This window comes from Prenolepis imparis, unplaced genomic scaffold (assembly GCF_030444845.1).
Source record: "Prenolepis imparis isolate NDT839.2.m4 unplaced genomic scaffold, iyPreImpa1.0 SCAF_2, whole genome shotgun sequence".
Taxonomy (NCBI): Eukaryota; Metazoa; Arthropoda; class Insecta; order Hymenoptera; family Formicidae; genus Prenolepis; species Prenolepis imparis.
The window spans coordinates 689,503-825,024 of NW_028141160.1; the positions used below are offsets into that span (position 1 = coordinate 689,503).

Genomic DNA, 135,522 nt, shown 5'->3' on the forward strand with positions numbered 1-135,522 from the left:
CGCATCTTGATCACGGGTGCGTTCGCGGAGATTTCGTCGATTATCGCGATGCCTATTCGTATCTCGATCGCGTGTGCGTTCGCGGGAGCTTCGACGACTGTCGTCTGATACCTCCCCGTGCGATCTTGAATCGCGTATTTGTTCACATTGCATTGTGTTTATTTCGGTTCGCATTTCTGTTCGTAGGTCTCGTATGCCTTGTATTAATTCGCGCATCGAAGGGTTTTCCGTATCCGTATCATGGTCAGCGGGTGGCCTATGTACGTCGACTTCTACGCGCTGTTCATTTCCGCGTGATACAGTATCGCGTAGGCCAATTTCGCGGTCGACAGCACCCTCGGATACATCAGCGGTACCATTTGGCGGAGTGTGCATTAACGACATGTTGTCTTCGTTAGGATCAAAAATGCTACTATCGTACGAAGTTGTCCAATATCCACTTCTCTGCGATACGTTGCTGGGGGTTCGGCTTACGCGTATTTTAATTTCTTCTCTAGTTTTGTTATTACCGTCAGTTCGTACCTTTAGTACGCTTTCGTCAAAGCTATCGAAGGGGAACTCGTGTGTAACGGTGATGACGTTCGCGGGTAATTCGACCTCACTTTCGTTTGAATATTCGCTCTCTAATTTTAACTCGCCCGAGATTTTCTAAAGTTAATGGTAACACTCCAGTGCCGCAACTAGCCTGCATTGCGCCCGGTGCGAGCTCAACATTTTACGCCCCCTCCCTCTTTCCAAATACTTGCGAAGGACAAATACAAGCTAATCTCTTGTTGCTGTGCGTATGCACTGAAACTATAGATGCTGCTTGTGCTACGTTTGTCCACGTATGCGCCCTCGAGAAAAAAGTTATAGAATGAGATAGAGATATATATTTAACTCTTCGCCCATATTTCTCCTTCATGAATTTAAACTCTATGAACGGCGCGTAGGGAGACGACTCCATACGGTGCCATGGTGAACATTTGGATTTGAATATATTTTTTTAATCAAATTTTTTTAGAAATTTATCTTATTTTTTTTTAACTTTGTATTGTCTTGACTGCGCCCCCCTGAAGCTTGCGCCCGGTGCGGGGGCACCGACGGCACCGCCCTAGTTACGGCACTGTAACGCTCTTATCGCTAACTTGGCTGAGTCGCTGTGTAGCCAAGATTGGTTCGCTATCGGTTGCGGGGGTGTCTTGCTCCCTTCCGACATTCACGCAAATTTTGTACAATTATTATTTTCGGACTTACAGTACTACGGCTAGCATGATCATGCGCTGTGCTACTCGACTGCTGACGCTGCAGGTCATTGCTCGTCGGCGTTGATGCGCCTGGCGTTGTAAGTTGATACGGCGGGTCGTTGCTCGGTTGCGCTGCGTTGTCCTCGGTGTGTCGTAGGTCGCGTTGGTCCTTGGACGGCGGCCTACTCTACTTCTGCTTGACTCGTTGTCCGTGTGTGTGAGACGTGCCGTGTTGCACGTACAGTACAATGCTCTTGGTCCGTCAGCTGTTTTGCTATCTGATGTGCCTGCTTCTACACGTTGTATATATGTATGTTGCAGGTCTTAGTATGCTTCCTTCTGTGTTGTCCGGTTTCCGTCGATTATTTTCGACGTGCCTGATTTCTAATACTGTTGTATTATTTCAAGTCTTCAGATTCTGGTTGATCCTGGCAGTTCTTCGGCGCGATCCCACCGCTGCCACCAAAATTGTTGTGTGCCTCGGATAAGGCACAGGGGTCGCGTCGAATTTGGGATTGGGATCCCTGGATGTCAGGATTTTCCAGTCCGGGATGTTATACAGCCCGAATAAAGTTGTAGTTCTTTTTAATAATATAATTGGTTTTATTTAACAGGTTATTTACACTTTTAATTTAACTCCTATCTCACTTATGGTACTCGTGCTCGCGTCGTGCCTCGAATTCCCTCGGATTACAGTCGTGCGGCAACGTTCGCGTAGCTTAGTATACTCGGCAGTTCATATATGTGTGTTCAGCGATGGCGTTACTTATAATTCAATTCTTGATTTGCGACTGCTGCGAGCGCGTCTACTGTCCGGTTTTATAGCCGGATTTTGGAATCTTTTGGTCGGAGGGGGTGCCTGGCAACAGGCCTTCTCGGTCAAAGATCTGGGTGCAAGCGAAGGAAATTCGAAGTCTTCTTCGCTTCGCTTGCATTTTTGCAACTTTTGGATTTCGCGCGTGTCTCGCTACGTATGCGGTTTTTTCGCGGCCAACGCGTTGTCAAGCGGATGTAATTTAAGTAGTTATAGTTATTTAGGGCTATAACAGCGCCTTGAAAGCCCTAGAGTTGTTGGAGAAGACTATGTCGATAATGTCCAGGAAAATCGTAGGATTTGATTGGAGTAGCGTCGAAATGAGGAAATCGAATTGGTCCGCATAGTTGGTGCAGTGGAAGAAAATATGATTGAAGTCCTGTAATGGGTGACCGCAGGGGCAATCAGGGAAGGTGGAAATGTTCTTGTCCCATAAGGGAGATTGGACAGCGGCGTGGTGAGTCTTGATTCTTGAGATTAGGTTAATGACGGGACGGGTGAGGTCTTTTTTACGCAGCTTGAGTACCAAGGAGGGGGGGGGCGAGAGGTTTATCAATTCTGTTGAAGTGTCTTGCGCCTTTGAAACGACTCTCGGAGAGGAGGATGTCCGTAGCGTTTGAAATGGATATTTTTTGAATTTAGAATATAAGTTTGAGTAATGACATTTACTAAGGAGGAAAGGGTTGGGAAGGTGCAAGGATTCTTTGGCTAGGAAATCACCTTGTTCATTACCAGGAATCCCATGATGGCTGGGAATCCAAAAAAGACTAAAAGCAAGATTTTGATCTTTACAATTATACAGAAGATATTTGAGGCAAAGGATGGAGCGATGATCTGAATAAGAACAGTTTGGAGATTGAAGATTAGAGAGAACGCTTAAAGGGTCAGAAAAAATTTGGGATTTAGGAATTTAATAAATTGTTGTTTTCTGTCTACCATTCCAGTCTTCTGTGAATGAGTTTCTCGAAGATCTTATGGAGATTATTCGAGAGGGATATAGGACGAAGGGATTTCTTATTCCCAGGCTTAGGAATGAAAACAACAAAATAATCGTTCCATTTGGTGGGGAATTTACTATTATGAAACATATTAAATTGAATAAATCAAGAAGAAGAAGGGAATGGATTGATTCGGGAAGATGACGAATGATTTTATGTGAAACAAGATCAGGCCCAGAAGCCGATTTCAGCTTGAGAGAATTTATGGCGGCAGAATATTCTATGCGTGTAAAAGAATGGAGCATGAAAGAAGGATCAATAAAGTGAAGTGAAGAATCCATGAAAGGAATGTTGCGGATTTCGTCGAGGTTGATCACCGGAGGAGCAAGAGTTTCAGGAGCAATCTTATCAAAGGCCTCTGAACAATTGCTCAGAAACAATGAAATTGTTGTTATAATTGAATCCTTGTCTGGGGTTGGAGAAAGAATATATGTGTTTCCAGATTTTAGTTAAAGGGATATTAATATTAAAAGAAGAGCAGTAATCTCTGAATTTATCTCTTTTTTTCTTTCTAAAGATTTTGGAGTTAAGTTTGCCTGTATCAATGTATTTTTGAAGATTATGCAGAGTTGAATAAGCTTTAAAGACTTTAAAATGGGATCTTTTAGCTTGGATAAGTTGAGTACATTCATCATCCCACCATGGTGAAGGGGCTTTTCGTAAGGGAACATTATGATTGTTCAAAGAAGCACCTAAAGTTAGCAAAGTGTCATGAATAAGAAAGATTAAGTTATTATAAGTGGAATTAAGATCATTGGAGTCAATATGAAAGTCTTTAGCGCTGTTAATGCAATTATTCTGAAAAGTGTTCCAGCAAATTTTGGAAGTTATAAAGGAGGGTTTTCCAAATGAGGGGGTAAATGAAAAATCATTGATTTTAATAACTATAGGGAAATGGTCACTACTATGAATATCGTCCATGACAAACCAGATGCATTTACTAAAGAGAGAGGAAGAAAAGATAGAACTGTCGAGAGCAGAAGAAGAGGAAAGATCTCTAATAGACCATGTATTAGAGTCATTGTTCAAACATAGAAGATTGGAGTTAGTGATAGCTTGTTCAATTTTAGAGCCCTCACAGTCAGACCAATGAACATGATAAAACCATAGGGGACTCTTACCATTGAAATCACCACAAATAATGGCGGAATCAAAGGATGAGGAGCAATAATTTAGGATTTGCTGCCAGGCAGAAGGTTCGGTGGGACGATGAAAGTTGTTACGAGGAGAGCTATAGATAGAACATATAAAAAGGTGTTTGTCAGGACTTATCAAAATTTTAGCCATAAGAAATTCAATATTGTTTCTAATGCATAACTAATCAATATAATCATCATGAAGTAGTGAGATTCTGAATTGCTTATTTACAAGAAGAGCGGCACAACCTCCATGTCGATCTCCATCCTTGGTTATAAAAACGTGATTAGCAAAAGATGGGTGGTGAGAGGAGTCAAGACGGGTTTTACAAAGCGCAGCAATATGAATTTTATGTTCATCTAATAAGAAAAGAAGATCAGGCAAACGACGGAAAAGTAAACGGCAATTCCATTGAAGAATATTAATTGTAGATGAAAAAAAAGTCATGATAAAGCAAAAGAAGAGTGATATTAAGCGCACATAGCGCTTTGGAGAAGAGAATGCCCCATATCAATGAGCATATCATGAGGAAGGGCCTTAATAGAATGAAATTTATTTTGGCAGTGAAGAATCCAGGACTCAAGAATTTCAGGAGATGGTTTAAGAGAAGAGTAAGAAGAATTTGAAGAGTTGTAAAGGGGGGAGGGAGGGAGGAAGATGATTAGAGTTGATAGAAGAAGATGATGAAGAGGAGATATCAGGTGGAGTATTGGAATATGAGGAGAAAGATAAAAATTCGTTAGAAGACTTAAAGTAAACCTACGGAAGTGTCACTCACCGATTTTAATGAAACTTTGCACATTTGTAGAACTATGAAAAATATTCGATACGTATTTTCTTTTATCGGCCAAGGTTCGCTCTGAAGGGTTGAAACGACAAAGGTTAGATTTTATGCACCAGGTGGAATAAGTTGAATATTTCAAGACATTAAATAAGTATAGGGGTTTTTTGGGGTCGCCGAAACTGAATTTGATGTTAAAATTATGGAAATCAAAATGGCCGACCCAATATGGCCTCCAGGTACATAAAAAAAGTGTTCAGTTCGGCCTTGTAGGGTATGTTGTACCAAATATTTTTACCATGTACCAAAGTTTTATATGCATGAATGTAACTGCTGATATTCATAGTGCAGCTTACGTTGGTAACGCCAACGTTGGTGTCGCGTACTATCGCGTGCTTGATTTCTTTCGGTCGTCCTTCTGGCCTTGTAATGTCCGGATAACGCGTCAACAATGCGTGATACGGTGTCATTCCTGCGACCGTCTTAATACTCGGTACACTACACCGCACGCAGCGTCCGACGGCCGCGATATTAGTCGTTTGATCGACAAGCCGACGATTTCGTATATCGACCAGTAACCCGTAATATGATAAAAAAATCGGCACCGATTATAGCTTTTGCTACATCCGCGACCACGAATCGCCAAGTGAACGCACGACGCAGTCCGAGATTTAATGTCAAAGTCCGCGTGCCGTACGTATTAATCACTGTACCGTTCGCCACGGATAACTCATATGACGATCTCTGTCGCGGCCCTCGCACCATTCCTCGGGGTAGCACGCAGAGATCCGCGCCAGTATCAATCAAGAAACTGATCTTAGTCTCACGATCAAACACGAATAGACGGCGCGACACCGGCCCCGAATCGTCAGCCGTCATCAACGATGGGCCGTCACATTTCCCTGCTCCGCACACGGAGGGTCACATCGCTTCGCATCCGGTCCGAATCGCCAATGATAATAACATAAATTATTTGAGGCATGTCCACGGCCTCGTGAACGCGACCGAGTACGCTCCTGACGGCGCCGGCCGCCGCCGGCACCCCAGCGCGGCGCCCTGTCTCCGATCGCTTCTACTGATCTCCGAATCTCCTTCATTTGCTCCGTTATCTCCTTCTGCAATTCCAGTCGCATCTGCGTCATCTGTAAATTCATCCGTGCCTCTAGAGCAGCAATACCGTTTGTTTCCGTCTCTATATTCATCACCGGGCGTATTACCTCCGCGGCCTGTAACGCGGGTGCCCTTATTGCTTCCACGATTGCATCCGCCATATCCGCGAGAATCTCCAATGCTTCCGTCGTCCGCGTCACCAAATGCGGTTGTATATGCGCGGGTAAGCGGCTCAGCCAAATCGTCCGGAGTACTTCATCTCCTATTCTGCTTCCGGCCAGTCCTCGAAGATGCCTCAAAAATTGTGACGGCTTTCTGTCCCCGATCTCTTCATGTTCGAGGAGTCGTCGCATCTTGTTCTCTTGTGACACACTAAGGCGTTTAATGAGCTCTGCTTTTAACATTTCATACGCTCGGTCCGGTGGTGGATTCATTATTACATCACGCACCTCCAGTGTGTAACGCGGTCCGATTGCAGTGAGCGCGTAACCGAATTTTGTTGCATCGGTCACTATCCCGGCAGCTTGAAAACTCCGATCAATTATATTAAACCAAAGTTCCGGGTCCGTCGGAGTAAATTCTGGTACTCTCATGCCCACTTGATTCACTTCGGCACCCGGCATTAAAAGTCCAGGCTGTCCTATGTTAGATACCCCACTTGTTAAAAGACAGGGCTGTTGCACTGGCTGCTCCGATCGAAAAGGCTGCTCGGGCACCTCATCGCGTGTCAGCACCATCACGTCACCTTCTCGCGATTCTCCCGCGTCCGCGATCACGTCGGGGTCACCAATTTGGCGGATTTTACTTGTTAAAAGACAGGGCTGTTGCACTGGCTGCTCCGATCGAAAAGGCTGCTCGGGCACCTCATCGCGTGTCAGCACCATCACGTCACCTTCTCGCGATTCTCCCGCGTCCGCGATCACGTCGGGGTCACCAATTTGGCGGATTTTACTTGTTCGTTATTTAGGTGAGATGGTTTTAATAAATTAAGAGACGTATGTAATAATTATTCACTTTAATACTCGAACTTTAAATATTATATATAAAGATCTTATAATGACCGCAAAGTATAATTCTCGTTCGCGCGATATCAAAATATTTGTCCGTTCTTTTGCGAGTTCGTCGAGCGAGTGTCAAGCTATCGCTTCTTCGTTTTTCTCCTATATCGGTTAAGCTGTCCTCTGTTATATTTTGCTTGTTTTGAAACTTTGTCTTTCGTTACCTGTTCCGTTTTATTGTTTCGCTCGTTGTCTTTTATATACATGTATATTCGGTCACCGACCTTCGTCCTAAATCCGTTTTCATATTTTAAAATAAAATTGAAATATATAAAATAAATTTTATTTCGGGTTGTGGTATTTATCGCCACAACATAATTACCAAATTAACGCTTTAATCAGCTGATTTCTATCACAAAGTATTAATGAGGCATTAATATGGTAATTAAATTTTTAAGTAATAATAATTATGTCTCTTCAATTCTTACACGATTAAATGAATATATATTTTGCGAAAAATGCGTTTTGAGATCTATTATCGCAGTATATGTAATTACAAATTAATTGTAAAAACTTATTAATAATTTCATTAGTTTTCTGATGTCGATCGCGATTGCGTGTAGAGAACGATCTTTTTATTCTTTAAATAATGCGTAACTATATATATATATTATATATATACATATATATATATATATATATATCGCGATAATTTATCTCGAAACGCATTTCTATTGCGCATTCGCAATTCGAATTATACTTACAAAAGAACGGTCGGAAGTGTCCCTCATCGATTTTAATGGGATTTGGACATGTTGTAGAGCATTGAAAAATATTAGACCCATATTTTTTTTTAGCTGCGTATCTCGACGTTTAAGTAGTGAAACACCCTCTTGAAGAAAATCGGTTTTTTATTTCTAAGTTAATAACGTCAAAACGGTAAAAGATATAAAAAAGTTTCAAATAAAAGTTTTATGGTTTTTAATGTTCTTTAAAACAGTATAATAATATTTTTCAAAAATTAAGAGGGGGAGGGAAATTTCGAAAAATTTGACATTTTTTAACTGAATGTTATATAATATATTGTGTATACAAATAAATTAGACCTAAATTATAACTAATTTATAAATAAAACTAATTTATATAATATATACACATAAATTACTTAGGTACACACGAGAATGTCACGAGAGATAATTAACATATTAATTCACTGTTTCTGCCTCACGAAACGGCGATAATACTAATCGGAGGCGTTACAATGCGGTACACAGTATACGCTCCAGCGTAGGGCGCCAAATTTGGGGGGCGCAAAATTTTGATAGACGCCAATAATTTTTCAGTCCAAACACATTAAACTTGACCGCTCGGTCCATTTCTATCAGACGCGTTTATCCGATTTAGCAATCCTATCAATCGAAAATGAATTGGCCAACAACCTCGATTACAAAGATATAATAGAAATATTCGCAAAGGCTAAAGCCAGAAAACATAATTTTTAAATTACTTTTTTTATCTCATTGTTACAAAATTCATTATTAAAAAATAAGATACGAAATATATCCTAACAATATTAAACCTTTAACAATATTAAAATAAACATAAAAATTAAATTAAATCTAAAAAAATAAAAAATATAAATAAAAATTTTAAACCAAAAAATATAAAAAAAAATAAAAAATATAAAAGAACAAAAAAAACCGGAACCATTATCCTGCTACGTCCTCGTCGTGGTTCTGGGTAGCGCTAAAAGTAGGAATTTATGAAACTTTATTTTATTTACTTTTGTAGCTTTACACTGGGGCGCGCGAACAAATCCTAGCATAGGGGCGCCTAAGACAGTCGTAACGCCTCCGATACTAATCCGGCAAATATATCATTATATCCTGTATGGTCCTAATCATTCTCTCCATGAGGGGATCTTGGATGTACAATCAAATAATTTGACGACCAAATAACGTGGGTCGCGCGTACAAGTATTTTATAAGAAATAATTATAATCTATACGAAATATCACGTTAAATATGCGTATTATTATCTGCTAAATATTGTCTCTCTCTCTTTTTTGCGAGCGTAATATATACGAACACTGAAGGGGATGGAAAAGGGGTAGAGGAGAGGAGATTGTATTATTTATTAATATAATGATATATTATAACATGGAGGGTCGATCGTACGTTTTTTTTGGCAGGTCGCCAAATCACGACGCATCCTCGATATCTTTTTCTGGCACTTAGATTAATTAAATCGCATAGCGTGTATGATTCATTATTACGTTTTCTTTCCATTCAGTTGCGAAAGTCGCACGATTAATTATATCATAAATATCAATAAATCTAAATTATATCTCTATAGAGAGCTTGTTCGATAATAAAAATAAAAAAAAATTTTTTTTGCGAACATTTGTGAGATATTGTTGATATTTGTAGTGTATAAAGTTGAAGAAATTAAATGGTTAATTCGCTTATTTTTTTAATCCTATCTGCGATCATACACATAATTATTATTCTATTTCTTTCTCCGTCAGTTATATATCGTCGGCATATGTGTTAATAAAATTTGGTCAGATGCTTTTACGTGTCTCATGACATCACGATGATATGCTGCCTGGTATTTGTACAACATATAATAATATTTTATTCCGTAATCGTGAATAACTCTGAGATAACTACGATTAATTTACTCGTTCATAGAACATCTTATCTCAAATATAATTGTACCTCGAAGAATGTCCGAGATCGCTCGCACTTTCGTCTTTAAAATTGATATTTCAATCCATTGTCCAGCTAATGTATTGTCTATTAAAGTTGTCGTGTCACGCAACAAGATTATTTAATTATTTCGGCTCGTCGTAACGATCATGATTATCCGAGGATTCGCACACATCAATCTTTTACCAAGTTGATTATAAATTCGATTCAGATGCAAATTGCAATGCAACATTACAAAGGGCATGTTCTGATATACACTGCCAGTACTGAAAAGCTATAGTTTACGTTACGTATATTATATATTTTCAGTACTGGCAGTAATATCGGAACATGGGGAAAGACATTGCAGAAATATAGAGCCACAAAATACCAGCACACTTGTAGCAATATGACATTAATATTTCGGAAATATTGCAAAATTCAACTATATAATTTTAGTAATAATAAAATATACTATAATAAAATAATTTTTTGTAATATTTATACATGAAAGATATTAACGATAAAGAATAATAAATGGTTTATTTTATTAATTTTTTTTTTTTTTAATTGGCTTATATTGCTGCGCAGTACGCTTTGCGCAGCACATGTACGCGTTTGCGTTTGTGTGCGTGTGTAGCAGGCGCCGCTCTCGCTGCACATATCCAGACTCGTCCATTATTGCCACATGATTTTAGTGATTCACATTTTTTATTGTTGCGTAAGAGAAAAAGATAAGAGCTTTTTGATAATATTTGTTTCATTATATAGCAACCTATATACTGTTAAAATTATGTAGAAAATTCCATATTAGAAATGTCCTAAAGGTTAATATAACCTATATATAACCTCAAAATTACTGAGATCGATTGCAAAAGTAAAAATTGTATTTATCTATGATATATATGTTCATATATTTTTTTATGTGGATATTTTTTGCTCTCTCTAATTTTCTATTTTGCTGTAAATATACGTGCAATATACATATTATATATCTCTGCAATATAGTAATTGTAAAACTAGATACTTTAGAGAAAAAGTATAGTCAAGCAGTTAAAATAAATATAATTCTAATACATAAAAAATAATATAATATATACAGAATTGTAGCTGGAGCTCTGTATGTGTGTATATTACCTTTTCTTACTTATGATATGTATTTCAACTGTTGATTACATATATTTTATCTGAAGTACGTATACATTATTGCATTGCAGATACCCAGACAACATGCATGTCCAAAATTGGGACATAAGATGTCTTCGTTCTTATATGTCCGAAAAACACGAAACATCAGAATCTTACACTTGGCGATACATTCTCAGTAACTCGTTGATAATCTCTTTGAGTCATATAGCCTGCGAGTCTGATATAGCGAGCCAGATTCATTAAATATCATTCAGTTTCGAATAAGCGATTACCTTGCTGCTTTTTTCTCTTCGTAAGCTATTCATATGGAGCTACCATTGTAGAAAAAAAAAGACAAACGAGATTTAGATCCTCAAAGAGATCAAAATACGCCACATGTCACCCTCGTCACTTAGTTCAACAAGACTTGAACGACTTTGCGGCGACTAGCCAGGTAAGTCCTCGGGTTGGCTTTCGAGACCCCCCGCGTCAACCTTAGCAGAGCAGGATAACCAGTCCTCCTCCGCCAGGCTGCCGTATCTCTGCACCTCTGGAAAAGGTGGTCCTGAACTCAGCGGCGAGTAATAACTTGATGATAATAATTGGACTGCTGCTGGTACTGTTGGTACGGCTGCTGATCGCCAGGTCCGGCCAGGACGTTGCCGTAGTTCGAGTACGAGCCCGAGTACTGGAGGGACGAGGAGGACGAGTAGTCGCGTTCGCTCAGCCTGCGATAAGGCCCCGCGTGATGGGAGCCTACCCTCCTGTCAGACCGGGATACTCACCGCGGCCGTGCTTATGTACTCGATGTCGCCGATGCTCTTGATCTGACGTTTGCCGCCGCCACCGCCGCCTCCCGTCGTCATCGGCCGCGGCGGAAGCTACGGCGGCAGCAGCGAGGTGCTGCGGACGCTGCTGGTCATGTACTGGCACTGACTGGCGAGGTTGCCAGTGTCCGAGGACAACGACGGCGACGTCTTCTCGCTTCTAGGCCGAAGACCGAATGCCCTGCTCAGAGATCCCTGCGGAAAATTCGCCGGACGGTGAAGTTCGTTTTCGTACGCGGCGGCTTTTCTTCTCGCGGATCTCGACTTTCTAGAGGGGTCGAAGCTATACGAGTAGAGCAACCGGAAGATGCCCAAGTGCCGATAAAACTGATTCGGACAACGCGAAAACTTAAACGACTTTCTAAAGATTTTTTTTTTAATAAAAAACCGAGAGGGTAACTTTTTTTCAAATATTTCTTACGTGTCTCTTATTGTATTTTTACGTTGCTTTTGGAAATTTTTGTGAATGAAGAGAAGCTATACACGTAATGTCTGAAAATTTAGATAGCGACTTGAGCTGTTAGATAGACATTACAATTATGCGCAATGTTCTGATTTTATTTTGTTTTGTTTTCATTTGACATAATTATATTATAAACAATAATTAATAATTTCTATTATTTCAATAGAACCGCTAAGAATTTTCATAAAGCTACTAAAGAATTTCTATAAAGCTACTATACAGATGGGGCATTTATAGTGACGCGGGCATATTTTTCGAAAACAAAGCGAGATATCAAAAAATGTTTCAGACAAAAGTTGTAGGGTTCCAAGGGGGGCATAACACGGTGACCTTAGATTATTCTTGGAATGCAATTTTGAAGGTTATTTCGAGGTCAATTTAGTTTTTTTAAATGGGAGGATGTACTTTTCCTTCCGGAAATAAAAAGAGCGTTCAATTTTGAGTCTAAAAGTACTAGTATACTTATGACGTAAATTTATAGGTGATGAGATATTTCAAAACTAAGACAACAGATATCCGATTATTCAAAATGCAAACAATTTTATTGCAGTAAATGTTCGAAATGATGGCCATTAATTTCGATACATTTTTGAAAACGTTTTTCAAAAGAATGCTGAACTTTTATTAAAGTGTCTTCATCGATACTCGCACAAGCATTGATAATCCGTTGACGCATATTCTCAGGTGTAGTCAGTACTTCTTGATAAACCTTATCTTTTATGAATCCCCATAAGAAAAAGTCTAGAGAAGTGAGATCCGGAGAGCGGGCAGGCCAATTAACAGGTCCTCTACGTCCTATCCATTAACCAGGATAATTTCTGTCTAATATTTCTCGAGCTGCAGCTGCATTCGACCCAAAATTTAATAATTTTTATTTGATATGTAAAAAGGGCTCTTTGAGCTATAAATCACAGTATAATGTAAAGGGTGATCGCCTTTTGGCGGGTTATACTTCGGAAGTTTCTGAGGGAGGGAATGAGAAGGATTCCGATAACTGGTTATAACAGATTAAACACTCGTGTTGGTTTTAATACTGACTCTTTGTCAAAATACACAACCGCCCACAAGGCCTTCGTCTCCCCGGTCACATGACCGCTCTCCACTAATCAGAGCTCGCTTTGCTAAGGTGGTAATCCGCCAATGCGCGCGCGTCGCAAACATGGCGGATACAGGTAAGGTTGTACCTTACAGCTTCGGCCATACCTGACCAAGCTATTCGTCCCGAAAGCTAAGGATAAAACAGAATTTTTGAGAAAATATAATTTGAATACAATTATTTTACGTAGTTAAAATTAGTTGACATAAATTAAAATTCTTTTTTTTTTTTTAATGTGATATAAATGATTAGAATCGATTGTTAACTCACGTTTGTATTGCGGTTTTATGGTTTAACTTAAAATTATTATAATGTAAATAGTATAAATTTATAGAACTTTCTTAATGCTAATATTTGACTTAATGCTATTAAACGAACGGTAATATTTTAATCGTATAAAATAGGAGTATAAACTATGTATTTTTATATTTACAATGTTATGTTTTGATATCTATCGGTTTGATCCACGGTTTCATTTGGTCTGATGAAAGCACCGAATTGTAGGGTCTCGCAGTATGATTGAAGCCGGGAACGTCTTGAATTACATATCTATTTTTGTTAAGTATTTTAGATACTACATAAGGACCTTTGTAAGCTGGTTTTAATTTTTTGTTTTCGCCCGGTTTGAGGGCAGAATCTCTAATAAGTACGTAATCGCCTGTATTATATTGAGAAGGTTTTTTATGTTTTTCATCATAATATGACTTGTTATATTCTTTAATTTTATTTGATGATTCAATTGCTAATTCACGAGCAATTTCTCGATCTTTTTGAATGTTAAGCTCTGTTTTTGCAATATTGTTCAAAAATCGCACCAATTCAGCGTCTGGATGATTTCTCATTTCGACTCCAAATAATAACTTGGCGGGGGAAACCCTTATTGATGAGTGGAACGTATTATTCATTACATACTGGACCGTGTCTAGATGTGTATTCCACGATTGATCGTCGTCAACTATTTTTTTTAATGAAGATTTTAAAAATCTGTTTACTCGTTCCACTAAACCATTTGCCCAGGGGGCCGCTACCGCTACTTGACGGTGAATTACATTGTAGTATTTTAAGAAGCTTGCAAATTCTTGTGATGTAAATGCTGTCCCTCTGTCAGATACTAATATTATTGGGTTACCGAAATTTTGAAAAATATAAGATAAGTTTTTAATCGCTTCACGAAATCCGATAGATTTTGTGGGAATCAGCCAGGTGTATCTTGAGAATGCATCTATAACCAATAGTATATGTTTAAAACCATTACGTGTTTCCTTTATAGGACCAAAATGGTCTATATGAAAAATCTGAAAAGGTTGTGATGGGGAATCAGTTATTTGAAGTTCACCCTCACGAGAGTTTGCAGCTGTATTGGATAATAAGCAAATTAAACAATTATCTATATAGTTTTTGATTTTCTTTTTAAGCGATGGAAACCAATAATTTCCATTAATACCTTTGAGAGTTTTCTCCAGGCCACAATGGACCATGTTATCATGGTAATACGAATGATGTTATTTATCACTGTATCTGGTATAATGAAACGTGGCTTGTCGCACTCTTTTCTAAAAACAAGTCCATCGATTATCTCGAATTTCTCGTTTTCGGTAGATTCAAGTTCTATAGCTAGATTTTTAAGTTTTGGGTCTTGTAATTGTCTATACTGGAGTTCTTTTTCCAGTGGCATTGATTCTACAGTATGTATTATACGACTCAAAGCGTCTACGTGAGACATACGCTGTCCGCTTCGATGCAAAATTTTAAAACTATAATTTTGAAGTTTAAGGATCCATCTGGAAATACGAGGATTTATATTGGCTTTATTTATCGCCAATACTAGTGCGTGGCAATCTGTTATGATTGTGAAATTTAACCCGTATAAATATATGTGGAACCTTTCAATTGATTTAACTATAGCCAACATCTCGAGTTCGAAACTGTGGTAGTTCATCTCTGCCCTATTGGTGCTCTGACTGTAATAAGCTACCGGCTCCTAAGCATTATTTTGTTTTTGAAGGAGGATTCCTGCGACAGCTATTGAGCTAGCGTCAGTGTGTAATTCGGTTTCGGAATGAGGATTATAAATTTGTAAAACCGGTGAAGAGATTAGTTCTTTTTAAGAGTCTTAAATGCTTGAATACATTCATCATTGAATTTAAATTTAACTGATTTTCTTAATAAAAGATTAAGGGGTTTAGCAATTGTAGCATAATTTCTTATGAATTTTCTGAAAAAATTTGTAAGTCCTAAAAATCTTTGTACTTCAATCACTTTTGTGGGTTGAGGGAATTTCGCTACTGTTTCGGTGTGACGTGAGCTGAGAGTGATACCTTTTGAGGAAACTATATATCCGCGGTACTCGATGGATGTTTTAAGAAACTGGCATTTTTGGTAATTTAAATTGAAAATTATACTTCTTTAGTTGGTACATTACTTGTCTCAAAGTTTCTAGATTTTCTTTAATGGATGATGAAGGGATGAGTATATCATCTATATATATTATAATTTTGTTTTCCTTAATTAAAGATTTTAGTATCATAACGAGGCGCCGTTGAAATTCGGCTGGTGCCTCTCAAAATGGTAATCTTAAATACTCATACTTTCCTTCAGGAGTTGCGAATGCAAAGAATTTAGTATAATCAGGGTGTATTTTAATATTGTGAAATCCATCTTTGAGATCAAGCAATGTATAAATCGTTTTACCACCTAATTGTGCTAAGCAGTCTTCTATTATAGGGAACGGATACTTTTGTTTTACTACTTTGTCGTTAAGGGGACGCGTCTATACATAATCTCATTGTTCCATTTTTCTTTGTTACAGGAACGATTCTTGCGCAATAAGGAGAATCGCTATATTTAATAATCCCCCTGGACAACGGGTTCTCCGTTATTTCTCTTATTTGTAACTTCTCTTTAAATGCGAAGCGTCTAGGAGAAAACGCGAAAATTGATTCATCTTTAAGGTTAATTTTTACGAAATAATCGTCCTTGATTAAAGGTATTTTGGTATTCTGGACTTTTTTAATAATAGAAAGTAGTTGATTTTTAGAAGAATCGTCAAAATCAATTTTGATATCATTGAATAAATTATCTATTTTATTATCTGCAGAGTCAATGATGTCTGCTGAGGCGACTTCTGAGAATAATTGTACTCTTTCATTTAAGTTTTCCTTAAATGGGTTAATAGTCATAGAAATTTTATGTTTGGCGAGGAAATCTCGGCCAAGAATTAAATGCGAAGAGAAAGAATTATTTTCCAAAACAAGAAAGGTAGTATTTAATGTTAAACTAGGTAATAATTTTAGTTTTATAGTAGTAGTTAGAGAACCATTAATTTGAATAGGAATTCCATTAAGGGTATTATAATTGGAATTAATGTTTTGAATCAAATTATTCGAATTTAAAAACTGAGAAAAAATTTTAGGAGAAATAAATGAGACCGGACTTCCTGTGTCCAGGAGAGCTAATAAATTGCAAGACTCACCATTAATTTCTATGATTTCCAGAGATGTGTTATTCGTCACTATTTTTCTATCATTAAATGTCTCGACACACACTATAGTGTCCGTAGGTTTCTCTGACGCAGTCGGGGTAGGTTCGCTGGAGTGGCTATAATTTGCCCACGTTCTAATTGCCCACCGTTAAAAGTGACCACGTTCTAATTGACCGCGTTCGGAATGCTTACGTTCTGATTGACCACGTTCGAAATAGACATGAAAAATATTGCATGAAGTTCGATTGGACCACGTTCGAAATGGACACGTCTTGTTTGCTGACGTTCAGTTTGTCAACGTTCGAATTGACCACGTTCGAAATGGCCACGTGAAATATTGCATGCAGTTCGATTTGACCACGTTCAGAATGGCCACGTTCGATTCGACCACGTTCGACTTGACCACGTTCGAAATGGACACGTTCTATTTACCCACGTTCGGAATGGACACGTTCGATTTGACCACGTTCGAAATGGCCACAGAAAATATTGCATAAAGTTCGATTTGATCACGTTCGAAATGGACACGTTCGATTTGCCCACGTTCGGAATGACCACAGAAAATATTGCATGAAGTTCAATTTGACCACGTTCGGAATGGACACGTTCGATTTGACCACGTTCGAAATGGCCACAGAAAATATTGCATAAAGTTCGATTTGACCACGTTCGGAATGGCTACAGAAAATATTGCATAAAGTTCGATTTGATCACGTTCGAAATGGACACGTTCGATTTGCCCACGTTCGGAATGGCCACAGAAAATATTGCATGAAGTTCAATTTGACCACGTTCGGAATGGACACGTTCTATTTGCTCACGTTCGGAATGGACACGTTCTATTTGCCCACGTTCGGAATGGCCACAGAAAATATTGCATGAAGTTCAATTTGACCACGTTCGGAATGGACACGTTCGATTTGACCACGTTCGAAATGGACACGTTCTATTTGCCCACGTTCGGAATGGCCACAAAAAACATTGCATGAAGTTCAATTTGACCACGTTCGGAATGGACACGTTCGATTTGCCCACGTTCAGAATGGCCACAGAAAATATTGCATGAAATTCAATTTGACCACGTTCGGAATAGACACGTTCTATTTGACCACGTTCGGAATGGACACGTTCGATTTGATCACGTTCGAAATGGACACGTTCGATTTGCCCACGTTCGGAATGGACACGTTCGATTTGCCCACGTTCAGAATGGCCACAGAAAATATTGCATGAAATTCAATTTGACCACCTTCGGAATAGACACGTTCTATTTGACCACGTTCGGAATGGACACGTTCGATTTGACCACGTTCGAAATGGACACAGAAAATATTGCATGAAGTTCGATTTGACCACGTTCGGAATGGACACGTTCGATTTGACCACGTTCGAAATGGACACGTTCGATTTGCCCACGTTCGGAATGGACACGTTCGATTTGCCCACGTTCAGAATGGCCACAGAAAATATTGCATGAAATTCAATTTGACCACGTTCGGAATAGACACGTTCTATTTGACCACGTTCGGAATGGACACGTTCGATTTGACCACGTTCGAAATGGACACAGAAAACATTGCATGAAGTTCGATTTGACCACGTTCGGAATGGACACGTTCGATTTGACCACGTTCGAAATGCACACGTTCGATTTAACCACGTTCGGAATGGACACGTTCGATTTGCCCACGTTCAGAATGGCCACAGAAAATATTGCATGAAATTCAATTTGACCACGTTCGGAATAGACACGTTCTATTTGACCACGTTCGGAATGGACACGTTCGATTTGACCACGTTCGAAATGGACACAGAAAATATTGCATGAAGTTCGATTTGACCAGGTTTGGAATGGACACGTTCGATTTGACCATGTTCGAAATGGACACAGAAAATATTGCATGAAATTCAATTTGACCACGTTCGGAATAGACACGTTCGATTTGACCAGGTTCGGAATGGACACGTTCGATTTGACCACGTTCGAAATGGACACAGAAAATATTGCATGAAGTTCGATTTGACCACGTTCGGAATGGACACTACCAATAATATGAACCCGTGCATGAGGTAAGTAGCAATGACTGTTTAATTAAAGGATTATTTTATACTGACCAATAAGACCGATGTGTTAAATTTATACCTCTGCATTACTGCTTTCTGTTACAAAAGACCAGAAAGCACTTTCGAACCGTCTCTCGGCTGTAAGGCTGAGTTTCCACTGAGCAGGTCACGCGTCGCGTCGTCCGATGCGTCACCGAGTTAACCAATCAGAACATCCCATTGTAATAACATGTTTTAATAAATTTCAATTTTTAAAAAATTTTAATTTTTGTCGGTAAAACAGGACAGTTTCTTTAAGATACCCATATGTAGGATTCACACTATGTCCGATTTTCAAAGTACGACGTTCGATATCCAATAAAAAAATTTGTTTTATATAAAATATGATTCCTGCATTAAACTTTAGTCAAGATTTTCCCGCACACCTTCCGTAATCGTAACCGTAAGGGGTCATTCCACAATAGGTTGCAAATGCCCTCGTTGCCAGTTGACAATTGCGGATTGACCAATCAGAGCAAAGCTACTTGTCAGCTGATTGGTCAATCCGCAATTGTCAACTGGCAACGAGGGCATTTGCAACCTATTGTGGAATGACCCTAATGGTGACGTAGTCACGTGCTGACATTGTACACGTGGTGACGAAAATCAGAGCCCTTATTGGATATCGCTCATCGCTCATCGCGTCCAGTGTGCAATGGTCATAACGTAAGGACCAATCGCGTTGTTTGATTCGGCAGTCCTACTCTGAATCAAGCAACGCGATTGGTCGAATTCTTACGTAACGGTTACGATTACGATTACGGAAGGAGCGTGCGAAGGCCTTTCACACATGAATTGTCGAAGGCACTGTTGCCAGTTTCGGGACGTGCAACCATACTTATACTTATAGGCACGTATTCAGAACGCGCTTTTAAAGATGTTAGTGCGTTGTTAACCAATAAAAGTGCAGTATCGAGCACTGTTAACCAATAACAACGCGCTAACATCTTTAAAAGCGCGTTCTGAATACGGGTCATAAACTGCGCCTCCTTATGGGCGAGCTGAAGATAACATTGAAGGACAGAGATATTTAGTAACCCGCACATTAGACAGAGACACACTCACTCAGGCTTATTGTTCTGCTATTGTTCTCTCACTTTAATGTAGTCTTCAATTTCTCTCACGGAACGCGCAGTCACTGGCCCGTATTCAGAACGCGCTTAAGCTGGAAGCACATAAAATTACAGAAGCCAGAGGCAGAATGCAGAAGCCATAGCGCATGCGCTATAGTATCTGCATTCTGTCCATGGCTTCTGAATAGCGCATGCGCTATGGCTTCTGCATTCTGCCCATGGCTTCTGAATTTCCAATCTACATAAAAGTACATAATACATAGTCACAGGCATAATAACTCATTGTAGCCGGTCCTAAGAAAAGTTTTTAAAAAGAAAATAAGAACAAAAAACGAATTTATATTGATTAACACGTAAGTATATTTTCACTATTATATTACATTATCAATGTAATAAAAATATAAACTGACAATGACAGTATATAATTATTCGTGTAAATTGTCTCAGTTTCATAAACAGTATTTTGAGGTTAATTTTAATTTGTATGCACATTTCTGAAATTATATTTCACAGGTTTCACATTTCAACGTTTCACAGAAATGGATGATTTCGATTTCTTGTTAATTACTTTGGTCAATATGGGAGCACTTTTGGTGCAATGTCGTAGAGACAGGATCAACCGTGAACGTCGTCGCCGTCGGCATGTCTGGGTACGAGCAATTAACACAAGAAGAAGACAGTAAGGAGCTTTTTACAATCTTTTTCAGGAAATAAAAACAGATCAGCAAATGTTCCATAAGTATACACGTATGACACTGCCAACATTCCAGCAATTGATGGACATTGTTAATCCAAGCTTAATGAAACGAAGCCCACGAGCATTTGAACCAGAGCAACGAATTGCTTTGACATTGCGGTATATATCGGATCATTTGTCGTCTAACAATACATATATGTAAAAACAATTTGGTAATTAATATCATAATATTAATAATGTTACAGATTTCTGATTGGAGACAAAGTTCCAGCAATTGCTTTTGCCTATCGTGTTGTCTGTCAACTGTACATAAAATAATTAAAGAGACGTGTGATGTATTTGGAAGACTTCTTGGTCCTATCTATCTACGAGCTCCTTCGAGAGAAGAATATTTACAAATTGCTGAGGGTTTTTGGAAATTATGGAATTTTCCACATTGCTTGGGGGCAATTGATGGAAAACATGTCGATGCTCAATGCCCTCCGAATTCTGGTTCGCTGTACTTCAATTATCACAAACGATACAGCATCGTACTTACGGCTATTTGTGATTACAATTATAAATACACTTTGGTCGATATTGGATCTATGGGGAAGAACTGTGATGCGGGAATTTTTGGAAACAGCGCCTTGAATGTGAAGAATGGGATGCTGGATATTTCAGAAGGAACCAGTTGCTTAAGCGGAACCGATATGCAAGTGCCTTATTTTTTTATTGGGGATGAAGCATTTCCCCTTGGAAAGCATTTAATGCGGCCATATTCTGGACGGTATTTGGGGGAACGCAAAAACATATTCAATTATAGACTTTCGCGAGCCCGGCGTATAATAGAAAATACATTTGGAATTATGGCAAAAAAGTGGGGTATTTATAACAGACCGATCGCTGCGATTCCTGAAAATATTAATAAATATATTTTGGCAACTGTACGTTTGCACAATTTCTTAAGAAACGAGGAAGGTAATATTATAGAATTTGAAAACAATGTGGAAGTAACTGAAAATAACGAAAATGGTGCAGCATTTGCGACGCATATTAGGGACAGTATTTGCAATTATTTTATGACTCCGAATGGAATGGTCGATTGGCAGCATGACTATGTAACGAGAGGACAAAATCAAGACTTCATCTAAATGATAAAAAATTTTATCAATAATTATATACGTGTGTCATATATTGTGAAATTTAATGCTAATATGTACTTATTGTCTATATATTAATCTATATTTATGTGTGTATATATATATATATAATAATGAATTTTATATAAAATAAATAGTACAAGATTTTTTAAATATTCTTTAATATTATTATATACCTGTATCCATATATATTTCATTTATTTTATAATATATTTTATAATATATTTTTTATATTATATTATTAAAACTATATTTTATTATATATTTTATTATTATAAAACTTAACTTCAGTCTTAGTATTTTTAAAGCATAGTATTCTTAAAGTATAGTATTCTTAAAGCATATTATCAAACAGCACAAATGTTCGAAAGACGTTCCGAGGACATCCACAGGATGTTAAACATCTTTTGGACGTCCTCTAAATATCTTTCGAACATTTGTGCTGTTATATATACGTATGAATATAAATTATATTCTCACAAATTTTCCTTTTTCCACAAAATTTGCATGATATCTTGTTTTTTGATCTGTTTTATATGATCATCCAATTGCTTCAATTCCGCCATAATCAGATTACAAAATGAAGTATCTGGATCATTCTGCACTTGTACATAATATTTTTTAGACTTTAAATGCTCTGCAACTGCTTTATTCAACTTAACAAAAGACTCTTCGAAATCATCATTTTCAGATTCTTTTTTTTTACCGTTTCAATTGATATATTTGGATTAAATTTGCCCTTCATATTTGACGGCTTTTTAAAAGTGCAGGTAGATCTTACGCTTGTTGGAGAAAGACGTGAAGAGTTAATCGTGATGGGTGATGACCGAGCTGACAATGATTCATGTACGAAATCGTTTGTATTGCTTTCTGACGTCGAAGAAAAAGATGCGCATGACGTATCATCAAAATTACTGGTAGTGGATAATGTTTCCGGCATTGAACCTTTTTTTATTGGAGAAAATGTATTTGTATTAATTTGTTCCAATGCAGTTCTTTCTTTTTCCAAAGTCTGTTTGCCATGCTGTACCCAATTCGCAATTTCTTTATTTAGACTCTTGTCTTTCGAACAATCAGAAATAAGAGACACTTTTTGGAATTTGATGTTAGTCATCGAACTGAAACCATATATTTGATTAAATTTGTGGAAATTTAAAAGAGTGTGATAAAATGTCAATAATCTATTAATATTATTATTATTATTTATAATTTTTATCGCAATTTCTTTAAAATTATAATGTTCTACTGTATAATATCTCGCTTATAAGAATACAAAATCAAAATGAATTCTTACTTTCTAGTTTTGACAAATTTGTCAATAAATTTCATTGACTCGAAATAAACAAATCCTCGTCTTCTAGAGGCTCCACTTGCACTTTTTGTTTCATTTTGTCTTTTCTTTCTTTTCTTTAGAAAAAGATTCTCTCAGACGAGTCCATCGATTGCAGCAAACATCTGCTAAAATATGTTAAATAAACAAATTTAATAATCGACTAATTGAGTACAAATGCATGTTAATGAATTAAATAGCTCATTATTAATATTGTTAAATATTAAAAAATAAAACTTACCAGATGTGTTCAAAATTTTAGATATTTCTACCCAAGAGTTCTCTTTTTTTATCACATCACAATAATCTTTGCAACTAGTATCATATAAGTGTGGATAGCTTTTGACAATATTGATTAACATATCATCAAAAGTTCTCTCTTCGTCATCCTGTAACGTCACTTCATCAGGATTCAGGTTTTCATTTACTTCATCTTCAGACATCTGTATATTATGACAGTAATCCATGTGATCGAAGGCCATAAGGATCGATTCTATAAATTCAAAGCATTAAACATGAAACGTACCGAAAATTATAAAATGTGTTTATTTTGCAATAAATTACAATTTCAAAAATGTGCATACAAATTAAAATTAACCTCAAAATACTGTTTATGAAACTGAGACAATTTACACGAATAATTATATACTGTCATTGTCAGTTTATATTTTTATTACATTGATAATGTAATATAATAGTGAAAATATACTTACGTTAATCAATATAAATTCGTTTTTTGTTCTTATTTTCTTTTTAAAAACTTTTCTTAGGATCGGCTACAATGAGTTATTATGCCTGTGACTATGTATTATGTATTTTTATGTAGATTGGAAATTCAGAAGCCATGGGCAGAATGCAGAAGCCATAGCGCATGCGCTATTCAGAAGCCATGGACAGAATGCAGATACTATAGCGCATGCGCTATGGCTTCTGCATTCTGCCTCTGGCTTCTGTAATTTTATGTGCTTCCAGCTTAACCAATAACAGTGCAATATCGAGCACTGTTAACCAATAACAACGTGCTAACATCTTTATAAGCGCGTTCTGAATACGGGCCAGTGACTGCGCGTTCCGTGAGAGAAATTGAAGACTACATTAAAGTGAGAGAACAATAGCAGAACAATAAGCCTGAGGGTGCCGTCCCATGGACGTCGGAATAATCGGAAAACGGAATCGGAAAGGTGGAATGGTGGGGAACTAACCAATCGGAATTATTCCGTTCCGATTTTTCACAGCTGGGTTCCCCATGGTGATTATTTTTCGGAACAGACCAGTGTGTGCGTGAACTTACCGGATAGTACAATAGGTTATGTGCGTTTTCAACTTCTGCAAAAGTGTTATACAAAATCTAATATTTGAAAATCTGAATAGTCAAGACAATCTGTTCCTTGTCACAAAAGAAGAAGTAAAATCTTATATTATACCTGGGTAATTAATATAATAAAATAATGAATGTAGTAAATAATATTAGTACATAGTATTTTATAACAAGTATATTTTATAATAGCAGTAATTTATATTAAAAATAATATATTACATTTTGTTTATAGGTTTATTTGATAATAAAAATTAAAAAATGAAAGCAAAAACAGCTCGATTACTTCTTACAAAAATGATAGTGAAGTGGCAAAGTACTCCACAGTTATTTTGGCAACAAGAATTTCAAAGAAGACAGCTGCTGAAAGCTTTCACTATTTATAAAATAATGAAAAAGAGAGAAAAGCAGCAGAACCAACGACGATTTTGGGTACGTCAAATTTTTAACGAAGAACGAAGGCGCTTGCAGGGAGCAAGTGATAATTTAATAAGAGAAATGCAGTATATTGATATAGAGAAATATATTGAATACCTTCGTATGGACAACTCAACATTTGACGAACTATTACGTCTCATCGGGCCGAAGATCGAAAAACAACATGTAATAAGATCTCCAATATCTGCTCGTACACGTCTAGAAATATGCCTCCGATATTTAGCATCAGGAGATAATATGGCATCAATTTCGTTTGCTTTTCGAGTAGGACTTAATACAGTTTCAAAGATTGTCTCAGAAACTTGTGAGGCTATTTGGAATGTATTGAAAGAGAAAGTATTTCCCGAAATCAATGAAGATCTTTGGAAAGAAAAGGCCAACGAATTTGAAAGGCAATGGAATTTTCCTAATTGTATCGGAGCAATAGATGAAAGGCATATGACAATAATGGTATGTGATTTTTTCTTTACTCTAATTTAATAATAATAATTCAAGGGGTCTACCGCACTTCAAGATATGTACACCTATTGTTTACATTTCCTTATTTCCGTTTGTTCAAGTCCTTGTTATTGTTATTATGCTTAAAATTTGCACATACATCTATTGTTGAGGGTAGATCCTCTGTAAAATAACTGTTTATTTTTATTAAAAAAATTAATATAATTGGTGTTTTAGGCTCCACCCCACAGTGGTTCGAGTTATTACAATTACAAGGGCACTCATAGCATTGTTCTTCTAGCAGTCGCAGATGCGAATTATTGTTTTACCGCAGTAGATATTGGAGCTGAAGGTAGAAGAAGTGATGGAGGCATTTTTATGGAAAGCGAAATTGGACGTCATCTTATCAACAATACATTAAACTTACCTCCTCCGAGATCAATTGTTGAAAATGGTCCACAATTGCCATTCGTTTTAGTGGGTGATGAAGCTTTCGCCTTAACATCCTTTATGATGCGACCTTATTCACGTGCGAACAATTTAAATTTACAAAAAAAGATATTTAACTATCGACTTAGCCGTGCTCGTAGAATTGTAGAATGCGCTTTTGGTATTTTTACAGCACGTTGGAGAATTTTTCGACGACCCCTTACGACAAATATACACAATACAATTTCAATAGTAAAAGCAACAGTTTGTCTACATAATTTTCTAATGCAAAAAGATCTCGCAGTTTCCGCTGAAAAAAGACAATATATGTTATTACCTTCAGATTATGCAAATGTATGTAATACTTCTCAATTACATTGTTTTGATAATATAGAAATAGTTAATGGAATTCAAAGTGCAATTAATATTCGAGATGCATTTACAAACTATTTTTGTACCGTTGGAGCCATAGAAAAGCAATGGAAGAAGGCATTACAAAATGACTTTTAAAAGTTTTAAATAATGACTTTTATATTATTTATTTATTATTTATATATATATATATAATGTCGTTTTCTTATAAAACTACTTAAAAATGAATGACACGTATGTTATTGAATTTAATTAAGACATAAATAAATATGAAATAAATATGATATTACTCTCTATATATATGATATCTCTTAAATATTATCTAATAATCCCAATCTTTCCTCCGTTTCACGCAATTTCATTAAAAACTCTAATTCTAAGTTAGATCTTTCTCTGTAGGGAAGTCGACGCATTCCTTCCGCTAATCTTAACATAAACCCATCAATAGGACTGGGTTGAACATTTGTGTTTAAAGCCTCTAATAATGCTCGATCTATTTCATCTGTATTACTTGAACGTCGTCTTTCTGAAACCAAACAATATATTTAATTATTAAAAACTATAATATCCTCATATTAATGTGTGTGTAGTATCTATTTTAAACACAAACTTTGTGAAGATGAAGCGGTTGCAGACGATTCAGAAACGGATGATGGTGGTCTGTTTTCTAAATCGATATAATCATCGTTACCATCATTCGTAGATGAACAGGAAGGTGAAGGAAGATTTGTTACTCGAGCTGTGTCTTTTTTGTTAGATAATCTTAAAGATGTATATGTTCTAAAACAGAAAAAATAGAAAATAAATTTAGGCCCGATTGTACCAACGTTATTTTGGCTTTAAGTGAGATTTACATATGTATCTATCTATAGCTTTCTTTCTAAATAAGTAAAGACAGACATATTTAAGTCTCGTTTAAAATAAAAAAACGTTGAGATGTAATCAGGCCTCATGGCGAATTTCTTCAACATCGGTTAATTTTAATTTCTGATTAAACGATTCTTTATCTCTTTTCAGATACGTTTTTAAAAAGAGACAAAGATATAGTTTAATCGGAGGTTTAAGTTAACCGACATTGATAAAACTAATGATTAGTTGTTATTATTTCGAAATGTCATTTATTATATTCAAAATAACTTACTCTTTATATTCTAATGTGTCATTAAGAAAACTCATTGCATCGTAATAGCGGAAAGATGGTTTATTTATAGGAGTACCTGCAGCACCACTCCTTTTTTCAGTGCTTTGTATTTTCTTAAAATTCCTCCTAGCTTTAGTGTAGCAATCTCTTAAATATTGCCATCTTTTTTCAACATCAACAGGTGAGTATATTTCTAAAATATTGATTTTTTTTAAAGACACATGCTTGTAAGGAGAATGTAATGATAATATTGAATCATAAATTTACCTCCTATACAATTACTGACTTCTTGCCATAGATCTTTTTTCTTTAGTTTAGTTCTTTCTTGAAGTGGTATACGATGATCATACAAGGCTGGTCGTTGTTGAACTATACTTATCAACTCTTCATCTATGTCTTGTGTTTCTAAAGTATTATTTTCATTCTCTGTTACATCCTCTGTTACATTATCTGTTATACTTTCACAAGCTAATGTCTCCGTTATATTTTTATCTAAACAATAAGAATGGAAATTTACTATTGAGCATAACGAAAAAAATTTTTGTGTGCTAATATACTATATATAATTATAATTCCTATACTACAATATTATGTACAATTTTTCATACTTATCATAATAACTTTTCCAGCCTCATCAACATTTAGAACATGACATGCTTCGTCGTAATTAGCAAAACAGGAATGTTGGTAAAGAACATCCATTTTCAACACCCATCCGCAGTAGCCACATTTTGTTTTCTAATAATAATAAATAAATGACATCATACAAATAAATAAAGTAATTGAATTTTAACTACTATAAGCATATTGTATAAATGTTAGAAATGTATGACTCTATTATTAAATTAAAATTATAATCTAACATAACTCAGCATACATATCATAATTACAATACTTACAAACGACATCACATTCCCCTTTTTTAATCAAAATATATAAAACAGCAACTTTATCACAACACTCTCTCTTAAGTGACAGATATTTATGAACACTTTTGCAGAAGTTGAAAACGTACATAACCTACTATCCGGTAAGTTCACGCACACACTGGTCTGTTCCGAAAAATAATCACCATGGGGAACCCAGCTGTGAAAAATCGGAACGGAATAATTCCGATTGGTTAGTTCCCCACCATTCCACCTTTCCGATTCCGTTTTCCGATTATTCCGACGTCCATGGGACGGCACCCTGAGTGAGTGTGTCTCTGTCTAATGTGCGGGTTACTCAATATCTCTGTCCTTCAATGTTATCTTCAGCGCGCCCATAAGGAGGCGCAGTCTATGACCCGTATTCAGAACGCGCTTTTAAAGATGTTAACGCGTTGTTATTGGTTAACAGTGCTCGATACTGCACTGTTATTGGTTAACAACGCACTAACATCTTTAAAAGCGCGTTCTGAATACGTGCCTATAAGTATAAGTATGGTTGCACGTCCCGAAACTGGCAACAGTGCCTTCGACAATTCATGTGTGAAAGGCCTTCGCACGCACCTTCCGTAATCGTAATCGTAACCGTTACGTAAGAATTCGACCAATTCAGAGTAGGACTGCCGAATCAAACAACGCGATTGGTCCTTACGTTATGGCCATTGCACACTGGACGCGATGAGCGATAACCAATAAGGGCTCTGATTTTCGTCACCACGTGTACAATGTCAGCACGTGACCACGTCACCATTAGGGTCATTCCACAATAGGTTGCAAATACCCTCGTTGCCAGTTGACAATTGCGGATTGACCAATCAGCTGACAAGTAGCTTTGCTCTGATTGGTCAATCCGCAATTGTCAACTGGCAACGAGGGCATTTGCAACCTATTGTGGAATGACTCTTACGGTTACGATTACGGAAGGTGTGTGCGAAAATCTTGACTAAAGTTTAATGCAGGAATCACATTTTATATAAAACAATTTTTTTATTGGATATCGAACGTCGTACTTTGAAAATCGGACATAGTGTGAATCCTACATATGGGTATCTTAAAGACACTGTCCTGTTTTACCGACAAAAATTAAAATTTTTTTAAAATTGAAATTTATTAAAATATATGTTATTACAATGGGATGTTCTGATTGGTTAACTCGGTGACGCATCGGATGACGCGACGCGTGACGCGCACAGTGGAAACTCAGCCTTACGGCTGAGAGACGGTCCGAAAGTGCTTTCTGGTCTTTTGTAACAGAAAGCAGTAATTCAGAGGTATAAATTTAACACATCGGTCTTATTGGTCAGTATAAAATAATCCTTTAATTAAACAGTCATTGCTACTTACCTCATGCACGGGTTCATATTATTGGTAGTGTCCATTCCGAACGTGGTCAAATCGAACTTCATGCAATATTTTCTGTGTCCATTTCGAACGTGGTCAAATCGAACGTGTCCATTCCGAACCTGGTCAAATCGAACGTGTCTATTCCGAACGTGGTCAAATTGAATTTCATGCAATATTTTCTGTGGCCATTCTGAACGTGGGCAAATCGAACGTGTCCATTCCGAACGTGGGCAAATCGAACGTGTCCATTTCGAACGTGGTCAAATCGAACGTGTCCATTCCGAACGTGGTCAAATCGAACGTTCCGAACGTGGTCACCCGTAATCTACTGTTTGACTTTTCATAATATGTTCTAGGGTATTTGGCTCTTTGTCTTCCTCGACACAAAGGGGCAGATTTGCAAACAAATTATCCTTTCCCGGTCACCTTTCGCGGCCGGATCGTAAACCAAAGTAAGTTTTTCTTTTGTTAAAAACTCGCGGCCTAAGATTATATCCCCTTGGAAAACGTCTGTATTTACTATGTAAAATCTATGAGAAAATTTCTTTCTCCTAATAATTGCAGAGACAAGTTAAGAGTAATCGATCCTAAAATGTTTAAAGACTGGTTAGATAGATTCCTAAGATTACTCTTAACGGCCAACAATTTTCTGTAGGATTCCATGTATTCCACTTATAATAAACGCTTGATTTGACAAATAAGGCGGGACTTCCTGTGTCCATTAAAGCTAATAAATCTCTATATTTGTTCAACAGGAGTCTAACTTTAAATAAAGGGTCATCGACGACCAACCGGATGCGTACCTCGTGGTCCTCAACGACGGCGACGGTGTCCGACGGCGGCGGCGATTCTAATATCACACTAGCCGCAGCAATCCCCGGGGTATGTAGGACCTTGGTTTCCTTTTTCTTTAGCGTTGGGCAGTCATAGCGGCGATGCCCCTTTTCTTTACAGTAAAAGCAGCTTACCTCGGCTTTGCGCAGTCCTTATAAGAATGTCCTTTTTCCGCAGTTTTTGCACGTGCCGTCTTTGCCCTTAGCGGGTTGGTTCTGCGTCGCAGCAGGCTTCTTGTCCCACTCGGCAGTGCCTTGTGTAATCTTCCTCATCCTCTCGAGGAAGCCGTCCAAGGAGTCCTCAGTTATCGAGAGAGCCGTTGCCTTCAGGGCCGTATGTGTGATACCGTCCACGAGTAGGTGAATCTTATTCTGCTCGGGCAAATCTATTCGGTGCATCAAAGCTAACTTATCTATTGAGTACTAGTCAAATGATTCTTTGCCGGATGCCCGCACTTACGCGTTTTTATTTTCTGCATGAGCTTAAAGAACGTACCTTACGGTCAAATATTTTTACCAGTTCCCTTCGAAGTCCGGTCCAAGACTCTACCGCTGCATCCGTCTGGACATCAAATCATCGTCGGGCGGACATGGTAAGACGAGTCGAGGCAGCCAGAAGAGTAACTCCATCCGACGCCCCGTGCACTTGGGCGATCTTGTCGATACGGCGTACCCAGGCTTGTATGTTGTCGTCGTCCTGGCCGGCGAATTCCGGGATTTGAGATGCCAGCGCTTGTACCGCACCTCCTGTCGTCCAAGATTCCGTCGTCCTACGGTCTGCTTCCTCCGTTATAGAGGATCCTGTGGACCCTGACCTGACCGTCGGCGGCACAGCGTCTGGCTGCTGCTGCTGCTGCACGTGAGGTACGTTAACTCCGGATCTCTGATCCGTTAATAATTGGAGCAGACTGGATAGCTGTTGCTGTTGCTGCTGTAGAGCGTACATCATTTACCGCATTATTACTGTAGATTCCTGCGGCTCTGTACCCTGAGCGGAGGTTCCTGGCTTCGTCGGGGCCAAAGGCGGCGCCTGACTAGTGGATAATTGGAGCAACTCATGTACGGGACCGTGTCACTCCAAATGCGTCAATATCGTGTCTAGGAGAGCATTCCATGAGCCAGTAGTCGGGAGCCCGTATTTCGTCGCCTCTTCCTTTAGTTGTTCAAGGGTAAGTTTTTCCAAGTTGGTCCTATCCATATTTTCTTGCCTACGTGTTCGCACCATGCAAGGATATTTCTACGCAGTGGAATAAATTGCAAAGTCTGATTTATACACGCAGTTTTTTTTCTTTTCGGTGCCGTCCGTCCAAACCGGAGTATTCCCGAACAATCCCACTTCTGAGTTGTAAGACTTAAACGTATAATTGCCACGTGGATGATAACTGAGCGGAGCAGGAGAAGAGAGAGATTCGGGAGAACGGTGGTGATACACTAGTGAATGAGGATTCGGAGCACCGGGAAGCGCGTAGACTAAACAACGTAATCTTGATTAAATGTAGAATAGTTTATTAATAACTAAACTTCAGTACAACATTCGCAAACTAGACTCTCGTGTTACAAATATGACTACCTCTGTACATGTCTGAAAGGAGAGTGTCCGTTCTCGCTACGTGTCTCGGCGCAATCCCTTAGTCGGGCGCTTCTCGCGCAAGCGCGCCTGACTTTCGAATCACCCGATGTTTCCGGTGGCGGTAACGGCCAGGAGATACGTCTGGCGCCACCGACATGTCCTGCTGGTAAGTACCTTTCAATATCATACATCTTTTCGGATTATCAAAAACAGGTTATAATATCCAAGGTCCGTAGATGGAAGGGAACGAGGGGAGGTAAGGTCTTCGCATCCACTTCAACGATTTGGCACGAAAATGGCGGCAACCATAGCTCAGCTCATTAACTATATAATGTTTCGAATTATAAATCATCAAAATAATACTACAAAAACAAGAGAAACCATTTTTAAAATTTTTTAAATATATTCTACTTAATATATTCTAATAATTACAAAAAATCGATAAAATAATATATTTACATACCTCGCATAACCCAGCATTCTGTGTTGGATTTTTGCCATATTTGTCAGTCCACAAATGTTTTCGTTTCTTATCCCCAGGAAACAAAAATTTTGCACAACAACCTGGCATATTGCAGTTTTTTCTTATAAAAATTCTCACTTTGCTTTTTGGATGCACAACGTGACACGTGACTGTTTCGTTACTCGTTCACTCACACAACTATAATAGCCATAGTACTACGTATACCAACACAGACTCGCTGTCTCGAAAATGGCAACCGTGCGAAGACCTTACCTCTCCTCATTCCCCTCCATCTATGGACCGTGATAATATCGTGTGATATTGTACATATGGGCGCAGCCATATCTTCAAATGTACGACCGACGCATGCGACTTGGATCCCACATAGAACAAAGAAGTGACACTACTGTCTGTACTTATACTGTGTCTAAACTATATAAAGAACAAATCCAGGGGATATAAAGAATTTTTTTTTTATTGAGCAAAAGGTCTTTGGCCTTGCGGCCATACAGCTAAGTTAATACAGAAGATCATCTTATCGACTAGAGGTAGTACAGTGAAGGATTTGATAGAAAAAGGTCGGAGTAATTTCTTGTTTTGACTTAAATTTAGATATTAAATGTTTAACTAAAAGAATACAAGCAAAACTAAACTTAACGCAAGTGAATAAGTCTTTTCCTTGTTAACCATACTTTAGGCTACTCAAATAAAATTAAAATCAAATGAAAAATCAAATCAAATCAAATGAAGTAAAATAAATTAAAATAAAATAAAATAATTATTACAACCTTTTACAACCTTTTGTCCAACAATTCTTATGTTATCTAAACTATCTAAACCTAATATAAATCGGTAATAGATAGGCTATTCGAGCCGTACGCGGATGTCGGTGCGTCGATTCCAACGAAAATTAATTTTTCGTTGGAATTAACTAATTGTGCACGGGGCACAAATTTTGCTTGGTACACCGCCAAAACTTTATTACGGAACAATCTCAATTCGAGATTTTTAATTCCAAAGATCCCCTCTGTCCCCCCTAAAGAAATGTAGGCGAGAAAAATATAGATCCGAAAGTCGCTGAATCGGGAATCGAACCCGAGACCTTACGCTTGCCGGGCGACTGCTCTCACCATCTGAGCTATTCAGACCCTTCGACTCTATATTTTTCTCTGCCTTGATAAACAACTATTTGTAAATAACGCCTTTTTCAGCTGGCGTGAATTAAACACTAAGAATATATAGGTTCGATATATATCAAATATAAATCGGTAGTATCGCGGCGGTGTACCAAGCAAAATTTGTGCCCCGTGCACAATTAGTTAATTCCAACGAAAAATTAATTTTTGTTGGAATCGACGCACCGACATCCGCGTACGGCTCGAATAGCCTATCTCGGGTTCGATTCCCGATTCAGCGACTTTCGGATCTATATTTTTCTCGCCTACATTTCTTTAGGGGGGACAGAGGGGATCTTTGGAATTAAAAATCTCGAATTGAGATTGTTCCGTAATAAAGTCTTGGCGGTGTACCAAGCAAAATTTGTGCCCCGTGCACAATTAGTTAATTCCAACGAAAAATTAATTTTCGTTGGAATCGACGCACTGACATCCGCGTACGGCTCGAATAGCCTATCTATTACCGATTTATATTTGATATATATCGAGCCTTTATATTCTTAGTGTTTATCTAAACCTATCTAAATAATCTAGGTTTTACTTAATATGTAAACTAAACTTAATCTAATTAACTACCCAAGTAGCAAAATGACGTCAGAATACGACATTATGACGTCTATTTTTAGTCATTTTTGGTCCATGACGTCAGTGACTAATAATGGACGTTTATAAGACGTTATTTTTTAGATCAACTAAAGACGTTATTTTGAAGACGTCTTAAGACGTCTTAAATTCGTCCAAATTTAGTTCTTTCATTTATCGCTATGCGACGCGCGATGCACTATCTATCTCGTATTTAAGTTTTAGTCATAGAATTACATAAAGCTGGCAAACAACTGCTATTAAAATTAAAAGTATCATATAAGTACTAAGTACCTCTAACTATAAGGTACACTTGGCAACAGAAAAATGCTTTTTTAAATCGATAACATTCCAATCGTCCCAACCAACCGCTCAATTAATGAAATTCTTTGTTCCTCGAAACGATTGCACTGCCAGAAAACATGGTCCGCCGATGTCACAAGAGGAGCAGTTAGGGGAAGGCACAATATCTAATTTGAATAGACTTTCCAACAGCGAGGTGTGCCCACATCTCAGTCTACATATGGAGACCATACTCCTGCGCAGGATATTATAATCATGATACCATAAAGTTCTTATAGCCGACAAGCAATTTTCCATATACCATTTAGCCTTGCTTTTCCCTGTGTCTTTGCACCATGCATAAAAGAGATCAAACAGCTCCGATTTCCACCTAGAACCAATGTTTCTAACTGAAGTACATATGTGATAGTCTCTACCATGTTTCGGAGCTTCCTTAGCAAGTCTATCTGCCATTTCGTTTCCACTGATATCGCAGTGACTAGGGATCCAGACTAACTTGATACATTCTCCTTTGTCGGAGAATTCTTTAATTTGACGTTTAATTTCAAATATTAAGTGCGAAGTTCTATTATGAAGGCTAATATTCTTAAGCGCCGTAAGTACAGAGAATCCGAAAAAAGTGGTTCTTAATCTGAAGTTCGATTACTCTTTTAACAGCCTCTAGGATGGCCATTGCTTCCAAAGAAAATATAGAAGCGTATGAGAGAGTTCTAAACCTACAACGAAGAGTACTATCCAACGACATTATCGAAAAATCAGTGAATTCAAGATTCTGAGATTTCGAGCCATCTATAAAAATACAAAAAGATTTATTTAGATCCTTGTTAAATAATTGTAATAACTCGTAAAATAATTGTTGATTATTGTTCGATAATTTGTCGAATTTGATGCCATCACATAAGTTGATGGAGGCGAGCGGTTTAGAAAAACAGAAAGGACGGGAATTTGATTCAATGAGATGTTTGATCTTCGATATTTCCATAAATTTTTCTAAAATCATTGGAGTATTGATTTTATCTACAATAGTAGGGTCTTCCTTTATGCGTTGGAGTTCAGTTAAAGTGGGGAAAATTGGATGTTTGGATTGGGTACAAATCTTTGTGACAAATTTCTTGCAAAGAAAGGCGGATCTCAGGAATAAAGGAAGCTCTTTACCCTCGGCCAAAACAAAGTTAATGGGAGAGGAAGCTCTCAATTCTCAATCCCATCACTAGTCTTAGAGTTTTGTATTGTATCCTGTCGGTTTTAGTTCTTTGACTTTTGTTTAGGCCGTGCAGTAAGAAACATCCATAATCAATGCGAAATCTTATAAGGGCTATGTCACAGTATAAGTACAAACAGTAGCGTCACTTCGTTCTATTGCGAGACCAATTTCCAGTACGCATGCGTCGGTCGTACATTTGAAGATATGGTTGCGCCCATATGTACGATATTATAACATATTAATAACTTGTAAGTATCTGTATTATAACCTGTTTTTGATAATCCGAAAAGGTGTATGATATTAAAAATATTTATTTCTAATATAAAAATTAACATTCTATTTATTTATTTATATAAAAACTAACTTTACATTTTACTCTGAGCATTCAAATTTAAACGGTGTACAATTTTCAATGTGGCGATGGGTCATGTGATTTGGGACAACTACATTAAAGGTGCCGACAGCTCAGTGACGCTACTGTGTATACTTATACTGTGGCCAGTGCCGTAACTAGGCAGAGGCAATAGGGGCACAGGCCCAGGGCCCAGAACGAAGAGGGGGCCTTGAAATAAAACTGAACAAAAAATTGTTCAAATATAATATTTGCAAATTTTAAATTTCTTATCTTATTTCTTGTGTACACAAAAATTATTTATAAACAATTGTTATATCATTTTTGCTTTATTATTATTTTTCCCCCAAAAAATTAAGGGGCTCAAAAATAAAACCTTGCCTAGGGCATATAAAAAGCTAGTTACGGCACTGACTGTGGCTATGTAACTTGTTTTCAGCAATCTTGGATCAGCTCCCCACCAGGTGTATCTTAAGCAGTTTATGATTTTAAGAGGACATTGGCAGCTTTGCCAAATGTGTGCAATATGCTGATTCCAATTAAGGTTGAAAGTGAACGTTATGCCTAGAAAACGGACACAACGTGAGGAGTCAATCCTTGTATTATTAACGATAATAAAACAACTACTATTAGATCTTACGTGCCCATTTCTCTTGAAAATGCAAAATTTTGTTTTTTTAGCCGAAAGCTCCAATCCCAAGAGAAATAAAGTACTAGAAATGTTGTCCACAGAGTTCTCAAGTGAGGTTCTACATAAAGAGAGATCACCCGAGGAATTAAAGAGGGCTATATGTTGTCTGCGTATTGAATGATTTTACAGTCGTGTGAGCAGCAACTTTCCAAATCGGAAACATAAATATTGTATAAGAGGGGACTTAAAACACGCTATCTTGCGGAAGACCTTTGAAAGCCCAGACAATTTCGTCTATTTTCTCAAAACGGCAGTGCACCTGTCTAGAATAAATCAAGTTCTGTATAAAGGCAATTGTATTTGGAGGTAAACCAATAATCAACTTTTTTATGAGTATATCTGTTAACACGTTTTGTCATAAGCGGATTTTATATCTAGAAACGCCGCTACCATTGGCTGATTTTTTTGAAAGTATAATAAGATATTGGTTTATAAAATGGAAAGGTTGTCGATGCATGGCTTACTTCGTTTGAAACCGAATTGCGTTGTAGAAAGGAGCATGTAAAACTCAAAATACCAGCTTAATCTATTCATAATTATAATTTTTCACATATTTTACAGAGGCACAACGCCAACTAAATTGAACGGAAATACTATTATTAGGTATTTATTCCACTCGTCTGGGAATGTGTGATTCAAAAATTCTGTTATAGATTATTAATAGAATTTCTTTTGCTGAACTGGGTAGTTTCGAAATTATTTTATAGTCAATTCCGTCAAGTCCCGGACTTGATTTTATTCTTAGATTTTGCATTGCGTACTCCAATTCTAATTGGATGAAAGCAGAATCTAGCAACCGGTCAAAGCCCTCTCTACAGGGAGGTTGACACGATTGCAAGGAGCCTAGGGGAGAAATAAGGACGAAATCTGATTTTTTATAATCTCAAGCGACTTTTCGTTGAATTTGTTTTCAGTTTCCGAGGAGTTGAATCTGTTTTTGAAAGCCTTGATCTTCCTCCAAATATAAGACAGATTTGAATCCTTCTTCAGGCTTTCGCAAAAGTTTTGAAAGCTTTCTTTTTTAATATTTTTTAGTCCTATTCTAGTTTTAGCTACTTCTCTTTTATACGCTAGAAAGTTTTCTCTAGTTTTTTTTTAAGCAGTCGAGAGTCTTCTTGCGTTCGGCAATGAGCAAGTCGCATTCTTCATTCCACCACGGGCAAGATTTGCGGATCTTCTGATTAGAGTTTTCAACATTCTTTCTTAAGTACCTCTTTGGAGTTTTATGTTTAATATTAAACTGGAAACCTGTGTTAGAGGAATTAACTGCAATGTCTTTAGAGCTTCGAGGGAGGGAGGCTTTTTTGAGGTTGTCTAAAATTATCGAAATAAATGAGGTGTAAAGCGGTTGAATTTTGGTTATGGATAAAAGCTCAAGATTATGCTCTAGCATGTCCTTATTTAAAGATTTAGAAAATAGAATCCAGTCCATACGCGAAGAATATAATTTAGACCTTAGTGCCTAGCTTTAGCCGAAATTTTTACATTAATATTAATAAAAATTGGAAAGTGGTCGCTTCCCTACGGAACATTATTTACGCGGACCATGAGGTAGTTAATCCTAACGAAGAGCTAATGATGGATAAGTCCAGAATAGAAAAATAGTTTCGTTCCCAGTTAACATACGTAGGAGAGTCGTCGTTTAAAAGAATAAAATCTAAACTCGAGAAACCTTCTAGAAGAGGAAAAATTTGATCGTTTGGAAGATTAAAGTCGCCTGCTATTATAGAGCGGGAGTTTATAGAGGGCCCATCAGGGGGCCAATATATGGAGATAACAGAGATCTTATCCGATTCTGTAAACACTTCAATACCACATCTTTCTAAACCTCCCTGGCAGTCCGGAATATCCTCCAGGATGGAGTATTTAATACTAGAACGGACCAAGATCAAAATTCCTCCACCTCTGCGTGCAATGCGGTCGCTTCGAACAACATCAAAGCCTCTAAACGATGTGGTGTCCCGAAAGTCCAGCCATGTCTCTGAAATTTGAAAAATGTAAACATTTTGGGAAAGTGATAAAAGTTCATTCATTTTGAATTTAAAGCTCCTAGAGTTCCATTGAATAATACTAAGCCTTTAGATCATTATTACGATTAGAATTACCTGCTTCTGTAAGCTCTTTTGCTATTTTACCCATATGCAATTCAATTGTGTTGACTAGCCTCTGAACAAGTTTTTCCTGGTCTGGAGCGGATATAATTTTCTTGAGCAGATCCTCCAGGTTCCTTGGAATGAAATGTGGCAACTTCGGTGAGGGTTTGTTTCCGGAATTTACCAGTTCCGCATATGAAGCAGGACGGTTACTAATAGAGAAGACATCCTGTAGAGATGAATCATCCTTATGACGAGGAATTAGGGATGGAAAGTTTTTTCGATTTTTATCTGGCACTCTTGATGCTTCACTTGAATATTGGGCCTTCATGATAATCCTTCGCGCTTCGATATATGAGAGGTTGTCTAATGCCATAATTTTGTTGATCTCAGAATTTATTTTGTATTTTAGACAATCCCGGCTTAAAGTATGATGGTCTTCGTTGCAGTTCACACATTTCGGTGTTGATTTGCATGGATCGTTAGAAGAGATAGGGTGGTGGCCCCCACAGTTCAGACATGTATCCTGATCCGCTGAGCAATTTTTACTAGTGTGGCCCAACTTGCCACATTTAAAGCACCTCCTAATGGGAGGGATATACGGTGTGCTACAAAGAGGTTTACTTTCCATAATTTTACACTCTTAGGGGCAAAACCCATGCAGCGGAATAGCAGAACGCGGAACAAGAGCGGAACCAATCAGGAGCCGTTCCGCGTTTCCTTTGCGCGGAATTGAATGTTCTGATTGGTTCCGCTCTCGTTCCGCGTTCTGCTATTCCGCTGCATGGGTTTTCACCCTTAGGGAGTTCTTGATTTTTAAATTCTACAGACTCATTGAGAATCAATCCATTTTTTAGTTATCGAGTCCTTTCTTTTTAACCTAAATACATTAGTTATTCTCAGCAGAGGATCCTCTTTTTCCAGGGTCGCTGAAACTTCTTCCAGAGAGATGTCACAGGGAATGCCTTTAATTACACCCTTCCGATAAATCATGAATTTTGGGATAAATAGTGTCAGGCCCAAGTCTTAGATGAGCTTATTACGTATGGCGGCGTTTGCTTCTTGAAACGAGTCAAAAGTTACCTTCCATGTATTCCACGAGTGGAATTTCGTTGAAGAAAAACCTTATATTTGCTTTCGTGAGAAGTCTTGATGCTTCAATGATCGATACAGCCTTGGCGGTCTTCTTGTCTTCCAATTTCCTGGCGTAGATCATAAATGGTGCTTTGCTGAGACGATCATACCAGTGCTGGTTATACACAGGTTCACTTCCAGAGTCCAATGAAGAAGCAACAGTGTTGACATTAAAAAGGGCTTTTGAAGAGTTCCCTGATTTTTTGGAAGATGCGATATCTGGTTGAAGTAAAGGTTGTATTGTAGAAGAATCTATACTAAGCTTTTTCTTAAATTTTTGTTTCTTGTTCTCTTATTTCTTTGTAGGAGAGTTTGCGGCTTCGTCACAGTTACATCAGATCCTTGATTAGAAAAAGAGTCATCTTTCTGGTCTAGATCTCTTTAGACTTTCTGGTATTAGTTCATTTACCTTTACATACTTGTCAAAGTCATGACTTTGAATAACATTCAAATTTTTAGCCATCGCTCATTGTTTATTAAAAAGTTATTAACAATTATATTATAACAACAAGTATTAAATGCGATAAATTTCAATATTGCACTTCTCTGAACATGAATTTTATATTAATTGTATATTTAAATATTCAAGTAAATGCGTAGACGGAGGAGGAGCGGAACCGCTCTCCTGCACCCCCCCCCCCCTCCGAAAAAATTCTAGGTAATTTTATAGAGATAGGGAGCATCTCCTAATTTCAATAATTTTGAAATATGTTATCAAGATCATCACCTCTTGAATATTGTGAAGGTTTTAGTCGGCGCTTGTTGTTTATTAAAAAGTTAAATAATAAATTTATTTAATAAATTGCGCATGGAAAGTTGCAAACCTATGTGGAATTGTAGAAACATATAGACCTCATTATTTCGCATTGAAAACAGGGGATGATGGAGAGGTACTACATGAACTTGCTTCGCGTGGAAAGTTGCAAATCCAAATTGTGAAATTGTAAGATGCATAGATGATAACCATATTAGACGCGCATAGAATATAAAATATTATATAAATTAATTATGTAGATTTGCAAATCTGATATATAATAGAGTCAGGTTACTGCGAAATAAATAAAAAAAAAGATTAAAAACAATCAAGATATTGTAAAAATGACAAAATAATCACAGTATATAGAATCTGCAAGAATATTGAAAATTATTCAGCCTCTCTATTGGAAAGAACTAATTTAATATAATCTAATCTAACCAGTGTTCCTCGCAAAAAACAAATCACTGAAACAATAAAGCATTTACACTAAAACAATTTTGCCATTTAATATAACTAATCGGCAAATGTCGATTAATAATTCATAAAAGCAATTTTTTTTCATTTCTAACATTCTTTGTCACATTCAATTATATAGGGTGGTGCACATTCGCTGTGCTTTACACCGAACGAAAAAGCGGGAGTCGGCTTGGGTGACGGAATGGCATACATCGCATCTGGACCTTCAGAAATCATTTGCAATGTTCGCCTAGCGCCAGCTATAGTGTACATTGGGGCTCTGGATTTTATTAGGTCCAAGTTGTACGATGGATAGGGACCTGCGCTAGTTACGGGTTTCGTCGTGACCGTGCGTAATCCTCTACAAAATGATTCTTCATAATAACTTCGTAATAACGTTATTTCGAATTATTTTTAAATAAACAAGTGAACGAAATCACGAAGAGTTTTATTAAAACGTACATGGAAAATGCCGGCACCCTAGTAATAGGTTTAATGTAGTAAGGCCCTGGTGTTTCGTCAGTTTTTCTCAATTTGGTTCTCCATTTCATTGAAAAGAAAGGACCACGCGAAACATCTGGCAACTTGTATTTCGGACCAGGTCCAGAAACGATATCTAGCAAGTGCAAGGAGTTGAGGGATGATATAAGGAGTTATAATGATCGAGTGATCTGATTTAAATAAGAAAATGTTTTTTACCGCCACGTTTTAAGGCATGTCCAAAGGTAAATCCTATAAATTTGCGTTTGTCAATCATATATTTTGGTCCTGGAGTTTCTTCTATCTCAAGGATAGGTCGACGTCCGCCGAATGTATATGCTGGATTTCGATATCTCGAGATACAATGATCCCTATAACCGACGAGTGTCTTGAGTTTATATTTAGGCCCAGGAACTATACAGATAATAATATTATTAAGCTATATTAATAATAATATTAATAATAATAATCGTTAATAATTTTTTATCAAATGCTTTTTGAAATTAAAAATGTGATAAAACTACTTTTAGAATATTATATTTAAAAAAACTCCGTTTGGGTTTTCACTCTTGTGTATGATTAATATATCTAAGTTAGATATATTTTGACAAACGCGTACTGATTTGAAGACACACAGCGGCAGTCTTTGTCTCTGTCTTCTGCATCTTCTTCCCACCTCCACCTGCACCCTCGTTTTTTCTGCGATCTCTTTTCAATGGCATTTTTTTCACTTGTAAATTTGAAAGTTTTATTTAACACATAAAATATTTGCACGTGTCACATTACATAATTTTAACTTTATTTCGCAAAAGAAAACAATTGCCTATCATAAAATTATTTTATCATTTAGCCATCATCGTATCCTTATTATAAAAAAAGTTATTCTAAAAATAATATAAAAAAATTTTGTTTTAATATTATTAAAATAAATTGTTTACTTTTTTGTGTATTGTATATACAAAAATATATATTGTAAAGTTTTAAAAAAATATTTCACACAAATCTTTTCACAAAATAGATTTATTGCAAACAAATATAAAAAATATAAAACACATAATATTTACATACATAGCGTATATATATATACACAAATTCATAATTTTTAATTATAGAATCAATCTTCGTCTAATTGTGTCATGGGTATTCCGGCACATTCGCTATGCTTGACGCCAAAAGAATATATAGGTGCACGTTTTTGCGTGTCATACAACGGATAAAAAATCGGTGCTGGACTGTGATATTTTTCTGATATAATGTATCTTCCCTTTAAACTATACGCCGGACTTCGTCGTTTTATCGTATTATAATCGATATTTATGTACGCGGCCGGACCTGGACTTATAATTTCCTTCTGCATTTCATGATAATGAGCGCTGAAAAGAGATATGAAATGTATTATAATAAGTAAATAATATATATATATATATATAGAGAGAGAGAGAGAGAGAGAGAGAGAGAGAGAGAGAGAGAGAGAGAGAGAGAGAGAGAGAGAGAGAGAGAGAGAGAGAGAGAGAGAGAGAAAGAGAGAAAGGGGAGAGGGAGGGAGGGAGGGAGAGAGGGAAAGAGGAGAGGAGAGAGATTATATGTATTACATTAAATGAAAATAAATTGCGTGTGTGTGCGTGTTCTTACATAGAAAATGCACCCTGAGCAAACTTATCGGGCACTTTGGGTCCTATGCATGTTGGTAAAGAATATGAATTTGGTCCAGGTCCTTCATCTAAAATTTTTGTTACACCACGTGACTTCATACTATAAGCTGGTGCTCTACGATGTTTCATAGATGGGCATAATTCGGGAGAGTAAGCTCCAGGTCCTGGTGCAAAATCTTGCACTATCAAAAAATAAAATTACTAATATTAATTGTTTCCTATTTTTTTTCAAATTAGAAAAAATTAAGAAAATAAAGAGCTCTCTTTCTCTCTCTCCTATACTCACGTTTCAATAGTTCTCTGCCTCTAATTGTGTATGCAGGTGGATTATCACGTCCGGATTTCGTTAAATTCCTAATATTGTAATGAGGACCAGGTCCTATTACATAAGTTTTTAAGCCAATTCGAGCTTGCATACTGTATGCTGGATTTCTGCGTCGAGATGGATCATGGTCATTGTAGCCAATTAATGTCGGCAATTTGTAAACTGGACCAGGACTTGTATTCAAAAATTTATATAGTGAATAATTCATGATTTTTCTACAATTCAAAATAAATAATTATCGGATAACTTATCTTTTATCATGCAGCTTAACATTTTCGATCTATCTTCTTTGCCTTCCATTTTTATTGGTATCCTGATATATGCGAAAGGTATAACAGAACATAAAATCTATAAAGATCAGTTCAAAAAATATTATAAAAATAAAAAAAATTAATACTTTATGATATCTCAGGTTATTAAAATATGAAAGTGTAAATTACAATATATAATTGATATATTCATAGTAATCAGTATAATATACATACAAACTTTGAATTAATATATCTCGAAAACTACACGCGACCCATATATATATTTGTTAAGTAAAGGGTATTCAAAAATTCACTCTTTATAACATATGTTAATTTCAAGAAAATCGGTTAAATATCTTCTTTTCTGAATATTTAGCATAATATATGTATATATATATGTATATGTCATATATTATACATATATATCATATATATATATATATACATATATATATATATATATATATAATATTATTGTATTTCTGTATATTTATATATGTACATGTATATGTATGCGCGCGTTATTAATTTATATTAATTAATAAAGGAAATATATATTTTTCTCATCTTATTAGAATATTTTCTATTTAGACTGTGTAATACATCAATTACTTTTATTAATAAATAATTAAATATTATTATTTTATTTAATTGATAGTATACTCGATTATTTATGAATTGCATTATCTAGAATCTAGATAATAGGCACGTCAACATCGATTTTATATTGATGACATTCCGTATTTTATGTCTGATACGATTTGTTGTCCGCCAGCAAAAAGAATAATTTTTAAACATAAAAAGGGAGAGAATGCGATTTTTGGAAAAAAATCTAAAATAAAATTTCAAACATAAAACTTGTTCGCGGGTCAGATGCAAATGCACCCGAGTCTGTAGTTTATTCATCATAAATTTTTAAGAGTCAAAATGCGATGAAAAATTAGCTTTGTAAGAAATGTAAAAAAAGATAAAAAAATATGATTTCTTCGATTTAATAAGTATAAAGATGTTCAGATATCAATTAAAATGCCTTCCACTCTAACTCAATACAGAATAAACGGCATATGAAACTTATTATAAATTTTTAAGAACAAAAATGCACAAGATCTGATTCTTTAACGTACTTTTAATTACATAAAGAATATGTTAAAAGAAGTTTCACGAAGAAATATGACTTCTTCGAGATTAAATACGAAAAGAGAAATTTATTGAAAATCTACTTTATTGAAATTTTTTAAATTTATTAAAAATCATATTTCTAAGAAAATAATTTTTTTATACTTGTTCATCGTTCCACCAGTCATTTCCACCACAGATGGTTTTTTTATTTTAATTTTAATTCCTCTCACAAGTTTTGGGAAAAATTTGTGGTAGATGATAGATTTTGATCTTGTCATGACAAACTGTTTCAGATGTCCACTAGGAATATTAAGACATATTTCATATTTTGATTGATTAAAATCCAATCAAAAATTGAAACGTTTGTGTTTTATGCTATTTCTTAGGCACATGACATATGCATTTTAGTTGCGACTTATGATTTACATAATTTTTTGTGCTAAGACCTGCATTTTAATCTAGCATTAAATATCTTCATAACTGTAAATTTACAAGTGTGAAATATATGCATGTTCAATTGCAACTTGCTCCCTCAAGACTTTTCTATATATTTTATTTTTTGTAGCTTTTTTCTACGATCAAAAGATGGAATATGGGTATCTTAGACTTGATCACTTGTTGCTTTTCTTCTATTATAAAAAAAATAATGTGATGCAAGGTTATATACAAATATAAACGATAGAATTCAAAACATAATTAAAATATAATTAAATATTAAATGTAATTATAAGGGTACAATACATTTTGTAAATAGGGTAAGGGTACAATGTAAATAGATATATTTATTTTCTATTATACATAGCTTTTTTCTCATTTTAATAATTATTCTATTATATACATATATCATATCAGTTTAATTAAGTAATTCTTTAGTCTTTACAAAATAATTAATAATTATATTTACATTAAATTATTTTTATATGTAACACATAAATATTATTCCCTAAAATTTATTATATAATTGCATGTACAATACTTAACAAATAACAAAAAATAAACAGTGAATTAAATTTCTCAAAAATATAAAGTTTTGTCTCATATGCAACATAATCAACACAATCTTATTTTATACTTGGTTTTTAATAGATTTTATATTCATTAAAAATTGATGAACCGCCGTGCATAGATTACACTATAATGTTATGAAGATTTTATAGTATATAAGAAAAATTGTGCAATAACAAATATATAGTTATTATTTATTTTTTAGATTAAAATTTAGATTAAGCACAATTGGACAACTGACAAAAGTTACTCTCGAAAATGTTACAAGATACTCGCCAGAAAACGCAATAATAAATAAAATCAATTGGATCCAAACTGAGAATTCAATCTTCGACGAACATTTGAAAAGTATCTCTTTCTTGCATAATAATATTAGTAAGGATCAATCTATTGAACTTTCACCGTCTTATATAAATATACATTTTGCAAAATGCTTTTGTAGGAAAAATCAAAAAGTGATAAGCAAAAATACGAAAATACAAAGAATGTGTCCCGGTCCTTCTAGACGGACGAGCGCGAAAAATAAGAAAGGCATCCCGAGGAATACACTGTCAAGGTGAATAAATCTAATGCTAATCTCATGAAGAATAGAGATAAGAAGGCCAAACTAGCATTGAGGAATTATCGAAATGTGCGACCAAATGTCGAGCCTAATTGTAGTTTATTAATGCTCCGCAAGGTTGCGCTTTTGTCTCACGGGACTCACACGTACACGGTGGACTTTTGTGTTAGTCATTCTCTATCCTTCTTGCTTTACATCCTGCAATCTCTCCTCTTTCTCAAACTAACGAGCATCTTGTGATTGCAATGCCATCTATAGGTACCTATAGGTACTATTATCGGGCCTCGGTTTTGGTCGCACATCCCAAACACATAGTTCGGCCTCCTTATCTCTATTCTTCCTGGCTAATCTAGAAGAAAATGTCAAACAGCCCAGAAGCGCGAGTGGCACGAAGAATAGGAAGAGTATGCCGAGGAAATACACTGGCAAAGTGAACGAATCTAATGCAGGTCTCGAAGAAAATGTCAAACAGCCCAGAATCGAATGGGTGTTGGATCGATCAATGATAAGGAGTGGATTTGCAAGTTCTGTAAAGAGAAACGGTACATATGTCATATTTGCTTTGCTGAATTCACTAAAAACAGCAGTCTGAATCGTCATCTGAAGCGCACCCATGATGGTGAGAAGAATCACATTTGCGACATATGCGACAAAAATTTCACTACTAACAATAAGATCAATATGGAAGACCATCAGCGTAAACATACCGATGAACGTACTTGTGTAACATGTGCGACAAATCATTCCACTCTAAAAAAAACCTTGAATTATCATATCAATACTCATACAGGTGACTCCATGTGTGTGTCTATATTGCGCCAAGAGATTTTTGTACAAATGTTATATGCGGACACATATAACGGTGCACACGGGCGAAAAGAATTATAAGTGCGACAAATGCGGCAAGCGTTTCGGCACGATATCAACTTTAATCAATCACAAAATTGTACACTCCGAGCAGGGACCCGGACCGAACCGGAACCAAAACCGATAACCGTTCCATAACCGTTTTTTTAGTAGAACCGAAACTGTAAACCGTATTGAAATTCTATTAAATTTATAACACCGAAACCATAACCGGACCGTTAAATTATTTTCGGTTTACGGTTCTTTTCGGTATTTTTTTCTGTTTTTGCGCAAATGACGGAAATGTCATGATAACTGTCTCCTCGAAGTGCAATACAATTATAATTATGTTTTAAATGTTCTGAAACGTGTATGTATTATCGCAATAATGATAGCTGTGAGGGTATTATAAAACGGAAAATACAATATATCCTCATAGCTATCATTATTGCGATAATACATACACGTTTCAGAACATTTAAAAAATAATTATAATTGTATTGCACTTTATATATATATATATATATATATAAAGAACCAAAGGTCGAAACGTAGTCTTTGTTTTATGTCGAATTAATAAAGATCATGTTAGCCAGTTGTGTCGTTTTAATATTTCACCTCTTAATATATATATATATATACCTATCTATATATATCTATATATATATATATATATATATATATATATATATATATATACAACAAAATTAAGGTTCGGTTTCGGTTACAGTTTAATAAAATATTTAATAACTGTTCCAGTTTCAGTTTCAGTTTTTTTATTTATCAAAAAACCGAAACTGGAACCGGAACAGTTATTAAATATTTTAGTAAACCGTAACCGAAACTGAACCCTAATTTTGTTTCGGTCCGGATCCCTGACTCCGAGGAAAAACCGTATACGTGTCAATGCGTCAAGAGCTACAAGAGTAGATATGATCTCAAGCGGCATAAATGTTTAGGGATATGCAAATAATCTTAAGATTCAAGTCGAGTCGAACCTGATTCGAATTAAATTCCAGATAATTCGAATATTCCTGATACCTAAAACTCAAAAATTATTCTTTTAATGATTTTAAATAGTCGCATAACAACCCAACTTATGACAAACATGGATTATACATAATACATGGATGATATACATATTGTAGTAATGTAGTGTGATAAGATATGTAGCGTATAATGTGGCAACAATGGAAATTCATAAACAGGCAAAATGTAATGTATATTTTTCCTTTAAAAGCAGTACATATTTTGATTCGTTTGGTTGTGTTCATGTGTCGTTATAAATTGATTCGTAAGTGTGTATTAGTAGATCTCGTCACCGTTTCTGTTATAAAGCGACAAAAAATTTACCATAGATATGCGATAAAGTTTTGTTAAATTAAAAGAGAACGCCACATATTGCTATAAAAATTGAAAAAGAGCATTTAATACCATGAGCATAACATCTTGAATTCTAAAATTAAATTTTCCGAAAATAGAAACTCTTATAAGAAAAACTTTTAATTTATATTTTCAATTTAAACTTTTTATGTAAATTATTGTTCAATTTAAACTTTTTATGTAAATTATTGTTCAATTTAAACTTTTTGTGTGAATTATTTTGCTTTTCAAAATGATGGTTTTTCTAATACACATTATATATTCGTGCAAAATAATATAATATACGACTAATAATATAAATGTGACGAAAGATTCAATTATAAAGACAATAATTTGAAAAGTTGATCAGCGTTGCGACTAAAGCACTTATTATCGTAAAACATGAAAGCGTTGATAATATATATGTATATACCAGTATATGTATAGCATTGACAATTGACATTTTAGGTAACATTAAAAACATATGTTTATTATATAATTTGTATTAATTATATTATTTGTATTATTTTATTTGTTTATTATATAATTTTTCTTTTAGTTTATAGCTTTTTTGTATTATAAAATAGATTAGGCATATTCAAGACATGTGACATTTCTAAGCGCAAAGTTATTTATTATTATTAGGTAATAAAATAATATTAATACTTGTTGTAATGAAAAAAAAAACAATCCAATTTACAAACTTACAAATAACATATATGGAAATATATACATAGAGATAAATTCTCAAATACTTTATTATTTTGTTAATTTGTACTGTTATTTTTTCTAGAATTTCTTTCTTAGTTGTAGCTGTACGTAATAAATCCAGTTTTTTAAGAGTAAAAAAAGGTTGCAGAACATATAGATTAACTTTTATTAAAACTACGAATCTCAAATGTCTTTTAAATTATTGTCGACATTTTCTCATTAAATATTTGCAATTCATTTAAACGATATTTTCGTAATCCAAGTGTGTTTCTCTACAAATTAATAATCTTATAATGATTTTGCGATACACCTATATTTAGTAAAATCGACATTGAGAAAAAACCGTATGTTTCAGTTACAGTCAAAAAACAATTTTCTACGTACGCACGATAAATTAAAAATTATTTAAGTTTCAAATATTGCCGCATCACAACTTGTGAACACAATTCAGGTAAGAGTAGATAGTGGAAAAACCAATATATTCTGATGCTCCATATGTTTTATGACAAGCGTTTTTCATTACTGACGTATTCCAATGGATCAGCGATGTCACATGCTAGATGAAGAAACAATGCCGAAGTTTATCCATATTTATGACGAGCGTTTTTTATCATCAAAGCATACCTACAATCAGCGATGCCGCGTTGACATAAAGTTGATTAATTATTACTTTGAGTCATTGATTATTTATTTATTATTAATATATATACTATCCGAAGATACAATGCAGAAGTTTTTCACGACGCCGTAAAGGTTTTTATAATGCGTAAATGTGAATGCGGAATTAATTTTATTTGTTATTCAAAAAGTAACTGGAAAGCATATATACAATATCAGGGGCGTAGCCAGGGGGGGATTTGGGGGATGAATCCCCCCCCCCGAAATTTTGGAACCAAATATGAAAATGAAAGGTTGAAAGCGGAAATAGAAATAAAATTATAAATGCTTTAAAATCTAAAAACAATGTTTTGAACGACACTTTACCGTAATGATAATTGATAGATGTTTGTCGCTCCGATTACACGAAGTACTCGCAATCTTTTTAAAATGCTCAGACTTCTATTATAGTTCTTTAACAATAAAATGATATTTAAATTATTTTACATTATACTACCTTTTCACTGTAAAAGACGTAGATTCATTCATGTATTTCATTCACACATACATCAGTGTCCTAAATAATATATAGCTATCTAAATACAATGACATATATAAAAAGCAGTGATTTCTTGTCTATTATTGTTTTTGAAAAAATTTTAAGTGTTTTTAAGGAGTTTACAACATAATTCGAGAAAAATATTTTTATTTTTTTCAAGTTTATATCAAAAATTCACTAAGAGTCGATAAATCTAATTCAAAGTACGAAAATATTTATTTTAATGTATCTCGGTTGAAGATCGCATTTAAACTGTAGTATAATATATGCTGAGCGGAAAGTGCTCATTGTCAACTAAAAAGAGCAAAAGAAAGATACATGAACAAAAACATAACGTAACAGATATAAAACAAATGTCACTCTCGTGAACGTAACCAGTGAGTCGGTGATGAAATAAGCGATTATAGGTTTTATTTTTCAAAAATATCCCCCTCCGAAATCAAATCTTGGCTACGCCCCTGTACAATATCAACAGCTTAAGCTAAATCCCGCGGAATTCGACGAATAATATATCAACTGTACGCGCAATGCGTTGCTGTGATTTGCAGTGCTGTTCCAATTAATGTTCCAATTTTTTGCAATTTGTATTTCTGTCATTTAGTGTAAGATTATCTATAATTATTACGATCTTTTAACAGCACGCATGTGTATTCAATATCCTGTCAAGAGCTAAAGAGCCTTTTCTAGAATACAAACAAATAAAAATCTGAAGCAAATTGTCGGAAGACCTAAGAAAAAAATCTGCACATTGAAACGTCATCATATCAATCACGCAAAAATTGCGCTAGAACAAAGAACAAAATACATATCTTTGGAAAAACATTAAATCTTTGAAAAAATGCGATTAAGTATAGAATTGAACGGGGAAACTGCATGTCTGCGACGTGTGCAGCTATCGCTTCCAGATAAGTACAAATTGAAGCAACAACATCAGATCTATTCTGTTAAAAACCTTAGTGTTGTACCACCATTTGCAATCTCTCTTATCAAAAGACACAATCATGAACTGTCACATTTGATCAGGCCATGGTGAACTCTCATAAAAATTCAGGGTGTCCCATAAGTTACAAGCTGTTTTCTCCGTCACTGCTAGAAATATTAATTTGAATTTTTTTTAATTAAATGGGATAAGGTGTCTGAAAATTTGATGAAGAAAAAAAAATATTGGGGCCTTTAAGGAACAGAAGGGGGGCCCCCTTCATTTTTTCTTAAATGGAACTACTACATTTTATTTTACATAAATCGATTCCTCGCAATATTTTGCATAGAAAGTTATAAGGATAATATGACCAAAAAGTGAATAGTTTACGAGATATTTTGTACTTTAATGTGACATAATTTTACATAAATTATAAAATATCTCGTAAAATATTCATTTCCGATGATTTTATCTTAATTTTTTTATACACAAAATAATGAGAGAAATAATATGGTGTAAAAGAAACATATAGTTGTTTTGAAGAAAAAATATGTAATTAGCAATAACTAACAGCTACATATTTTTTCTTAAAAACAACTATGTGTTCTCTTTACATTAATTGATTCCTTTCATTATTTTGTGTGTAAAAATAAACAAGTTGAGATAAGATCATCGAAACATGAATATTTTATGAAATATTTTATATTTTATAAAAAATTATATCACATTAAAATACAAAATATCTCGTAAGCGTAAGCTAATTTACTTTTTGATTATATTGCCCTTATAACTTTTTATGCAGAATATTGCGAAGAATCGATTTATGTAAAAAGAATGTAGTGTGGTTCCATTTAAGAAAAAATGAGGGGGGGCCCCTTCTGTTCTTTAAAAACCCCCAACATATTCTTTCTTCATCAAATTTTCAGGCACCTTGTCCCATTTAATTTAAAAAAAATTCAAGTTAATATCTCTAGCAGTAACGGAGAAGACAGCTTGTAACAGTTTATGTGGGACACATAATCTGTTACAGTCTCTGTATACACAAAGAAACATAAATAGTAATTTAATGTTTATTTGCGAATAAGTCAAGACAAGACGAATGTTGTACATACATGTAACGGATCGTTAAGTTCGTTCATCGCAGAATTCAAGGATTATACAGATTATACACGCTGTAACATCGTTCTGATCAAAGTAAAACGTTAATAGGATTTTAATTACAACATAAATTATCATATAAGTATCTTTTAACAACACGTATCTGTGCGAATTCCTGATTCAAAAGGGTAGAATCAGTACACGTTCAATCAAATAGAATTTTGTCCAGTAAGGAAGTAAAATAAAAATCAAGAGCACGAGAAACACGAAGAAAAAAGTCAATATTTATGTATAAATAAAATATGGATTACAAATAACATACACGCAGATAACAACACTAATCTGAGAGATAAGTACAGGATACCATTTTACCCTGGGGAACTATTATAGACGGGTTTTCCCTACTCACCCGCAAAAAAATAGGCCACTATTTTAGCACAAATTTTTTGACATATTTGAATTGCGATAACTCAATGAAAAATCATCGTATTCAGATGAATCAAAGCTTAACTTAAAGCTTGAATATTTCTCTTAATAATTAAAAAGATCAAAATTGTATTATAAAAAATGTTTTACAAAATGACGGACGTTGAAGATAAACGTTAAAAAATGAAAAAAATTTCTTTTTTAAATTTTTGCATAACACAAGGGAATCGGTACAGAAAAATATGAATTTTTAAGCTCATTAATTTCTTAACAAATCTATATTTAAAAAATTTTTCAACGACTTTTTCGATAAAGTTATACAGTTTTGAAGAAAATGTTACAAAATGGATGACGTTTTCTTTTACTCTGTTTTTTTGCGGGTGAGTGTATATAAATATACGTATAATATAAATATAAAACAAAAGAAAAATTTATTATCAAAACATATAAAATATATATGACATAGTGCCGAATAAATTCTTGACTAACGATCGGTTTATGTGGAATAATTAACTATGCTAGTATATTGTTTGCAGAAATTCTGAACTCTGATGTTTCAGCTTTTAAAAATTTTTTTGTCGTTTAATTATCAACTATCATTAATATACAGATTATGCTAAATAAATGTAAATTTCTAAGCTTATTTAGGCTTACTTAAACTGTAAGAGAAAGAGATATGACATATAAGTAAATTTACAAGATAGAAGCATTATCGACTGTATAAAATATAACTAGATAAATGTATATTATGATCTTTCATCTTTGTTATTTACAAGCATGTTTATTTAACGCAAATTGCATGAATGCACATATAATGAACAAATGCACATAATTATATTGACACTGCTAAACTCTGAGTAAACAATACCTAATGTTAAGCAAAACATATAAAGTCTGAATGTAAAATGCATTAGTGATTATAAAATATAATTTTTTTTTTAATAATAACAATGCATATGAGGTATATATTATGAAACATTTTAATTAAAATGTCACTTATCATATAGACTTTTTAAATTAAAGTTGTACATAAAGATTTCATATATTGCTTCCATCTTGTTTTTCTTTCAGAAAATAATGTACATTATGTTTATAGAGTTTGAAATTTTTATTATATGCATCCCCCTTTTATCTTTTAATAAGTATACATATGCTTATGTTAATGCATTTCATTATTCATATATGTGTAAATAGTTCTATCTATCTCTAATTAACAGCAGAAATTTATTATATATCCTTGAAATATGTATATTGTATCAATATATGATGCGTCTACATATAAAATGCAAGATTTTCAATGCAACAATTGTTAAATCAATTTCAGGTGTTGTTTTCGAGCGTTCCCACTAAATAATAAATATTACTTGTGCATACTTTAAAACTACTTTGACAATAATATATTCGAAGCTTTCATAACCATTAATGTCAATGTTTTATACATTTTTTAAATATTGTAATAAAATCAGATAAATTTTATCATAGCTTATTATAAAATTATGATTATAATTAATATATCATAAAAAAAGATTACAGAACTATTAAATAATATAAAAAAGAATATACAGAAAAATCTATATTCAAATCTATATCAATTTGCAGTATATTCCAACTATAAATATCTTTATTTTGTATCCACCTTTTTATGCTGGATATTTATCTCCATAAACAAAAAATAATTAGATTAGATAACAATTAAATTAGATTAGATAACATTACATTATTGTGGAATAACATATTATATTTTTAGTTTATATTAGGAAAAAATATGCATCATGTTTCTGCTAATAATGTCCTTAATTGAAACTATATATGTACAAGTTGTGAATTTAAATAACAGCAACCATATTTTAAAATAAAATAAATACGAGATAGAAAAATCAGAGAAAAGGAAGTAAACATAAAACAAAGAAGAAAATCATAAAATATGTGAGTTAACTGTATATTACACTTGTTACTTTGATGCTTTGGCAGTGCAAGAGTGATAAATGATATCATGTTTTATTATAACTCCTTCACTATAAAATATCCAAAAAAATAGTTTTTATAAAGAAAGTTTCTTTTTCAATAAATATAATTATTTACATTCAAAATAACATATACAATACTTGCTTTTTATTATTAAATAAAAAAATATATATTTAGAAAAATGTTTCATTATAAAATTATCCAAAAAGCAAAAATAAGAGTAAATAAAAAAGTTTAATTTGATATTTATTGATCTAATATGTTATTTATAGTTGCACACTGTAATTTCAAAGCTATAATAATGTTAAAGTAACAAGAATATCAGTTGTGTATGTGTGTATGAAGTAAATAAGGATTCTAGGCTAATATTTTAAAACAAAAATCAAAATTGGATATACTATTATAACCAATATATCTGGAAATGAGCATGTATATTAAAAAAGAAAGGATATACACGCATACACAAATATATTATAGACTGTGATGTTTGAAATAATTGTCTCATATTCCTGTAGATTATAAACTTTCACAATTTCGTGGATACGTAAAGATTTTAAAAAATGTTAATATAAACAATAGAGAATTGTCGAGAACGATTATAGCCCACAAAAAGGCGATATGTGAGCCATTAAAAATAAAATACTATTGTTTCCATTAAAAGCAGGATGCGACTCAAAAAAGAATATACATGGAGTTGAAGTAATATTGTTGCCAAAAAGTAACATAGATAAGAAACAACTGATCAGCGTAGATCCGGGTTATCGTTAATTTGCTTTTTAATACGTAATAATACTGTTGTATACCATTGATCCAATCTTGAAATTGAATCATATTCCTTAATGGCTTCTGTATAAGCTTCAAGGTTCTGATCTTCCAAATGTTCTATCAGTGTCTGCAGATATATAATATTCATAAATTATCAAGTAAAACATAAGTATATATTTTGTACACACACACACACACACACACATATATATATATATATATATATGTATGTGTATATATATATATGTATGTGTATATATATATATATGTATGTGTGTGTGTATATATATATATATATATATATATATATATATATAAAATATTAAGGCACAAAGTTAACACAAAAACGTACCTTTATTAATTTATATTCTCTAGAATCTTGGAAAGCCGGATACTGTTCTTGATAACGCTCAATTGCATGTTGGGCATTTAATGAGTCGACACACAAATGACACAATGCAGCACGAAAGAAATATTCCTTAGCACTATATTTCAGTAAAGAACTTTCTAATGATGCAGAAGCAACCTGTCAGATAAATAAAGTAAAAACGTTTAAATTAAAATTAAGTTTATATCAAGTTTACAAAAACTAAAATATTTTTAATAATTTGTTACTATACTATAAATATTTCTAATTTTTACCTGCTCATAGATCTGAATGGCTTTATCGTAATTTTCAAGTTGAGCAGCGTACTGTGCAACTTTAAGGAGACACTTATTTGCAGAGGAATTACTTTCTTCACCACGGAAATAATCTGCGGCTTGCTCATAATGATGTACTGCACGTTCCAGATCAACTGATTCGCTTTCATAGATCTCAGCTATACTTTGATGATGCTTTGCTGCCATTGTAAAACGGCCCATGTCAGTATAAATCTCGATGGCTTTTAACAAACAGCTGATCGCCTCTTTAATAAGAGAAATATGAGTAATATAAGTCATTATTATTTTACAATTTTATATTATTATTTCATGTTCTTCACTTTTTTAACTAATTAAAATTATTCCTACAAAAATTATACCATTTGTATCAGATTTTTTGAAGCAATTGGCAGCATCTACATAATTATTAGCTGCATCATGGCGGCCACCAGCCTTTCCATGTAAATCTGCTGCATCGTAAAATGCCTTTCCCGCTGAATTCCATTTCTTTGCCATCTTGAACAAATTCGCTGCTCGTTGATAACATTCTACCGCTTCTTCAACTTTTGATGAGCTTCTGCAGAATTAAACAAAGTTAATTTTTATTTTTGTTTTTCAAAAGACAAAGAATTCTTGTTTCATGTGCAACAACATTATTGTTTAATAGATATATATTTTGATATGTATTAATACACACACACACACACACACATATATATATATATATTAGAAATACATAATGTCATTATACATATACAGGGTGTCCGGTAATAGTCGCATTAACCGTCGTGTGCAGATTCCTGGGATCATTTGGAGACGATTTTTCCTCAGCAAAAATGTCGAGACACCAATAATTTTCGAGTTATAAGCGATTGAAAATAAAGAGTTTTTCGCAAACTAAGCCTTGTGGAAATAAAATAATAATAAATTCACATTCTTCAGTTAATTTTAGGTAGAGTTTACTTTAATAGAATTTTAATTTAAGGCTTAGTTACAAAGATACATGATGGCAAAAATTGAAAACATGCAAAAAATAATGACCTCCCTCGACATTTTCGCTGAGGAAAAATCGTCTCCAAATGATCCCAGGAATCTGCACACGACGGTTGATGCGACTATTACCGGACACCCTGTATATATAATGACAATGACACATGTGTATTATATATATATATGTATACATGTATATATATCTAATCACACTTGACATACAGAAATCATGTTACAGATGATGAAAACTTAAAGCGTATTATAAACGATTGTTCGTCGTAATAAAAAATTTCTCGTGATATAGAATAATAGAACGCGCGAATAAAATCGAGAGGAGTGAAATTTATAGGTTCCAAACGAGATGAGTTAAGCAATAAATCGATCAGCAACTTACCCGAACAGTGTGCCGAAGAAACCCTTCGACGATGACAGCTTTCTCTCGGCCTCCGCAACCAACTGTAATGCCTTCTGCTCATTGTCAGCCATGACGACGTTTCACCGAAAATTTCCGTGATATTTTTTCAGAAGTCCCGATTCATTAACTGCACGCGAGAAATTTCAATTCTAAATCACTCTCTTTCTCTCGCGAGACGTCACTAAACCATAAGTAGTACGACGAATCGTCAATGCATGGAGCATCATCACCAGTCAGGGTCGCCAATCTGCGCTAGCAAAAACATTTCGCCTAATGTCAAACAACATATTTTTGAATTCGCACTCTGTGCATTGAGATTCCATATTACGGCCTGCGCACAATAGGGAAAAAATAATATACTTATATATTATATTAAGAATTATGAATAAAAGAATTAGAAATTTTATTTTATTTGTCAAAACAAGGAAACGAAAAATCTAGATATATATATATTATGTTAAATATGTAATAAGAATATATATTGATAATAAAATTAATATTATATTATTAATAATATATATATTATATTAATAATATATTATTACTGAAAATATATTAATATATATAATTTTTAAATATAATAATATAAAATCTTTACAAAATACAAAATAATTTACAAAAAAACAGAACATTTTCAAGAAAATTTTTTAAAAAAAGTTATACTTAATTTGAACATCTAAAAAGTATTTTTTAATCTTTTATTTTTTTTTTATATATAATAGAGACTGCATATATGCGTTATATTTTAATATAAAAAAATCTTATATATTGTTATTCATCCTATTTAATTTTTCCTATTCCTAATATTTTCTTTATTGTGTGCAGTGCCTTAAAAATTAAAATCAGGACAAGCAGTCACAAAAATTTATTTATCTTGATTAGTCCAATTTCAAAAAGTGGACAATTTAGAATTCAATTTTTTATAATTAGAGATTAATCTTTTTAATTTTTGATATTATAAAATTACTTATTATTTCTTAATTCTTCTTATTTTAAGTATATGGATTATTAATATATAATAATCTTTCGGAGTTATTCTTATAGACATATATATATTGTTTTTTTGCAAAAATCTCTTTACTTCTTACTCTTGAATAACAAAATTAATAATATTATCATAAATCTATATATATTATTAGTATGTTATATTATTTTAATTATTTATAGTATTATAAATTTTTATATTAAATTCTATATTTAAATTTTATATTATATATCAAATTCTAATCTTTTAATTTTCAATCTTCAATTTTCAATGCATAATGTGATACGGGCTTAAGCGAATTGACCAATCATAAAAGGTCTGTTCGTTTTGACTGAACTGGCTGCACTAGTTCCTAGTTCAGAGTCTATCTTTTTTGCTCGACATTGGAAGGAAAAAGATAAACTCTGAACTAGTGCAACGAGTTCAGTCAAAACAAACAGACCTATAGTCAAACTCTTTTACTACTGTTCTTATGAACACATGTTTGTACTGATCAAATGTTGGCAGCATCGAGAGCGATTTAACTCGTAAAATTTGAGTCACACGTGCGCAAGCACTATCGTATAGTTTATCGTAGTTTTATATTTTACTTTGAATTGATAGTCGATATAACACTGAACGCGAAACATGTCCTTTCTGTACAGGCAGGAAATAAAATCGCTGCAGGAAGAAATGCCAAATACTTTTATAATTGGCATAATTATACACAGTGCAAACGTTCAAACATTTACCGCCACTCGAACAAAATGTATGTATTCAAACACACAGTTTCTCCTTATTTGTCTTTTAGAATAATTGCATGTATTATGGTATTTGATTGTATTATTAAATATTGTCTTTTAGATAATATAACTGATGTGATAAAAATTTAGAAATAAATTATAGCCCGTCTTTTCTTATACAAAAATATCACATATATAAAGAAAGTTTATTGTAATAATTTTATCGTTTTTAATATAATAGGAAAAATGTATTATTATATTAATTAAATTATCCCATTTATTGATCTACTCATTTCGATGAATTTAAAAAATTGCATATATGCTTATCGAATTCCTTAATTCTTTTTTAATAATCCTATTTAATAAAATCTTATTACAGCAAATAAAAAAAATAAATAATGTTATTCTTCCAGAAAGAGTCCATATATATAATTAAATATACAAATATATATAATTATAAATATAAAAGAATTAGAATATTTTATAATATATATAATTATAATATAAAATATATCCATATATATTTTCTTTCTTTTGTATAATCATCTCTATACATATATGTATATACTCAAGAAAAATATTAAAAAGATTAATTGACAAATAATTTAAAAAATAATTTTTTTGCATTATTTTTTTAAGTAACATTTCAAAAAGTAAGAAAAAATTGTTTATATATATGTATATTATCATATTTATCATGTATAAATTTTCTTCTTATTACTTCAAATTACTACATTTTAAAAAATAATGCAAACGTTTTTCTTCTAATTATTTTTCAATTATTCTTCTTTTGTTTCTCTTTTACATTTAAGGACATTTCTGAATATATAGAGATTATACAAGAGAAAAAACATATTTTATATATGTATTTTATATAATTTTATGTATTTTATTATTTATATATATATATATATATATATATATATATATAATGTATTTATTTTATTTAATGTATTTTATATAATTAATGTATATGTATTTATATATTTGATTATAAATGGAATTTTTTCGGGCTTTTATATTTTATCGATCATTGCAGTTAATAACGGTGAACGTAGTGTGTGGACATTTACTTTACGGGATACTGAAGAAGATTTTATTAATGTCACAGTGTGGGGGAGTACGGAATTCGTAAAAAAAATATCGTCCACTTTTAAAATCGGATCTGTAGGTATGTAAATAAATAAATAAAAATGTACATATATACATACATAAAATTCTATATAAATAAATTATTATATTATTTTTATAATTAATATTAGTTAATAATTACATTTTATGAAGCTATATATTATTGGGAAATATTAATTAAAACTTATATATATTAGACAGTATTTTTATATATAAGTAATTAATCTCAAAATCACATATTACTTAATTATATATATATATTATATATATTTAATAATCTTGGGAAAATAAAGTCCATATATATTATAGTTGCACAAATATAAATATATATAATTATATATAAAATATGCTCATATTTATTCATTTATATAAGAAAAATAATAAAAATAATTATTAAAAATTAATTTGAATAGCTTTTTTCTTTTTTAGAGAAAATAAAGTTTAAAAGAATGAGGAAACATTGCGCATCTATAATCGTATATAAATTATATATAATCAATTAATTCTCACGGAAATTTTTCTCACTTTTCCAAAATTTATATATTCTTAAAAAATTAATACGGAAAAAGTTATTCTTCTTACTAATTTTTCTACATAAAGCAGATACCTAGTACATAAAAACAGATAGTAGAGTAGAAAAGAAAGAAAACATATACGGACATATATAATTATATATTTTTTTTATATAAATAATTACATTTTATATTATCATAATACATTTTTATATTAGATTATATATTAAACTTTTTACCCGAGATTATATATATATTTTACATAATTTTCAGAAATTTATTTAATATAAATTATATATACACATATTATATGAATATGAACAATTTTAATATGGCTATATCAGTTTTCACAGATAAAATAGAATTGTGATCAGTATTTTTATACAAAAAAATGAGGAATTTTAATGAGAGAATATTTGTTTTATAGTGGAAGTGATAAGCGCGAGAATTATGAAACGCCAGTCTAATGATAGAAATGAACAATTCGTACCATCGACTTCTAGTCCTTTCACTCTGATCGTGAACGAGGGTACAGCTCTCATACATAATCACGATGCTCCTACTCGTGAACAATACAAAAATTTGCTAACGCAACCTCTCAAAAGCGTGACGTTCGCGAAAAATTTGAAAGACATTCTGGATAACATCGAGTCTTTATGTGATCGCTCAGTTGACCTTCTCGTTGTTGTCACGTTTGTAAGTTATAAAAAACAATAAATTATATACATATATATACAGAACGTCTGGTAATTACCTGGCCAACGCTTAAGGCTAATAGATTCCTCTGGGATCATTTAGAGACGATTTTTCCTCAGTGAAAATGTCGAGGCACCAATAATTTTCGAGTTATAATAAAAGCGATTGAAAATAAAGGGTTTTTCGCAAATTAATGTGGAAATAAAATATTAACAAAATCATATTCTTCAATTAATTTCAAGTAGAGTTTACTTTAATAGAATTTTTATTTAAGCCTTAGTTACAAAAAGATACATGATGGCAAAAATTGGGAACATGCAAAAAATGATGGCTTCCCTCGATATTTTCGTTGAGGAAAAATCGTCTCCAAATGATCCCAGGAATCTATTAAGCATTGGTTAGTTAATTACCAGACATCCTGTATATAAAATAATATATAATAAACAAATCTAAATATTTTTCAATAATGTTAATATCAAAGTTTTACTCTTTTAATAAGGTTACATCGTTTTCGTGTTCATATAATTTAATTTTTTATTGATTAAAATATATATTGTAGATCGGCGATGTGCGTAATATAATTACTCGAAAGGGACGAGCTTTAACATGTCGCAGTTTCGAAGTTACGGATGAATCAATGGATAATAATACGGTATCGTTGGTATTATGGGACAAAGATTGGGTAGAAAGATCCGCTTTTTGGGAACCGAAACAGATGATATTGTTTTTGGTTGACGTTCGCATCGCATACGATGACTATAAAAAGAAAATGGCGTTAAATATTTGTACGTTGAAGATCTACATTTCAATTTTTTTACTGTAATATTATACAATCTAAACGTATTTTACATATTACTATATTAATTTAAAATTATGATAAATATTTATACTATAATTTTAAATTTTGTTTATATAGTAATATGCGCATTACTAATAATCAGTGATTCTTATAAAAAAGTTTATTCTTTTATTTTGGAATAAATGGTTTTTTTTATTTTAGAATAAAATAATCTTTTTTAACTTGGAAATCTGATTTTGAGAAATCATATACGGTCTGTTAATATTAAAATAATTCACAGTGCTTCGCGAACGTATTCGCGGAGAATAATACGTTTATATAAATATAGTGAAACCATTTGAATACTTTCACGAAACACTGCATAAATGTTATAGATAAAAAAATGTTATTTCATTTGCAACATTGTTTTTATTATACGCAGCAAGAAAGACGCTAATCACAGAATGCCCGGACATTCCTGAAGCCGCAAGCATTATAAGTGCGATACAACATTATGATCCTGATTTCATATGCAATGACTCGGTCATTATACCAAATCGTAAGAACAATAATCAATTTATATCGTTTAATATAAAGATAATAAGTGTACAGCGTATTTTTATATATATAGATTCATATTTGATTTAAATCTTAATATGTTCCCTTTAATAGGCGTGTATTTCAAAAATAATCAATAACTTTTAAAATGTTATATAAATGCAAAAGTTTACGCTGATGTTATAATATAAATTGTTATAAATTTTGTAAATTATTTGTTATTAATTTGTAAATTTTATAAATTTAATAACATTAGCGTAAACTAGTAGTGCTTATATGATATTTTAAAGTAGTACATACAATTAATTATAATTATTATTAAATCATTAACGGAAGCGTGTGTAAATGACGCATAAATCATTTAAACACTATATAAATATAAGCATAGTAAAATTATGAAAAATATAGATTTTTTTTCTATTTATGAACATAGAATTTCAGTGCAATAATTAAAAAATATGTATATTTTATTTTACTATTATTATTAATTTTATATTAATATAGCAAACACCATCACGACCATAATGACAATACAACAAATCACGGAGAAGTTACAAAAAAAAGTGAATAATACGAAAAGCGAGAGATTACAATTCGCAACAATTGTGAATAAGGCTTCGGTGACTGAAATAAATTTGGATAGTTCGCTCAAAGATGTGATATCTATAAAATGGTACACATTTCTCGCATTTCATTTAGAATCAAACAGTAATAAAAAAAATTAACAAATGCTATTCTTAATTTTTACACGTTTTTACTTACATTTTTAGCGCTCTGTGTAAAAAGATTGTCTCGGATGTGAAAGAGTCTTGTATGAACTTGAATTGCCCATCGGGCAATGGAAGCCAGGCGCCACTAAACACTGTAAAGTTTAATATAAAAGTCAATTTGAAGGATGACACTGGATATCTCATAGGATGTCGTTTGACCGGTGATATCGCAGAGCGAGTTATAGGATATACAGCTGATGAATTTCAGGTAATCTATATATATATATATATATATATACACACACACACAAATTAAGGCTCCTGCTGGGTCCTCGCCGCGGTCATAATTTAGAGAGATGCCATTTTTAAATAAAAAAATATTTCGATGAAACACTACTATTTCAAATGGTTTCAGCACACTTTTAAAATACCTCGAAAACTATTCTTTTCCCTTGACAGTCAATCAACAACCGTAAAATAATCGTGATATCAAACTTTGTTATGCGGAATGACTGCGCATATGCAAAGACCAGACGGACTCATTGGCCGCATTCAGCAGACTCAACAGTTGAGCAATTTTCCGATGCTGATTGGCTGGATCTGAAAGTAGAAACCAATCACGTTTGATTGCTACTTAGCAGTTGAGTCTGCTGAACGCGGCCATTATTACATAGCCTCATCATTTTATTATATATATAGTCATTTTATATAGCTGTCGATTGATTATAAAGGGAAAAGGATAGTTTTCGAGGTATTTTAAGAGTGTGTGCTAAAAAGCTATCTAAAGTGCTGTGTTATCGAAATATTTTTTTATTTCGAAATGACATCTAAGAATTTTTAGCGTACCTCGCCTTCTGACGTTACAATCTAACATGACCGCGATGAGGACCCAGAAGCCTTTTAATGTAAAAATGTATAAATTTTTTTATTAATACAAAAACAATAAAATAATGAAAATAAAACGAATTAAAATTAAGGCACATATGTAAAATAATGAATAATAAGTAAATCCAAGATTTAAAATTACTCTAAATATATAAATATAAAAGACAACTGTGTAATTGTTATAGGCAATGACGGTAGAAAATCGCACCAAATTGAAATGGTTATATTTGTTAGAAGAATGCAACGTTCGCCTACACATTCTCGGACCGACGTCAACCTTCCCGTATGTTCTGTACAACATTTTATCTATTCAGCATTGTCTCGACGAAATATATGCAAACGAGCCAACTACAACTATGCTTAAGAATTAAAAATTAAATCTCCTTTTTTTAATTGCTTTTATTTGGTACAAATAATTCATTATGATTTGTTATAAAAATTACATACTATGTATAGATCGACTCTTTGTTTTACATATACATATAAGAATATCATGAACATATTAATTTTCATTACTTTATTTGTTCACTTGTTTAATATATATGTATAATATTATTTTAAATGTGTAAATGTTTTATATCTAACATTTATCATTCAAATAAGTTAAATTTATATTTATTTATTTTTTTTTTTTTTATTTATATTTATTTATTCGGCATAGAGAGAGTTTCGACGAAACATATGCAAATGAGCAAACTACAACTATGGTTGAAAATTAAAAATTAAAAATTAATTTCCTTTAGTTGCTCCTATTTGGTACAAATAATTCATTATAACTTGTTATAAGGATTACTATGTGTATACTTTTTGTTTTACGTTTTATCCTATAAGAATATTATAAATATAATTTTCATTACTTTATTTGTTCACTTGTTTAATATATGTATAATTATTTTATGTAAACGTTTTATATATATCTACATTTATCGTTCAAATAATAAAAGTTAAATTTATATGTTAAATATATGTACATTGTAAAAGTAAAATTATAAATAAATTGTAATTTAAAAAAAATGATAATTTTGTGATTTTTTAAATCAATTCGCCTAATATATACAAGCTTTTGTAAAAAATTGATCACAACTTCCTGCTGAATTGAATATAAAGTTATATACATACAGGTATTGTAATTAATGACATTTGTATGATTTTTTATTTTAATGAGTTGTCAAAAGCAGTTCACTAATATAATATATCTAGGCATAATAAAATTCTTTTTAATATAACAAATATTATTTTTGATTATCATAGCAATGCCAATAAATTTTTTTTAGACTTTTAATTAAAACTATATTAATTTATACACATATATGTACGTGATTTTATATTTTGGAAATATGTCTTCTCTAAAAATATATCTTTTAAGATCAACAATCGTATTAAAATCAGGAACCCGGATCGAACCGAAACCAAAACCGATAACCGTTCCATAACAGTTTTTTTAGTAGAACCGAAACTGTAAACCGTATTAAAATTCTATTAAATTTATAACACCGGAACCATAACCGGTCCGTTAAATTATTTTTGTTATTTTTTTCTGTTTTTGCGCAAATGACGGAAATGTCATGATAACTGCCTCCTCGAAGTCCAATACAATTAAAAATAAATTATTTTTAATCCAATACAATTTAGTCCAATACAATTAAAAATAAATTATTTTTTAAATGTTCTGAAATACATGTATTATCGCGATAACGATAGCTGTGAGGATAGTATGTTTTCCGTTATATATAATATAGATACAATATATGTATATATTTTCATGTATAATATGAAGTGTTGTTTATTTATGTCATAAAAATTAATAATAATTTTTTAAAGTAATATAATTTAGAAATTAATTTAATTAGAAAAATGAAAAGTAAAAATTTTAAAAACCGGAACCATAACCGAAAAAATCGTAATTTAAACGGTTTCGGTTTCCTTTATTTATCAAAAAACCGAAACTGGAACCGGAACAGTTGTTAAATATTTTATTAAACCGTAACCGAAACCGAATCCTAATTTTGTTTCGGTCCGGATCCCTGATTAAAATACATAAAAATACATAAAATAAATCATATTAAACACAAACATTCAAAAAAATATTTACCATTTTTAATATTAAAACATTAATAAAAGAATTAATAAATTTTAGATAAATTTTAGATCATATATTTCTTATTATTAATTCGGCAATTTAATTATTTCTTATTATCAATTGCACAATTTAATATTATTTTCATAGAACAGATTTAAATGAAAAATACATATTAAAGCAGCATTTTATGTACAAGCCTTTTTAACAAATGCATGGATATCATTTTTTAATCTTTTTTGAAAGGATAATTTTTTAACTGTTATTTTTTAAACAATACCATGAATGAAAAATATTAGTTAATAAATAGGTAATTTTATTTTAATAATTTTATATTTTTTATATAATTTTTTTTGTCATTTAAATTCGAATTTTTATATAATATTTTTTGTTAAAGAAATGAAAGAGATCTAAGAGATGATACATTATAATTGTTAAAGAAATGATAGAGATCTAAGAGATGATACATTATAATTTCATATAAAAAAATATGATCTTATTTACATTATATTTATAAAGCGTTTTCAATCTTCATATAGTCTCTCATTTTTAATATAAATGTTTTATACTGATATTGCACATCTAAAACCTAAATTTCCAGCTGATGTATCAGGTGTATTTTGACTACGTGCGGCACATCTATATCTGTGGCAATAACTTTTGTGACAAAGATAAGAGCCACCTTTTTTTACTTTATTATCACCATTAGGTGGACCAATCTGAAAATATAATAAGAATAATTATAATACAAGACATATAATACATATATGTATTTTATTACAATTTGATAATAAATCCTTATATATATCATTTATAAATCTTTATATTATATGTATTATTTACAGGATTTGTTTGCTGTTCGCCTGAGTGCCTTGTCACCCACCAATCGGCTGTCCACTCCCAAACATTTCCAACAATATTATGTAAACCATATTTATTTTGTAAAAACATCGTAACTGGCGATGTGCCTTTGTATCCATCTTCTTCATTATTTTCTGTAGGAAAATTGCCTTGCCAAATATTGGCCCTGTAAAATGATAATAAAACAAATTTTTATCACAAAAAATTATAACGAAAAGTGTATATATTTGCAATGACATGTGCAAATCATATTCATAGTTTCTATAAATAGAAACATATATAAAAATAAGATTTACCTATGCTGATTATTTGGCATCAACTTATTTCCCCAAGGATAGAGTCTATCAGAAAGTCCACCACGGCATGCAACTTCCCATTCTGCTTCAGTTGGTAATCTCTTTCTCATCCAATTGCAATAAGCATTTGCATCATTCCAGGAAACATGAACAACAGGATGATCCATTCTGTCTAAGTATTTTCTAATTAATTTCAGATTAATAAAAGGAGATAGTTTTATGAACAAAATATAAATTCAAAGAACCCTCCACTAATCTTATATGAAAGTGTATCTAGATATAAAATCACCTTCTCTCATATGTTGCTTATGACCTGCTGAATAAAAGATGTAATAGGCTCAAAACTAAATAATGAACAATCACTAACATCTCCTCCCCCTCCAGCTAGTCAACAATTCGCAGAGCCCAAGTTTTTCATGTTTGACTAGCTGTAAGTCGATAACTGTCCATTATTTAGTTTTCAGCCTATTACATATTTTGTTCAGCAGATCGTAAGCATACAATGTATAAGAAAATTAGCTGATTTTATCGAGATCCAATTTCATATACAGTTTAATGTAGAGTTCTTTATTTCTTTTACGCTTACAAGTGATATTTGAATCGATGCCTTCTGGGTGTCGCCACGAAGCTTGTTTCACAGGTAGCCACCAATGAGCTTGCGCAACTGTTTGAATGATCGTGTCCTTCGTATCTTGCGTTAAGAGACCTTCAAAGACAAAGGAATCACCAAAACTCTCCGCCTCCGTTATATATCCGGTGGTTCTTACAAAGCTTGCAAATTCCTCGTTACTTACTTCGAATTTGTCTATATAAAAATTATCTAATACCACTTCGCGTTTCGGTCCCTCTCCGTCAGCCGTAAAAACTGGATTATTCGTTCCTATGGAATATGTCCCGGCATTTATCTTGATCATTTTCTTCGTTCTCTCCTCTTCCACGTCTTTAATCGTGTCGAATTTCGAATTATCCACCACGCAATATCCCGCTCGTGGATTGAAAATCGCTTGACGATTCAACTTGTTTCCACATTGACAACTGTCGTTACTGTTTATAGCATTTACACACAACAAGTAGCAAAATCCGATTGTCAATTGCATTTTGTAAAAGTAATAAAAGAGCGTCATTTTTATAAAACGAAATTTAATGCAGTCTTTCAATGGATTTTTGTTCTTTTTTTTATGGATTTCTTCTTTTTCAGCTTTCGGTCGCTAACGGGTGAGAATAAAACCAAAAAATAAAACAGTATCCGAAATCCGAATGTTTATTTTATTTACTCCTATTGATTTTTTTTAGGGGAGGGACTCGATTCTTGAATTCATTCGCAAGAGAAACGTATACGCAAATTCAAGAATCAAGTCCCAGTCCCAGCTTGTCCCCGCTTGCACTAGTTCAGTTCAGTGCAGTGCACTGTGAACTCAGTGCAGCAATAAAGAACAAACCTATTGTAGATCCGGCGTTATGCAAAAGTCTGCCCTAACCTTAAAAAGATTCTTAACCTCGTTATACACAGGCATATTAAAAATTTAATTCTTGTTATAACGTTTATTTTTAATTATACGGTAAATAATTACTATTACGGTAAATAATCAAACATTTTTTTATAATGATTATATAATTGTCTTTTAACTACTCAATTATTTTTTTATAAAAATATTAAATATGATTCGAATGTTAAAATAGAAAGTCGAGATTAAATATTAGTTCGACATTTCATGTTATATATTACATTAGTTACATGTTTTTACTCACAACAAATTTTTTATATAGTCCATCTTTTCAATTATGCACATACTTAAACATTTTGACTAATGTCTAATTATGGTGTGTAAAAAATTCTTAAGAAATTAATTTAACTATATCTGAAATATTTAAAAAACAAGCAATCGCAATTATGAATTATCAAAGGTGCATTTTAAAAGAAAAAGAGAGAATTAATGTATATAATTTTTAATATATCTAAAAACTGCTTTAAACAATTAGTAATGACAAAATTCAAAACAAAATTGTTTATAATTTGTTTTGCTTATTTCAATATATGTTATGCTGATATGTATTTAATATCTGTGTACTTATTATTTATTTAAATGTTTTCTCCATTACACGATATAAATTACAGAAAAAATACTAAATTTTATTATGAATTATAGATAAAACTAGGTTTCACTATAAATATGAAATCTTATTGTGTTAAAATGTTGCTAAGAACATAATAATTCTGAATATGCTGAATGTGATGTTATTAACACTTTTTTTATATTTGCAGATAATAAAGTTTGTTATTGATCGATTAAAGAAGAATTTTTTATATTGTATTAAATCAGTGAAAAATATTATAATAAATAAAACATGAGTTGTCAAAAAGGAAATGCTAGTCGATCAAGATCTCAAAAATATCAGAATCATACAACTTTCAAAAATAATTTGCACGATAACTCTAAGAAAATAAAGTTTATTAATAGTATTGAAGTCATCAATGTTTGTGAGCGCTGCAAAAAGATAATAGAATGGAAGATCAAGTACAAAAAATACAAAGTCCTTAAAGCTCCAATGAAATGCACAAAGTGTGAACAAAAGACTGTGAAACACTCTTATCATAATATCTGCTTGCCTTGTGCTAAGCAAAATGAAATTTGCCCAAAATGTGGAAACAAGAAAGAAAATAAAGAAATAAACCCTAATAAGGAAGAACTAAATAAATTGGATGAAGAATTTCAAACAATTTTAAAAACAATATCAGAAAGAAAACAGAGGATGTTTTTAGATTACATGAATCAACACTTGGGTATGTATATTGAGTATTAATATGTTAAGTAACAAAAATCTAACTTATACACAAGGTTGGGTAATAACTAGTTAATTAATTAAAAGTTAAAAAGTTAATAACTTTTAACTTAGCTTAATTAATTTTGAAAATGCATTAATTTTTAACTTAAATTAGTTATTTTCAAACTTAAACTTATTAACTTTTTTCCAAGTTAAAAATTTATTCAACTCTGAATGCCATTATTTTTTTTTCTACAAAATCTTAAACATTGGACAATTAAATTTTTAATAACGATTAAATTTTAATAAGAGTATTTAATAAGAGTTCTTTTCTATTATATATAATTTTAATAAGAGTATTATTCTATGATTGTATGTCATTCTTACAAGTATTATGAAATAAATAAAGGTACTATTAGTTTTTATTTTTTTCATAATTGTAATTTACAAAGAAAAATACTATTCTATAATAAAAAACAAAATTTTTGTTATTTCGTTATTTGTTATTTTATATAATTTTTAAAAAATTGACAAAATATTAAATTTAAAAAGTTTAAAGTTATGACATTTTAATTTAATATAAATATTTTTAAAAATTAACTTTAACTTAAGTAAATTTAATTTTAACTCAACTTTTAACTGAGTTAGTTTTTTATTCATGCAACTTTTAACGTAACTAAATTAATTTTAAAGCCATTAACTTTAATTTAACTTTTAGTTTTAAAAAATAATTAACTTATCCAACCCTACTTATACATAAATAATATATATAAAAGTAATATAATGTAAATAATAAAATATATAAAAGTATAATTCTAAACGTATAATAATCATTTTATTCCACTTTATTTTTAGCAAAAAATAAACAACATATGTCTCCATTAGACACAGACACAAATGATGATGACGGCAAAAACAAACATGAGGATAAAATAGATCCCAAAGAAAGAGAAGATTTATTAACAAAACTAAAATCATTAGCCATTACAGAAGAAGAAGATAATAATTTTGATGACAGTGACAGTAATACTGATATTGAAAACAGATAATAATTTTAATAATGATATTGATTTATTATGTAAGTAATAAAAAAAATTTCGAAGTAGAAGGAACTTTCTTAATTATATTTTTAATTTATTATAGTAATAGGGGGGCCACTTAAAATTAATTTTATTATAGAGAATTCCTTTTTTTCTGATTGTATACAAATATCTTATAATTGATAATAAAATTAGAAAAAAAGGCGATTGCCCTGATCAAGTATTTCCTTTATATTACATACAATATATAAATTTATTGAAATTACAAATTAACAAATTTGAATAAGAATGTAATCAATCACATTCGATTGTGATTTTTTTTCTGCTGAAATTTGACCATTTTGTGATTATCCTAGTTCCAATATCCATTGAAATACTTGGTTCTAGTTCCGAAAAATGTGTAGCCAATAAAATTGCTGCTTTTTCGTAAAAGCTGCAAACTAATTGGCTACAAATTTCTCAAACCGAATTCTAGCATTATGGACACAAGGCAAAAGAGAGGTATAGCAAAAAAAAACAATGTTATTCAAACATAACAGGACTAAAATTTTCACTTTATCATGAATCTTTAGCAATACTGATACCTCCCCTCTTTTGAAATAAGATTTGCTAATTTGTTGACATCGTAATCTTACAAATATTTATCTCTCTCTCCCTTCCCCTTCCCCCCCCCCCCCCTCTCTCTCACTCTCTCTCTCTCTCTTTCTCTTCATAGAGATAAATATTCAGCTGACGTTTGTACGTCACAAAGCCGATTGTTCAGGATGATATTGTTATTATTGTTGGATTGGAAAGAAGGAAAGGCAGAGACAAAGTAAACACATATTTGTTCTTTTTATATATTTTTTATATGACGCAGTCAATGCGTATATATGTGATTATACGAAAAATAATGTTCATTGTTTGATCGTCAAGTGAACGATGACTTCCTGAGAAACTAATTTAAATGTCTCATGAAAAAACTTGAACAACTTGAATCACGAGGACTTAAGACTTTATTTCAACTATGTGGAAACCCTTTGAAGCTGGCAGTTCACCTGTCGACTGGTGCGAAGACAATTACAGTATTTCACCCAGCATTGCAGAGTTTATGAACACAGTTTGTATATATTTATATATAAAATAATATAATATATATAACAATATTATATATAATATATATAAAATAATATATATATATATATATAACATTTTTATATTATAAACATACGAGAATCATTCAGATGAGTAAAGAGACAAACAGCTGTTGTTTTAAAAATTTATTCAATGAATTTAACAATTTGCCTATTCTTTGACATAATCCTTCCGCTACAATTATACATTTGTCTTATCACTCTATTTTAGTTTTTTTTTATACCAGCAGTATAGAATTCTTTGTCTTGAACTCTAAACCAGTTTTGGACATTTGTTTTCACTTCGTTACTGTGAAACTTGACTCCTTGAGGGGGCCAAACAAAAAAAATTTGTGAAGATCTTTCCATTTTTCGACTTTTGAACTGATTAATTCACTTGTAAATGTTAGCATGATTCATATAATTTTTATTACATTGATTGAGTTTCCGGAAGTAAATTTCAGATGGTTATTTACATCGTCAAAACCCAATAATCTTATCACTGAATGCTGTTCTTCAAAAAAGTGCACTTCTCGAAAGGACTTATCATTGTTGAATAAATGATAGAGCTTACATATAGTGAGAAATTGTTTTAAATTGATGACAAGGATATTAACTTATGACATTGAAAGTATCTTTTTATTTACTGATTACTTATTATTATATACTTTTTATTTAGATATTTTAATTACAACCGTTTGTCTCTTTACTTATTGAATGACCCTCATGTTTGATAAATATTCAGCATATAAACATCTTTGTCTAATAATTTTAAAAACTTATTTTTTATATTTTCAAATCAAATCTGCTCGACAAATTATCACTTTTATGTTCTATTTTTATATAATCATATTTAGATATTGTGATTTTACACACGCGATATTGTTATGCCTCAAAAAATCGAAACAAAACATAAAAAGCACATTTAAACAAGTATTTAAATCTATATGCTATAAATAAAAGTTAAAGAAAAATGAAATGAATTGTTAAACACTGTTATGACTGTTAAAAAATTTGCTTAAAAAACAAATATGAGATGAATGCAATTAGTCAAGCAATTATTTAGTCAAGCAAAATACACATAATATACTAGCAGATTTATTTATAGAAGTTGTTAACAAATTAGCATCATATGTCTGCATAATCTTATGATCTACTCAATCTACTGGATTCTGTCAGAACCTACTCGCAGAATCTGACAGCAGATTGTTAGCAGAAACCGGCAGAAAACAGGATTTACTAACATAATGGCACAAGTAAGAAGAGAGTGATTCTACATAGAAAAAAATACATGCATTATACGCAAAATTAAACGCATATATTTATTTACAAACATCACATACATACAAATTATTCATGGATAAAAAATAATTTATTGGTTAAATAAAATTTTAGATGATATTTAATAGGGTGTATTTCTGTATATATTAAGTATATATTTCTCTCTCTTCTCTCTCTCATATAATTATGTATATTGAAGTTTTGGATAAAACTAATAATAAGATTTATATAATATTGTTAAATCAAAATTAACTGAATCAGATAAATAAATATTATAGAAGTATAAAAAAATAACATTATATTTTTTCCTCCTGATTGCTGCCAATCTCAGATTGACACAATAAAAGGAGTATGTGTTTCACTGACAATGAGATCAGATCGATTGTTACCATCATTAACTTCTTATTTTTCAGTTCAGTAATGTGGTCTTCCTGTTGCTTCCACCTGTTCTCATGCACTTATTTAGAGATTACGGTCGCTTTGTAAATCCTGGGATTCATATAATTTGGTTTTTATTGATGATAGTGGGACTCAGTAGTGCATATTTTCATGCTACTTTGTCTTTAATTGGTAAGAATCGTAAATATGAAAATATATTGACTAATTTAAGAAGCAGTGGTTCATAAAATTAATTTTTTATGTGTAATAGGTCAACTCTTGGACGAATTAGCTATTCTATGGGTATACATGGCAGGCTTTTGCATGTTTTTTCCAAGAAGATATTTTCCGAATTTCTTTCGCAATGATAGAAAGCTCTTCTCTATATTCGCAACGTTACCGACTTTAATCGCTACTGGCTTGAGTATAATACATCCAGCAGTAAATGCTTTCGCATTGATGAGCTTGGGTATACCGGCGTTTGGATTTCTGATCATAGAACTAAAGAGGTAAGTAAATAATATAGAAATTTATAAACATATAAATTTAAATACAGAAACAAATATACAGGATGTACAAAAAGTTGAAACCCTTTAATTGTGCGAAAACTACGCATTTTCGAAAAAAAATTTCAATTGTAGATTTTAAAAAAATTTTATTTGCTAGGCTTATCAATTTGACCTTTGAAATTTATTTACTGGATTTATTTATTTAACCTTTGAAATTTATTTACTGGGTTTATCAGTTTGACCTTTAAAATTCAAGATGACCTTATCCTGATCTTGGTGTTAACCATTATCAAACTGATAAGTCCAATAAATATATCTTTAAGACTTCTCACCGACCATGTTGGAATTGTGACGTCAGAGGCAAGAAAACACGATAAAAATTCTTACATGCCATTTCGAAATAAAAAGATATTTCGATGAAATAATACTTCCAGATAGCTTTAGCACACTTAAAATATCTCGAAAACTATTCTTTCCCCTTTTATAATCAATCAACAACTGTAAAATGATTGTAATATGAGACCCAGTCCGTCTAGTTTTTGTACATGCGCAGTTATTCCGCATGGCAAAGTCTAATATTACGATCATTTTACGGTTTTAATTGACTGTCAAGGGAAAACAATAGTTTTCGAGGTATTTTAAAAGTGTGCTAAAGCCATTTGAAATAATGTTTCACCGAAATATCTTTTCATTTAAAAATGGCATCTAAGAATTTTCAGCGTGCTCTTTCTCGCCTCTGACGTCACAATCTAACATGGCCGCTGCGAGGATGCAGGAGCCTTAAAGTAGAAAAAATCTATGTTTTATGTAAAAAAAAAGTAGAAAAAATCTATGATTTATGTAAAAAAAATAGGATAGTTCCATTTAAAAATTGATCTTGACAGTGTCAGCCAAGGTCAAACTGATAAGCCCAATAAATAGACCTTTTTAAATCCTACAACTTATATCTGACATTTCTTTAAAAAATGCGTAGTTTTCGTAAAATTAAGGGGTTTCAACACTATGTGTACATCCTGTGTATAAAATCAGATTAAAAATCTGTAAGAAATTATAATTATATATACAAATTTTAAAGGACTACCTCGATGAGAGTATATAGACTGGGACTGCGATGTGGCGCCATGTGGATACTATCGGTGACTTGTTGGTTAAACGATCGTTTGTTCTGCGATACATGGCTAAATCTTAATTTTCCCTACCTCCACGCTCTATGGCATTTGTTCATCTTTATTGCTAGTTACACCGCAACGGTGCTCTTTGCATATTTTGCCGTACATGATGAAAAGCCACAACAATTGCCAGTACTTAAATACTGGCCCAGAGATGATTTCGAACTCGGTATACCATACGTGACTATTCGAAGTTATATGAAATTAAACTACAATTCGAACATATAGATCTTCTTGTAATCTCCCTTTGAGATGATCTGATGCATTATTTATTACAATGTAAGGAGTTTTATGCAGCATCTAATTACATATATGTGTAGTATACATATATGTTTTTACGACTTATGTAAATGTTTATTTTAGTAAAATACGTTCAAATCATCTCTCTCTTTTTATATAATCATATGGAAATAAAGTTAGAGATTAAATTTTACATTATAAAAAAATGAAAAAATAAATATATACAAAAAATCATTACAAGTGATATTAAAGAGAGTTTAGTAATAATGTAATAATTCACTAAATAAGAATATGGCACTTATAATTTGAAATGTGGAAAATTTTATTAACATTATCTAGTATTCTGTGGATCTGTTTCTTATTTATTTAACATATTAAAATTAAATTAATGAAAATAATACTAAAAACTAATAAGTAAATTATTTTTCTTATAATAGATTAATGAATGTTTTCATCTGGAGGGGGATATTAATTTCTTTTAATATGATTTATACATTAAATAATAAAAAATGTTTTTCTCTTAAAACCGAAAATAGAACAGATGTTATAAAAGTATAATATTCATATATTTTATAACAAAATTTGTTTTCAATGAGTGATATAATTATTTCTGCATATAATTATTTACACTCGTACACAAACAAAATATTCCTTCATACACATAAATGTTATAAAATCGGTTTAATATTTATGATTACATATATTAGCAAATTAAAAATAATTTATAGATTATGTGTACTCGATGTTCATTTTTTTTTTTTTTTACAGAAGACTTGTAAATGTTTTCTAATTGTTACTTAAAAACGCGATGTGCAATTTATATTTTACCTATAAACATATAACAGGCATATTTAACTTATACATATATACATATATTTGTGTGTATGTTGTGTGTGTACACACATAAATGATATACTCAGGATTTTAGTTATGTAAAAATTGAGACTGTATATACATATGTACAATAAAAAAAAAGATATTATGAGTAAACAATTTCAATTTATAGCTATATATTGTATATGACATATATATGTATATCGTATATCTCTAATCATAACTGAATGAAATTATGATAAAATGGGAATGTGTGTATTAATATATACATGTTTTATAGCATATAATTTGTGTAATAATTTTATTTTTTTTATAACTTAATGTATATAAGTAATAAAAATGTAAAACTCAAAAATATATAAGTTTGTATAAATGATGTAATTAAAAATTGGAAGATATATTTTCATCATATTCTCCTCTAAAATACATAACATTTTTGTCTGTTTCATGGATCCTGACTTCGTATAATAATTTTGGATTAGACATATGCTTTTTTAGCTCCTCGAAAATGTAGACAGCAATATTTTCTGTTGTTGATATTGAACTTTTAAAATAATCTATTTGTTTATCAATATTTTTGTGATCCATTTTATCCATCACCACTTTCTGCATGCAATCTTTCAAATCTGACAAATTGAGGACCATGCCTGTTTTTGGATCTATCGGTCCACGGACAGTTACTTCTACTGTAAATAAATTTATAACACACACTGTAAGTAAAATTATATTTTACTTCAAATCTCAATTTGATATCCAGTTATTAAAACATTTTATTAATATATACAGTATCCCAGATAGCAAAATGTTAGCAGCATGTCGGCAGTATGACAGCAGATCTAATCATGACTTTACAGCAGATTCCTATCCACTGTGTCCGCAATTGATGATATTCTGCTAGCATAGTTAGTAAGCAAAATCTGACAGCAGATTGGCGGCAGAAACCGAGCAGATCTGCACATATAGTTTGATGGCAGATTGGCGGCAGAAACCGAACAGATCTGTCAAACGCAATCTAATAGCAGATTGGCGGCAGAAATCGAGCAGGATCTGCACAGTTCCTTGCCATTTGAATATATAAGTATAATAAAATTCAATATTTTTCGATGAATATAACAGATGCATAAGACGTGTTATCCGCTACTTATAATTTTTTTTTTCATAAATATGATATTTAATGTATAACATATTGTATGTAGTTATATCTCACATAGCAATTAAATGTTCAATTTAATCTATTAATTAAATTAATCAAATAAATTGTAAAAATAATTAAATTTATATAATTTATAAAATTTAAAATATAATTTATATGAGAATTAAATTCTGCTTTATGCTTTAAATAGAAAGTAAATGGATCATTTTTCATGTATATCCTATTGATTCTAATAAGTTTAATATTCTCATGTTAGACTTGTCAGATATCAAAAATTAAACTGATAGAAAAATATACTTTTGATCTTTTATCCACGACTTGCAGACTTTATATCTATTTTTAACAGAAATTTGATTGCGAGAAAATACATCACATAGCGGTAGGTGAAGGAACTATTAAATAACTGCAAAATGCAGATCCTATTGTCAATTTGCCATTAGATTGTGCGCGCGCAAATCTTGCTCGATTTCTGCCGTCAATCTGACACCAAACTGCGTTGCGCAAATCCTGCTCGGTTTCTACTACCAATCTGCTATGATAATTCTACACAAATCCTGCTTGATTTCTGCTACTGACTTGCTGCCAAATTATGTCAGCAGATTTTATAACATTTCTGCCAACGTTCTGCTATCATTATCTGATATAACAAGTTTTGTATAAAATCTGCAGTTTTTTTGCTGGCAAAAATATATAGCACACAGTTTTAATACATGCTCTTGACAGATTTGGCTATCTGGGATAATAATAGGGTTGAAGAAAATAGAATTCAAAAACAATAATAATCATATTTCATAGTAAATGGCCATTATCTTTTTCTTGTATCTTTCATATTTATGTACTAAATAATGATAATACTTAAATTTTATTTTAAAGCGTTTTGCTCAAAAAAAAATTTAATTTACATTTAATGTAAATATTATTATTTTTTTTTTATTATATAAGCTTATATACAATATAATATGCATATGCTAATACTAATAAGAGTCAAAATGTAGTTAATTATACCTGTATAATTATGACCATGTCCAAATATGTTATTGCACTTCCCATAAACTGTTGCATTTTCCTGCTCATTCAAAAATGGGCTAAAAGTATTTATTAAAGTATTTAAAATATTGATATAAAATATAAAGTATCCGAAACCATAAACAATTTCTATTTACAAATTCTTCAATCAATTTCTGGAAGATCAATTTTCTAGGAACAGAACTTCTGAATTTTCAAGTATACCTACTCAATTTTAGTAGAAATTCAATATCATATTTAAGATAGTTGATCACCTACTAATCGAAATTATTGATTAATCAAAATATTTATTATGTATATGCAAAATAGAGATGAAAAGCAAGAGCTCAAGATCTTTTTCTTTCTCTTTTTTTTTCTTGCCTCTCATTACTTAGAAACTATAGCATGTTAACATAAAGTTTAAGAAACTTTGAAATACTTGTATTTAAAGATTAACGGATTAATATAAGTGTAATTCTAACTTACAAGTAATTTTTAAAAAATTGAAGAATTTTTTGAAAACTTTCTGAAATGTACATAAATAATCAAAGTGAGTTATGACAACAATTATGGGGATTTTTTATAAAAGTTATTGAATTTTTTGTGCAATATGTTGAAATAAATAATTTTTTCATAAATAATTATTTGCACTTGATAGTATAGATAAAAGATCTTTTTAGATTTTAGATGATCTAAAATTCGCAACAAAATTCAAGACAAAGATCTATTTATAATTTTATACATTATATGTTTTATTGTATATATATATTAATGATCGATATATATTTTGATTTGTATGTATTTTATGTGTTCACAAACAAATATTTTCTGTATTTCATGCAATATTAAGTCTTTATACATACATATCAAAAGTTTTTCAATTTGTGGATTAATATAAATGGTAATAAATTTTGATAAATTTTATCGTATAATTCATTTGTTAGAAATATGATAATACATGCAAATTATAAACATTACTTTAACACAAAAATAATATAAAAGGAAATTAGCATCAATTATATATTATAATAATTATTTTAATAATTAATATTATGTATATATATATCAAAAGTGAATATATATAGTAGCATATAAAAAAATTATTTATTTCGACATATTTCGTAAAAAAATTTATAACTATTTCATACAATTTCTGACTTCAGACAATATAATTATAGAGTTAGATATAGTAAAAGAAATAAATAATCCAAAAAATTTGTTAGCAACAGATGGTGACATTTACACAAAAATATTACAAATCGAAGAAAAATATATAATAACATTCGAACTTTTGTTATAGGATTAATGTAGAAGTTCTATCTATTTCTTGTTTTGCTTCCTCATAGAGGAAGTTTTGTTTTCGTGAAAAAATTTTTTTTCAAATTTCTATGCCAATGTGTTCAGAATGTTCCAAAACATCAAAAAATCATATTTTTAGGAAAATGTCCGTATGGTGTGTATATGTATGTGTCCACCCACTTTTGAAAATTTAAAAATTTCAAGAACTGTTTGAGTTACAGCGCTCCAATTTGGCATACAAGTAAAGTAAGACAACACTTTTATTTATTGTTATTTTTAAAAATTCCTACAGTGTTTTAAATTTTAAGGCTCCTGCATACTCATTGCAGCCATCTTGAATTGATGACGTCAGAAGCGAGAAAATATATACCATGAAAATTCTTGCGACTTACGCTAAAATAAAAATGTTTTTCAAAAAAATAGGGTTTGTAACCGATAGAACCGACTTGTAAAATATACCGAAAACTCCTTTTGTTTGGGTAAGCAATAAATAACATTGTATATGTCGAATTAAATTGAGCCGAATCAAGGACGAAAACCAGCTGTTTGACAGGTATCGAAATGAAATAAATATTTGCTTTTACATATTAAATTATAACAAAATGAGAATCTTCGGTATATTTTAACACTATAACAATTATTTTAAAAATAGAAACACTGCACTAAAACGATAAATGACGCTGTAAGTCGCAAGAATAATTTATGTTATTTTCACGCTTAATAGTTTATAGTTTTGCCAAATGTGGCGCTGTCGTACAAATTTTACGGACTTGGCAATCGAGTATGCAGGAGCCTTAATGCAATTTTAATTTTTCAAAAAATGTCTGTGATTGCTTTAATTCTCGTAAATTTTAAGATATCGGGATACATTTTTTTTACATAAATAGACTATCATTAAAGGATGGTATTGAATTTGACGAGGATCGGTGAAAGGGTTCATTTTTTTATAAAATTTTGAATTTTTTGAGAAATGTCTGTAGTTGCTCTAACTTCCGTAAATTTTGAGATATCGAGTTAAATTTTTTTTGTTTGAATAAAGTATTATTAAAGAATGGTTGATTATTGAATTTGGCAAGGATCGATGAAAGGGTTCATTTTTTACGAAATTTTGAATTTTTTAAAAAATGTAAATTTTCGAATTTTACGAAAGGAACGTGTGTATAAAAGTAGATACATACATACACTACACATATATATGTGACAAAAAATGTTATTTTATGTGAAAAAAGTGTGCAAATTGGAAACTTGCACATTGCTTTCTTACCATATTCTATTTCGCTTATTAAAGCTTCCTCTATGAGGAAGCTAAAATTGAAAAATTAGCTTGCTCATAGAGGAAGCTTAATGAACGAAATAGAATGATGAGGAAGCAATGTGCATGTTTCCAATTTCCACACTCTTTTTTAATTTGTTGTAAAATGCCTAACTTTTTTTGGATCGCTTATTCAAAACGCTTGCTCGCCTCAACATAAAATTTTTTAGGATTAATTATAAATTTTCAATCATCATTTAGCTCAATTGCAAGTGATGAAAAAAATGGGAGAAATTTAGCCGCACTTTTTTAAATGAATGGATTTCAAGGGTGTAAAAATATTCAATAATTCAAAAATCGAGAGCTCGCAATAAATGACATACTCTAACATAATGGGTTTGTTCTCTATTGATAAAGTGAGACAAGTATATTTTATTAAGTCTGTTCATTTTAGCTGAACAGGCTGCACTAGTTCAGAGTTTATCTATTTTCTTTCAATGTGGAGTAAAAAAGATCAATTCTGAACTAGTTCAGCTAAAACGAATAGACTTTTTGTTTCACTCATCTAACTTACTGCACCAGTGTGCACGAGAAGCCTTCATTTGCGCACAGTACAATTGCACACGTTGCACACCGTGCAATTGGACACGAAAATGCGCGACACATGCTTTATTCACACACACACACACACACACACGCGCGCGCGCGCGCGCGCGCGCTCGGGGGGGGGAAGTGCAAGGGGGGCCTTCGGCCCCCCTCCCGCACCCTCACCGTCGGTAGGGGTGCCTACCTGTACGGTGCACAAAAGAACAGTGGGCAAAAGAACTGTGCGCAAAAGAACTGTGGGCAAAAGAACTGTGGGCAAAAGAACTGTGCGCAACTTTATGTGTCTAATAGCACGGTGTGCAATTGCAACGTGTGCAATTGTACTGTGCGCAAGTGAGCCTCTCCCGTGTGCACTAGTTCACCAATGCAGCAATAATAAAGGACAAATCCATTATTTTATTTAAAAATAGATCGTTTTTCCAAGATAATCAAAGAATTCATATAAGAAATCGTATTTGTTAAGTCTGAAAGATTTATTATCTCATAACTACTCCCAAACCTGTGTAAACGGTGACAGCAAGATATCTGCTCTTTTCTTGTTAAATATGCGATCGGAAGCGATTTTTGTTTACAAGATGGTGAATCCATTTTCTAGATTTTCTAACAGGAACATATGGATACCATAAGAGGATAAGACTGACGTGACCATAGACATATTAAATATAGACTGCGCGTTCCCTACCTTTCCTTTGTTTGGGCACCGTGAAACTTTAAAAAGAGTGAGCCTGATTTCATGGTAGTCTCCTCTTTGTCTAACGACGCGTGGTGGGGGAACGAAGCCTTCGTTGATTCGTAGAATAAAAAAGTAGTGGGAATGAAAAGGTATTGATAGGTTTTGATAGACAGAGAAAGATGCACCACGAAAGCATGTTGTCTCTTTCTAAAGTTTTAACAGCTTTATAACCTAGAGATACTGGGAGCTTTCCAACAAGGACACAGTGGCCGGTATTCATAGGCCGGTATTCATAGTTCGTTCTTATTTCAAGACCATCTTAAGTAATGTCTTAAGATGCAAATACGGCTCTGTGATTGGTTAATCACATCTTAAGATTGTACTTAAGACAGTCTTAAATATAAGAACCGACTATGAATATCGGCCATCGTCCGTTCTTATTTCAAGACCATCTTAAGTAATGTCTTAAGATGCAAATACGGCTCTGTGATTGGTTAATCACATCTTAAGATTGTACTTAAGACAGTCTTAAATATAAGAACCGACTATGAATACCGGCCAGTGTGACACAGAGTATCATTCTATCTTTGTTGTTCACTGGTATTGAAACATGGAGGTAAGAAATAACAGGAGGGAGTGTAAAGCCTTTTAAGTAGGGGGGGTAACAACACCAAATGTGATTGGTTGGCCACAGTAATATGGCGTTTTGTATTTTTTTTTTATCTTATCTAACCTAACTGAACCAAGTAAGTGAGAAACATGTTGGCGAATAAATCGGATCTCACATTAATTTTGTTTTAAAAAGATATAAAAGTTATAAAATATTATAAAACAAAATGCCCATGCTACTAAATACATACAGATTCGCTTACAATAGGCTTGTTTTCTATTCCTGAACTGGTGCAATAAGTTAGAGTGAGACAAAATATACTTTATTGTCTCGTTCTAACTTATTGCACAGTTCAGCCAGTGCAGGAATAGAAAACAAGCCTTATATGGTATAGCACAATATATATATTACTATTGTACATACAATATATATATATATATATCATATTTATAAATATTATTTATGAATTTTTCCTTTTTTTGTGTGCTTTCATCACTATTTCAAATGTCGCGCTTCGATAAGCCACACCAATATGGCGCTTAGTGTTCCCCCCTTACGTCTGCTTGCGAGGCAAGGGGGGTATATCCTCCCTCCTGTTATTTCTTACCTCCCCAGATAGCCAAGCGTTCCTTGGCATAAGAAAGAAAATCGTTGCTTGACACAAGTTTTCATTCAGTTGTCATTATGTTGCTATCATCGAGATAATAGAATTTCGTTTAGGTTAACATAAAGGCATTATACGAACAATAGTTGCCTACTCTAGTTGTTAAAATTTTAGGTGGAAATTGTTTTCGTCATGTTGCTCTGTGATTTCCAATAACTTTTTATTAAGAAAGCAATTGTTGCTCTCAAAAGTTGCTCACAATTGTCGATAGCAATAACAATCGACAATTTAATAGATAAAATCGGAAGCCGCTTTCCTCAACATTGAAAACAACTTAATCAAAGCAATTTCAAGTAAATTGATCGGCAACTTGCTATCTGGGTCCATGTATTGAAAGAAGATAGAATGATACACTGTGTTACACTGTATCCTTGTTGGAAAGCTCCCACTATAAGAGAGATGAGACAATGCGGTAACGATTTCTGATTGGCTCCGTCGCTTGGGGCATAACCGGAAGTGCGAGAGAGAAATATATATATAACTAACAAAGAAAGCCTAGCCGACCCTAACCTGTCACCTGTCAATATAAAGTGAAAGTAGTGTTAACATTTGTGCAAATTATAAGGTATGTATTTTATTTCAGTTGTATTTTATTTCAGACTATGTGATTTATATAATGTGCCGTATTTCCAATGTAATCTCAAAATAAAATTTAATAATTTTTTGTTTCAAATAAAATAGGTGACTCCAAAATGCCTAATTTTTTTTTTTTTTTTAAGGTTTAATGTATCGTTAACTATGGCCGGTATTCATAGTCCGTTCTTATTTCAAGACCGTCTTAAGTAATGTCTTAAGATGCAAATACGGCTCTGTGATTGGTTAATCACATCTTAAGATTGTACTTAAGACAGTCTTAAGGTGCCTTTTTATGCTGATGCTCGACGCTCATTTTTAGCGTCAAAAGACGTCACGTGATCAAAAATAAAGATATCAATTCGTCAATTTTGGTCACGTGACGTCTTTTGCCGCTAAAAATGAGCGTCGAGCGTCAACATGAAAAGGCACCTTTAAATATAAGAACCGACTATGAATACCGGCCTATGTGGTTATATTGACACTACTTTTTCCTTCTTTGCCTTGTCTAATATCTCTAGTTTACAAAATGCCTAAAAAGTTGCTGTGCTGGTTATTGCACTAATCAAGTAAAAAAGGATATCAGATGTGTCGATTTCCAAAAGATTCGCCATCAAAAACGTCATATCCGATATCCGATTTTACCCCACGACGGCACATTGTCCCATCTCTCTTAGGGTTAAAACCCATATATAATACATAATACATATATATAAACGTTACATCATGCGAAATACAAGAAAAACGAAGACAGAACGATATATAGTAATCTTTCCTTGTCGAGCTGGTATATGTATTTTATATGTTATTACGGAAATTTCCTCGCATGAGCTACTATATAGATATAGATCTAGTGAAATCATCCGCTCCTTTTGCCTCGTAAGCCTCGAAGAAGTTATATTGTCTCATAAAACTTTTTAAAATATATTCTTTATGTTTGTAATTACACTGCCCTACAAAATCAGATTTTGCATTTTGGCTCTTAAAAATGTATAACAAATATAAAATACGAACTCAATTGCACCTGTTCTCACAGTTAGTTGCTCATTCTCTACGTTTTTAGAAGTTTTATTTTGATATTTTAATTATTTTTAGAAAATTATTTTGTAGCGACTTGCAAACGATCCTATTGATTACGAATATTACGATTTTAATATGATTCTCTCAGTTTTTTGGCCGTAATAAGGGAATCTGTAATTCACAGCCGACCGATAAAAACCGAACTCCATCTATACCTTTTCTGTCAACTCTTAAATGTTTATTATATTATTTTTAGTCTCTTTTAAACTCAAGCTCCTCATGACTGTGTTTTTTATCTGTTTTACTCATTTTTGAATATCTGATGAGACCAATCCGATTGGTCAATCCGCAATTATCAACTGGCAACGAGAGCATTTGCAACCTATTGTGGAATGGCCTTTACATTCATCCCATGCCATTTGTCCTGTTTTTACCAACGTCGGTTAACTTTAACCTACGGTTAAACAATGAGTACGTTTACACGGCACCCTTAATCAGGTTTAATAACATCCGTAGTTATAAAACTGGCCAATCACAGCCATTTCCCTAAAGAATGGAACGGCTGTGATTGGCCAGTCTTACAACTACGGATGTTATTAAACCCGATTAAGGGTGCCGTGTAAACGTACTCTATATCTTTGTCTTTTTTCAGATACGTTCTTAAAAAGAGACAAAGATATATAGTTTAACCGAAGGTTAAAGGCTATTGCACGTACAAAAATTTTAGTCGTAATCGTAAGGCCGTAAGCAAATCGTCCAATCATAGAGAAGAATTATCATAACGTAATAAGAATGCTTGACTGTGATTGGACGATTTGCTTACAGCCTTACTATTACGACTAAAATTTTTGTACGTGCAATGGCCTTAAAGTTAACCGATGTTGGTAGAAACCATAGACGTATGAATATATCTGGACGGAGCCTTCTGGCGCGGGGGGTGAAGATTTTAGGGGAGGAGGGGGCCGCCATATTGTCTGGCGACATTAGTGCTGCTCCATAGGTATAGAACAGTGTCATTGAATTATTTTATTGTGCGAAATTAATTTATTACACGAAAATATTAAAAAATGCCGCTTTGTGTTGCAATCGGCTGTTACAATAAGGGTGCCGGCACATGCAGCGTAACTTGCGTAAGCGTAACCTGCGTATTCTAGTAATTTTAACAGAAGTTACGCCATTTTGGGCTCGAGATTCACATAGGGCGTATTTTACGTAAATGTGAAAAAAGCGTAACTAATTTAACCAATCACAGATTAGAGTTTCTGTTAGACATTCTAACAGAAATGCAAAACAAATTTGTGATTGGTTTTCGTAACTTACGCATCTGAAAAGGTACGCGTCATGTGAAGCCCGGACATGTGTGAAGCGTAATATTTGTAGTATATCTGCACTTAGTACACCTCGTGTGTTTTTGAGGCTATGTAAAAAGATTATCGGTGATACCATGGTAGACTCGTCATTACAAAAGGTAAAACTAATTTATATTTATATTGATTACGTTATAATTAATAATATATAAAGTTAAAATTCTAATACGAATCTTTTATATTAATAGGTGATTGTGGGATCAGAATACATAAATTCTGATTTATTATTACTTATTATTTGGAAACGGTGGCAGAGATGGAAGAAGAAGTAAACAGTTCAACAGTGGAAAATTAGAAAAAATCACTTATTAAAACTGTTTGCAATCTGGAAAATACTATCTGAAAAGAAAGAAGTTCGTCGTATGTGGTAGATCAATGTGGTAGATGACAGAAATTTTTTTATGATTTTCATTTTCAATGATGCATACTTCTTCTGTATTCTGACATAAGCATTGCTTTACAAAAGCTAAAATAAAATAATTAATAATTAAAAGTATGTCTATGGATAATCTAAAATTATATAACGTTAATATTGCAAAGAGATTATTACGAATTAATGGCTCTCCCTCTATTACGATAAACTTTTGCATCCGTTCTGGCTTATTTTTTAGCCAGCTAACATGTAATTTCCTAAAATCAATTGTTTTGTATTATTTTATTTTGTAATAATAAGAACATAAAGTATAATCAGACTATAAAGCTACTTTTTAACTTACCCTGATTTGATTCTCATTCATTTTTATTTGCAAATTTTTTGTGCGAATAATCACTGACGAGGTACTGTTAGTGGAATAAATGCACTCTCTCTCTGCACCACGATACACTTCCGTCAGTTTCTTGAATCGGCGTAATAAAACAGCGTAGTCTGCGTATCCTAGTAATATTTTACGCCGAAGTGTAAAATTACTAGAATACGCAGGTTACGCTTACGCCAGTTACGCTGCATGTGCCGGCACCCTAAAAGTTATCGCAAAGTTAATGATAAAAATCTAGTCTTTCTTTCCCCGAATCCAATAACACAATTCTTTTTCATCAACCAACTGAGCTGCAGTGATATATTTTTGTTATTTATATGAAGAACCGTAATTCTCATGATTCAGATTTTTTTAAACGAATTAAGAACACTTTTAGCTATAAAGTGGTCTCGTGGTATTACATATATATGATCAATATTGTTATAATAAAGTTGATTTTAATGTTTATGAGTGTAATTCATATATATATATATATATATATATATATGTATAAAATATATTTAGGTATAAAGTTATTTTCAATAATTTTTCAAAAATTTTAATAAATTATATTTTATATAATTATGACTTTATAGCTTAAAATGTTTTAATACGTTTCAAAAAAGCCAAAATATGAGGATTATGGTTCTCCATACAAACAATAAAAATATATCATATTTTGCATCATTTATATTAAAAGATATAAACTTTTAATATAAACAGAAAATTATTTTCAATTGCGCACAATTGTTGAATTAATGTTCTATTCTATAAAAGTCTGTTCTCATGCAATAGAAGTAGAAATAAAATATGATATGTCACATTTCAAAGAGAGCGCCAAAATGTCGCCAAAGAAGATGGCCGATCCCCCGCCGCGCCAGTCTCGGTCCCCTCGCCCTAAAACTAACTTTACACTCCGTCCAGACACAGATTAATAGACAGATAGCCAAAGGTCTGAAAAAGGCAAGACCGGCATTTCCGTGCGACAGACTTTGCCCCTTACCGACACACTTTGTCCCTGGTTCGAGTCCGTGCTAAACTCCGTTAACTTTACCAAAAGACTTTGCCCCTGGTTCGAGTCCGTGCTAAACTCCGTTAACTTTACCAAAAGACTTTGCCCCTGGTTCGAGTCCGTGCTAAACTCCGTTAACTTTACCAAAAGACTTCGCCCCTGCACCCCTATTCTGTAACTTTTTAACAATACTTTCAAGGAGAGATCGCGGTTGACTCTTTACCGATTTTGATCTCCTTTTTTATAGTGAATCTGTATTGAATTTAAGTTGATCCGTGTTCGAGCTTTTCGTCCAATGCGCCTTGTAAGTAATATTTTTTTTTTATATTGGATATTTAGAGAAATTTTCATGTTTGTTATAAGGCCTAAAGAAAGACACAATTTTGATTAGTACCGCTGGCGCAGCGGGAGAACACAAGAGTAGTAACTGTGGGGATCGATCCAAGGTTCAAAACTTGGGATGACATAACTTTTTTTTGTTTTTTATTATTTTTTATGTATATGTTATATGTATTATTTATTACGTAGACATAAATATTCGGCATATATTTATTGTTTTTTAGATACGCATATATCTTCTTATATATTTAAAATGTATAAAATAATCATAATATAAATAAAATATTTTTAGAAATATTTTAATTTTTTAAAAATTCATACATTTTTTAAATTTTTAATCCGAATGTTTTCCGTAAGTTATGAAAAGTGTGTATTATAACATTATTAGATTATTTAAGAAAATTTAAAAAATGTATAAATTTTTAAAAAGTAAAAATATTTCTAAAAATATTTCTCTGTAAAAATATTTTATTTATATTATGATTATTTTATACATTTTAAATATATAAGAAGATATATGCGTATCTAAAAAACAATAAATATATGCCGAATATTTATGTCTACGTAATAAATAATACATATAACATATACATATAAAATAATAAAAAACAAAAAAAAATTATGCCATCCCAAGTTTTGAACCTGGGATCCCACAATTACTACTATTACCGTCGTATTAACGACGCGACTTTTGACTTCGAAAATGACTTATTTCTTGGGAATGTAGTTAGTAGTTACTGCATTGGCCACTATTACGATATGGCGCTGAAATCAGTGAGAAATGCCGGTCTCGCCTTCATCCAGGTCTTTGGCTATCTGTCTACTAATCTGTGGTCCAGATATATTCATACGTCCATGGTAGAAACAGGCCTAGTCTGTTCTTTTCATCTGTACTGGCTGCACTAATTCAGAGTTTCAAAATTTATTTCTTTTACTCCCCTTTAGAAGGAAAGAGATAAACTCTGAATTAGTGCAACCAGTTTAGCTGAAAAGAACAAGGTGCCTATTACGGTTCTTGGGTGAGTTTGCTCAGTAAGTTGCCAGGTGAAAATTACAAAAGTGAGGAGATTCACTAGATTATCTACGATTTTATTTGTCGAAATCTAGTAAATTTGTTCACTTTTGTAATATTCACCTCGTGAGCAACCACAGACATCTATATATAAACTAGACTGCTAAGGGCCGGTTTCACCATCTCCGATTAACTCAATCGACCGATTAAACTATATCTTTGTCTCTTTTCAGCTACGTTCTTAAAAAGAGACAAAGATATAGAGTACGTTTACACGGTACCCTTAATCAGGTTTAATAACACCCGTAGTTGTAAAACTGGCCAATCACAGCCATTTCCCTGAAGAATGGAACGGCTGTGATTGGCCAGTCTTACAACTACGAATGTTATTAAACCCGATTAAGGGTGCCGTGTAAACGTTCTCATAGTTTAATCGGCCGATTGAGTTAATCAGAGATGGTGAAACCGATCCTAACTCCCTCAATTTCGCTTATGTAAAATGACCGCAGAAAGTATATACCAAAATCGTTCATTCTGCGCAGATATCGTTCTTTCTGCGCATGTACATATAATATACGTAACGTGTACTATAGACACATGCACGCACACATACGAAATCCAGCCTATATATGTGTCAATACATATAGTTACTTGTACATAAGGAGTTAGCAGTCTAGTTTATATATAGATGTCTGTGTCACAGATTAGTAGACAGATAGCCAAAGACCTGGATGAAGGCGAGACCGGCATTTCTCACTGATTTCAGCGCCATATCGTAATAGTGGCCAATGCAGTAACTACTAACTACATTCCCAAGAAATAAGTCATTTTCGAAGTCAAAAGTCGCGTCGTTAATACGACGGTAATAGTAGTAATTGTGGGATCCCAGGTTCAAAACTTGGGATGGCATAATTTTTTTTTGTTTTTTATTATTTTATATGTATATGTTATATGTATTATTTATTACGTAGACATAAATATTCGGCATATATTTATTGTTTTTTAGATACGCATATATCTTCTTATATATTTAAAATGTATAAAATAATCATAATATAAATAAAATATTTTTACAGAGAAATATTTTTAGAAATATTTTTACTTTTTAAAAATTTATACATTTTTTAAATTTTCTTAAATAATCTAATAATGTTATAATACACACTTTTCATAACTTACGGAAAACATTCGGATTAAAAATTTAAAAAATGTATGAATTTTTAAAAAATTAAAATATTTCTAAAAATATTTTATTTATATTATGATTATTTTATACATTTTAAATATATAAGAAGATATATGCGTATCTAAAAAACAATAAATATATGCCGAATATTTATGTCTACGTAATAAATAATACATATAACATATACATAAAAAATAATAAAAAACAAAAAAAGTTATGTCATCCCAAGTTTTGAACCTTGGATCGATCCCCACAGTTACTACTCTTGTGTTCTCCCGCTGCGCCAGCGGTACTAATCAAAATTGTGTCTTTCTTTAGGCCTTATAACAAACATGAAAATTTCTCTAAATATCCAATATAAAAAAAAAATATTACTTACAAGGCGCATTGGACGAAAAGCTCGAACACGGATCAACTTAAATTCAATACAGATTCACTATAAAAAAGGAGATCAAAATCGGTAAAGAGTCAACCGCGATCTCTCCTTGAAAGTATTGTTAAAAAGTTACAGAATAGGGGTGCAGGGGCGAAGTCTTTTGGTAAAGTTAACGGAGTTTAGCACGGACTCGAACCAGGGGCAAAGTCTTTTGGTAAAGTTAACGGAGTTTAGCACGGACTCGAACCAGGGGCAAAGTCTTTTGGTAAAGTTAACGGAGTTTAGCACGGACTCGAACCAGGGGCAAAGTGTGTCGGTAAGGGGCAAAGTCTGTCGCACGGAAATGCCGGTCTTGCCTTTTTCAGACCTTTGGCTATCTGTCTATTAATCTGTGCCCAAGATACATAATCGATCCCCAGATACCTATTATAATTAATAAAGAAGAAGAAGAAGAACAAGTGGGCCACAAGATGAACAAGCTTTCAGCCAGAAATAAACATAAAATATGATTAGCTATCAAATACAAAAATGTTCAAGACTAAAACTCCCTAGTCAATAACCAATTATATAACAGTATGTCTACCTGCATTTTTTGCTGGAAAGTCAGCTGATTACCCTTGGCATCAATCAATATATGAGAATGTGTGCTTTTACATGTGTGTACTAACGGGACCTTCACCTTCAACACTTTGTGCATTCTGCTAAATATATAAAGGTGAGCAAAGCCCATCATAATGGTTGATATGTGCTTTCGCGAATACAGATTTGTGTTTTTATGTCAAGAGAATTGTCCGAAATACATAGAGAATTTACATGTCTTATATTACAAATTAATATAAGAGAAGGAATGTATGGTTAAGTAATTTCAAGGTTCATTAAGAAAAAGTACAAGTGATTCAAGTTCAATAGATTCGATATGAAAAAATTAAGAGAAAATTTATATTTTGAGTATTTCTATTGTTACAAGAGTTTTTAATTTTATAGATTTTTTTAAAAAGAATTTTAGGTGTAAGTTTAGGGTTAGGTATCATTAATATTGATGTATATAATTAGAACACTTTATAGGTTTTTATAATTAAATAATATTTATATTTAGTTTATTGTTAACGGATATTTATTATATCAATGTAATATGTAATGTTAATTGTATAATACTAAAAAAAAACAAAAAATGATTCAATAGAATAATAATCTTTCTTTCATTCTTGAATTATACAAATCCAGCGTAGTTAAAATCCATAATAAATCTTGTTACAAATAAAATTATCATAAAAATTTTTTAATTTTTTAATAAATTTTTAATATATTTAATTTTATATGTAGTCTATGTGTGTGAATTTTTCATATATTGATGCAGTTTTTGCAGAAAAAAAACTAAATTATTAACAATGAGATATATGTATATCAAAGAAATGATGAAATACTGATGTAATAACAAAGTTAAATTTATTTATTTTTGTTCAAAGAATAATTTGTGCATAATTATTAATTATTATTTATAGTAGAATTATACCTAATTGAAGTGTAATAAATCTAAATATAAAGCTATAAAAATTAATTTATGAATATAAATTTTTGTTTTTTATTTAAATTAATTTAATATTCAAATTTGAATAAAAGTGGTAAATCTACAAATAAATAATACAAATAAATATTTTGAGAAATAAGTTTACTGGAAAAATCAATTATCTCTAAAATATCTAGAATATTTAATCTAATATGCAATTTTTGCACAAAATGGATTATTTTAAAAATTAATCAATTTTCAGGTTAATAGAAATTAAATTTCTTTAAAAATGGCCACTGATAATGATACCATAGTAGATCAAACATTGTCAGAAAGATTATTAGAAAAAGGACGAAGATCACCATTCCTTGTTGCAAGTATGTATGCATATATAAAACATGTAAAAATATAATATTTGTCATTAATATCAGCTATTGTTTTTTAAACAGGTTTAATAAGTTTGGTAGGCATCTGTGGCTATGGTGCTTATTCTTTCAAAAAGAGGAAGATATCTACGCAGTTATATTTGATACAGCTACGAGTTGCTGCGCAAGGAACAGCAATAGCTTTCTTGACAATTGGAATGGGTTACCATATGATAAAAAAGCACATTTTGCATGATGAAAATGAACCATAATATTGGAGATTATATTTAGTCTAATTGTCCTATATATAGATGGCAAATTTTATGTATATACATATATGTATATATATATATATATAAATATAAAATAGTATAGTGTGTATATACACACACAAAATATTATATATATAATATTATTCTTATTACAAACTTATTAATGTTAACTCCATTTCCAACCAAATTATTAATTTTATTAAAAAATACTTTATTCTTTATAACTGATACAAATAAAATATATAACCAACAATAAGAGCCTTTGACTAAATTTTGAATTGCAACTTATTAACATATTTATAATATTTTAATTAACGACTTATTGATATATTTGTTATATTTTGTTAATATAGATAGAAATATTACTTTTAGTGTTTTACACCAATAAGAATGAATCCAATTTAGGAACAACGAATTATACTTAGAAATTTTGTTGCAGATATTTCTAGAGTAGTTTTTTTAATTAAATGCTAATTCGACATTTAGTGTTGAAATCGCACTTAATAGCTATTATATTGGATGATTGCAAAAGTTCGTGCCCGATTTGCATAGATGGTGGTAATAACTTCAAATCGGGCACGAACTTTTGCAATCATCCAATACATCACTCATATTATAAGATGTTGCATTATAAACTATCTAAAATAACATATTTCTACAAAAAGGTTAAAAACATATCAAGTAGATGAAACATGTCCAAGCTGAGTAGCAATGAAAAGAAGTTTATGAAATAAAAACTTATAAGCACTGTTAAAAAATTAATTGTTCAAAAATATATGAAATCAATATAAACTAGCTAAGTACTTGATCATATATTGTTGCACTGAACTAGTGCAAGCGGAAACAAGCTAGTGTAAGCAAGTATAAGAACGTTTCAGTGCTACTTAGTACAATGATCAACATGATGCATCACATAATGTTAAATAAATTATAAGATTCTTCAGATGAAGAAAAAAATCTAAGCAATAAGTAAAGTATTCTCCTTCAAATATTATAATTATTTTTTATTTATATGATCTTTACATTTAGTGTCCACTGTAACTGCTTGATTAAGACTATTTTTATTGCTTAATTTAAAATCTACTGGCTTATCATATCCCATTATTCGTATATAGTGATTAGAATCGTGAAAAAACTTTTGTTCTAAAAATAAAGGCATACCTTTTATAATACAACTTGTGAACATGCCAGTTACATCTGGTACTACTACATCGTTTGGTGTAAATGTGAGCTGAAACATAAAAAAATTTATATTATTCAAAAGATATTATAAACAATATATCTTACACAATTTATAAATACCTCTTTTTTCTGAACAAATAGACTATAAGTGTTTGCAATATATTTATCTTCTTTTGCATTGTAATATAAGTGTGTTACATATTTCTTTGTTAATAGATGTATTAATAAAGGAGTAGTTATAGTTAAAAATCCAAACGCAAGTATTCCTAAAACAGCTCCTGTATTACCACTTTCTATGGCTTTTAAATAAAGAGGTGGCTGAGCCAATAAGCCACCAGTGGATGTCAATAATGAAAAAAGTTTGAGAGCTCTAATTTGTCTCGTTAAAGTTCCATAGTAAATTTCAGTTTTTTCCATAGAAGTTTCCTCATAACTTTTTGTTGAAAAATACTTCACATTATACACTGTAGGAAACTTCTACAAAATCATAAATTTAGATTAATAATCAGGAAATCGTGTTTTCATTGTAGCAACTAATTCATTTTTGTAAAATTCGGTAAGAAATTTTTTAAAAAACATTTATTAATTATAAATTATTAAATATTTAAAAATTTACTAATTTCTAACCTTAACTGTGCGACCGTTATACATAATATAGATTACAGCCTGTTTCAAATTACTGAAATTCTCAAAGAAAAGTTTTTTTTGAGCACAAACATTTAAAATCAACGCCATATTTATCAAATATATAGGGATAACGTATTTATATAAATATTTCACAGCTTTTATACGCGTCGTATTTATCAGCAAACTCCAAATACGAGAGGATCATAGACATATTAAATATAGACTGCGCGTTCCCTACCTTTCCTTTGTTTGGGCACCGTGAAACTTTAGAAAGAGTGAGCCTGATTTCATGGTAGTCTCCTCTTTGTCTAACGACGCGTGGTGGGGGAACGAAGCCTTCGTTGATTCGTAGAATAAAAAAGTAGTGGGAATGAAAAGGTATTGATAGGTTTTGATAGACAGAGAAAGATGCACCAAGGAAGCATGTTGTCTCTTTCTAAAGTTTTAACAGTTTCTTAACCAAACGCGGTCTATATTTAATATGTCTATGGATAGGATCAACAATAGTTAGGTTAGGTTAGGTTAGGTTAGGTAAGGACAGAGCACAGATTTTTCAAACTACGTTCCACATAACGCTCGCAAACGTTGCGGTCATTAAGTGGAACGCAACCTCAAACGCATAATTATAAGAATGGGGATAATTATTCAGTTTAGCTACCTCACGAGATATATCAATAAATTTGCACTCATTCGATGCGTTTTTGCTTAAAATGAAAGAATTTGGCAGAAAAAAGCGTCGCTCTGCCCCGCAAAGCGAAATATTAACAGTTAAAGTTGACTACTTTTGGGTTAGGAAATCTGTCATACCGATGACATAAGTACTCTCTGCGGTCACATGCGCATGTGCTGTGGCATACTAGATCAGACTTACACACACACACACACACACACACGTGTTGGTGCAAGGGGGGCCAAAGGCCCCCCTCCCGCACCCTCCCGCCATTAGGCTGGGCCATGGAGATAAGAAATAACAGGAGGGAGTGTAAAGCCTTTTAAGTAGGGGGGGTAACAACACCAAATGTGATTGGTTGGCCACAGTAATATGGCATTTTTTATTTTTTTTTTATCTTATCTAACCTAACTGAACCAAGTAAGTGAGAAACATGTTTGGCGAATAAATCGGATCTCACATTAATTTTGTTTTAAAAAGATATAAAAGTTATAAAATATTATAAAACAAAATGCCCATGCTACTAAATACATACAGATTCGCTTACAATAGGCTTGTTTTCTATTCCTGAACTGATGCAATAAGTTAGAATGAGACAATAAAGTATATTTTGTCTCACTCTAACTTATTGCACCAGTGTGCACAGTTCAGCCAGTGCAGGAATAGAAAACAAGCCTTATATGGTATAGCACAATATATATACTACTATTGTACATACAATATATATATATATATATATATATATATATATCATTTTTATAAATATTATTTATGAATTTTTCCTTTTTTTGTGTGTGCTTTCATCACCATTTCAAATGTCGCGCTTCGATAAGCCACACCAATATGGCGCTTAGTGTTCCCCCCTTACGTCTGCTTGCCAGTCAAGAGGGAATATCCTCCCTCCTGTTATTTCTTACCTCCATGGGCTGGGCGGACCTCGCTTTACAACTTAAATGCGTCCCCAGGAAGAATAGAGATAAGGAGGCCGAACTATGTGTTTGGGATGTGCGACCAAAACCGAGGCCCGATAGTAGTATCTATAAGTATCTATAGATGGCATTGCAATCACAAGATGCTCGTTAGTTTGAGAAAGAGGAGAGATTGCAGGATGTAAAGCAAGAAGGATAGAGAATGACTAACACAAAAGTCCACCGTGTACGTGTGAGTCTCGTGAGGCAAAAGCGCAACCTTGCGGAGCATTAATAAACTACAATTAGGCTCGACATTTGGTCGCACATTTCGATAATTCCTCAATGCTAGTTCGGCCTCTTTATCTCTATTCTTCATGTGCGTCTCCTACCGTGGTTTTGGGTGCGGAAGGGGGGCCGATGGCCCCCCTTGCATCTCCGTGTGTGTGTGTTGTGTGTGTATTGTGTGTGTGTGTTGTGTGTGTTTGTGTGTGTGTGTTTGTGTGTGTGCGTCAAGACTTTCTACTATGCCACAGAGCATGCGCATGTGGCCGTAGAGAGTGCTCATCATGTCGATATGACAGATTTCCTAACCATAGTAGTCAACTTTTAATATTTCGCTTTGCGGTGCAGGGAGTCGATCATGTAACTTTTCTTTAGAGCGAAAACGTGAAAAGTGAACAATTTCACTATGGAAACCAATGCGTGATTGGCGGAACAGAGCAAAATTTTTCACTTTTCACGATTTCACTCTAAAGAAAAGTTACATGATCGACCCCCAGAGCGACGCTTTTTTCTGCCAGGGACTCGATTCTTGAATTCATTCGCAAGAGAAACGTATACGCAAATTCGGCTCTTACAGAAAAGTTGCAAGTTGATTGGCTATCGCATGGCTTTTAGCCAATCAACTTGCAACTTTTCTGTAAGAGCCGAATTTGCGCATACGTTTCTCTTGCGAATAAATTCAAGAATCGAGCCCCAGATTCTTTCATTTTAAGCAAAAACGCGTCGAATGAGTGCAAATTTATTGATATATCATGAGATAGCTAAACTGAATAATTACCGAAATAAACAAAGGTACTATTTTATCTTTTATTTTTTTCGTAATTGTAATTACAATGAAAAAAATACATTCCTATATAATATACAAAATTTTTGTTATGTTGTTATTTGTTATTTTATATAAATTTAAAAAAATTAATTAAATATTAAATTTAAAAAAATTTTGAAGTTATGACATTTTAATTTAATATAAATATTTTTAAAAATTAACTTTTGATTTAACTCAATTTAATTTTAATTCAACTTTTAACTGAGTTGATTTTTTGTTCATACAACTTTAACGTAACTAAATTAATTTTATATAAGCCGCATTAACTTTAACTTAACTTGTTTAAAAAATAATTAACTTTAATAATAATGTATAAGATAAAGGATTCAACCAGAGTCCTTCATTTCTACCCTGGAGATTCTGATTTTCCATTTTTTATATTTTAATATGGGTGATTAAAAAACATTTTGCATTTTTTGCACTTTTAAATGAAAAGGTTCCAACTATTTCGCATTTTCTATTTCAAATGGATTTGGACACCTAGCTATTTAACACATCTTTGGATAACAATTTGCGCTGAGGAAAAATTGTCTCCAAATGATCCCAGGAATCTGCCATTAACAGGTGTACCACTAATTCTAGGATACTCTGTATAGTGTTTCTTATCGACAAAATTAAAATTAGTAACAAACGCCTCGTAAAATTTTGTTTTGACAGATTTGGCAGTTTGAGTTTATAATTATTTATCTCTAAATGAATTCTATAGTTCATCATTGGACAATTTTAATTGCTTATTATGATTAAAAATTTAAACTATTATGATATTTTATGTATTGAGTTTTTTTATTCTATCTCCAGAATACATTATTAAAGTATTGTACAATAATTTTGGGACATCTTTTACATTATTTTATCATAAAAAAAAAAAATAAATTCGTACCCTTTGAGATTTAGAATTTGTAACTAAATGAATAGATTTCGTAGACTCTCTGGTTGCTTATTATTTATTATTAACTCTGCCACATCACATTTTCTTATTAATGTATGATTACTAGAATTAATATATACGAGCTTTTATTCAGAAGTGATTAACTTTACTTTTTGTAAATTTTTACATTTACCACATATAGCACTTTTTGTAAATTTTTTTTATATTACCACATAGCACTAATAATTATTTGTGCTATAATACAATACTAAAATTAAGTAATCTACAAAAAGTGTATCAACTTGGCTTCTGAGAGGCTTTTATATTTCACATATTCTTACTTTCAGAAAAAAAATTTAACAAATCTTTTCTTCTGAAAACACAATCAAATTGTACTCCTCATTTTACTTATATTTTTTTATATCATACATATACAAAAGCGCACGCTGGGCTATTTTAACACGATAATTGAGAAAACAACACGTTATTAAGCCTAATAGGCACCTGTAGTATTTTATCGACTATATATGTTTGACTATATGTATATTGTTCATTCTCTCTTTACATTCATCTGTTAATATTTAGCATTACAAATCAATAATAAAACACAATTTTTAGCTATAATTCATATGTACGCATAAATGAGTATATGAAAATATAAAATTCATAAAAAGTGAGCATCTGCTGGACTTGTACTGCTTTCTGCTACAAGAGACTTAAAAACATTTTCAAACAGAATCTCTGACATAGTGTACGCTTCGATTGTGATCATTAATGCTTCCTAGGTAGCAAGCGTAAGTCATTTAAACATTTAATGACATCAGTTTGCTACTTTTGGATTCGTGTAACATATTGGCACAATGGAGAGAGAAGGAGGGAGGGGAGAGAAAGAGATTAATGGTTCTTATTTAACATTAGCTTCCACACAACAATCACGTCTATGAAATACAGCATACTGGTTTGTACCTGCATGAATGCTAGATAGATCTACATGCACTGTGCAGGAAATAAATATAGTGTTTCTTGTGTAACTGTTTCTTTCTTAAGCAATTATATAGTTATAATAATACTACAGAAATTTTTCAATGATCTGTATTAGTCATCAGTAGTTGTGCTTTATTATTTATAGATATAATAACATTCGTCATTATTGTATTTTACTTCAAAACAATTAGATATTTTTAATTACATAGAAGTAGATGAATGGTATCAAACTGGATTTTGTAATTTGGCTCTTGAACATTTATAATAAATAAGTATAATACAGATTTTCTGGTCAAACGCATTTTGATCTACGGCCAGCTATACATTTTGTTTATCAATTGACGATTTTCATCTTTTTTAAAAAAAATCTACACATTGCGCACTATATTATTGATTACAAAATATCACAATTATAATACAATTATAATACAAGTTTTTTTAATCGTAAAATGAAAAATTTATTATATTTATAGTTTACGGCTATTTTATGTATAGACGCTCAGACTTTCAGTCTTTATAAAGTGTTCTTCATTGCCGACTTTTAAAAGCATGTAGCAAAGCCGTATCGTCAAAGATATAGATATGACCACTATAAATTTGTCAATATTTCATCCTAATTCAATGAAAAATTCAAGGCACATGAATATTTTTTTCATACAAGTGCGAATTGATGTGATTTATTTTATTTCAATCAACAATATAAAATAAAAGAGTATTCTTCTAACTTTTTGACATAGTGAAATCTAATTTCACTGATATTGTCAAAAGTTAAATACAAAAGGGACCCGGACCGAACCGGAACCAAAACCGATAACCGTTCCATAATCGTTTTTTTAGTAGAATCGAAACCGTAAACCGTATTGAAGTTCTATTAAATATATAACATCGGAACCATAACCGAACTGTTAAATTATTTTCGGTTTGCAGTTCTTTTTGATATTTTTTTCTATTTTTGCGCAATAGACGGAAATGTCATGATAACTGCCTCCTTGAAGTGCAGTACAATTAAAAATAAATTATTTTTTAAATGTTCTGAAATACATTATCGAAATAACGCTATAGCTGTAAGGTATGTTTTCCGTTATATATAATATAGATACATATATATATTTTCATGTATAATATGAAGTGTTGTTTATTTATATGTCATAAAAATTAATAATAATTTCTTAAAGTAACATAATTTAGAAATTAATTTAATTAGAAAAACGAAAAGTTAAAATTTTAAAAACCGGAACCGTAACCGAAAAAATCTCGTAATTTAAACGGTTTCGGTTTCCTTTATTTATCAAAAAACCGGAACAGTTATTAAATATTTTATTAAGGCTCCTGGGTGCTCACCGCGGCCATATTGGATTGTGACGTCAGAGGCGAGAAAGCACACGCTGAAAATTCTTAGATGCCATTTTTTAATGAAAAGATATTTCGATTAAATAGCACTTCAGATGGCTTTAGCACACTCTTAAAAACCCCCGAAAACTATCCTTTTCCCTTTATAATCAATCAACATCTGTAAAATGATCGAGATATCAGACTTTGACATGCGGAATGACTGCGCATGTGCAAAGACCAGACGGACTGGGCTTCATAATATTACATTTTACAGCGGTTGATTGATTATAAAGGGGAAAGGATAGTTTTCGGGGTTTTTTAAGAATGTGCTAAAGCCATCTGAAGTGCTGTTTCATCGAAATATTTTTTTATTTCGAAATGGCATCTAAGAAATTTTAGCGTGTGTTTTCTCGCCTCTGACGTCACGATTTCGACATGGGGGTACTTTCCGATTCACGCATGATGCGCATGAAGTGACAGAAAATCTATAGTTTATGTCACGCATATTATACATTTTCTGTCACTTCATGCTCATCATGCATGAATCGAAAAGTACCCCGGCAAGGAGCCAGGAGCCTTAAACCGTAACCGAAACCAAACCCTAATTTTGTTTCGGTTCGGATCCCTGGTTAAAACTACATCAGTGCCATAACTAGGACGATGCCGCCGATGCAAGCTTCTTAAAGGGAGTCAAGACGATAAAATAAAAAGAGTGAAAAACATGTAAAAAAATTTTGAATGTTTTTCAAAAATTTGTAAAAAAGATATATATAAGCGAAAGTATTTCAAAAATGACATATCAACACATTTTTTGAAATTCAAAATGTCGAAATTTTTTAAAATAAAAAATATATCACGGTAAACAAGGGTACAAAAATAAATACAGGGATTACCAAACAGATTCAGAACTTCAAAGATGAAAATTTCGAGAAATTCTTTTGTTACCTTATGAAATAAACTGATATTTTTCAATATTTAATGTTACTTTTTATTTATTTTCTTAAATATGATATTGTATAACTATGATATTGTTTATTTCACACTAAAAAATCATTATTTAGTTTAAGAATATTTAGGTATGAATATCAATTATAGCCATGTGCATGTTCCAAATATTCATACTTTTAAAAAATGATTAGTTATTATTTATTTTATTTTTTATTGGTAAAAAGTTATAATAATAATAAATATGATAATAAATAAAAATAAATATAATTAAAAAAATATATATTTACTTCCAACATTTAAACTTTTAGTTTAGAATTTCAGCTTTTTTTATTATAGGTATTTGTAAGATGGGAGAGTGTTAAGCTCGCACCGGGCAGACTAGTTACAGCACTGAATTGCATATAAAACTATATGTGGTCTACTTATTAAAACTAATAATTCCAATTTTAATCTTTTTTCGTTTAAAATTAAAAAATCTGGATTTAATAGTGCAATGATCTAATAATTTATCCATTTTTGGAAGGAATTTGTCTCAATCACAATATTGCAGCAATATGTTCACAGTTGTGATGAGAGTTTTTCAGCAAGACAACATAGATAGACACAATGTGATGCAATTGGCTATCAAATAGAAAATTTTTAAAATCCTAAAAATTGTTTTATCTGATAACGAATTGTGTGACATTGTATTTATATATGTGTTTCTTACTGAACAACTTTCAATGTGTTCACAGTTGTTTGTTCTGTTACTATGAAATTGGTTTATAATATAATATTGTAATGACGTGTATAATGACAAAAAGATTGATAAAGATGAGATCACAGATTAAAACCATTATCTTCGAAATTGTTTCAAAGACATGAAAAGAGTATACCAGCTCAAATTGTATGGATATTGTACACTAAGCTGGTAACAAATCGAAGTCGTCTGACACATGTACCATTGGAACATGAACATCTTCTATCTGAGGAGTTATTTTGGATTCACAGAGTCCCACTTCTTTCAATTTCCATTCCCAATGCATTTGCTGAACAGCGTGCAATGATTCTGCTTCGTTATGATGTCTCAGCAGCATACCTTCCTGAAATTAAATTGATTATAAATAGAAATATATTGAATAAAATACAAAATATATTGAATGAATACAATTTTATTACTGAATAAAATCAATTTTCCTGAATTTGCTATTGAAATTTTGATGAGACAAGGTTACAGTAACAAGGAGTCAATTGATTGAAAATTTTGATATGTAATTCTGTATGATTTCATCAAGAGACACGGTAGTGTCTCGCGCCTAGTTGAGGGCGTAGCCGACTCCCGCTTTAGCGAGGCACCGTGTATCTTAACGCGAATCGGACAGTTGAGTCTATTATAAATTTGGAATCCTCAATAACGGCTGAAGCAATCGAGTTTATACTAGTCTCAATCGATAGATTGAGTTCGAATTATATAATGAAAGTGTTTTTGTTTCTGCTCTACGTGATTTTTAAGCAGAGATATGATAATGCAAAGTTTAAATATGAAAAATTTCTTGTAAGAAACGTCATCATCATCATCGTTCACGCATACATAGTAGTATCGTGCTACACGTATTCACACGTATACAACACATGCATACACGTATATCACACGTACACAACACATGCAATAGATTGCATGTATTGGTAATGTCCAACTCTCACGTTTTACATTAGATGGCGTTAGTAGCGCTCCACGATATTGACAGCGTGAGGGGTTATGTTGATGACAGCGTGAGGGGTTATATGTAGTATACACATCTCGATATGTACACACGTAACATGTATGTGTCTTTTGATATTTATAATATATTATATTCTTTCATAATATAATATCTATTTTCATGTTACGCAATTATTTTTTCATAAGATTAACAATTATACACTAAGAATATTAACAATTATATTCTTATGAGAAATAATAGGATGATTGCGTAACAAGAAAATGATTGCGTAAGAAGAAAATAGATTATTATATTATTATGAAAAAAATATAATATATCACATAATATGTAGTATTATTACATATCACATGTATTTAGTAAGTATGTATTGCAAAATGTAAATCCTTTTATCTATCTATTTCTTTCTTGAATGCATATTTATATATTGATATTTGCAACTACTTTCTTGTTACGTTACCATTTTAAACCATTTCTTTCATAATAATAACTACTTTCTTGCTACACTTGCTACCACCCTACTATTTCTTTTATAAGTACATAATTATTGATATAAAATAAGGAAGAGCGAATAATTATTATTTTTACATTATTTATTATTATTAGTTTTTATTCGCTTCCTTATTTTACATCAATAATTATGTACTTATAAAAGAAATAGTAGGATGGTAGCAAGTGTATATATTAATACAATGATATTAGTAATGATTCTTTTGTGTGTTAAGCTACCATTTTATTATTTTTTTCATAAGAATAACTTAATTTTTTTCTTATTACGTTATCATCCTACTATTCCTTTCATAAAGATATAATTGTTGAAATAAATAAAAAAGTGAATCAAAATTAATAAATGATATAAAGAGATACTTATAAAGAATATGTATCTATATATATATTGATAGCTTATAGTATTCACATAGCACTGTTATGAGAGCTATTAAGATATCAAATATGTACATTTTTAAATTTTTATTTTAAATAATTTTTTATTATAGCTTATTTGGTTCCTTGTTTTATATTAATAATAATATATTTACGAAAAAAACTATTAGTATAATAACATAGCAAAAAAGTATTTACGAATATATAATAATAAATTTACTAAAGAATGTATATATGTATATATATATATGTGTATATATATTCGTAAATACTTTCTTGCTACGTTATCATACTAATATTTGTTTCTTTCATGAATATATAATTTATTTAATATAAAACAAGGAGGTAAATATAAGCTAATAATAAAAAATAATGTAAAATGAAAATATAAAAAATGTACATTTTTGATATCTCAATAATTCTCATAGCAGTGCTATGTGGGTACTATAAGCTATCAATATATATATATATAAATACATATTCTTTATAAGTAATCTCTTTACATTATTTATTAGTTTTTATTCACTTTTTTATTTTATATCAACAATTATATCTTTATGAAAGAAATAGTAGGATGATAGCGTAATAAGAAAAAAATATAGTTATTCTTATGAAAAAAATAATAAAATGGTAGCGTAACATTCAAAGAGTCATTACAAATATTATATTAATATATATATTATGAGAAAATAGCAAGCAATCTACATTTTGCATTACTACATACATGTGATAATCTATATATATGCTATACTAATTTCTTTCGTTATAATAACTTTCTTTTTACACTACCATCCTACTATTTCTTTCATAAGTACATAATTGTTAGTATAATTTTATATTAGCAAATATATATTTATGAAATAATTAATTGGATGATTGTAACAAGAAAGTAGTTATTATTATGAAAGAAATATAGGACATCACATATATGTAGTATCGCATATGTAGTATCACATATATATATATGGTATTTCTTTCATATTAAATATATATATATATATATATATTTGACGTGTATTGTTTTAATATAATGTTAAAATTTAAATAAGAAGTATATTAAATTAGCAACAACTAATAAATTAAAATTTTTAAAAATATTTTAAATAAAAATGGTTGTACAAGATAGTTATTTTTATCTATAGTAAGCAAAGAAGACCGTCGTATTTTGAAATATGACGGGGGTGGTGGCGGGTTCTTTGCTTATTTATTTAAAGATGTTATCATATACAAAAATGAATGATATAATCTCTAAAAACTCACCTTTAAAAAAAAGGTAAAAAAAGGCGCCTAGTTAAGGGCACGCCAGTAACAAAAATTATCCATTGCAAACCCATGTAGAATCCTATGAAAAATTAATCATTGCAAACCCATGTAGAATCCTATGCAAAATTAACCATTGCAAATCCATGTAGAATCGTACCCATTGCAAACCCATGTGGAATCCTATGAAAAATTAACCATTGCAAACCCATGTAGAATCCTATGAAAAATTAACCATTGCAAACCCATGTAGAATCGTATTAAAAATTATCCATTGTAAACCCATGTAGAATCGTACTACAAAAGTAATGATATAAAAAAAAAAATTGCGCCAAGTGAAAGTAGAAATTGTACCAGTGGAAAATTAAAGTTGCAAACATATAGAGTCGTATAATGAACCAGTAAAAATTTAAATTTGCAAACCCCCCCCCCCCCATGTAGAATCGTACCATAAAAAACTTATCTTTTTAAAAAAAAGATAAACAAGATGCCAAGTCCATGCGCCATGTGAAAAAGTGTTACACAAAAAAGTATTTTTAAATAAAAAAATCTGTCAATTGACAAAAATTTATGCTCTAAAATTAATATCTCTACAAAAAGTAATGTCCAAAAATTGCGCGAATAAATAAACATTTTTACAAAAAATTAAAATTTAAAAACTTATGCAAATTTAAAATTAATATAAAATAAAAAGAAATAAAAAAATTTTAGTTAAAAAACTTGGCGCGCTGCTAAGTTTCAAAATTACAATGCACCTTAAAGTTACATTAATTAATTTAACTACAAAATATATTTTAACTGCAATAAGTTTTAAAGTAACAATTTAATTTTAATATCACTAGGATATTATTTAGCAGCGCGCCAAGTTTTTTTAACTAAAATTTTTTTATTTCTTTTTATTTTATATTAATTTTAAATTTGCATAAGTTTTTAAATTTTAATTTTTTGTAAAAATGTTTATTTATTCGCGCAATTTTTGGACATTACTTTTTGTAGAGATATTAATTTTAGAACATAAATTTTTGTCAATTGACAGATTTTTTTATTTAAAAGTACTTTTTTGTGTAACACTTTTTCACATGGCGCATGGACTTGGCATCTTGTTTATCTTTTTTTTAAAAAGATAAGTTTTTTATGGTACGATTCTACATGGGGGGGGGGGGGGTTTGCAAATTTAAATTTTTACTGGTTCATTATACGACTCTATATGTTTGCAACTTTAATTTTCCACTGGTACAATTTCTACTTTCACTTGGCGCAATTTTTTTTTTTGATATCATTACTTTTGTAGTACGATTCTACATGGGTTTACAATGAATAATTTTTAATACGATTCTACATGGGTTTGCAATGGTTAATTTTTCATAGGATTCTACATGGGTTTGCAATGGTTAATTTTTCATAGGATTCCACATGGGTTTGCAATGGTTAATTTTGCATAGGATTCTACATGGGTTTGCAATGATTAATTTTTCATAGGATTCTACATGGGTTTGCAATGGGTAATTTTTGTTACTGGCGTGCCCTTAACTAGGCGCCTTTTTTTACCTTTTTTTAAAGGTTATAATTTCCGTAAAATATTTCCACGAGAGAGAGAGAGAGAGAGAGAGAGAGAGAGAGAGAGAGAGAGAGAGAGAGAGAGAATGTAATGTCTTTACCTTAATTTTTTCCCATTTGTCATCGACATCTTGAAGCCAACTTAAGAACAATCTACCATTGTATCTACTTCTTGCATTTCTATCTTTCTCTTCTTGTTCAGGAGTAATGACGTTATAAACCTCTTCGTCTTTAAGAATTGTGCAAACAGAAAAGGGAAGAGACTGATTAGCGAGCGCTCTAGCAGCTCTACCGTGAACTCTAAGGATTTCTTGCTCCACCGACAGAACTAATTTCTCTTTTTCAACCACATGTTGCATTCTGAGACGATATCGCTCCTTTTCTTGTTCAATGTACAAATCCTTCATAGCTCCGTGTAAACCGGCTGGTGGGTTAACATTTGGTTCTTTTGCATTACTAGCTAATACATATGTACAGCGATTCATCAAGTAATCCTTAAAACCTTGAGGAGGTTTTGGTTGAACGGGAAATAAGCTTTTTCGTCTTCTCTCAATCTGCAAAAGATATTAAAAATTTGTGTATTATTGAACTTTATATTTCTTTTATACAGTATCAAGACTGAGTATAGTTTATATTTTTCCTTTTTCTTTATAGTTTACATTTTAATAGTTTGATACATACATATATGCAAAAGAAAATGTCGTATCGTGTCGTCCAATTAGAATGAAAAATTGAGTAAGACAAATCATGTACATGACATTGTCATTATGCATAATAAAGTAGCAAATATGTAGAAATGGAAGAAGAATAAAAAGAAAGAAATTAAATTTATTTAGAAAGTTTAGCTATTCCAGAATAAAAAATATAAAAGTTTAATTGTTTCTTTAAGCCAATATAAATACAAATAGTTATAAATAATGAAGTAAATAATTATAACAAGGCGTAAAGATGGAATCATATTGAGTAGCTCGATAAAAGTTTAAAAATTTTTTTAAATCTTTAATATTTAAAATTAAAATAATAAAACTAATATTTTTAATATTAATAATTAATATTATAATTATTAAATATTAAAATTAATATTTAATATATTAAATATAATATATTTAATGTATAATATTTAATATAATATTATAATGTATAATATATAATATATAAATATGTTTATATTTAATATATTATATGTATATAAAAATTATATACTAAATAATATTTAGTTTCAAATAAATATTTAAAATTTATATTTAATATTATTTTAATATTACCTGTTTTCTAATATTAAGAAATAATTGATAACAATTAGTGATTGGTTGATCGTGCGGATGAATTTCTGGTCCTGTATTAATGGCTTCAGCCGCTTCGCTGGCAGCAACTGTAGCCGTAGCTTGTTGTGCTTCTTTGTTAGGTTTCATTTTTCTTTTCCTGGGATGAAGTTCTACAGGTGGCGCTGGTGTACCAACATTAGACATCGTAGAGGAGGTAGTCACAGAGATACTCTCCAAATTTTCTGTACCATTATCCTTTTGATTTTTTCCGGAAACATCTATATTTTTATCCAACTTTTCCACGGTTGTGTTAGACTTCGGGATGGTCCCTGCATTTGTCGATTCTGACGAAGTAGCCTTATTAACATCGGATCCGATTATTTCAGGCGTCGGCGAGTGATGTCTTTGTTGCGGTGAGGAATTATTCGAACGATCCATGGAAGTATTAATTGGCAATGGCGACGAGTTGGAATAATTTCCGTTACCTGACGAAGGAGTGATTTCTTTCGATGTTGTGGAACCGTTATTACCATTACCTGTTCTGTAATAATAGTATGATTGTGAGAATTGTTAAATAAGTGATCTTACAATTATAACTTATTATTTTTTAATATATTGTTGATTATATACATATTTGTTCTTTCTCTGTTCTCTCTATGTATAATATATTTCCTGATCCATAATATTAATAGCATAAAAGTTGCATATAATAAATAACATAGTGCGAGACACAAAATTTGCTCCGAAGTGCGATATAGTACGTTTCCCGAAGATTTTTTCGTGCTGAACACGATGCCGTTGTCAGAATTTACCTAGCACGTCAGGATTTTGAGTAAAATTGAAATGAAGAGTCAAAAATGGCGTTTTTGGCCATATTTAACATTTTTTTGCGGCAAAAAGAAAACTGATTTCTAAATAAACTCAAGCATCTGAAAGTATAATTCAAGAGCTTTCAAATAAATTTTGGTTCATGATCTTTTTTCCATCAAGTTATGATTATTTGAATTTTAGCCATTTTGTATAATTTACAAGAAAAGTAAATACATACTTATATGTATATAGCAGCAAATAAAGAAGTAATTGTAATGTAGATTTACTTGGAAAGAAAGAAAGAAGGCAATTTGATTCTGGTACAAAAAATGTAATGAAACATCCTGGTTGATCCAAAAAAGTTATTTTATTACTTCTGTATATTAAAAGTTAAGTCTAATGTCCAATTTTGTGAAAACATATTGGATTTTAAACGGTACAGGTATTAAATATATAAACGTATTTCAAAAATTGAGCATTGCAAAAAATGAAGTAAGCATATTTGCAAGCAAGTGTATTTGCCTCTCTTGTACATAGATTAGTCAAAATCCTGACGTGTTAGGCAAATTTTGACAACGTTCTGCGCGAAAAAAATCTTCAGGAAACGTATTATCGCACTTCGGAGAGAAAGAAAAAGTGATTTTTTGTCCCACTGTGTAATAAAGGATAAGTTTTATATTATTAAAATAAATATGTGAAAATTTTGCAGTACATATTTATAAATAACTTTATAAATAAATATATTTACTATTTGAAAATTATAACACATATAATAAGTATTTTACTAAAGTATTTTAATAAATCATTTTATTTTTTGGAATTAAAAAAGTAATATTATATATATATAGTGTAGATAGTGTAACTATGTCTAGTAATTATGCACATTGTACTCGTTTTATTTTTTTTTGATAGACCAAATTTATATCGAATTTAACATCTAACTGTTATTATAAGTAAAATCGAAGCAATATATATTGTATATATTGATTTGCCTTATATTCTTCAAACAATATTATAAAGTTTTAATGTATTATTTGGAACATATTATACAAAGCATTTTATATGAGACAATAAAAATGTGTTTCGAGAAGAAGACAATATAAAATATATATTACAACAACAAAAAATATTTTATATCCTGTATTTTAATTAAATGTTTAGAATAATAGCAGTTTTTGAAATAACAAAAGTTATAGATTCAAAACAAAATTAAAAAGAAAAGCTGTCGTCAATAAATCAATTAAATGTTAACTAATATAATATATATATAGGCATTAAAGAGATAAGGCGGGCGGAGGAGCGCAATTAAATGATCATGAATAGGGCAAAAAACACTATATAATGCGATACAAAATGATCGTGAACTAATTGCAATTATTAAAATACAAAAAGCAAAAACGTACGTTTCGGTCCGTTTTTTGGACCATCTTCAACGTGTATAAAGGTATATAAAACTATAAATTAGATATTACGTATAACGGTATATGGTATTAGTGATTATTAAAGACAATGTAGATAAAAAAGAGAGATGTACGTCACGGAATAAAAATACGGATATAATAAAATACGGAAAATAAATGACTTACAGATAGAATGCAGGTATATAATGAGAGAGGCACACGCTTGGAAGTCACTTGATAAAAAATATATTCGCTGTATATAAGAAAGTAGAAATTGGCCGTCAAACACACGTGCAAGTCATAATAATAACATCAGTTAACGTATAATTATCAAGACTAAAATGTCGTAAGAACAAAATTTTTGCTGATGTGTAAATAAATAATAATATAACATATGACATTAAATCGTAGTAAGTCTATCGATAATACTAACATACATATAATGTAAACAATCCGTGTCAGTCTGCAAATTCAAACTGTTTATCTTTTTATGTTGATTATTTCCGAAATGAGTCGTTTATTTAAATTAGGTTTTCTATCTAAAATCTCCACGTCATCCCAGTTAAAATCATGATTAAAAGAAAGTCTATGGTCAGTGATAACCGAATTATTCGTAGTATTACGCCTATGACTGCACAGTGCCGTAACTAGCTTTTTATATGCCCTGGGCAAGGTTTTATTTTTGAACCCCTTAATTTTTTTGAGAGAAAAATAATAATAAAGCAAAAATGATATAACAATTGTTTATAAATAATTTTTGTGTACACACAAGAAATAAGATAAGAAATTAAAAATTTACAAATATTATTATATTTGAACAATTTTTTGTTCAGTTTTATTTCAAGGCCCCCTCTTCGTTCTGGGCCCTGAGCTTGTGCCCCTGTTGCCCTTGCCTAGTTACGGCACTGTGACTGCATGCGGTGCTCCGAAATTTTTGTTTGTAATTGCCTGCCTGTTTGACCTAAATATGCGACGTCGCAATCTTTGCAATTAATGTTATAAACTGCATTATTACAAGCTGTAGTTGATCTTTATGCATTTCAATAAAGCACCGCAGTTTATTAAGTACTATAATAACAATGTTTTTAAACTAATCCGAGATTCTTTGCCCTACTTATTTTCATTTTGCTTTTCTATACTATTTTTTGCCCTACTCATGATTACTTGCGCTCCTCCGCCCGTGCTAGCTCTTTAATGCCTATATTATAGTTAACATTTAATTGAGTTATAGATTCATTGCTATATGAGTTGGATAAGTTCTATAAAATGTAATTCTCTTTGAATAACACTTCTAATAACGCGACCCAATAAATAAATTTTAACAAATCGTTAATTAAAACAATCTTCACTTTATTGGTTCAATTTGAAAACTCTACAGCTTTATTATGTTGCTGCGTTTGAATGCAGTCGTTTCTCTGAAACGCACTCTTACGACAGAATTGCAGAAAAATTGCGAGAAAATTATGAAGATGGCTTAGAAAATAATAAAATACTTGCAATAGTAATCAACAAATTTCTCTAAAGCATGTAGAGAATTTTCAACTTCCAAACTGTTTGATTAACAGTCCAATAATCTAATCCAATTTTGATTTATAGACGATAATCAATTATATTAACTATTTAGGCCCTATATGCACAATAGAGAAAATATTAGAAATAAATATTAAATATTAGAAATAAGAATTATTTTAAAATAATAAAATCGAAAAAACTCTGATATAAAAATACAAATTCGAGTATAAAGGATTAGTAAGGGCTAATAAACTAGTAAGAGTCCTTTATACCTGAATTTGTATTTTTATATCAGAGTTTTTCCGATTTTATTATTTTAAAATAATTCTTATTCCTAATATTTAATATTTATTCCTAATATTTTTTCTATTGTGCGCAGGGCCTTATAGAATGTAAAAATGAAAATAAAACTATATTAACTATAATAACTATATTATAAGACAATACATCGATTACTTTTATCATGATATCATCACATTAAGGCTCCTTGTTCCTCGCCACGACCATGTTGAATTATGACGTCAGAAAAACGAGAAAATACACACTGAAAATTTTTGCGTGCCATTTTTAGATAAAAAGATATTTTGATGAAACATATACAACTTTAGATGCCTTCAGCACACTTTTAAAATAGTCCGAAAACTATCCTTTTCCCTTCATAACCAATTAACAGCTGTAAAATGACTGTAATCTGGTCTTTGCACATGCGCTGTCATTCCGCATGACAACGTCTGATGTTTCAATTATTTTACGGTTATTGATTGACTGTCAAGGGAAAAAAATAGTTTTCGGACAATTTTAAAAGTGTGCTAAAACCATCTAAAGTTGTGTTTCATCAAAATATCTTTTTATCTAAAATGGCACGCAAAAATTTTCAGCGTGTATTTTCTCGCTTCTGACGTCATAATCCAACATGGTCGCGGCGAGGACCAAGGAGCCTTAAACATTTTTGTAAATGAAACTAGTATTAAGAGAATAAGTTTCTCATTCATTTATTTAATTTTATTCTTCTTGCAAACAATGATCCAGAATCTGATCATAACATATATGATGATTACACTCAGAAAAAGTACGTGAATGATACTGCAATCTTGCTATAAAAAAATATATATCTATTTAAAAAACCAAAGATTATCTTCAAATCTCCGAAAAAATTTCATTTCATCTATTATAACATATAATACTCTTTAAAACCATGCAATTTTAGTTTAACTCATTTTTCTTTACAGTTAAAATTGACTGTACATCAAAGTAATAATTTCGAATCAAAAGCTTTATCTTGTATATTTGAGTAAGTTAGAACAATAATACAGCTCTTTCTTTACCTGTGTGAACTTCTCAATACTCTTTGATGATGCGTTGATCTTTCTTCTCCGTGTAAAGTTGCAGCAAAGTCCTTCTTATCTTCCCCTTTCGTATTAGTAGTACTTTCCGTAGGACTAGTTGTACCGCTAGCCGACTGATTTTGGTCTTTATCAGTTGAATCGTTGCTGTTCGAACTAGCAACTACATAGGGTAATTGATGACTTCTATTCGCAATATTTTTACCGTTTCTATTGCCTTGCTCTTGCTCCGATGCCGTACTTTGTGGGATAACTATCTTCAGAGGCGGTACTTTAGGAGCAATATTAGAATCGGAGCACTTTGATCGATCCTCTTCGCCATCGGATTCAAGAGCTGGGATACCAGTTTTCGCGCTTGTTGAACTAGAAGTATTCGAAGGTTTTGGGCTACTGGCCATTGAGGAAGTACTAGGACTCTTTCTGTCTGCGTTGATAGAACTCGTATTTTGACTTCCTTTACTGGATGTTACCCCAGATCCTTGTTTAGCTGATTTAACACACTGCAAGCAATTATATAATTATTATCATAATATATATATGTGTAATATATCGCTACTAGAGAATATGCAACCAAATAATATCAATTCTTACCTTTTCTCCACCACCAACAGCATTTCTATTGATATTCTGCCTTCCTAATGTGTTATTCTTCGCGGTCTCCTTCGTGTTCTCGGAATCTTTTCGCTTCTTCCGACGAACCTCCTCATCTTGCTCCTCCGCATTGTCACCCTCGAAGTTACGCTTCGGTGTTGGCGACATCGAAGCGGTCGAGACTTCGTCGGAGGTCAATGGTGTCGTTATTGCTTCATTTATAGATATCGACGAACTACTGGCATTATTATCACCACCGTGATTATTTTGGCCATTCGAAGATTTACCGCCTTCCTTATCTTTGTCCGGATTAGGATTCGGAGATGAGCTTGCGCCTCTCACCGGTGTCGGCTCTTTCGAGCTCTTAAACTCGTATATGTCACCGCTATCGGTAGATGATGCATTGCCGGATGTACTAGTACCTGAAGCTGCATTTGTGCTTACCGACGTATTGGCTGGTGTCTTCGACGAAGTCTCCATGGAGCCTTGACTCTATTTATTAATAAAAATATTTGTATTAAAAATAGAATAGAAAAAGAAAAAATATGCGCAAGTATGTCGAATTTTAAATGTGTCATTTGAATCTATTGCTTTCTCAACGAATATTTTTTTTATAAAATTTTTAATTTTTAATATTAAGTAAAAAGCTCCTGGCTCCTCAACCATGTCGTTGGAATTGTGACGTCAGAGGCGAAAAAACACATGCTAAAAAAAACTATCCTTTTCTCTTTATATCAATCAACAACTGTAAAATGAGATCCAATCCGTCTAGTCTTTGCACATGTGCAGTCATTCCGCATGACAAAGTCTGATATCACGATCATTTTACGAATGCTGATTGACTGTTAAGAGAAAAAATAGTGTTTTTTTTTTTAGAGATATTTTAAGTGTGCTAAAGCCATCTGAAGTAGTGTTTCATTGAAATATCTTTTCATTTAAAAATGGCATCTAAAAATTTTCAGCGTGTGCTTTCTCGCCTCTAACGTCACAATTTAATAACATGGCCGCAGCAAAGATCCAGGAACCTTAAATAAATTTCAGATTAAGATTACTTAATATAACATCCACTTTATATTATAAATATGAATATTCCCAGCGAGAAATGATTAGTCGAATCAACGTCAATTCGACATTGATTCGATCATATCGACGTCGATTCGACAATCATTTCTCTCACTGGGTTATACATGATTATATAAGATTATGAAATAAATTATATATATTATGAATTATATTATGAAAAATATAATTTGTTTATGTATATTTTTATCTTTAAAGATAATTCTATAAAAAAGAATTTAATTATTTATTATTCTTATTAGAATTTATTGAGGTATTATTTTTATTAGAATAATATCTCAATATCTTTACTATAAGAAGAATCGATTCTATATGTTTAATTGAAAGTAATTAATGGTTTTCATTTTCATTTTGATATACACCTATGTTTATTTTATATACATATAGAATGTAATCCTGACTCAATTATAATTATATGACGTTTGCTTTGGTTTTTGAGATATAACTTTGAAATATTGTGTTTTTATCTAACCAGCATAATAAATTTAATATAATAAAAATGTTTATAATAGAAAAATAATGTTCATTAAATTACTAATTACACTCGTCAAAAAAATTATTGCAACACGTAATTAATATCAAAATTTAGCATAAATTCAAATAAGCGTATCTCCGCGGAAAATTGTCGTATTTCAAAAAATTTTTTTTTGTTTTAAAGGGTAAAGTCTCTACTTTAAGGAACTTTCGTTCAATTTTGATTTTATTTTCTCCCCCTTTCTCCATCCCTTTAAAAGGAGGGAAGTGTTATTTTTTTCAAAAAATTGCATAGTTTGACGAACTCTACGGAGTGTACTAAATTTTTTTCGCAAATATCATCATAACTATCGTAAAATATGGACTTTTCTCTACAAATTAAAAAAAAAATTGAATACCGTACGATTTTTTTTCCCGAAGTTACGGCGTATCAAAGTTACCTATGCATTTTTGCCTACATATTCAATTACCGCCAACATTAGCATTATCCGATGGGCACTACGGGGAAGTTGCTGGTCGGATTTTGCCCATCGTGTGTGTGTGTGTGTGTTGGGGCAGGGATATATGTTCGTATTTAAAATTGTGTATTTCTGCCTTGTCTTCGGATGACCTCTTGCAGGCGCTTACGCATATTAATAGAGAAAGGGGGAGAGAATAAAATTAAAATCGAACGAAAGTTCCTTAAAGTAGAGACTTTACCCTTTAAAACAAAAAAAAAATTTTTGAAATACGATAATTTTTCGCGGAGATACGCTTATTTGAATTTATGCTAAATTTTGATATTAATTACGTGTTGCTAGAATTTTTTTGACCAGTGTATAAACATAAAATATTTATCAAAGATAAGACATAAATGCGTGGAAAGACTTATTAATTCTTCTTTTATTAATTTTTCTTTTAATCTAATCTCAAAGAGAATTAAATAAAGTTAGAAAGTTTGTTGATGTAAGAATACATACATGAATAGAAGTAAAGTCTGTGTCCACTTTTTATTTTTAATAAATATTTGAATAAATATACATATATAACCGCTATAAATAATTAACACATTTTTTATTATTATTAAATTATTTATCCAATATTTTCCAAGTTTCACAGAAAATAGCACGCTATTTTTTATTTTAAACTTTCACAACCAAATAAAAAAGACAAATATTTAATTTTTCTAAAAGCATAAATATGTAAACAATAATAATTTTGTTTTTTAAATTAATATGTACGTATAATGTACATGTACTTACACACTACATAATAACTATACTGATGGAACAAAATCATAATCTGAACTGCTAGTCCGATTCACAACGATAGATGCTTTTATAATGATGCGTACATATATATAGTTACATACGTTGCATGCAGTTATAAATAAAATTATGTTGATATTGCATTAATGTCATCTCATACATTCTAAGATTGCGTAAGCGCATTGGTTTATTCATTGGTTTATTCATTGCGTTGTATCATTCTATCTATTAATCTATTAGACATCTTGTTAGAGACTTTTTGGCGGCTACTTTAATTTTAATGCGTAAAAATATGTTATTATGCTATATCTCGACACTATAAAATCTACAAATTTTAAGAAATAAACCAAATGAAAGCTGACAGGCAAGTTGAAATTTTGAAACAATTTTGAAATTATACAACTTTAACAAAAAAAGTAAGATATATCAATTCTAACTAATAATTACACGTTTTAAATCACAAAACGATAAAATCATGAGAGCAATAATTTTTTTAGAAACTAAAATCACTACATAGTTTAACACGGACTCCAATAAAGCTATATATTATCCGGTAAAGAAATCGCTAAAATTCAAATTCTAAAATTTCAAGTCGACCTTCTCACAGATACTCTTAGAATACCTAAACAAAAACTCATATTTTTCCAACAAAATGTCACGGAATCCAAACAGTAAATATAAAACAGTGTAAAATTAATTTAAAAAAAATAAAAATAAAAGGATACAAGCATATATGAATATTTCAAGATTGCATTATAATCTCTCTTCAGAAATTAATTTTTCTTAATATTCTCCATTGTGATAGAATCAATTTATATAATCGTCGGTGTATTATTATACATATATACCTGTGTGCTCATGTTGCCCTGACGGGAATTTGATGCCCCTTTTTTTTCATCCCTCGCTCCTCGTACCTGGTTAAGTCGAAGCGTCACCTTCGGCGAGCTTCCAGACTGCCCAGTTCCCGATCTATCGACTGCAGAGAAAACAAAATCGTTAATTAATTGCAAAGAAATAATGATATGCCAAAAATGTCGCGAGTTTTTATGAAAATAATATATTTTTACAATAATGGAAAATGGAAATAGAAAAAAAAGGAAAATGGAAATAGGAAAAAAAGAGGGAGATATAGATGCGAGGGAAAGGGAAAAAAGAACCAAAAAATAATTCAAGAGCAATCACAATCATTCAGGAGAAAACTGTTATGTTAATCTAATATAAGAAACATCAGAAAATGAGTTTCTTGAGAAAGAATTTAAATATAGATAGACTATCAAATATTTAATCAGTATTTATTTTATCAGTATGTTCTAATCAGCATCTTCTTAAAGATTAAAAGACGAATTCAGGATATACATGTATGTTGAAGCAAAATACGATATAATTGAAATCATGATAATCCTCGCATATGTGCTTGCAGTTTCAAGTTCATTTAAATATATATATATATATATATATATATATATATATATTAGCATCCGAGAAATAGAATATCAATCAAGCATATTATAAGTTCAACAGCACACAAAATTTGAAGATCATAGCAATACTATTTTTATTTTATATTTATTATTTGGTTCCTATTCATTTATACATCTGCATAAACGAATATGTACACACACGCACGCACGCATACACGCACACAGAGGGTGTCCCGTTTTAATTTCCACAGGCAAATATCTCGAAAAACATGGAAGATACGAAAATACGTTTCAAACAAAAGTAATCTTATTTTACCTTAATACTTTATGTACAGAATAATAAGATTAATCAATTGGTGTAAAGAAAACACATAGTTTCTTTAAAAAAAATGATATTGTATCACACGTTAAGCTAAAGATGGTCCAAAAGACGGCCCAAAGAAAGGACCGAAACGTTCTAAAGAAATAAAGAATAAGTATAAAAAATTTTGCATTTTATTTCCGACGCATCGGCTAATTAGCTTATTCCTTTAATCCTTTATTTGAATATAGTAGAGCCTTATCTCCATCATAATTTTAAAAAAAGTATTATAATTTGCAACAATTTTTTCATAAAAGTATTAAGGTAAGATGACCGAAAACTGAATATTTTACATGATATTTTTAAGATTATATATATATATACATATATATGTATATTATATACAGGGTGTCTCTAAAGTCTGACCCAGGCTCTTTATCTCGGAAACGGCTTTAGATATGGAAAAATGTTTCAGATAAGAGTTGTAGGACTTGAAGGGGGACAGATGATGAAAATATGGACTTGATCTTGAGTGACCTAGTGAAGGTCAGGTGAAGGTCATCGATGTTTTCTTAAATGGAACCCCCTATTTTTTATTGCACATTCTTGTAACTCTTGTCGAGACGTTTTCAAAACACTACCTATGTGGGTCTTTTGCACAAGCCGTTCCCAAGATATGAAGCTTCAAAGTTGACATATCATCGGCATTCGCATTATCTGATGTACATACACCGCGGGGAGGTTGTTATTCAGTCAAATTTGTACATCAAGTGGCCCTAAAAAGAGCAGACTTTGTATGTGTATGTGTGCTTCTTTAATAAAACTTTTCTCTAATTATTTTTCTTTTAGTTATTTTAATCATTAAAAAAAACTTACCTTTTTAAAAAAAGGTAAAAAAGGGCGCCAAGTCCACACGCCATGTGAAAAAGTGTTACACAAAAAACAGTGTTTTTAAATTATTGTAAAAAACTTAACATTTCTAAAAAAAAAAATTATATCAAAAAATTGCGCCAAATAAATAAAAATTTATGATAATTGTAAATATAGCTCGTAACAAATTGGTAAAGTTAATAAGGGTACAGTAAGGCTTTATTGACGAGCAGTAGTAGTTGAAGATTAAATTAAATGTATTCTAATAGATTTGATACATAATATACAAATATTCAAGACGAATTTGATACATAACCCAGCAAACACGAGTATATAACTGTTATGTTGTCATAATAAAACGAAATGTAACACGCAATATAACACGAATGTACAAGGTTATATACACGTTAGTAGTAATTTCCTACTCATATATATTACAGCTATAACATTAATGTAACACGTAAATAACATGTTATATAATTTTCTTAAAAATTATATAATACTTACATAACATGTATAAAATTAGTTGTAATTTCCCATTTATACAAAATTGCAGTGATATAACATAAATAAGCGCGGTATAAGTTATAAAATTGTTATATACATGCAAATATGAAGGTTAGGCGCATGTATGTATATGCGTATATGACAAAAGTACTTACAATTAGTTCAATGTAATTAAATATAAAAATAATAAAATTTAAATAATTTATTTTATAAAATTCTTTTATAATATTTAAAAAAAAATTGTTTTATAAAATTTTTATTTAAAATTAAAAATTTTATTTATATAAAAATAGTAAACTTTACAGCTTAAATATTATAATATTATGAGCGATTTTCTCTCATTCGGACATTTATTTGTTCGGTTTCTAAGTTTTCGATCAGTTCAATATCTGAATTCTTTATTGGGATATATCAGAAAAATTAAACTGACAAAAATTAATTATGACATCTTTTTAATCTTAATAGTAATTTTTTGTAAGCTTTATATAATTCTCAGGACTGAAATTTAAATACGAGATAGCTAGATCATCGCGCGTCACATAGCAGTAAATGAAAGAACTAATGATTACTGAATATTGTTATTTTTGGAATATTGCTGTAACATTTCTCATAAAATATTACATATGTTATGTAATATTAAAGTAATGCTAATGTAGCATTTGTTATATAACGTGTAATATTTCAGTTATATTGCTGTTATACTGTTATAACTAGTAAATAACAAAGAAATATAACCGTTTTAAAACACAATTATATTGCAGTTACAAAAAAAATTATGTAACATAAATATTAATAATGTATAACTCATGTTATATTGCGTGTTACTTTTAGATTATATAATAGTTATATTCTGTTTGCTGAGAATATACAAATATTCAAGACGATACGTTTCGACACTCACTTGTGTCTTTTCAATCGTTGGAAAAAATTTAATGTGTTACAATTTGTTCATGTTCTTCGTATTATTTAGCGGTTGTAGTCGGAAATTATTTAGTCAATCTATATATAGAAAAGAATAAAACTTACAATGTACATAATTTTGTCAATAAACGCAGTAGCACTCGTAGACTTACATTAGAATCGCAGTAGCACTCGCATATTTAAAACTTTATCTTTGTCTGTGTGCATGTTGTTCTATACTGTGATTTTACTAAATGTATAAAGGATCTCTCTGAATCCGCTTTTTTATAGTCTATAAGTCTATAGCACAAGGTGAACATTATTTATATGTTGTTTATTTTGTCGAGTAACGGAAAATATGTTTTATCTAATAAATCTGTATCTTCTTTGAAGTTCAAACTATTTTTTTGTTGTTTAATGTGAATAGATTCTGATATTAATCGCTTGTAATAATTGTTTTCATGATCTAAAATCTGAACGTCACCCCATTTCATAGAATGATTTAAATCGATTATATGCTGGGAAACTACGCTCAAATTGATTGTTTTATATTTCTTTTATGTTCGTTTATTCTTGTGTTTAATTTTCTCTTGGTTTGACCTACATATGAGACGTCGCAATCATTGCAATTTATTTTGTATATAATATTATTATTAGATATATGTTCTGTTGGGTCTTTGTGTAATTTAATGAACCTGTTTAATTTATTAAAACATTTGTAACCTGGTGAATATTCTGTTTGTTTGAATGCTTTAATAAGATGTTCAGAGAGACTCTTAATATATGGAAAACCTATGAACCTTCTTTGTGTCATTCTCACCTCTTTAAGATCGTCATTTTTGTTGTAGCTTTTTAATTTGGTTGTGAAGATTTTTTTAATCCTTAAGTTAATGTATTTAAAAATAAGCTGCAATGGGTATCCATTTTCTATTAGCAATTCGATGCAATATGTCAAATTTTTTGTGTAATAAATAGGACTTGACAACAGTATTGCTCTATCAGTTAGACCGAATATTGTGCCTATTTTGTGGCAAGTTGGGTGATGTGAAAAATAAGATAGGTATCTACCAGAGAATGTGCCTTTATGGTACCAATTTATTTGTATTGTATTGTTTTTTCGGATTAAATTTATGTCTAAGAAACTTATATTTCGATTTTTTTCCATTTCCATAGTGAATTTAATTCTTTCGTGATATGAGTTAAATAAGTTTAATATTTTTGTGATTTTCTATGTGTTTGGCTGCCATTATAATGTCGTCAACATATCTATAATAAAAAAGTACACTGTTTTTGATTTTGTAAAGAGCTTTGTTTTCTATGTCTTGGAGTACAATATCCGAAATTATTGGTGATAATGGTGAACCCATGGGTGTGCCATAAGTTTGTTTGTAAATAATGTCATTAAATTTAAAATAACTTGAAGTTAATATGAATTGTACCATGCTCATGAACTCACTCTGTGGAAGAATCGTTTTTTCTTTAATGTAAGACCACCTGTTGTTCAGTCCGTTTATTGCTAAATCTATGGGTGTGTTTGTGAATAGCGACACAACATCGAATGAACACAAAGAAAATTCATTATCAATGTCCAGATTGGAAAGAATATCGTGTAACTGAAAACTGTTTTTTATGAAGCTACGTGGTTTTGGTAGACTTTTAATTAAGATGTTGTGTATGTAATTAGCTAACTTATATAACGGACTATTGATCGATGAAACTATGATGCGATAAGGAATGTCTTTTTTATGGATTTTAGGGATACCGTAAGCTTTAGGTAAATCTAGGTCACTAGATTTTAGTGCATAATATTTTTGTTTTGTTATGTATTCCTTGTTTAGCCATCTTTTTAAAGTGTTATTAAGGTCTGTTTCTAATTTTTTAACTGGATTTTTTTTTATGATAGTGAAAGTGTCTTGTTCGTTTAGCATATTCTTCATTTTATTCATGTAATTGTCTTTTTCTATAGCTACAGTTATATTACCTTTGTCGGCCCGAGTGAATATTATGTTGGGGTGTTCTTTGATAAATTTCGATGTTATGTTTGTTAAGCTGAGAAGACTTTTGTCCATGTCAGTGTGTGTGGTTTTTTTGGTTATGAACCTATTTAGTTCTGGAATCAAGTTGTTTCTAATCTGTGTGCGTGTGTTAATGTCGCATCTGTTTATAGAACTTTCTAAGCTTTTAATGAATTCGTAGATTAATTTGTCTTTCTGTGTAGGAATTGGTAAGGAAAATTTGCTGCCTAATTGTAATAATGATGTGACACATTGAGGAATGTTGAAGTTTGTTGTGTTTATGAACCATTTTTCGTTTGTATTATTATTAGGGTTTATGGGAGTTTGATTAAATTTCTCTGGTGGAATATAAACTTCATGTGAAGTGGATTTTTTCTTGTAATTGTGTGAATCAGTCATTACGGTAGGATTGATTGTCTGTAATGAAAAGCTTATAGGAACTATTGTGTTGTGTATTTTCTTATTTGATTTTATTTTTAGCCATGCTATTTTTGACTTTGATTTTTCTCGTAGCTTATTGTGATAATTAGAAAATGACCTTAGATGATATTTTTGTATGTTTTTCCACATGTTGTCTGGAATTGTGTTAGTTAGATAATTATGCAGTGATTTCAACTTAGTCTGTAATTGATAAGGTAGTTTGTATCTGTCATAAATTTCAATGTTGATAATTTTATAATTGAAGTAATTAATTTGTAAAGTAATAATTAAAGTCATTTTAATTGTTTCAATACCGGGTCTAAATCGTTTTGACTGTGCAGATGCATCATTCTTAAAAATACAAAGATGATTCTGTGATAAATTTTATATCAGATCAGATAATAATCTGCAAAATACACATTTATATTTGGCTGAGTAACTTTTTTAAAATATTTAAAATAATAAAACAAATAAATTATTTATAAAACACAAATTTTTATTTATTTGGTATAATTTTTTGATATCATTTTTTTTTAGAAATGTTAAGTTTTTTTACAATAATTTAAAAACACTGTTTTTTGTGTAACACTTTTTCACATGGCGTGTGGACTTGGCGCCCTTTTTTTACCTTTTTTTAAAAAGGTAAGTTTTTTTAATGATATTCATTTTTGTAGTATATATTTATTTATACATTTTAAAACAAAGAAGCAAAGATATGAGTTATTATCAAATTCGTATGATTTTTTCTTTACGTTTTTCATTTTACTAGACCAAAACAAGCGCGCGCGTAGCGCGCGCCAATCTTCGATTTTACATTCAAAAGAATTATATTTTCAAAAAAATGATATAAAGTTTGTTGATAGAAATCAGTTGATAACTATCAAAAAAATTAACCGAGTTTAAAGTATTATAACATGTATATTATTTAAAATATATTATTTTATAACACATTATTTCAAAACTTAATTAGGAATTAACGTTTTAATCAACTGATTTCTGTCAAAAATATTAATAAAACGTTAATTTGCTAATTAAATTATAAAATAATAATACGTTAAAAATATAAAAATAGTTATATGTTGTATATAATATGTTATAACACCTTATCTTCGATTATAATAATTTTTGACAGAAATTAAGAAGGCAAATATTCTAAGACTTATAGTTTTTTACATTTTAGAATTTCAAATTTGAAAGTTATTCGCGAAAATTAATCAAATTATAAGTCGTTAAGCAATGGGCATGGGCGGGTTTTAAAGGTTTTTTCAAGGTCTACAAAACAAGCCCACAAAACATGTTCTATTATAGGCTTTATAGAGGCCTAAATTTTCGCGAAAAACGTTTAAACTTAATACGTTAAACGTTTAATTGCAAAAATTAAAACGCGCCTACAGAAAATGTTGTACGACTTATACAGGCCTTAATTTTTGAATTCAAAGTTTAAACTTTTATAACAAAATAAATCAACATCTTGAAATAAGCACAATAATTAGACAATTTCAAGGATATTAAGCAAAATTCACGGCGGACATCTTAGATTTGTGACAGCTGTCAAACAGTGCGGTCGTATTTGAGACAGCTCCGTTTTTTATAACGCGGAATAACTCGGAAATAATAAAAGTTAGTGTTTGTCAAGAGGTTTCCTCGCGCGATTATTCAACATCGGGACAATCAGTCAACATCACGAATAAAACGGTGACACGATCTTCGATATATGCGAGTATTGACTTTACATCTTCTTTTTAATAATGGATTATTAATTTTTAATAACTGTTATGTATTTCATAATTGCCGCGTCGGAGTATCACGTCGCGCCGCGTGTAGCATTTTCGGAGCATGCGTGGCGCAGGATTTCGCGAGCGAAAGCGGACACAATGTTCACGAGAGCGAATCTCTCTCTCTGCTCCGGGATCTCTAGGCGATAAGTCGATACGCAATACGGGAAACTTTATACTCGCTTCGCGATATTATACTGAGTACTCCGTACTTTCTTTTGTATTACTTTATACTTATATTAATTATGGTAATCTTTTGGAGTATTACTGGCATTGAATAAAGTAATTAATTCTACGGATATAACAAACTGGCGACGAGAATGGGATGCGAGTAATTTTTTTGTGTGTTGCTGTAAAAACGTGGTTTTGATCAAGGAGACCGGATCACGTGCTTGAACTTATTAACTCTGTATTGAAAGTCTTGTTAAAAATGCCAACAAGTGGAAGCGGCTCACAGGGAGAGGGTTCCTCGGGATCAAATTCAGGACTTATGGTTTCTAAAGTGCAAAACCTGATGCAAGTCGAGAGTTTCGATCCGACCACGCAGACGTGGAAACGTTGGCTCCAACGGCTGGAAGGATCATTCAAGGTTTTTAAAATTACGGCTGGAGAGGAGAAGGCGGCTTATTTGTTACACTATATAGGAGTCGAAGCATTTGGAATATTATGTGATCGTATCGACCCGGAAGATCCATATACAAAATCATTTGAAGAATTGCGAAGGAAATTAGAAGAATTTTACGCCCCTGAACCTTTGGAAATTGCGGAAATTTTCACTTTCCGTAAACGTATGCAGAAGGATGGAGAGTCAGTACAGGAGTACATGGCTGCTTTGCAAAAACTTTCTTTGGATTGCAAATTTGGAAACTATTTAAAAACGGAGCTGCGAAACCAATTTGTTTTTGGAATCAAATTTCCGAGGATACAAGCCAGGTTTTTGGAAACCGTCGACCTAACGATGGCGCTTAAAATTGCTTCCTCGATGGAAAAAGCAGACCAGGGGATTCATTAGCTGAAAGAAGATCAGGCGGCAGGAGCATTGGTACCAGTCGACTTCATTGGAGCAGGAGCAAAAAGCAAGAAGAGAGCGAGTGAGAGGGAGCGTAAGAAGACGGGGCACTTTACTGTGAAACCCGAAGCTAAGAAATCTTTTTCAGCAAAAGATTCGGGAAAATTTAGGCAATCGAAATATGGTGTTAAAGATGATAAAATTATATGTTTCAGATGTGGTAAAAACCATTTAGCGCCCTCCTGTTCTCTTCCTCGGAGCACAAAATGTCTGGAATGTGGTGGTTACGGCCATTTGAAAAAAAAGGGCAAACAAACTTTATAGAAGACATAGCGACAGTGGAAAAGACAGACGAGCATGTATTGTATCGATCAAAATACACGGTCTCTCTCTGCGCTGAACAGCGAAAAGTATTATTTGATGTTGATTGCGGAGCGGCAGTAACCTTGGTGAGTCATAATTGGCTTAAATTAAAATATCCGGAGTTGGAAATTTTTGAAACAGATTTAAGATTAAGGTCATATTGTAAAAGGAATTTTGTGCCGATAGGTTTTATAAAAGTTAAGGTCAAAGATGTAAATTCGTTAAAAAAATTGAATATGTATGTAGTGAATTACGACAGACAGCCCCTTCTGGGTCGGGAATGGATTAATCAACTACAAACATTGAGTAAATTAAAAGAAAGCTTACGGGAAATGCAATCTTTAAATCTTATAGAATCGTCAGATAAAAATTGTGTAAAAAAATTATTAGAAAAATTTCCAAATTTAACTAGTGAGGAATTTTCTCCAATTAAAGAGATTAAGGCACATTTAAATTTAAAATCTGATGCTCAGCCGGTTTTTCTCCGCAGTAGACAAGTCCCTTTTCAGTTGAAAAAAAAAGTAGAAAATGAACTCGATAGAATGGTGCAAGCTGGGATTCTAAAGCCGGTAGATTCTTCGAGATGGGCAACACCAATTGTGCCAGTTCTAAAGCGAGATGGAAGTATAAGAATTTGTGGGGATTTTAGTATTACAGTCAATCCTTGCATAGTAGTTGATGAATATCCATTACCGACCCATGATGAACTGTTCGCCAAAATGGCGGGTTGTAAAATTTTTTCTAAAATTGATTTAAAACAGGCTTATTTACAATTAGAATTGCACGACGAGGCAAAAGAAATCCTCATTCTTAACACGCCTAAAGGGTTATTTCAATGTAACCGTCTCATGTACGGAGTGGCATCGACACCCGCGGTCTGGCAACGAACTATAGAAAATATTTTGAAAAATATTCCAGGAATAACGGTATTCTTAAATGACATTAAAATTGCAACCGTAAACGAGGAAAAACATGTTGAAATTTTGGAATTAGTTTTAAAGCGTTTATCAAAATATAATGTACGTATCAATATTGAAAAATGTGCATTTTTTAAAAGTTAAATCTCATACTGTGGGCATGAAATTGGAAAGCAAGGCATTAAAAAAGAGCAGAAAAAGAGACCCACAAATATTTCGGAAACTCGAGCTTTTTTGGGCTTGATAAATTATTACGGCCGATTCATAGAAAATTTAAGTTATATTTTAAGCCCATTAAATACTTTACTAAGGAAAAACACTCAATTTAAATGGACACCTGAATGTGAAAAGGCTTTCAAAAGCGCCAAGCAAGCGTTTTGTAGTAACAATATTTTAGTATCTTTTAATCCGAACTTGCCAGTAATTCTTGCCACCGATGCCAGTCCGTATGGAGTCGGAGCGGTGTTATCGCATAAATATTCTGATGGATCGGAACGCGTCATACAATACGCCTCGGGTACTCTAAATGAAACCCAGAGAAAATACACACAAATCGACAAAGAAGCGTATGCCATCATTTTCGGTATAAAGAAATTTCATAATTTTCTGTACGGTAAACGTTTTACTCTCTTCACAGATAATAAACCGATTACACAAATTTTTAACCCATGTAAGGGTCTACCTGCATATAGCGCAATGCGTATGCAACATTACGCAGTGTTTCTGCAAGGGTTTAATTACGATATAAAATATAGAAAGACAGAAAATCATGGCAACGCTGATGGTTTCTCGCGACTACCGATGGAAGGAAATGTTACAGTAAATTGCGATGCGCTGGACAGCTATACACTAGAAACAGTAAATTTACTACCGGTTAAAGCGAATGAGATTCAAGTAGAAACGGCAAAGGATTTCTACCTTTCAAAAATTGTAGAAGATTTAGAAAAAGGAAAATGTTTAAAGAAATCAGGTTTATAGAACCACGAATTTGCATTAAATAACGGAATTTTATTAAGAAAAGATAGAGTGGTAATTCCGGAAATTTTAAGAAATAGAATCCTAAAAGAATTGCATTCCGGACATGTCGGAATGGTTAAAATGAAAGGCCTCGGAAGAAATTACGTTTGGTGGCCGGGAATTGATGCCGATATTGAAAAAACAGTCCGCGAATGTAAGGAATGTAGTCGGGTTCAAAATAATCCAAAGCCAATAACAGTACATCATTGGGAGCCGTCAGAGGAACCTTTTCAAAGAATACATATAGATTTTGCTGGGCCGTTCTTAGGGCATAATTTTTTGATTTGCGTTGATTCTTATACCAAATGGCCCGAAGTACACGTGATGAAAAATATTACCGCCGGTAGAACGATAGAAAAATGTAGAGACATTTTTTCCAGATTCGGTATTCCGTGAATTTTAGTCACTGACAATGGTAGAACGTTTGTATCGCAGGAATTTCAAAATTTTGTAAAAGCAAATGGAATTGCGCATAAACGCACGGCACCTTACCATCCAGCTACGAATGGTCTAGCAGAAAGATTCGTGCAAACGCTTAAACAGGCCTTACGAAAAGTTAAATTAACGAAAGACAATGTGCAATATAATGTACAAAAGTTCTTGTTCCACTATCGCATAACTCCAATTCCGGAATTAAAGAAATCACCAGCCGAAATAATGTTTGGACGAAAATTGCGTAATCGATTGGATTTAATTCGGCCAAATGAACTTTCAATTAAAGAGAAATTATGGAAAGCGATAGTGTGACGAGAAGTTTTCAAGTCGGAGATAAAATCGCCGCACGTGAATACTTAAATAAAAACCTTAAATGGAGTTTTGGCACCGTACTAAGGAAATTAGGAAAACTACACTATTTAATAAAACTAGAAAACGGTAAAATAGGAAAACGACATGTAAATCAATTACGTTCAAGCGAGCAAAGCAGTGCTAATGCTGCTAAGTCACAATTAGAGTTAGAGTCTAATGTATTCGATAGCTATCACCCGATGTGTCATCGTGATATTACCTGATTCGTGATATTACCTGATTTCAGTCGCCATTCGCCATGTTGCAGTCAATTGAATTGCGCATTAAGGCCATTAAGGCCGGTATTTATAATCGGTTTTTATATTCGTCTTAAGTAGTCTTAGGCCTAGTTCACATCAAGCACTTGATACGCGTATCAAACGATCGGTGTAAACTAGGCCTGTGACCGGCCCTAATAAATTTTGCTATAATGTATTATTTATGCAAAAAAAGCTGTTTAATCTGTTTGTTTGTTTCTTTTTTATTATAATTTCAATAAACATGCAATTTTTAATGCCGATGAGGTAGACAATGCAAAGACATGTGATGAATTTTTTTTATTTAAATGATAAAAAAAGCGACTTTTCCCAAATAAAAATAACAATAAATATATCCCTAAATGATTTCTGATCGATTCCGTTCAAAATATTTATTAAATATATTAATTATATATGTTATCTGCTAACTTGACGTTCAATAAAATTACAAGTTTATTTAAATTATAAAAAAGCGACTTTTCCCAAATAAAAATAACAATGAATATATTATCCCCAAATGATTTCTGATCGATTCCGTTCAATTATTAAATATAATTACTATCTGCTAACTTAACGTTCAATAAAATTACAAGTTTATTTAAATTATAAAAAAAGCGACTTTTCCCAAATAAAAATAACAATGAATATATCACCCCCAAATGATTTCTGATCAATTCCGTTCAAAATATTTATTAAATATAATTATACATATATGTTATCTGCTAACTTGACGTTCGATAAAATTACAAGTTTATTTAAATTATAAAAAAGCGACTTTTCCCAAATAAAAATAACAATGAATATATCATCCCCAAATGATTTCTGATTGATTCCGTTCAAAATATTTATTAAATATAATTACTATCTGCTAACTTGATGTTCGATAAAATTTTGTTATTATAAAAAAAATATTATTTCCCAAATGTTCATATGCTTTTCCTACACTTCCCCAAACGATTCCCAATATATATGAAAAAGAATAATTAGAAAATATTCAATTCATCTGCTAACTCTACGGCGGTCTCAATTTCGCTTATATAAAATGACTGCAGAAAGTATATACAAAAGTATGTCATTCTGCGCATAAAAGTATCTCATTCTGCGCATGTACATATAGTATACGTAACGTGTACTATAGACACATGCACGTATATACACATACGGAATCCAGCCTATATATGTGTCAATATCTAAGGTGCTTTCCAACAAGGACACAGAGTATCATTCTATCTTTGTTGTTCACTGGTATTGAAAGAAGATAGAATGACTATGTTTCCACCGAGGGTTCGAATCGGGTCAGAGTCGAGTCAGAGTCGGGTTGGGGTGAGCGTTTTTACGGTGGAAACACCAAACTTGAAGTTGAACCTTACCCAATAAAATTTTAAGGTAGAGTCCAAATGAGGTTCGGTGGAAACGACAAGAGTCGAGTTAGGGCATGTTCCAATATACACTGCCAGTACTGAAAAGCTATAGTTTACGTTACGTATATTATATAGTTTCAGTACTGGCGCAGTAATATCGGAACATGCGGTTAGTTGTAGTGTTGCCAACAGTAGTATTTTCGTCGCCGCTCTTGTAAAATAAGAAATAATTTCTGCATATTATTTTGATACTGCGAAATTAACATTATCGTTCTCGAATCAATATCTTGTTATGAGAGTTAACATAAACGCCATCGCACACGAATTTCCGTAACCGTAAGCATAAGACGTAAGCATAAGCTCGAGAACCAATTAAAAACTAGCTTTGATCTAAATAATTCCGTAAGATCAGAAATAACCATAATCTTAAAACGTAACATGAATTTCAGTCGGTTGAAATTTTTACGTACGAAGAATTGTATACATATATATGAGTATTACTACTAAAAGATTATGGCACATCTCTATTCTTCTACTCGATTTATGTTCATTGCATGACATGTGTATACATATATATCTGATTTATGTATAATTTGATATTTAATAATTTTAAAGAATATTAATATGTAATATATGTAAATATATACACATATTTTAGACATAAAATAATTCTTACGTTACTTCTTAAGGTGCCTTTTCATGCTGACGCTCGACGCTCATTTTTAGCGTCAAAAGACGTCACGTGACCAAAATTGACGAATTGGTATCTTTATTTTTGGTCACGTGACGTCTTTTGACGCTAAAAATGAGTGTCGAGCGTCAGCATGAAAAGGCACCTTTATGCTTACGGTTACGGAAATTCGTGTGCGATGGCCTTAAAAGCTATAGCACATACTTTCCGTAACTGTAAAAGCCATTGCACGTACAAAAATTTTAGTCGTAATCGCAAGGCCGTAAGCAAATCGTCCAATCACAGTCAAGCATTCTTATTACGTTATGATAATTCTTCTCTATGATTGGACGATTTGCTTACGGCCTTACGATTACGACTAAAATTTTTGTACGTGCAATGGCCTTAAACATAACCGTAACATAAGGATTTGACCAATCGCGTTGCTTGATTCATTTGACATTGGTTGCATGTCAAATGAATCAAGCAACGCGATTGGTCAAATCCTTATATTACGGTTATGTTTACGGTTACGGAAAGTGTGTGCTATAGCCTGTCAGGATACTGTTGTAGCTGATTTTTTATTTTGTACAATGGTCACGTTTAACCTTGCCGTAACTCTAATCGTAACTCTGATCAACTCTGATTCGGTGGAAACAGGCAAACCAACTCGACTCTGACCCTACTCTGACCCAACTCTGACCCGATTTGAACCCTCGGTGGAAACATAGTCAATGATATACTGTGTCACACTGTGTCCTTGTTGGAAAGCTCCCTATGTCACTTAAAGGGACATGTCACAACTGTCCGGAACCGATTTGATTCTTCTTCAAATATGTTGTTAAATACACAAATCTAAAAGACACGTATTTTTTTATATGTGCGGATATTGAGTTTTAAGGGGTGAAACACTCCTTTAAAGAAAAACGGTATTTTTCTTTAGGATCGAATATTTGGTGAACTATAAGAGGTAGAAAAAAAAGACGTACAACAAATTTTAATGGCTTGAAGAGTACTTTAAAGTTATATGAACAACATTTTTTTATTTTTATTTTTTTTTAAATACCCCCACCACTTATTATTTTTTCAAAATTAAAAAATTTTTTTTACCTAATTTAAAGCTTATTTTTTTCCAAATTCAACCATGTGTAATAAAGTTATGTTACGAAATATCATTTTCGAAAATTAATTATAAACGCTCCCGTATATACGCTCATCCGTGCTATGTGCGTAAGTAATTACCGTCGAACAATAAGATATATAAAAAATGTTTATGTATAATTTTTATTTGTTTTCTATGTATTTATAACTGCGTATTGTGTATATTTAAATTTTTAAAAACATTTTTAAATATAATTAATAAGAATTATTTTAAATATACCCCCAGTTCTTTTATTATTTCTTTAATATTTAATTTCTTCTATAAAAATTAAAAACAATTTTATTCTATAATAAAATTATTTTACAATTGAATCTTTGCAAATAAATACATGTCGCAATATTTGGCATAAACAAATTTTATATCTTACGTTAAATGAATCATAAGATAAGATTATGTGTACGTGTTCCAGATAAGTTATAATTTTTACAATTAAATCTTTGCAAATAAATAGATGTCGCAATATTTGGCATAAACAAATTTTATATCTTACGTTAAATGAATCATAAGATTATGTGATTACGTGTTTCTGATAAGTTAATATAAATTGTTCATGTAGCAGCATAATTCTCACAGTCAATGTAGTCTTTTCGTTGTAATAATATCTGTGTAAACTGTTTTTCTATTGCAATAAAAAGCAAAATTTAACATCTTTGAATATGATTATCAATCCGCTTAACGTTGTTAGACTTTTATTGATGTCAATAAATTCAATATATCTAACAGAAACGCCAGTAACTGAAGCAGAAGTGGAATTAAAGGAAAACATAAAAAAGATATTGCTGGTTAGCGTTTTTCATTATAATGGGGTGGAAGTAACGGAAGAAATATATCTCGATTATGAAGAACCTTATAAATTACATAGTTTTGAAATAATTGAAGATGACGAAGAAGCATGGAATGAAGATAATTTAAATTCTCATCCTCATTGTTCAAATGATGATACAAATTTTGATAGTTCTTATAAAAGACGAGCTGTTGAGTATTGGCGACATCGGGACACTGATGAAAACAGTAATGACAAAAAAAGGAATCGTCCTCTAAAAGTAGTACAAAGTAAATTTAGAAGAGTTTCATCTGAACGTCAGTTAAGGCGATGGGGAGAACAAATACAATCAGGTGGAAGTCGTATAGAAAAATTATCTTTCATCTCCAAATTTACACATGATAAATTTACTGCAGCTGTTGAATCAGGATTCATGGTTCATGATATTGATCTAAAAAGATGGGCTTTACAAGCTCAAGAAGAAATAGGAAATTTAAATCCTATATTTAAAGCATCTCACAGTTGGATAGCAAGATTCAAAAAGTCTCACCGAATTGTTTCAAGAAAAATTACGAAGTTTGTCACTAGAAGAACATTAGAAGATTCTGTTGATTTGCAAAAATCAGCTGATTTTCTGGAAATAGTAAAACCTCTTATTGAACAGTTTGGGTCTGAAAATATTTACGCTTGTAAAGCCCATCTTTTTAGATCAATATCATGAACATGAATCCTGATTCAACAGCTGCAGTAAATTTATCATGTGTAAATTTGGAGATGAAAGATAATTTTTCTATACGACTTCCACCTGATTGTATTTGTTCTCCCCATCGCCTTAACTGACGTTCAGATGAAACTCTTCTAAATTTACTTTAGTACTCTGCGTTGATACCACTGCT

The 135,522-nt window shown here is 31.7% G+C and overlaps 18 protein-coding genes and 1 long non-coding RNA gene across 25 annotated transcripts; 7 read left to right on the top strand and 12 right to left on the bottom strand.

Annotated features, from left to right (window-relative positions):
* Positions 1 to 5,834: 5,834 nt before the first annotated feature.
* On the bottom strand, positions 5,835 to 6,689 carry LOC145948916 (uncharacterized). The gene has a single exon (XM_083058500.1). It carries the CDS (start codon positions 6,687 to 6,689, stop codon positions 5,835 to 5,837), a length of 855 nt encoding a protein of 284 aa, XP_082914626.1.
* Positions 6,690 to 13,705: 7,016 nt separating this feature from the next.
* Positions 13,706 to 14,943, bottom strand: LOC145948252 (uncharacterized). Its single transcript, XM_083057989.1, has 2 exons — positions 14,713 to 14,943; positions 13,706 to 14,563 (listed from the first exon to the last, which is right to left on the bottom strand). Exons 1-2 carry the CDS (start codon positions 14,941 to 14,943, stop codon positions 13,706 to 13,708), a joined length of 1,089 nt encoding a protein of 362 aa, XP_082914115.1.
* A 5,219-nt stretch (positions 14,944 to 20,162) lies between these two features.
* On the top strand, positions 20,163 to 21,006 carry LOC145948036 (uncharacterized). Its single transcript, XM_083057806.1, has 4 exons — positions 20,163 to 20,278; positions 20,439 to 20,575; positions 20,633 to 20,781; positions 20,868 to 21,006. Exons 2-4 carry the CDS (start codon positions 20,465 to 20,467, stop codon positions 20,938 to 20,940), a joined length of 333 nt encoding a protein of 110 aa, XP_082913932.1. The 5' UTR covers positions 20,163 to 20,278; positions 20,439 to 20,464; the 3' UTR covers positions 20,941 to 21,006.
* A 972-nt stretch (positions 21,007 to 21,978) lies between these two features.
* On the bottom strand, positions 21,979 to 23,891 carry LOC145948927 (transcription factor Adf-1-like). Of its 2 annotated transcripts, none has more exons than XM_083058510.1 (4): positions 23,808 to 23,891; positions 23,336 to 23,587; positions 23,059 to 23,219; positions 21,979 to 22,882 (listed from the first exon to the last, which is right to left on the bottom strand). In XM_083058510.1, the coding sequence occupies exons 2-3, from the start codon at positions 23,574 to 23,576 to the stop codon at positions 23,149 to 23,151; spliced, it is 312 nt and encodes a 103-aa protein (XP_082914636.1). In that variant the 5' UTR covers positions 23,577 to 23,587; positions 23,808 to 23,891; the 3' UTR covers positions 21,979 to 22,882; positions 23,059 to 23,148. The 2 variants fall into 2 exon arrangements, with proteins under 2 accessions (XP_082914636.1, XP_082914635.1); XM_083058509.1 differs by having other exon boundaries at positions 23,059 to 23,222.
* Positions 23,892 to 26,313: 2,422 nt separating this feature from the next.
* Positions 26,314 to 28,265, bottom strand: LOC145949085 (uncharacterized). Its single transcript, XM_083058796.1, has 6 exons — positions 28,127 to 28,265; positions 27,836 to 27,965; positions 27,495 to 27,719; positions 27,228 to 27,420; positions 26,697 to 26,866; positions 26,314 to 26,612 (listed from the first exon to the last, which is right to left on the bottom strand). The coding sequence occupies exons 1-6, from the start codon at positions 28,133 to 28,135 to the stop codon at positions 26,398 to 26,400; spliced, it is 942 nt and encodes a 313-aa protein (XP_082914922.1). The 5' UTR covers positions 28,136 to 28,265; the 3' UTR covers positions 26,314 to 26,397.
* Positions 28,266 to 30,204: 1,939 nt separating this feature from the next.
* On the top strand, positions 30,205 to 31,096 carry LOC145949107 (uncharacterized). The gene is made up of 3 exons (XM_083058837.1): positions 30,205 to 30,379; positions 30,509 to 30,686; positions 30,851 to 31,096. Exons 1-3 carry the CDS (start codon positions 30,293 to 30,295, stop codon positions 30,925 to 30,927), a joined length of 342 nt encoding a protein of 113 aa, XP_082914963.1. The 5' UTR covers positions 30,205 to 30,292; the 3' UTR covers positions 30,928 to 31,096.
* Positions 31,097 to 41,218: 10,122 nt separating this feature from the next.
* LOC145933149 (ciliary microtubule associated protein 1A) lies at positions 41,219 to 42,373 on the bottom strand. The gene is made up of 4 exons (XM_083032677.1): positions 42,210 to 42,373; positions 41,810 to 42,004; positions 41,573 to 41,726; positions 41,219 to 41,471 (listed from the first exon to the last, which is right to left on the bottom strand). The coding sequence occupies exons 1-4, from the start codon at positions 42,310 to 42,312 to the stop codon at positions 41,219 to 41,221; spliced, it is 705 nt and encodes a 234-aa protein (XP_082888803.1). The 5' UTR covers positions 42,313 to 42,373.
* A 331-nt stretch (positions 42,374 to 42,704) lies between these two features.
* Positions 42,705 to 43,943, bottom strand: LOC145932576 (ciliary microtubule associated protein 1A). The gene is made up of 4 exons (XM_083031609.1): positions 43,815 to 43,943; positions 43,529 to 43,740; positions 43,223 to 43,424; positions 42,705 to 42,963 (listed from the first exon to the last, which is right to left on the bottom strand). Exons 1-4 carry the CDS (start codon positions 43,865 to 43,867, stop codon positions 42,705 to 42,707), a joined length of 726 nt encoding a protein of 241 aa, XP_082887735.1. The 5' UTR covers positions 43,868 to 43,943.
* An 8,917-nt stretch (positions 43,944 to 52,860) lies between these two features.
* Positions 52,861 to 58,030, bottom strand: Alphasnap (Alpha-soluble NSF attachment protein). Its single transcript, XM_083056045.1, has 5 exons — positions 57,779 to 58,030; positions 56,775 to 56,971; positions 56,395 to 56,660; positions 56,105 to 56,278; positions 52,861 to 55,879 (listed from the first exon to the last, which is right to left on the bottom strand). The coding sequence occupies exons 1-5, from the start codon at positions 57,868 to 57,870 to the stop codon at positions 55,730 to 55,732; spliced, it is 879 nt and encodes a 292-aa protein (XP_082912171.1). The 5' UTR covers positions 57,871 to 58,030; the 3' UTR covers positions 52,861 to 55,729.
* Positions 58,031 to 59,411: 1,381 nt separating this feature from the next.
* On the top strand, positions 59,412 to 65,646 carry Hdm (meiosis specific with OB domains hold'em). The gene is made up of 8 exons (XM_083056031.1): positions 59,412 to 59,532; positions 60,546 to 60,677; positions 61,577 to 61,845; positions 62,405 to 62,630; positions 63,066 to 63,182; positions 63,686 to 63,854; positions 63,952 to 64,159; positions 64,962 to 65,646. Exons 1-8 carry the CDS (start codon positions 59,412 to 59,414, stop codon positions 65,145 to 65,147), a joined length of 1,428 nt encoding a protein of 475 aa, XP_082912157.1. The 3' UTR covers positions 65,148 to 65,646.
* Positions 65,647 to 67,307: 1,661 nt separating this feature from the next.
* On the bottom strand, positions 67,308 to 69,383 carry LOC145946415 (formylglycine-generating enzyme). The gene is made up of 4 exons (XM_083056040.1): positions 68,597 to 69,383; positions 68,011 to 68,182; positions 67,697 to 67,880; positions 67,308 to 67,572 (listed from the first exon to the last, which is right to left on the bottom strand). Exons 1-4 carry the CDS (start codon positions 69,132 to 69,134, stop codon positions 67,417 to 67,419), a joined length of 1,050 nt encoding a protein of 349 aa, XP_082912166.1. The 5' UTR covers positions 69,135 to 69,383; the 3' UTR covers positions 67,308 to 67,416.
* Positions 69,384 to 69,438: 55 nt separating this feature from the next.
* Positions 69,439 to 71,898, top strand: LOC145946435 (uncharacterized protein C9orf85 homolog). Of its 2 annotated transcripts, none has more exons than XM_083056057.1 (3): positions 69,439 to 69,569; positions 70,274 to 70,792; positions 71,629 to 71,898. In XM_083056057.1, exons 2-3 carry the CDS (start codon positions 70,357 to 70,359, stop codon positions 71,820 to 71,822), a joined length of 630 nt encoding a protein of 209 aa, XP_082912183.1. In that variant the 5' UTR covers positions 69,439 to 69,569; positions 70,274 to 70,356; the 3' UTR covers positions 71,823 to 71,898. The 2 variants fall into 2 exon arrangements, with proteins under 2 accessions (XP_082912183.1, XP_082912177.1); XM_083056051.1 differs by having other exon boundaries at positions 69,452 to 69,588.
* Positions 71,899 to 72,524: 626 nt separating this feature from the next.
* On the top strand, positions 72,525 to 76,852 carry Bwa (alkaline ceramidase). Of its 3 annotated transcripts, none has more exons than XM_083057199.1 (5): positions 72,525 to 72,627; positions 72,729 to 72,912; positions 74,620 to 74,776; positions 74,856 to 75,093; positions 76,169 to 76,852. In XM_083057199.1, the coding sequence occupies exons 2-5, from the start codon at positions 72,820 to 72,822 to the stop codon at positions 76,488 to 76,490; spliced, it is 810 nt and encodes a 269-aa protein (XP_082913325.1). In that variant the 5' UTR covers positions 72,525 to 72,627; positions 72,729 to 72,819; the 3' UTR covers positions 76,491 to 76,852. The 3 variants fall into 3 exon arrangements, with proteins under 3 accessions (XP_082913325.1, XP_082913331.1, XP_082913338.1); XM_083057205.1 differs by lacking the exon at positions 72,525 to 72,627 and adding an exon at positions 74,034 to 74,181 and having other exon boundaries at positions 72,639 to 72,912; XM_083057212.1 differs by lacking the exon at positions 72,525 to 72,627 and adding an exon at positions 74,105 to 74,181 and having other exon boundaries at positions 72,639 to 72,912.
* Positions 76,853 to 77,595: 743 nt separating this feature from the next.
* Positions 77,596 to 83,341, bottom strand: Purple (6-pyruvoyl tetrahydrobiopterin synthase purple). Its single transcript, XM_083057219.1, has 3 exons — positions 83,151 to 83,341; positions 79,495 to 79,574; positions 77,596 to 78,022 (listed from the first exon to the last, which is right to left on the bottom strand). The coding sequence occupies exons 1-3, from the start codon at positions 83,237 to 83,239 to the stop codon at positions 77,718 to 77,720; spliced, it is 474 nt and encodes a 157-aa protein (XP_082913345.1). The 5' UTR covers positions 83,240 to 83,341; the 3' UTR covers positions 77,596 to 77,717.
* A 4,537-nt stretch (positions 83,342 to 87,878) lies between these two features.
* On the bottom strand, positions 87,879 to 88,478 carry LOC145947741 (uncharacterized). The gene is made up of 3 exons (XR_014427233.1): positions 88,275 to 88,478; positions 88,109 to 88,188; positions 87,879 to 88,024 (listed from the first exon to the last, which is right to left on the bottom strand). It is a non-coding gene; the product is annotated as an uncharacterized LOC145947741 (long non-coding RNA).
* Positions 88,479 to 92,733: 4,255 nt separating this feature from the next.
* LOC145948989 (HIG1 domain family member 1C-like) lies at positions 92,734 to 94,604 on the top strand. Of its 2 annotated transcripts, none has more exons than XM_083058632.1 (3): positions 92,734 to 92,932; positions 93,987 to 94,101; positions 94,174 to 94,601. In XM_083058632.1, exons 2-3 carry the CDS (start codon positions 94,014 to 94,016, stop codon positions 94,359 to 94,361), a joined length of 276 nt encoding a protein of 91 aa, XP_082914758.1. In that variant the 5' UTR covers positions 92,734 to 92,932; positions 93,987 to 94,013; the 3' UTR covers positions 94,362 to 94,601. The 2 variants fall into 2 exon arrangements, with proteins under 2 accessions (XP_082914758.1, XP_082914759.1); XM_083058633.1 differs by lacking the exon at positions 92,734 to 92,932 and adding an exon at positions 93,051 to 93,071 and having other exon boundaries at positions 94,174 to 94,604.
* Positions 94,605 to 95,338: 734 nt separating this feature from the next.
* LOC145948988 (transmembrane protein 70 homolog, mitochondrial) lies at positions 95,339 to 96,986 on the bottom strand. Its single transcript, XM_083058631.1, has 3 exons — positions 96,171 to 96,986; positions 95,664 to 96,020; positions 95,339 to 95,592 (listed from the first exon to the last, which is right to left on the bottom strand). The coding sequence occupies exons 1-3, from the start codon at positions 96,276 to 96,278 to the stop codon at positions 95,359 to 95,361; spliced, it is 699 nt and encodes a 232-aa protein (XP_082914757.1). The 5' UTR covers positions 96,279 to 96,986; the 3' UTR covers positions 95,339 to 95,358.
* A 2,659-nt stretch (positions 96,987 to 99,645) lies between these two features.
* Positions 99,646 to 120,496, bottom strand: LOC145932502 (uncharacterized). Of its 2 annotated transcripts, XM_083031487.1 has the most exons (7): positions 120,476 to 120,496; positions 118,961 to 119,088; positions 115,312 to 115,803; positions 114,703 to 115,220; positions 109,656 to 110,196; positions 108,492 to 108,944; positions 99,646 to 104,073 (listed from the first exon to the last, which is right to left on the bottom strand). In XM_083031487.1, the coding sequence occupies exons 2-7, from the start codon at positions 118,970 to 118,972 to the stop codon at positions 103,894 to 103,896; spliced, it is 2,196 nt and encodes a 731-aa protein (XP_082887613.1). In that variant the 5' UTR covers positions 118,973 to 119,088; positions 120,476 to 120,496; the 3' UTR covers positions 99,646 to 103,893. The 2 variants fall into 2 exon arrangements, with proteins under 2 accessions (XP_082887613.1, XP_082887614.1); XM_083031488.1 differs by lacking the exons at positions 118,961 to 119,088; positions 120,476 to 120,496 and adding an exon at positions 118,107 to 118,181.
* Positions 120,497 to 134,264: 13,768 nt separating this feature from the next.
* On the top strand, positions 134,265 to 135,468 carry LOC145932507 (uncharacterized). Its single transcript, XM_083031493.1, has one exon. The coding sequence runs from the start codon at positions 134,520 to 134,522 to the stop codon at positions 135,345 to 135,347; it is 828 nt and encodes a 275-aa protein (XP_082887619.1). The 5' UTR covers positions 134,265 to 134,519; the 3' UTR covers positions 135,348 to 135,468.
* Positions 135,469 to 135,522: the final 54 nt, after the last annotated feature.

What these genes read in the sequence shown, in the direction of transcription:
- Alphasnap (XM_083056045.1), bottom strand. Translation starts at nt 57,870, where the DNA reads ATGGCTGACAATGAGCAGAAGGCATTACAGTTGGTTGCGGAGGCCGAG. An exon ending in CAAAAAATCTGATACAAATG is followed by an intron (nt 56,661 to 56,774) that starts GTATAATTTTTG and finishes CTCTTATTAAAG; the next exon opens with AGGCGATCAGCTGTTTGTTA. An exon ending in CCATTCAGATCTATGAGCAG is followed by an intron (nt 56,279 to 56,394) that starts GTAAAAATTAGA and finishes TTTATCTGACAG; the next exon opens with GTTGCTTCTGCATCATTAGA.
- LOC145932576 (XM_083031609.1), bottom strand. Translation starts at nt 43,867, where the DNA reads ATGGAAGGCAAAGAAGATAGATCGAAAATGTTAAGCTGCATGATAAAA. An exon ending in AGCTGCATGATAAAAGATAA is followed by an intron (nt 43,741 to 43,814) that starts GTTATCCGATAA and finishes TTTGAATACAAG; the next exon opens with TCCTGGTCCAGTTTACAAAT. An exon ending in GCTCAGGGTGCATTTTCTAT is followed by an intron (nt 42,964 to 43,222) that starts GTAAGAACACGC and finishes ATCTCTTTTCAG; the next exon opens with CGCTCATTATCATGAAATGC.
- LOC145948989 (XM_083058632.1), top strand. Translation starts at nt 94,014, where the DNA reads ATGGCCACTGATAATGATACCATAGTAGATCAAACATTGTCAGAAAGA. An exon ending in ATCACCATTCCTTGTTGCAA is followed by an intron (nt 94,102 to 94,173) that starts GTATGTATGCAT and finishes TTTTTTAAACAG; the next exon opens with GTTTAATAAGTTTGGTAGGC.
- LOC145948916 (XM_083058500.1), bottom strand. Translation starts at nt 6,689, where the DNA reads ATGCCGGGTGCCGAAGTGAATCAAGTGGGCATGAGAGTACCAGAATTT.
- LOC145946435 (XM_083056057.1), top strand. Translation starts at nt 70,357, where the DNA reads ATGAGTTGTCAAAAAGGAAATGCTAGTCGATCAAGATCTCAAAAATAT. An exon ending in TTACATGAATCAACACTTGG is followed by an intron (nt 70,793 to 71,628) that starts GTATGTATATTG and finishes CTTTATTTTTAG; the next exon opens with CAAAAAATAAACAACATATG.
- LOC145933149 (XM_083032677.1), bottom strand. Translation starts at nt 42,312, where the DNA reads ATGCCATTGAAAAGAGATCGCAGAAAAAACGAGGGTGCAGGTGGAGGT. An exon ending in ACATGCCTTAAAACGTGGCG is followed by an intron (nt 41,727 to 41,809) that starts GTAAAAAACATT and finishes TGCACTTGCTAG; the next exon opens with ATATCGTTTCTGGACCTGGT. An exon ending in AGGGTGCCGGCATTTTCCAT is followed by an intron (nt 41,472 to 41,572) that starts GTACGTTTTAAT and finishes ATCATTTTGTAG; the next exon opens with AGGATTACGCACGGTCACGA.
- LOC145932507 (XM_083031493.1), top strand. Translation starts at nt 134,520, where the DNA reads ATGATTATCAATCCGCTTAACGTTGTTAGACTTTTATTGATGTCAATA.
- LOC145948252 (XM_083057989.1), bottom strand. Translation starts at nt 14,943, where the DNA reads ATGCCACTGGAAAAAGAACTCCAGTATAGACAATTACAAGACCCAAAA. An exon ending in CCTGGAGAAAACTCTCAAAG is followed by an intron (nt 14,564 to 14,712) that starts GTATTAATGGAA and finishes CAACCTTTTCAG; the next exon opens with ATTTTTCATATAGACCATTT.
- LOC145948927 (XM_083058509.1), bottom strand. Translation starts at nt 23,576, where the DNA reads ATGGCCTTCGATCACATGGATTACTGTCATAATATACAGATGTCTGAA. An exon ending in TAAAATTTTGAACACATCTG is followed by an intron (nt 23,223 to 23,335) that starts GTAAGTTTTATT and finishes AACATATTTTAG; the next exon opens with CAGATGTTTGCTGCAATCGA.
- LOC145932502 (XM_083031487.1), bottom strand. An exon ending in GTATTGAGAAGTTCACACAG is followed by an intron (nt 110,197 to 114,702) that starts GTAAAGAAAGAG and finishes CTATTATTACAG; the next exon opens with AACAGGTAATGGTAATAACG. An exon ending in TTCTTAATATTAGAAAACAG is followed by an intron (nt 108,945 to 109,655) that starts GTAATATTAAAA and finishes TATCTTTTGCAG; the next exon opens with ATTGAGAGAAGACGAAAAAG.
- LOC145948988 (XM_083058631.1), bottom strand. Translation starts at nt 96,278, where the DNA reads ATGGCGTTGATTTTAAATGTTTGTGCTCAAAAAAAACTTTTCTTTGAG. An exon ending in ATAACGGTCGCACAGTTAAG is followed by an intron (nt 96,021 to 96,170) that starts GTTAGAAATTAG and finishes ATGATTTTGTAG; the next exon opens with AAGTTTCCTACAGTGTATAA. An exon ending in TATTTGTTCAGAAAAAAGAG is followed by an intron (nt 95,593 to 95,663) that starts GTATTTATAAAT and finishes TTTATGTTTCAG; the next exon opens with CTCACATTTACACCAAACGA.
- LOC145948036 (XM_083057806.1), top strand. Translation starts at nt 20,465, where the DNA reads ATGGATGATTTCGATTTCTTGTTAATTACTTTGGTCAATATGGGAGCA. An exon ending in GTCGCCGTCGGCATGTCTGG is followed by an intron (nt 20,576 to 20,632) that starts GTACGAGCAATT and finishes AATCTTTTTCAG; the next exon opens with GAAATAAAAACAGATCAGCA. An exon ending in CGAATTGCTTTGACATTGCG is followed by an intron (nt 20,782 to 20,867) that starts GTATATATCGGA and finishes ATAATGTTACAG; the next exon opens with ATTTCTGATTGGAGACAAAG.
- LOC145949107 (XM_083058837.1), top strand. Translation starts at nt 30,293, where the DNA reads ATGCGTACCTCGTGGTCCTCAACGACGGCGACGGTGTCCGACGGCGGC. An exon ending in TAGCCGCAGCAATCCCCGGG is followed by an intron (nt 30,380 to 30,508) that starts GTATGTAGGACC and finishes CTTTTTCCGCAG; the next exon opens with TTTTTGCACGTGCCGTCTTT. An exon ending in ATGTGTGATACCGTCCACGA is followed by an intron (nt 30,687 to 30,850) that starts GTAGGTGAATCT and finishes TATTTTTACCAG; the next exon opens with TTCCCTTCGAAGTCCGGTCC.
- Hdm (XM_083056031.1), top strand. Translation starts at nt 59,412, where the DNA reads ATGTCCTTTCTGTACAGGCAGGAAATAAAATCGCTGCAGGAAGAAATG. An exon ending in TTCTCGTTGTTGTCACGTTT is followed by an intron (nt 61,846 to 62,404) that starts GTAAGTTATAAA and finishes TATATATTGTAG; the next exon opens with ATCGGCGATGTGCGTAATAT. An exon ending in CTCGGTCATTATACCAAATC is followed by an intron (nt 63,183 to 63,685) that starts GTAAGAACAATA and finishes ATATTAATATAG; the next exon opens with CAAACACCATCACGACCATA.
- Purple (XM_083057219.1), bottom strand. Translation starts at nt 83,239, where the DNA reads ATGGATTCACCATCTTGTAAACAAAAATCGCTTCCGATCGCATATTTA. An exon ending in TGCTGTCACCGTTTACACAG is followed by an intron (nt 79,575 to 83,150) that starts GTTTGGGAGTAG and finishes AAATACTTTTAG; the next exon opens with CCCATTTTTGAATGAGCAGG. An exon ending in ACATGGTCATAATTATACAG is followed by an intron (nt 78,023 to 79,494) that starts GTATAATTAACT and finishes ATTTATTTACAG; the next exon opens with TAGAAGTAACTGTCCGTGGA.
- Bwa (XM_083057199.1), top strand. Translation starts at nt 72,820, where the DNA reads ATGTGGAAACCCTTTGAAGCTGGCAGTTCACCTGTCGACTGGTGCGAA. An exon ending in TTGCAGAGTTTATGAACACA is followed by an intron (nt 72,913 to 74,619) that starts GTTTGTATATAT and finishes CTTATTTTTCAG; the next exon opens with TTCAGTAATGTGGTCTTCCT. An exon ending in TGCTACTTTGTCTTTAATTG is followed by an intron (nt 74,777 to 74,855) that starts GTAAGAATCGTA and finishes TATGTGTAATAG; the next exon opens with GTCAACTCTTGGACGAATTA.
- LOC145946415 (XM_083056040.1), bottom strand. Translation starts at nt 69,134, where the DNA reads ATGACGCTCTTTTATTACTTTTACAAAATGCAATTGACAATCGGATTT. An exon ending in CATCGATTCAAATATCACTT is followed by an intron (nt 68,183 to 68,596) that starts GTAAGCGTAAAA and finishes GAAAATACTTAG; the next exon opens with ACAGAATGGATCATCCTGTT. An exon ending in GCGAACAGCAAACAAATCCT is followed by an intron (nt 67,573 to 67,696) that starts GTAAATAATACA and finishes TTATATTTTCAG; the next exon opens with ATTGGTCCACCTAATGGTGA.
- LOC145949085 (XM_083058796.1), bottom strand. An exon ending in TGGAAAAGTTATTATGATAA is followed by an intron (nt 27,720 to 27,835) that starts GTATGAAAAATT and finishes CTTATTGTTTAG; the next exon opens with ATAAAAATATAACGGAGACA. An exon ending in GACACATTAGAATATAAAGA is followed by an intron (nt 26,867 to 27,227) that starts GTAAGTTATTTT and finishes TTTCTGTTTTAG; the next exon opens with AACATATACATCTTTAAGAT.